Below are 119,520 nucleotides of genomic sequence, written 5' to 3' on the forward strand. Positions count from 1 at the left end.
TCAACCAATTAGGGCAAAGGATCTAAATAGACACCTTTCAAAAGAGGACATTCAGAAAGCCAAGAGACATATGAAAATATGCTCAAAGTCACTAATCATCAGAGAGATGCAAATCAAAACAACAATGAGGTACCATCTCACACCTGTCAGACTGGCTATCATCAACAAATCAACAAACGACAAGTGCTGGAGAGGATGTGGAGAAAAAGGAACACTTGTGCACTGCTGGTGGGAATGCAGACTGGTGCAGCCACTGTGGAGAACAGTATGGAGTTTCCTCAAAAAACTAAAAATGGAACTCCCATTTGACCCAGTGATCCCACTTCTAGGAATATATCCCAAGAAACCAGAAACACCAATCAGAAAGGGTATATGCACCCCTATGTTCATAGCAGCACAATTCACCATAGCTAAGATCTGGAAACAGCCTAAGTGCCCATCAGTAGATGAATGGATTAGAAAACTGTGGTACATCTACATGATGGAATACTATGCTGCTGTAAAAAAGAAGGAACTCTTGCCATTTGCAATGGCATGGATGGAACTGGAGAGCATTATGCTAAGTGAAATAAGCCAGTCAATGAAGGAAAAATACCACATGATCTCACTCATTCATGGATAATAAAGACCATTATAAACTTATGAACAAAAATAGATACAGAGGCAGAGCTGCCTCAAACAGATTGTCAAACTGCAGCGGGAAGGCCGGGGAAGGTAGGGGGGCAGGAGGTAGGGGGGTTAGAGATCAACTGAAGGACTTATATGCATGCATATATATAAGCATAACCAGTGGACATAAGACACTGGAGGGGAGGGGAGGCCAGGGGAATGTCAAGAGTGGGGGGGAAAAATGTTCCAAAGTTCTATTAAAAAAAAAAAAAAGAAGAATCAACCAATTGATGCATAAGTGGAACAACAAATTGATGTTTCTTTCTTTCCCCCTTCTCTCCCTCTCTCAAATCAACAAATAAAAATTAAAATAAATAAAATGTCTGGACTTTGACAAATGTCATAAGAGAGATGACTTTGACATAAGCTACATAAAAGATAGCTATCATACACAGCACATAGAAATGTAAGCAAGAAGTAAAATATACTTATATTTGCACAATATATGAAGCTTTGGTGCCATGTTTTTATTGTATGAGTCCTGAGGGAAGAAAATACTCCCACCATTTCTTTTTATTCTAGGAGCTAATTTTGTACTATTAGTTCAGCTCAAGTTAGATATTGAAGAGGAATCATTCCTGTCTGATAAGTATGGTAGAGATTTATCAATGTTCAGTCAGGACATTGGGCAGGGAAAGTGGCAATAGATAACCGGAGTCTCAGAGTTAATGCAAAAAATGCCATCTTGCCTGGAACACTGTCTGTACCATACCACCATTCAGTACATTTGAATTAATCAATTAATGAGATTCCTGGGCTCAATCTCTGGATGATCACTAATCTTCTTACACAGAGGGCTGCAATCAAGATCATTGGTAAACCTGATCATTGGTGATTACTGCTTTAAATGGTAAATGCTTATGTAATTTTGCTAGATTTGACCATTCCCCTTCCCTTGGGATGGTACTATTTTACATTCCCACCATCAAAGTATGATAGTGACTGTTCACAGCCTCACCAAAGACTATGTGGTCAAACTTTTGAATTTTTGCCAACTGATAAGTAAGAAATTATATCATTTTAATATTAATTTATATTCCTTTTATTATGAGAAAGGTTTAATATTTTTTTATTAAACCTCTGAACCTGCCTCTGAGCACCTCTATTAGGTTTTGTTCTAGGTGTTTTAAATACATTAGTGAAAAAAAAATCAAACTCTTTGCCCTCCATGAAGCTGATATTTCTTAGAATATAGAGGAAGAAACAGACAATAAATAATGAAATACCATATACACTGTTATGTCAGGTAATAATGAGTGCTTTGCATATGTGTGTGGGTATAAGGCTTAGCAGATGGAATTATTATTCCACCTGTAGCTGGAGAAATGTCTGATGCCAATTCTGGAGTGTTTCATGTACAAGATTACTCTAGGATACCTTGTCATATTATTTAGCAAAGAAGCTGTCAAAGATTACTGGGCAGTGGGGGAGGTCATGCCAAAAGAACACAGGAGGTAGCCTGAAGTGGCTTCCACTGGCCAAAGATAGAACTTGAACATAAAACAAACAATAATAGTGAAAGCACATTGAATACGATTTTTAAAACTATTAAGACAATTTTCAGAAAAAGGTATGCAAATGACTCAATTATATGAAAAAAATATTAAACCTTTCTCATAATAAAAGGAATATAAATTAATATTAAAATGATATAATTTCTTACTTATCAGTTGGCAAAAATTCAAAAGTTTGACCACATAGTCTTTGGTGAGGCTGTGAACAGTCACTATCATACTTTGATGGTGGGAATGTAAAATAGTACCATCCCAAGGGAAGGGGAATGGTCAAATCTAGCAAAATTACATAAGCATTTACCATTTAAAGCAGTAATCACACTTCTAGGAATCTATCCCAAACATATACTGGCAAAAAATGCAATAAGTCATATGCACTAGATTATTCATTGCAGTTCTATATGTAATAGCAAAAGGTTAACAACAAACTCAAATATCTATCAATAAAGGACTGGTTGAATCAATTGCAATACATTCACATGATGGAATATTATGCAGCTATAAAAAGAATGAGGAATATATACTGTATATACTACTTAGGAGTGTCCATCTGGTATATTGTTAAAGTGAAAAGAAAGCAAGGGAAACAAGCCCTGACCGGTGTGGCTCAGCTGGTTGGAGTGTCATACCGTGCACCAAAATGTCATGGGTGCTATCCCGGGTCAGGGTGTGTGCAAGAGACAACCAATCAGATGTTTCACTCTCACATTGATGTTTCACTCCCATATTGATGCTTTCTTCTTATCTCCATCTCCTTTACCTCTCTCTCTAAAATCAGTAAAGGCATGTCCTTGGGTGAGGATTTAAAAATAAAGCAAAATGGAGGAAAGTATGTATAAAATACTACCATTTATAGAAAAAGGAGGAGAGAGCAAGATTAGTACATAGATGATAAAGGTAGAGACAGAGTTAGAGATAGATAGATTAATCATATTAAATTAAAATAATGGGTAGAATCCCTATCCACTTTCTCCCACATTGGGCCCCAGAAGTTCAGGCTGTTAGATCAGCAGCAGCCAGGTAGCCCAGCTTTGTGAAGACTCACAGGCAGTCCAGCCGCCCATCTTCCCCACTGAAGCCACTACCAAGATTTTTAAGAAGCGTGTCAGTTCAGCTAAAGAGGCAGTAAAGAAAGCACCCAAAAGGAGATCCACAAGTTGTAGCCAAACCTGTTTCTGCAAAAGTTGAAACTAAGCAAAAACAAAAGGCAACAAGAAAGGATAAAACTTCAGGAAAATGTGCAAACATGAGAAAAAGAAGGGGAAAAAAATAAATATCCTGGAGGGGCTAACCAAGACCTAAGACTGAAGGAAAAGAGAATTAAAAAAAGGAGAGAGTATAACCTCTGATGTAGCAGAATGGAAAGAAGCCAAATCTGACTGGCATAATTATACCAATTGTTATCAGCATAACCAGTACTTCCCTTCTTCTACAATAAGAATGGTTGTATTAGGTATTTAGAAAATGCAATTTTTTGTAGTTTCAGAAACACATTTTTAAGAAGGAAGAAATTCTACCTCATCCCATTTTAAAAATATCTTAGCTAATAAAGAGGGAATATGCAAATTGATCATCATGCCATAACAGTCAAGATGGCTGTGCCCACAGCTGAGGCTGAGTTCCCATAACGAGCCTTAACAAGCAATCAGCAGGAACCTGAGGCCACACCCCCCACCCTGGTGCCGGGCCTGAGGAACCTGAGGCTGTACCCCCTGCCAGGCAGAGCTTGATGGGGGACCTCAGGCCATGCCCCCTGGCCTGAGCCAGGGGACCTCAAGGCACACTCCCTGCCCCCGTGCTGGGCTGTGGGACCTGAGGCTGCACCCCCCCTGCCTGGCGCTGGGCTGAAGGACCTGAGAATGAGCCCCTTGCCTGGCAGGACTTGATGGGGGACCTCAGGCCACATCCCCTGGCCTGGGCCAGGGGACTTCAGGCCGCACCCCCCCACCCCAGTGCCAGCCAGGGAACCTGAGGGTGCACTGGGGGACCTGAGGTTGTGCCTCCCACCTGGCATGTGCCAGGGGACCTGAGGCTGGGCCCCCTGCCTGGCGGGGCTTGACAAGGGTGGAGCCAGTGGGTCCGGATCTCTCCCAATGGGGGTGGGGCCAGCTGGGTCTGGGTCTGTGATTTTGAGGCACCACAGGTATGTGGGGACTTGACTCTGGGTCCCACAGCGTGCCCCAGACTCTGACAGGAGGAAATTTTCACATACATTTTATTAATTTTCTTTCATCTCTAACACTTCTATTATAGAGAAAGGGCAAATAGCAATATTAAAATATTTCCTCTAATTAATCCCCTTTTGATGTGCATGAATTTCGTGCACCATGCCACTAGTATTTAAATAAATGTAAATGCTTTGTTTAGGAGTTTAAATTGTGTGCTAGCTGTTTACTTTTCTGTAAAGCCAGAAATCAGTGAGACATTTAATTAAAGGAAGCTTTGATTGCCTGTATGTCCTGTTAGCATTACTTAGACTAGAGACAATGGTAGTTTCTATATCCTATTATATGAAGTATAACTATTATAATTATTTGTTGAACATACTTTTCTTTCTTTGGACTCTAAGCTCTATAAGAGGAAGAATCAGGTATGACTTGTTCACTATTTTATTTCCAGCATTTAGTGTATCACATGGCACAGTGTAAGCACTCAGAAATTACTGATACAATGAAAAACAAACAATCCCCTTATTGTTTTGAGGAGTTCTCTGCTCTGAAGGTGACACAACTGTTGTATTAATTAAGAGACTGGGGATACTAGTTTAGAAAACATCAAAATAGTCTAAATGTTATAATGTTTTCATGTCCTGATATTCCACCTATCCACAGTTGTGAGACATTCTATCACCAAGGACTGCGCCTAGGAGTGAGTTTGCACATTAAGAGCGCCTGCTGTTTAAGGTCAATTCTCCACCTGTACTCTGCATCCATTCCTGCATAGTATCTTCAGAGACTTTACCTACTTTAATCTCTTCCTCTCTACTAGATCATTCTAATAGATCATAGTAGAAATCTAAACCTGATCTAGAATCACTCATCTTTAAAAAGCTCTTCCTTGATCCATACTCCTGTCTACCTACCACTCAATTTCTCAAAAGCTCCTGAGAGCAATGAAAATTTTTCATTAACTCATCTTCCTAATCTCCCATTCACTTTTCAGTGCACTTCAGAATGGCTTCCATCTCCATCATGCCACTGAAACTACTCTTATCACAGCCACTGAAGAATTCCATGCTGTCAAATCTAGTGAACATATCTCTGTTGTCATCTTACTTGATGCCCTAACAGTTGATAAATCCTTTTGTGAAACAGTTACTTCTCTTGAATCCTGGGATATTACTGTCTTGAATCTTGGGATATTACTGTCTAATTTTCCTCTTATCCCACTAACCACTTCTTCTCAATCTCCTTTGCTGAATTCTTCCATATGTTGCGGTTCCTCATGACTCTTTTCTATACCCTCTTCTCATTTTCCACTCTACCCTTTTCCTGACAGACACTCTTATAATTCCAATTACAGTCTGCAGTATACTCATGACTCCAGCCAACTCCTGTCTGCTGAGCATCAAATCCATATATCTGACTGCCTATTGGACATCTCCACTTGATGTCCCTTGGGTACTTCATAGTCAACATGTTTGATGCTAAAAGTCATCATCTTTTCTCCAAATGTGCTCCCCTTCCAATGTTACCTATGTCATGGGCACTATCACCCAATAATTTGCAGTAACTAGAAAACTAGAGTAATTCTTAATTTATCCTTCTCCTTTATCCACAATCTGCCATGAAATCTTACGATTTCTATATAATTAATATATTTGATTCTCTCCAAATATCTTTTCCCCATTCCCAGAACCAGATGCCCTAAAAATTAAAAAGATTGAGGTGCTCTCATTTCTACCATAATTCAATAATACTAAACTCAATGTATGTTAAAATTAAAATAGCTTTTTGCCTGGCCAGTGTTTCTCAGTGGTTTGAGCTTCATCCCATGCACCAAGAGATTACTGGTTTGATTCCCAGTCAGGGCACATGCCCGGGTTTCAGGTTTGATCCCCAGCAGGAGGCAGCCAATCGATGTTTATCTCATCAATGTTTCTCTCTCCCTCTCCCTTCCTCTCTCTCTAAAGTCAATAAAGGCATATTAAAAAAAAAAGCTTAAAATAGCATTTGACAAAGACTCCCTCCTTAACCAAACTTTAGTTAGGCCTCTTTGAGCCCTATTCTTGACTAGGCCCCCACCTTGACTTGCCTTCAGCAAAGAATCCTGTTAAGACAGTTTAGCAAGCACTCTGATTTGGAAATTACTTCCCGGGGTCCACTAGTCACTAATGTTAACAAATGGGTCCCTCCCTTTCTCTAGGAAGCGCACTTGGTTTTTCTTTGCTCTTCTGTAACATGTGGTTTCCTGAATCGGGAAGCTACCACGTTTTGGTTTTTTTTAGCCTCCGGTGAGTGGACGGGGTTTGAGGCCCGGGGTCGTGGAACAGGCCTCCGGAAGGTGCCCACTGCTGATTTTAGCAGAATTGAACCTGGGGGAACTCCAGGCGCTCCAGGACCTCAGCCCAGGACCCGGCTGGCATCTGGAGAAAGTAGACAGACACCTCTGAACCTGTCGATAGAATCTGTAAGGTAGGGGTCCCAGTCAGTCAGGCCTACTCCAAGTTAGTAGAAGGGGGAGCTTGATCACCTCCCCAGAAGTCATAGGACTTCGTCAGGTAATCAAGAATCAGGACTCCGGAGGTGAGTGAATTCAGATTCTATTAAGGAATTATGGGTTCACTCTTCTGTTTGCTTGTGTGGGACTAGCCAATTTGCTACCGAGAATGGAGGGGGGGCTGGACGCAGCCTTAAATCCTCTGGTAGGTTCTCACCGAGACCACGGTCGAGAATTCTGGTCTGGGGCATGGGTGCCAGGAGAGTGCCCCCATGCCCATCTGGGGAGTTGGGCATTATCTGCTCAGCTCCAGTCTGGGCTAGTCTACTGAGAGAGTGTGAGTACGGATGTATTATCTGTGATTAACTGGTCTGTGTGAAAGCAAAAGCTACTTTGATTTTTTGTTTGCTCATCTGGTTAAAATGTTTGATTTGCTGGAAGCTGAACCTGTGATGGTCTGCGAAGGTCTCGGGCAACGCTATTGAGTTGGTTTTCTCGGAGACATTTGCTGTCATGGGAGGAATCAGCCCACTTAGTGAGGATTTCTGTCTATGTTTGTGTATTAGGGACTTGTCCTGTATCTGGAGGAATGGTTTCTAGAGGGTATTCACCATCTCTGGGACTTCTGGGAGGGGAGTCAAAACTCGGACTGGCAAAGGGTCCGAGGCTGGCCTGTCTTTATAAAAAGGTAGAAGAGAAGCATTCCTAGGCAGTTTTCTACTGCCTCTGTTCAGGGACTTGTTCTGTATCTCTGCACAGTTGAAACTGATTTGGTGGTATTTTGTGGTATAAATGTGGTATGCACTGGTGTAAAAGTGTTTTTATGTTTGTTTCTGTTTTGTTTTGTTTCCTTAAAAAAAAAACCTTCTAAACCTCTCCCGAGTTTCCATGGTGATTGAAAGTTTTTAATGGGGAATGTTATCTGTCTTTATTGTTTAAATATGTGTCTTTGTTGTTTAAAATTGTTTAGCTAGTGAAATTTCTGTTTGTGTCTCTTAAAAAATATATGAATGTATTGCTAATCTGAGGAATGTTAATTATTTACATGCCACCTAAAAATTAAGGCTAAGAGTTCTAACTAACTGGAAAGTATGGCTTTGGTGTAATGGAGGAAGGTAAAGAGAAATGTTGAAAGAAAGTTGAATGGATGTCAGGCCAGTAAGCTGGGACAAGTAGAATAGGGAAACTGAGCAGAAATCCTGTCTTCCCTAAACCAAGGACACGGGAGTAAATGATTTGCATTTGCCTCCCTAAACAGAGGTTAAATAGTTTATGTCAATCTGATTAGTGTCATTTGCTGTCCACACCAAGGACAAATGAAGTTAGAAAATAAGCTTTATTTTGATTAGTTCTTTTATTCAGGTATTTTTTAAAGAGGAGGCAACCCGGTCCCTCCCCTTCCTGCAACATGGGTAATAGCTCCTCCTCAAACTTTACTGTCTCAAAATATATGTTAAAGAATTTTAAAAATCACTCAAACCTTGTCACCTTGGGTCTGGTTCTGCGTGTGTAAGAAGAGACAAAGTAAGGTTTTAGTAGCAGGAGTGAAGAAGCAGGCAGGGCAGGAGCAGGCCAGAAGAAGCTGGCAAGGCCATCCAAACCACCCAGCCGCTATTGTCCAGAGCCGCCTGAGAAAGGCAACAGCTGACTCTGACTAGGACAGACTGGGCTCTTTCCAACCGGGCTCCCATGAGCCCATGGTCGAAATGAAAACTGGGGGCCAGACTGTGAACTTTATGGTTGATACAGGGGCACAGCACTCAGTAGTTACTCAGAAGGTAGCTCCCCTCTCAGGACAGGAAGTCACCATTATTGGAGCTACCGGGGACCACAGCTGCAAACCGTTCTGCTGCCCCCCCCTGCCCCCCACCCCCCTGCCAATATCAGTTAGGCGGCCACCAGGTGGTTCATGAATTCCTGTATTTGCCAGATTGCCCAGTCCCTCTAATGGACAGATTTTACGTGCCCTGTCCCCTGCCTGTGCTGAATTAAGGATCTTTTCTTTCAGGAGACCCTCCAGGTTTTTAGTAAAATTTCCCTGCACCCTTATCATCCTCTGCCTTCTTCTCCAGGCCAACTAAGAGTCATTTTCCTCCACAGGTAGGACCCCAGCCTCCGGGAGGGAGGGCTACTACAGTGACGGCCTGTAGTTTTCTCTGAAGCTCCCGCTGTCTATTCCTTCCTCTGTAGGAATTGTCTTCCTCTAACTCACAATAGGAAATAATACAGGCCAGTGTCATTTGGCTTGCTGGTTAAAAAAAGACAATGGGCCCTGGAATCTGTAAAAGTGGCCTGGAATGAAGCTGGTTAATTGTACTGAAAGGGTTCAGTACCTGTTGTTGCTAGAAGGGGAGGGGCTGATATCCCTTCCAGTGCACTCCCCTGGGAGAGGCCTGATCGCTGCTCTCCCACTGGGGACGGGTATGATGGCAAGGGCCTGGTACCCAACCCACCGCCACAGGAGCACTTTGTAATATGCAGGGCTGTTTCTAACTGCAACTCTGGCTGTTTTGGGCTGGCAGCTTATGGCAGGACCCTGTAACTAGTAAACAAGGTTAACAAAAGGGCAAAGGAAAGATGCTCTCCCTGAACCCGGAAGGGAGTCTTCAGGAGTTTGAGTTTCTCCAAGAGAGGAGAAGTCTGACTGAGGGACTGGCCAAGACCCTGTTGGGTTGGGAGGACCGGAGGCTGCATATTGAACTTGTAGACTGCAGTTTGCTAGACCGAGGTCCAAGCCCAGTTGTATAGGGGCTAAGCTACCTGTGTACAGCAAAGCAACTTCCTCCTGTGCCAGAATACATTTTGGGGAATTGGACAGACTGTGTTTGTGGCTGGAAAGAGGAACCAGCCACCATGCACAGCCCTGACAGTGGTCTGCAGAAAACTGTATAATAGACTTAGATGATGCCTGCATCTTCATGGACATGTCTCCAGAGAGACAAGGACAATTTTGCCTTGTGTGGGAAGGTCAAGAATAGACTTTAGTCACCTCCCTAAGATATTTGTATAGCCCTACCATGTGTCATGTTTAGTAGCAGAAGATTTAGCTGTCAGAAGCGGCCAGAGTACCAATGTTATACTTCATTATGTAAATACCAGAGGCCCAGTGCATGAATTTGTGCACAGGTGGGGTCCAGCCAGCCTGCACCAATGGGGGCCAATTGGGGGCAGGGGGGAGGGCCATGGGAGGTTGGCCAGCCGGCCCCACCCCTGGTCAAACTCCCAGTCGAGGGGACAATTTGCATATTAGCCTTTTATTATATAGGATAATAATCTTAATTCTCTTACAGATTTAAATGCAGTTGTCAAAAGGGCAGGTGCCCAACTGGGCAAAGAAGAATACCCATCAGGTTTTGGTCTCTATTGAGAGACAGTTGGCAGCCTGTACACTGTCTGGCAGGCCTGTGTGACCATGCCCATGTCAGGGGTGGCACAAACCTCAACTTTAGGAAAGTGGGAGAAGCCTGTTTGGAACAGAGGGAAGTAGTGAAGTGGTGGTACTAGCCCTCTGTTACAGGAATTACAGATCCTGTGAGATCCTGTGACATGTGAGACCCTGTAAAGAAATAAAGCTCCCTTAGTCCGTTTCGAGAGGACAAGTCAAATAAGGGGAGCCCTACTACAGGGACAGCTGTGACTATCTATTTGAATATAGATGCATTGTAAATTTCTTCTTGCCATTTGAAGACAGTTATATCACTCTGAAGAGTCCATGAAAAGGACTGACAAGGAAAATCAGATCTTAAAACAGGTCAGTATATTTTTCTCCTTATATAATTCCTCCTTAATTTGGAAATGCTTAATAAATCATGGCAATACATTTCTTTGCATAAATTCAATAAGACCAGTTTCCAATAGTGGTTTATTGACTGGAAACTTTGACTGGAGTATCATGTTTTAAAGAGCCCTGTCTGAACTCTGAAGACTTGAAGCCAATAAGAGTGCCACAGAAAAAAGCCTGGTATCCTGCTTGGGAGCCCTGAAAATGGCTGGCGCTGGAGCATCAGGCCCATGCCCTACCATCACTGGCGGTTGGTCAGAGTAGAAAGGGAGCAATAAGGATGCCTCTGCATCTCTGCGGAACCCCCACACACTCTGAGTCGCAACGAGTGGAAGGGCTACTGAGATGGGCCTTAAAGCCTAGGGCTTGGGCCCAGGTGGAGTCACTGCAGGTGAGGGATTCACTTAATTCAGCAGATACTGCAGGCAGGCCTGACAGCAGCTGAATGGCTTGGCTTCCTGGCCCTATGGGGCACATTAAGATTCAATCATGAGATTCCAGCAAAGGTAGTCAGTTACCATTCTTGTTGTGTTTATGCAAACAATCAGGCCAAATTGAATACAATAGAAAAATGGGTCTTGACTTGGCTCTTTTAATAAACATAGAGGTAATTTTGAAGAGAAAAATTCTATTTCAATAGAGGTTATTAAAACTGAAATGTTTTCTTTCCCTTCCACCACACCATTTGTTACAGTTAGTCTCTTCCAGGTCACAAGCCCGCCTCCTTCTGTGCCCGGCCTCATCGTCCCTCTGACAGACAGCAAGGATCTTTTGGCTCTGAGAGAAAACTCCGTCCCTCCTCAGCACAAAGCAGCTACAGAAGAAATTTGAGGTCCATTTTCCCTAAAAGAATTCAGAGCCAGGATCCTTGAAGTAATATATTAGGCAGTTAGACAGATATGAGCAGGGCAAGGATGATGGGCCAACTGGCACTACTGGATGTGTATGTGAGACAAGGGGCATATCCAAAGGGGTCCTCGCCCAAAGTCTCGGGCCTTGGAAAAGACCAGTAGCCTACTTGTCCAAGAGACTCAACCCTGTTGCATCCAGTTAGCCTGCTTGCCTCTGGGCGGTAGCAGCCACAGCTATGTGGTTGAGGCTTTGCTCGGGAGCACACCAGAGTACTGAATGTCAAATGCCCAAATCATCCAGTTTCAGGCTCTTCTGCTACCAGCCTCCTTCCTGATGATGACCCTGAGGAACCCCTACATAACTGTTTAGCGGTCAACAACTTTGTAAAGACAGCCCACCTGGGCCTCACTGACACCCTACTGGCATTGCTGGATGAGGTACTATTCATGGACAGGATTAGTTCTGTCCAGGGAGGAATCAGGTATGTGGGGGTGGTGGTGGTTGCTTTGGACTGAACCATATGATCTCAGGCACTTGCCTGCAGGACTTCGGCATAGACTGCCGAGTTGGTTGCCCTTATTCAGGCTCTCTGGTGGGCAAGAGAAGAATCAGTGACAATTTGTGCTGATAGCGGGTATGCGATTGCAACAGCTCACGTGTGGAATGCTGTTGCAGGGTATGGGGACTCCACAGAGGCAAGAGGAAACCAGACCGCAGACAAGCGGCCCAAAAGGCTGCCCTGGAAACCAGTGGGGCCTCTACAGATTCTAGTGGGTAAAGGCCAAAATCCATAACTAATTTTTACTTAAGTTCTTGCAGGCTTTGCAGTCTACCCAGAGGGCAGTCCAGGAGCACGTCCGAGATATTCTGCCTTCCAACCTGGTGACTGTGTTTGGGTAAAGACCACCCAAGGACTGACTCCTACCACATACCATCATCCTGACCACCCCTACCACTCTCAAGGTTGCAGGACTGAATACCTGGATACCAGAAACACCCCCTGCAGATTCATTGCTCCACAAGGCTAAAAGAAGCTTGTGGGACAAGGGGGTGAATGAGGAGGAAACTGGTCTTGCAAGGCTTGTCAGGTGATAAAAACTGAACAATGCACTGCCTTGGGGCAGGGGGCAGGGGGTCATTATCGCTGGCCCCAGGACAGATCATCTGATATGACCTGGGAACCCCAACACCTGGGGGCCTTCCTATAAGCCCACGAAAGGGGGCGAAACCATATCTGCAAGACAAAGACCCCAGAAGATTATAAAAAGCAAAGCCTCTGTATGTTACTTCACTCTGACTTGGAAATTACTTCCCGGAGTCCACTAGTCACTAGTGTTAATAAATGGGTCCCTCCCTTTCTCTAGGAAAAAAAAAAGACAGTTTAGCAAGAATATCCCTACCTTCAATGTCTCTTAGTAATTTTTCATCTACTGCACGGGAGAACATATTTGCCAATGATATTACCGATAAGGGTTTAATCTCCAACATTTACAGGGAACTCATGCAACTTAACAATAGGAAGATAAACAATCCAATAAAAAAATGGGCAATGGACCTCGACAGACACTTTTCGAAAGAGGACATACAGAAGGCCGAAAGACATATGAAAACATGCTCAAAGTCACTAATTATACGAGAGATGCAAATCAAAACAACAATGCAGTATCATCTCACACCCGCCAGAATGGCTATCATCAACAAATCAACAAACAACAAACGTTGGACAGGATGTGGAGAAAAAGGAACCCTCCTGCACTGCTGGTGGGAATGCAGACTGGTGCAGCCACTGTGGAGAACAGTATGGAGTTTCCTCAAAAAACTAAAAATGGAACTCCCATTTGACCCAGTGATCCCACTTCTAGGAATATATCCCAAGAAGCCAGAAACACCAATCAAAAAGGATATATGCACCCCTATGTTCATAGCAGCACAATTCACCATAGCTAAGATTTGGAAACAGCCCAAGTGCCCATCAGCAGATGAGTGGATTAAAAACTGTGGTACATCTACACAATGGAATACTATGCTGCAGTAAAAAAGAAGGAACTCTTGCCATTTGCAACAGCATGGATGGAACTGGAGAGCATTATGCTAAGTGAAATAAGCCAGTCAATGAAGGAAAAATACCACATGATCTCACTCATTCATGGATAATAAAGACCATTATAAACTTATGAACAAAAATAGATCTCACTCATTTGTGGAATATAGAGAACAACATAGACTGATGAACAGGGACAGATCCAAAGACAGAGAAACAGTGATCAGACTATCAATCCCCAGAGGGAGAGTAGAGGAGGGTGGGGGTAATGGGAAGAGATCAACTAAAGGACTTGTATGCATGCATGCATATAAGCCAAACCAATGGACACGGACAACAGGGGGAATGAGAGCATGAGTGGTGAGGGGAGTTGGGGGTTAATGGGGGGATGGAGGATGGGGACACATTTGTAATACTTTAACCAATAAAGAAATTAAAGATTAAAAAAAATTGAAAATAATAAAAAAATGTTAGCTTTTAAATTGTTGGTAAAATAAAAACAAGCATGTCTTCAGAGTCATCAGCTTTAAATGTGATGCAGACAAAGTTTTTTTCTACCTGGGTTTGATAATCAAAGAAGTTTATGTTATCTCTACCAGTTGTCTAAAATTGTAAAACTATAAATTCCTCCTAAGAACAACATCCTATATAATAAAAGACTAATATGCAAATTATCCCCTCAACCGGTAGTTCAACTGGGAGTTTGACGGATCGCTATAATGTGCACTGACCACCAGGGGGTGGTGTGGAACATAGTGGGCATCAGTGATGCTGCACTGGGCAGCAGTGGAGACACTGCTGGCCCAGAGAGGAGAGCAGGACCACGGCAGGATGGTAGAGCAGGTGAGTGGGTGGTGCCAGGCCAAGGCAGGTGCCAACAAGGTCAAGGTGGATGTGAGCTGGGGCCCATTTGCCCTGCTGATCACCCTGCAAATGGCAACCAGCGGCCGACAGGCCCTGATTGCTTGATAGGGGCCCAGACCCGGGCTGGGAAGGGGAACTGGGGGTGGGTGGTGGTGACCAATCTCCCGCTGCGCTGGGGGCTGTGACCTCTCAGCGGGGTTGATGGGACTGAGGTGAGGGAACTGAGGTGCAGTGATAATGTAGGGTGTCCGCAGAGCTTGTTCTCACTCTCCCTGCTACCCTCCCCCAGGATGCCAGGGCACGTGTGCAGGGGAAACCCCCTGTGCTCAGGTGCCAGGCACCTATTAGGAGCCCGCCCCACACCCACGAGGCCTCTTCCACATGAGCCAGGCCACAGCTGCCAGGACTGGTAGGGCTCCCCATGGGTTCACGCAGGAGCCAGTCTGTGAGGCTGGCCAGGAGAGAGCATGCTGCCAACCCAGCTTCTGTGTGGCCATTCCTGGGCAGTCCAGAAGCCCACGCTGCACCCAGCCCACAGCATCCAGCCATGCTCACCATATCTCCATGTGGGGATTCAGGCACCATTACTCAGGCAGAGGGGGGAGTGTGGGGGCCCAGGGGCCCAGGTGCTTCCCAGGGCCCAGAGGTCAGCTGGGACCTGCAATTCCATGCCATCCGCTCGCGCTTCAATCGCCAGCCAGGCCTAGGGACTGCACCCATGCACAAATTTAGTGCACTGGGCCTCCAGTCTTATATAATAAAAGTGTAATATGCTAAGTTTCTGATCATTCATTTGACTGTTCGTTCGACTGTTCCACCAGTTGCTATGATGTGCACTGACCACCAAAGGGCAGACGCTCTGGCCGGTAGGTTAGCTTGCTGCTGGGATCCGGCCGATGGGGACTGGGCGAGATGGGCTGGACACTCCCTGGAACCCTCCTGCAGTCCCTCCTCAGCCAGCCAGCCAACCTCCCACAGTCCCTCCTGGGCCAGGTTGCAAGAGGGCACAGGTCAGGTAGAGGGACCCCACCGGTGCACGAATCCAGGTTCATCCAGTGAACCCACACCAAGTACTAGGTACAAGCAAGGGACCATTGTGCCCCACCAGCTCCCTGCTTTGCATCAGGTGAACGTGGGTTTCTCTCAGAATCCCAGACCTCCTTACTTTAAGTAGGAAGTCTATGACTTTAATTGAGCTGTTGTTAGAAAATCCTCCAGATGGATAAAGGTTGAAATAATCCAAGGAGAGGGAAAAACTGGGCTGCTGCATTTTTGAAATTAAATTTATTATGGTGACATTGGTTAATAAATTACATAGGTTTCAAGCATACAATTCTATGATACATCAACTGTATATTGCATTGTGTGCCCATTTCAGCTTTTAATTGAATTGCTTACTGAAAATCTGAACAAAATCTTTTTGGTTAAATGAGAGACTAAATAGAGAAGTTAAATATATTTGGATCTGTTAATAAACATGAAAAATTATACTATGAAAAAAGACATATGTCTCTAAGCAGTGTTCAATTATACAAGAAATAAAATAGCCTGGAATTCTGAAGTTGCAGAATGTTTGGCTAGATGAACAGTGATCTCCCTGCTAGGGCAAATAAAAATTTTATAATATTTTGTACATTTTTTTAGTCAGTTGTTGATAAGTGACAATATCATGACTCATTAACAGTCTTTTGCCACTGGATCAACATAGAAAAATGTGGATAAAGGACAAATATATTCAAGAATTTAAAAATCTAACTCCAGGTTGACCTTCAAAATAAAATCATAAATGATATCTAGAAAGTTTTAAATGGCAATAAAAAAGAGTCAACACTTTCCCCTGGTGATATATCAACATTTTCATACAAAAATCAAAGGAATGTACTGCTACATTTTGGGTATGTTCATGTGCCACATAACGTTTTGGTCAATAACAGACTGCATGTAATACAGCGGTCCCATGAAAGTATAATGGAGCTGACAAATTCCTGTCAATAGTGACATCATAGTACAATGCATTACTCATGTGTTTGTGATGATGTTGGTGTAAAAACTTATTCGCTGCCAGTTGTATAAAAGTATAGTGCATACAATTATGTACAATACATAACACTTGCTGATAATAAACACGGTTACTGGCTTATGTCAAAAAATAGATATGGCCTGGCTCATAGAGTTGCTCATCAACCTATGAACTAGGAGGTCATGGTTCAATTCCCAGTCAGGGCACATGCCCTGGTTGCTGGCTCCAACCCCAGTAGGGGGTGTGCAGGAGGCAGCTGATCAATGATTCTCTCTTACCATTAATGTTTCTGTTTCTCTCTCTCTCTCTCTCTCTCTCTCTCTCTCTCTCTCTCTCTCTCTCCCTTCCTCTCTAAAATCAATAAAAATATATTTTTAAGAAGACGTATGCCTTGCCCTAACCGGTTTGGCTCAGTGGATAGAGCGTCAGCCTGTGGACTCAAGGGTCTCAGGTTCGATTCCAGTCAAGGGCATGTACCTTGGTTGCGGGCACATCCCCAGTAAGGGGTGTACAGGAGGCAGCTGATCAATGTTTCTCTCTCATCGATGTTTCTAACTCTCTATCCCTCTCCCTTCCTCTCTGTAAAAAATCAATAAAATATATTAAAAAGATATATGCCTCTTGAAATTATTAAATGAAATTCATAAATTTGCTACAGAATATAGTATATGGCAGTTCAGAATTGCTTACTTTCTAGTTTTCTCTGTAAAAGATTACTAATGGCTAAAAATTCTAACCAATGCCTGGAAAAGAAACTAATAGGAATAATAAGGGTAAAAAAAAAAACTCTATATGCAAGAAAAACAAGATGTGTTTTAGATAAGGAAAACTATAAAGGATGTACTTTTGTTATGGGGAAAAAAAGAGAGCAAATTTGTCCTGAAGTATAACTACTAGTTGTTCCAGAGTGAGAAAGAAAAAAAGAGTAGGACAAAAACTGAATGGATATAAAGAAAAATACATTGTAGAAGGTTTGTGAAAAAGAAATGTTATGTGTGATCAGGTTCCTAAGGTAGAGTAGATTTATAAGTTGTTTTCAAAGGAAACTTAATATCAAAAGTACATAGGTGAAAAACTAGAATTTTGCTTTCTCTTTGTTAAAAATAACAGTTTTCAGGGGGGGGAGGTTGGGGTTAATGGGGGGGATGAGGACACATTTGTAATACCTTAACTAATAATAAAAATAAATAAATAAATAAAAATAACAGTTTTTTTAGATTATTGGTCTGCTTGTTTATTGATGTATAATTGACATACAACATTATGTTAGTTTCAGATGTACCACATAGTGATTCAATGTTTATATACAGTAACCAACTGTCAACATTCAAAGTTGATACAATACTATTGTCTATATTTCCTGTGTTGTGCATTACATCCCAAAGACTTACTTATTTCATATCTTAAAGTTTTTACCTCTTGATTCCCTTCATCTGTTTCACCCACACCTTCCAACCCCCCTCTTCTCTGGCAACCATCAGTCTGTCTTCTTTATCTATGAGTCTGGTTTGGTTTGGTTTGGTTTGTTTTTTGTTTTTTTGTGGTCCACATGTACATGAAATAATACAGTACTTGTCTTTTTGAATTAGTGTTTTCATTTTCTTTGGTTAAATATCCAAAAGTGGAATTGCTGAGTTATATTGTAGTTCTATTTTTGTGGGTTTTTTTAGAAACTTCCATACCATTTTCCATAGTGGCAACACCAATTTATATTCCCATCAATAATGCACAAACGTGCCAATTTCTCCTCATCCTCACCAGCACCTATTATTTCTTACTAGTGGCCCGGTGCACAAAATTCATGCACGGGAGGGGGGGTTCTCTCAGCTCACCCTGCATCTTCTCCAATCGGGGACCCCTTGGGGATGTCCAAATGCCAGTTGCAATCTGGGACCGCTGGCTCCTCACCACTCACCTGCCTGCTTGCCTGATCACTCCTAACTGCCTCTGCCTGCCTGATCACTCCTAACTGCCCTACCCTGCTGGCCTGATCTCGCTCCCAACTGCTTTCCCCTGCCAGCCTGATTGCACCTAACCACCTCTGCCTCAGCCCCCACCACCATGGCTTTTTCGGGAAGGATGCCCAGAAGGATGTCTGGAAGATGTTTAGTCTAATTAGCATATTACCCTTTTATTAATATAAATATAAATAGCCTATCTAATAAAAGAGAAACATGGTAATTAGCCGTACCTCCGCTACCCTTCCCATTGGCTAATCAGGGCGATATGCAAATTAACTGCCAGCCAAGATGGCGGCCGGCAGCCAGGCAGCTTGAAGCGAACATGAGGCTTGCTTGCTTCAGTGACGGAGGACTCCAACGTTCCCCGCCTGCCGCTGCCAGCCTCTGCAGTTTGAAACATTGTTACAAATATAGAAGCTAAACAAAACCCCAGAAACCTGCTTTCAGCCAGCCAGGATCTCAGAGCTGGAGTTGAAAGAGTGTTTCGATTATAGAACCCAAACAAACCAGATACCTGCTTTCAGTAGTTGAGGCCTCAGAGCTGGAACCAAGCCTCAGAGCTAAAGCTGGCCCAGAATAAAAAAAGAAAAGAAAAAAAGGAGCGGTTGGGAGCTTCAGTCACCTGCCAGCCTGAAAACAGCCCTCAGCTCCTCACCCAGACTGGCCAGGCACCCCAGTGGGGACCCCCACCCTGAAGGGTGTGTGACCAGCTGCAAACAGCCATCATCCCCTCATCCAGGCTGGCCAGGCACACCAGTGGGGACCCCCACCCTGATCCAGGACACCCTTCAGGGCAAACCAGCCGGCCCCCACCAGTGCACCAGGCCTCTATCCTATATAGTAAAAGGGTAATATGCCTCCCGGCACTGGGATCAGCGTGACAGGGGGCAGCGCCCAAATCCCCTGATCGCCCTGCGGCTCTGTGTGTGACAGGGGGCGGGGCCACAACCTCCCTATCCGCCCTGCTCTGTTCGTGACAGGGGAAGGCAACCCCCCCCCCACGGGCCCTGCTCTGTGTGTGATGGGGTAGAGCCATAACCTCCCCATCAGCCCTGCCCTGAGTGTGACAGGGTGTGGTGCCCCAACCCCCTGATCCGTCCTGCTCTGTGTGTGACAGGGGGCAGTGCCCCAACTCCCCTATCGGCCCTACTGTGTAAGTGACGGGGGGAGCTCCTCAACCCCCTGATGGGCCCTGCTCTGTGCGTGACATTGGGGAGCTCCCCAACCCTCTGATGGGCCCTGCTCTGTGCATGACAGGGGGGAGCTCCCCAACCCCCTGATCGACCCTGCTCTGTGCGTGACAGGGTATGGAGCCCCAACCCCCCTGATGGGCCCTACTCTGTGAGTGACAGGGGGCAGTGCCCCAACCCCCTGATTGGCCCTGCTCTGTGCGTGACAGGGAGTGGCGCCGCAACCTCCCCATTGACCCTGCCTTGAGTGTGATAGGGGGCGGTGCCCCAACCCCCCAATCAGCCCTACCCTGAGCATGACTGAGGGTGGCATCACAACCTCCCGATCCGCCCTGCTCTGCACATGACAGGGGGCAGTGCCCCAATTCCCCAATCAGCCCTGCTCTGAGCCCGACCAGGGGCTGCATCTAGGGATTGGGCCTGCCCTCTGCCACCCAGGAGTGGGCCTAAGCCAGCAGGTCATTATCTCCTGAGGGGTCCCAGACTGTAAGAGGGCACAGGCCGGGCTGAGGGACCCCCCTCCCCCCCGAGTGCACAAATTTTTGTGCACCGGGCCTCTAGTTTTTAATAACAGCCATTCTAACAGGTGTGATGTGATATCTCATTGTGGTTTTGATTTGCATTGCATTCATAATTGATGATTTTAAGCATCTTTTCATGTACCTGTTGACCATCTGTATGTCTTCTTTGGAAAAATGTCTATTCAGTTCTTCTGCTCATTTTTTATTTTTTTAAAATATATTTTATTGATTTTTTACAGAGAGGAAGGGAGAGAGATAGAGAGTTAGAAACATTGATGAGAGAGAAACATCGATCAGCTGCCTCCTGCACATCTCCTACTGGGGATGTGCCCGCAACCCAGGTACATGCCCTTGACAGGAATCGAACCTGGGACCTTTCAGTCCACAGGCCGATGCTCTATTCACTGAGCCAAACCGGTTTTGGCTCTGCCCATTTTTTAATTGGATTATTTGTTTGCTAGTGAGTTGTATGAGTTCTGTATATATTTTGGATATTAGCCCCTTATTAGATATATGGCTTGAAAAAACTTTCTCCCATTCAATGTTACCTTTTTATTTTTAAAAAAAATGTTTATAAGAGTTTATTTAAACCAAACTGAGGACATGTGCCAGGGAGCACGATCTCAGATTATCCCACCTTTTCATTTTGTTGATGTGCAGAGACTTTTTAGTTTGATGTAGTCCCACTTGTTTATTTTTGCTTTTGCTTTGGGGGCAGACTTAAGACATCATTGCCAAGACCTATATCAAGGAGCTAAGTGCCTATGTGTTTTAGGAGTTTTATGGTTTCAGGTTTGTTTGGTTGTTTGGTTGGTTGGTTGGTTTTTATCTATTGATTTTTAGAGAGAGTGGAAAGGAGGGGGAGAGACAGATAGAGAGAAACATCGATGTGAGAGAGACACATCGATTGGTTGCCTACAGCAAATGCCCCAACTGGGGCCAGGGATCAAGCCTGCAACCAAGGTACATGCCCTTGACCAGAATTGAACCCAGGACCCCTCAATCCGTGGGCCAAGGCTCTATCCACTGAACCAATGCGACCAGGGTGGAAGGGTTATTTAATGTCCAATGGGTCAGGAGCAGGATGTCACCGGAAGTTCATAGGTTGCAGGTTTGCAACCCTATAGGGAAATAAGAGAAATTAGGTGGTTTCTCTGAGGCAGGCAAATTGCTTTACTTGTATTCTCTCACTGAATTCTTAAAACAGGCCTAGGAAGAGGGAATTTATACACCCAGGTTCTGAATGAGAAAACTGAGGATCACAGAAGCTGTCATTTCCCTAGGTTCAAACAGCTAGTTAGTACAGCAGGGATTCAAAGGCAAAGCTGTCTGATTCCAAAGACAACAGCTCTTAGAGAAATAACCACAACAAAAGCGAGGGCCCGAAGATTACATATTTAATCCAAGTGCAAGGGATGAGGAAGAGAATGAAATGTTCACTCCCAGGAGCCATCTTTTAACCACAGACTTCCCAAAAAAATTGTCCTCTGATGATTTTCCACTTAAGGAGAAATGAACATTTGATTGGCAAGATTGGGGGTAGAATCAGCATTAGTACCTGGACATGCTATCAACTCTCTCCCAAAAGGATACAAGAAATAAAAAGAGAGGGAGCCATAGCTGGTTTGGCTCAGTGCATAGAGCTTTGGCCTGGAGACTGAAGGGTCCCAGGTTGGGGCAGTTACCTCTATTACAGGCTCCATCCCAGCCCTGGTGAGTGCATGTGCTGTAGGCAACCAATCAATGTGTCTCTCTCACAGTGATACCTCACATCAATGTTTCTCTGTCTCTCCCTCTCCCTTTCACACTAAAATCAATGGGAAAATATCCTCAGGTGAAGATTAACAAAGAGAGAGAGAGGGAGGGAGGGAGGAAGAGAGAGGAGGAGGGGGGGGAGGATAAAAGGAAGGGGGAAAGAGACTGCCAAAAGTAGTTGCATCTTCTTTTAACCTTTTTTTATTGAGGTACAACATTCACACAGTAAAGTGCACAGATCTTGAGTATATATCTCAACAAACTTCACATACTGGAGAAGGCTTATAGTTGTAAGAGTGGGTGAGTTGACCACAGGAAAATAAAATGACCTCGAACTAATATTGATGGGCCATTTGAGGTTGCTGATAGTTAATTTATCATTAACCAAACCTCACTTGTTCTGTTTTGCTAAGTGTTCTGGTGTTTTATCTCAGGTAATCCTCAAAGCAGCCCTGTGAGGTAAGTATTATATAGCCCCCTTTTCACAGATGATAAAACGGGGGGACAGCAAAACAATGTCACTTGCTTAAGGTCACTTGTTTAAGATTGGAGCCAGGCATCAAATCCAGATAATCTGTCTCCAAAGCCAATGATCTTAACCAGTACACTAAGATATGTCCCAAAACAGGTCCTGATCACACTTTAGCATAGCACTGCTCATATAGATCTACATAAATATATTTAATGGTGCACTGCATTATATGGATGTAGCACATACTTTTTTTTTCCTTTTAGCCACAAGCTCAGTTACCAGGACATGAAGAAAATATGTATCTTTCTTTTTTTAAATTGATTTCAGAGAGGAAGGGAGAAGGAAAGAGAGATAGAAACATCAATTATGACAGAGAATAATTGATCAGCTGCCTTATGCGAGTCCCACACTGAAGATCGAGCCCACAATCTGGGCATGTGCCCTGACTGGAATTGAACCCTGATCGATGCTCAACCACTGAGCCACGTTGGCTGGGCATCAGTGATGTTTCTATCTCTCTCATCTCTCTTTCTCTCTTCCTTCCTCTCTGAAATCAATAAAAAAATATTTTTAAAAAAAGACATAACGTGTGTGATAAAATAACAAGAAACTTCATAATTTAAAAAGCTTATGGCATTTTGTAATTTGTAACTATGTGATTATAAATATATGGTAAGTCAATGTAAACACACACTAATGCGTAACTATAAGGCAACAATATGCACGATTGCCATGCCCCAAGCTTTCTTCCTGTGCATTACAAATGTCAGTTCACTGAGTTCTCACAGCCTATGAAGAGAGGAGGAGGACTATTCTCCCCATTTTACAGATGACAAAACCAAGGCAGGTGGACTTTCTAAAGGTTTCAAAAATAGTCAGAGGTCAAACCAGGATTCAATGACAGTTCAATCTCTGCCCCTCATGTTCCCTCCCTGTCTTTGCCCCCTCCCTCTGTCAGGTTGCTCCTCCATGAGTTCTTGGGCTCTTCCTCTGGGGCCTCGAATTCTTCCCGTTGAGCTGCATCTCCAGTTCCTCCATAGCAACAGAGGCCCATTAAACTTGAGAACTGGAACCCAACAATATGTGTTTCTTTCCCCTTGTGCCATCTTGTAAGAAAGCTCAAGAAGGCTGGCAGAGAACATGGAGTTGTTTGCTTTTCTGGGACTGACTAGAAGCTCTATCCAAACTAAGCCTTGTAGTATACTGGGCCCTGAATATTTCATAGAGGGCGCCTTCATGAATTTGTAAATTGGTTTTATGCTTGACAGCCTCCTCAGTTGATTTTTCAGAAACTCTCCAGCTGTGATTCTGCATTCTCAAGTCAGCCACTAGACAACACCTAATTCCACAAAGGAGAGAGCTTATTTGAGGCTGGGTTACATTTAGGAATATGAAGATAATTGGTGTAATTTCCCTTTTTTCTGCTGTGTTGTATTTTCCAATTTTCTATAGAGAATATATGTAATTTTCAACTTGTAGAGGAAACTGAAATTACATTCTCTAAATAAAAAGCCAGGCTAGGCAAAGGGCAGAGACCTAAGATTCAGTGCTTTTGATCAAACAGAGCAAACATAGAGAAATGAAAGCCTATATGTATACAAAGACTTGTACATGAATGTTCATAGCAACTCTATTCATAGTTGCCCCAAATTTGAATTAACAGTAATGTGCAAAATCAAACGAGTAGATAAGCAAACTGTGGTACAATGAAATATTACTTAGCAATGAGTACATGTTTTACAATGAAATATTACTTAGCAATAAAAATAAATAAATCACAAAACAATTATGCTGACTGAAAGAAGCCAAATAAAAAAAAAGAGTACATATTGTATTCTTTCATTTGTATAATAGCCTAGGAAATGCAAATTAATGTATATTTATAGGAATCAGATTAGTGGTTACCTCTGGGAGGAGTAGGGATTAACTAGGAAGGGGCCTGAGGGAACCTTTTGCAGTAATGGAAATGTTCTATGTCTTGATCTGGTTACATGAGTGGATTTTTTTTTAAATGCCTCTCTGTGGGGGGAGATATAGGGGATTAAATGGTGATGGAAGAAGACTTGACTTGGGGTGGTGAACACACAATACAATATACAATTGATGTATTATAGAATTGTATATCTGAAACCCATATAATTTTATTAACCAGTGTCACCCTCATAAATTCAATTTAAAATTTTAAAAAATAAACAAAACAAAATAAAAAATAAATGTCTCTTTAGACCCCCAATTCCACTCCTGCTATAATGTTGGCATTTTTGTACCCTTCTCAGCCAAACTGATTCATATAGTTGCCTATATTCTTTGTTTCTGCCACCTTAACTCCCCTACCCCCCTCAACTAAAACACACCCCAAATCCAGATTTCAGCCCTGTCACTCCATGAAAATATATCACCAATGATCTCCATATTTCTAAATGCAACACATATTTTCCAGTCTACATCTTATTTGACCCTCATCACCAACAGACACTGTTGACAATCCATTCCCTACTTTGCCTTCAATGACTTGAGTCCTCCTAACATCCTTTTAAACCTCCCTGGCTTCTCTTCTCCTGTCTCCTTTGCAGGCTGATCCTTCTCTACTCCACATTAAATCCTGGAGTTTCTTAAGGCTCCTTCCTTTGCTCTCCTTCATTCCCCCTCTTATACTCTTCTGATCTGGACAGCATTATTCCCATACATGGCTTCAATTACCACCTATGGGCATAGATTTCACTATTTATATCTCCAGTTTAGATTCCTCTTCCAAACTGCAGATCCATCCATTGAACTATCCATATGGCTTTCTTGGTGTTCTCAAAAGTATCTCCAACACATGTCTAAGACCAATCTCACAATTTTCATCCTTGAACTCAGTATTCAGTGTCTCTGACCAGCACCCGCAAACATGCAGTTGTATAAGCCAGAAAATGAGAAGTCACCCTTGACCTTTCACTCTCCCTCACTCCCAATTCCAATACATTTCTAATTCCTGTGGATATTACTTCTTGTGTAACTCTAAAATACACCAATTCCCACCCTAGCTGGTTTGGCTCAGTGGATAGAACATTGGCCTGCAGATTGAAAGGTCCCCGGTTCAATTCCAGTCAAGGGCATATGCTAGGATTTCAATCCCCAGTAGGGGGCGTGCAGAAGGCAACCAATCAATGATCTTCCTCTCCCTTCCTCTCTGAAATCAATAAAAAATATATTTTTTAAAAAATACACCAATTCCTTCCATCTAAACTACAACTAGCCTAGTCCAACCTGCCATCATTTCTATCCTAGATTGTTGTAATGATTCTTAATAGGACTCCCCAATACAGTGTGACCCCTCTCCAGTTCTTTGTCCACACTGTAGCCAGGGTGATATCTTTAAAAGACAAATCAAATCCATTACCACCACTACCACCCACCCCCCCACCCCCCCACACACATATACACCAGGGTTCCAATGGCCCTTAGGATATAGACAAAACAGCTTAAAGGTGGCTTCTGTTGACAGTCCACTGCCATGACAGTCCGCATGTCCTGACCCCTATATATCAGCACAACCTCAACTCCCACCACACTGCTTTCCCACTGCCTCTTGAACTCCAGCAGTACTAGCATTTTCTCAGACCCTTTTACTCACTATCATATCTTTGAACACATAGCCTTAAGCCTTCTCCTCCAACCTAATAAACCTCTACTCTTCCTTACCTCTCTCTTGGCTCAATAATCACATCCCCGCCCTAACCAGTTTGGCTCAGTGGATAGAGTGTTGGCCTGTGGAATGAAGGGTCCCAGGTTCGATTCCAATCAAGGGCACATGCCTAGGTTGTGGGTTTGATCCCCAGTAGGGGGCGTACAGGAGGCAGCCAATCAATGATTCTCTTTCATCATTGATGTTTCTATCTCTCTATCCCTCTCCCTTTCTCTCTGAAATCAATAAAAATATATTAAAAATAATAATAATCACATTCCCAGGGCAGAATTCCTGACCATCTTGACTAGTCAATTCCCCCGATTTTATAGGTTCTTAGCACTGTGAACCCCTTCTTCCTAGTACTTGTCCTTATTGCAAGGACACACTTGTATGGCTATTTGCTTGCTATTTGGCTCCCCCACTAGAGTGTGAGCTCCATGAAGACTGAGACCTTGTAGATGGTTTTTGCTCACATCTGTTTCCTCAGCACCCAGCACAGTGCTTGGCAATAAATAGGCCCTCAATAAGCATTTTGTGAATAAATGGATGAGTAGACACTGTTCAGTGGTCTTTTTAAAAAGAATTGTCCCACAGAAGACAGACTGATATGTACTGCCATAAGCACTGTCTAAAAGTGCCTTCTGTGAAAGAGAAATAGAGTCAGACACTAGTTAAAAGCAGTAAAGACTTTATTCAGTACTATTGCAATAGGGGAAAAGATACTTCAGTATAAAACTGGGTTCAATTTTGAATATAACAAAGACAAGTAGAGATTTATAGCCAAAGAACACGGCGGGGGGGGGGGGGCGCGGGGGGTTGTCGGTGGATGAAAAATTATTGAGGAGACATCACGGAGGGGGGATTCTTGCTACACCACTTTAGCAAGATGATCAGGTATCAAGTACATGAGATGACTTGGAAAAATTATTGCTAAAATTGGGCTGGACACGTGGACCGTGTCCCTTCCTCGGGACAGGGCCCAAAGGAAGAGGCCTAATTGAAAAGAGGTCCAAAGTTTGGTCAAGGAGAGAGTCTTTATCATTTCCTTAGGCCACTGTATTCCCATTTATCCTGCTAGTCTCTTCACAAAATATATCGTATCTCCAGTATTCTTTACTTATTACCCCATAGGCATTTGTAAATGCTTCTTTAAGGTGCAATTTATATTCATAAAGTTCACCTGTTTTAAGTGTATAAGGCAAAGGTTTTTAGTGAATTTATAGAGTTGTACAAACCATCACTACAATCTAAGTTTAGGACATTTTCATTATCTTTTAAAAAGAACCTTCAAAAATATAAATATAAAAAATAAAAAGAACCTTCATGCCCTTTTGCAGTTACTCTCCCTGTTCCATCCCATCGGCACTTTTGAAGACCCTCATATTTGCATAAGGATTAAAGGTGCAGCTTAGCCAGACAAGCAAAAATAAAAACTGCCACATGTAAAATAATTTTAGAACCACCAGGTAATAACCGCAGTCTGATTATTTGCTCAAAAAGATTTAGGAAAAGAGAAATCAGTATGAACTGAGGAGTGGAAGGAAGTTTCAAGGAAGAGGTAGAACATTTTAGGGGTTTGCTGCAAATGAAAAAAAATGCAAAAGAAAAAATATAAGGAGAAATATTCAAACAAAAGAACTCACGTGTTTTCAGAACTTTTTAAATTCTCAGTATGGTGCTATAACACTTGGGGAGCTGTTTGTCCTTGATCCAGTAGGCAATGAGAGTTTTGAGAACAGAAGGAAAAGGATTAATCACAAACCATTAAAGTTGAATCAACATTCAACTGGAAATAAACATGCACTGAGCGCCTGCTGTGTGCGCAGGAAAAAGTGACTCCCTCTCTTGCCTGCTCTCCAGCCCGCTGTCCATGGGCCACGGGAGCCACGGGAGCCACGGGAGCCACGATCGCACAACTTCGGGGGGAGGAGGGGCGGAGGGAGGCGGCCAGAGATAGCCCACGGAGGGGGCACCAGAGAGGTTCCAGGCCCTTTTCTTCCCTTCTAGATAGGTGCAGCCCGGGTTGGCTTTGGGCCTCCCGCTGCTGGCGCTCAACTGAACTGAAAAGAGTGAGAATTCCTAGGAGAGTGGTTGAGGTTCTCGGACGCACCAGGGTTAACAGGTCTAACCGCGGTTAACAAAGGGGGGATGAGAACACATATGTAATACCTTAATCAACAAAGAAAAGAAACAACAAAATGATACTCTCCCCTCTCAGAACTCCGACACCAACTCCCCGCCCGCCATCGCCCGCCATTGCCGCGCTGACCGCGCGCCCCCTCTAGCGACCAGCACTAGCCCACGCGGCCAGCCGCCATTGCCCTGGCAGCCTCTTCCGCATCTCTTCCCTAAAACGAAATACACAGGGGCGTTGCGGGCAGACTGAGGGGCTCTGGACTGCGGAAGCCTAGAGAGAGGAATGAGTCTTATCAAACTCTCTGCCCTCCTGATGCCCACTTACCTGACCTTTCCCCTTCCTCTCAGTGAGATCAGTAGGGAAAGGGGACTGCAGGCTGGGAGCGAGAGAGATGATGGACCCACCTCTGGTCATTGCCACCCTCACCACACAGGTCCCATGCGGATCTAAGCCATGTTCTTCTCTTTCCCTCCTCCCTTCCTCCGGCATCTGCTTCTTTCCCAAAAACAAGGTTGATCCTCACCCTCCCTGAGACTCAGTTTCCTCATCTCTAAAGTGGAGATAGTGAAACTGCACAACCAATGGGTCCGTGCTGCCTGTCACTACTTGAGCCAATTAAGCAGAGACGGGGTTGAATCATATATGAGCATTTATCCCAATACTGCCAGCAGCATGGAAGAGCAGCAGGTCAGCCACAAAAATCTGCTCTATACCCCACCATAAGCCGGCTGCTTATATTGTGTAGGTCACCATGATGGGGAACCTATGACACGCGTGTCAGAGGTGACACGCGAGCTCATTTTTTTGGTTGATTTTTCTTTCTTAAATGGCATTTAAATATATAAAATAAGTATCAAAAATATGTCTTTGTTTTACTATGGTTGCAAATATCAAAAAATTTCTATATATGACAGGGCACCAGAGTTAAGTTAGGGTTTTTCAAGATGCTGACATGCCGAGCTCAAAAGGTTCGCCGTCACTGGGTAGGACAAGGATAACACGGGAAAGTAAGCAAAAGGAATATGAATGGGTATCCAAAAGGAATAATAATGACTAAAATGGTTGCAGATTACAGGCAATGCGGGCTGGGGGGTTGCAAAGAGCTGGTGCCTCCATTGTTTCAGCAACAAGGTTGTTAATCTTTCTATGATGATAGGCAGTTCTCTGATAAGGAGAATGGACCAAATTTCCAGGTTAACTTCCAGGTCCCGGGTCCTACAACTCCCAGCCAGGTTCCAATGTGCTTATTTTAATCAGAACAAAACAATCATGGTTAACAGGACATGATTAATATTTCTTATAACTATAGCTAGTCTCCACTATTCTATTTTTGCCCCCCAAATGGCACAATGACCTCCAGTGTATGAGAAACAAGCCCAGTGCAAGGGGTGGGGGGATGGGGGGGCGGGGGTCAGGAAGAGGGAGGGAGAGAGTAAGAAAAAGGGAGAGTGGAAAAGAGTACTCACAATCTGCAGGTAAATGTCCTAATTAGTATATAGGTAGGTCAGAGCGTTGGAATACGTAAATAGTTCAGAAAATAATTACTGAATAAATGACAGTGATTCTCAGGTGTTGTCTCTCTGTACCCATCTCTTCTTTCAGAAGCCTAATATTCTCTTTTCAGAGGGCTGGTGGCTGGTGGCTTGTGTGTTCTTTGAATCTGTCTGTGCAGAACACTGCTGGGGGCAGGAGCTTCCACACACAGGCTCCAGGCACAAACTAACCCCTCCCCTCCGGAGTGCTAACCTGGTGACCTCTGAAATATGCCTACTTTGCATTCACAAGACTTAATGTTGGTCAGTGTGGGAGCAGTTTGTAAAATGGCCCTTGTGATTCTCCCAGCTGGGTATCAGGCCAGCTATTTCAAATGGCTTCTCTCACCTGTTTTGGCTGCCCTGGGCCTGGGAAGCACTTATTGAACAACTCAGGTTTCATCCCATCAGCGATTTTTTTGCAATAGACCTCTGGGCCCATATTGGAGTAATATTCCTTTTTGCTGGCAGCTTAGGAATTCTCCCTTGATTTGTAAAGGAATTTTGCAATGCATTTCACATTAATTTGCTGGGGATGGGGTACAGAAAATGTGCCATGCTTACAGATAGGATGATGACTAGCTTAGTGACCTCCTTTACGGTTGGGTGAATGAATGCAGGAATAAGTAAATGGATGAATAACAAAATCCATGCAGAAACCAGTGGTTCCGAGCATCAAAATCACCTGGAGGACTTGTTGAAACACAGATTGTTGGGCCCCATCCCTAAGTTTTTGGTTCAGTCCGTCTGGAATGGGGCCCAAGACTTTGCATTTCTAACAAGTTCCCAAGTTATGCTGATGCTGCTGGCCCAGGAAGCTCACACTGAGAACCATTGGCATAAGCCATCAGTGGCGATCCCTTCCAGTGGTTCTCAACCTTCCTAATGCCGCGACCCTTTAATACAGTTCCTCATGTTGTGGTGACCCCCAACCATAAAATTATTTTCGTTGCTACTTCATAACTGTAATTTTGCTACTGTTATGAATCGTAATTAAATATCTGATATGCTATATGTGTTTTCTGATGGTCTCGACCCACAGGTTGAGAACCACTGCAAGTTTAGACCATGATAGTTGTAGCTGCACACTTTAAGATTGATACTACCAAGTAGCTCCTGGGGCAGTATAAAATGAATCCCTTGAGTTGGTGGTTGGTGAGTATGGGTGTGCTGCCTACTTTACATTCAAGCAAGCTCTCCTGGGTAGTGTTAGAGTGTTAGATTTAAGAGAACTAGAGATGGGGTGTGTGTGTGTGGTATGTGTTTATGTGTTTGGATGCCTATCTGTGTTATTACTCTGAAAGGAACTACTGTCCCTTTCCACACCTCTAGTGCTGACTGCTGATCTTCCAGAGTCTCTGTTTTGACCACTTCCCTAAGCCTTTCTCTTTCTCTTTTTTAGTTTATTTGGGTGACATGCTATATAATGAGAAGCTAATATGCTAATTAGACCGAACATCCAAATGACCTTCCAGACGTCCTTCCAGGCGACCTTCCAGATGAAGCCGCAGCTGCGAGGGCCAAGCCCCTTGCACGAATTTTGTGCATCGGGCCTCTAGTTGGTTAATAAAATATGTTTCAGGCATACAATTCTATAATACATCAACTGTATATTGTGTGTTCACCACCCCAAATCAAGTCTCTTTCCATCACCATTTATCCTCTCCATATGCCCTCTTCTACCATTCCCCACTCCTCTTTTCCTCTGGTCATCACCATACTGTTATCTGTGCTATGAGGTTGTTTTGTTGTTGTTGTTTGTTTTTGCCTAATCCTTTTTCACCTAGCCCAGCACCTTCTGTGTTTTCTTATCCAGCTGAGGAAGCAAACACCTTAACTCTCTGGACTCAATCATTTCCTGGGAATTGGCGACATCTAGTGGCTAACTGGAGAATCTTTGCTCACATTTAGAGAACGTTCTGGAAAATTAACTGAGAAGCCTGGAAAGCAAAAACACCTACTTATGAACCCTCTGAGAAAGGCTTCCTGAAGGGCTTAGTACAGTGGTTCTCAACCTTGGCTGCACATTAGATTCACCTGGGAATCTTTTTAAAATCCTGATTTCTGGACCTCATCCTCCAGAAATTGTTTCTTTGTTACTAATGTTGTGGCCCCACCCCATAACAAAGAAACAGAATTTCCGGAGGATGAGGCCCAGAAATCAGGATTTTAAAAAGATTCCCAGGTGATTCTAATGTGCAGCCAATGTTGAGAATCACTGGCTTAGGAGGTGAAAGTAATGATTGCCTCATTATGGCATGAGTCAAAATGGATTTCTTGCTTTCTTCAGCTGACACAATTAGAAGTCATCAAAGCATCTCAAATCACCTCCAACTGTATACTCAGTATGATTTTCTAGGAATGGTGCTCAATAAAATATGTCCTTAAGTAGTTAGACAATACCAACTTGATATTTACTTTCCCTCTCCGAGTGTTTCTCTGTGTCCCAAGCTCTAAATATACCAAGGATAACAATCCATTTCCAGTCTGGTCAGATCTACAAAGAGATATGTAGACGTTCAGGTACAGCTTGTACTGACCTGAGGGCATCCAGGCCTTTAGATCATCAAAAGGTGTAATTGTTAATGGCGAGAAATTTATGATGTGGGCAGAAATTTGAAATAACCAGATATCACAAGTGTTGTTAATAAGCATATGCGAAGTGTACTTTAATAGGTAAGTTTAAACTACTTTTTACAGGAAAAAGGGAAGGCAATCAGGGATCGTGAAGGAAACTGCTTCAAGTTGCTGTTTTAGGGTTCAGATAAACCTTGTAGAGAGCTGTCATGGGTCACAAAACCTGCAGCATTAGCAGTTTCTCAAGCACTACCCCAGAACTACATAATTTCAGAAACTCTAGGAGTGGGGTCCAGTAATCAATGATTTGACAAGTCCAACAAAAGATTCTGGTGCATGCTTGAGTTTGAGAACCACTGGTTTAAAACAAGGTTTAAATGCTCTGAAAAACCTTAAAGGGTGTTTAGAGACTCTTAAGTTACGGAGGAAACTGAATTACTTCTGTAACACAGGCCAACTTTATCAAAACATACAAAAGTGCCTTAAATCTTATTTATGGTTAAATAAAGAGGATTATTTGCTTTTTCTTCTTTGGATTTTGGAGGATGCTGTCTTGAATCAACTAGTCTCTGGAGTAGCCCAGTAGTCCTGTGGACATGTTGATAATAAGTTAAGAAACAGAAAGTTGCTCCACTTGAATATTAATCAAAGAAATACAAATTAAAATAGCAATGGGATACCATTTTTCAACTAACTGGCCAAGATCAAGAATAATGTGCATCATTGAGAAGGCTATGATGGTAAAATAAAAACATTCCTAAGGGAAACACAATCTCTCCAATGAAAGCTTCTAAAATGTGTGTACCTTTGATTCAGCACTTTTAGGAATATATCTTGGAAATAATTAATGATATATGCAAGAATGTATGAAGATGCTAATGTATGTTTATAATAATTTTAAAAATTAAAAACAAACTTCAACAGTAGAGGACTGTGTAAAAGAAAAGGCTTGCCCTAACTGGTTTGGTTCAGTGGATCGAGCATCGGCCTGCGGATTCAAGAGTCCGAGGTTCGATTCCGGTCAAGGGCATGTACCTTGGTTGCAGGCACATCCCCAGTAGGGAGTGTGCAGGAGGCAGCTGATCAATGTTTCTCTCACATTGATGTTTCTAACTCTCTATCCTTCTCCCTTCCTCTCTGTAAAAATTCAATAAAATATATTTTAAAAAAAGAAAAAGAAAAGGCTCATATAACAGAACATAATAAAAATCAAGCTGCACAAGATTATTTTTCCAGTTTTTAAAAGGAAGATTTATTTAACAAGTTTCACTTAGTACAATATGTCTAATGGAAATCACAATACAGGAAAGATTTAAATCAAAGCTTCAGAATTTTATACAAATGACATGACCCAACTCCTAAAGTATCAATTGGTATTACATCTCAAAATTGTCCCAGATCTTAATAAAAATAAGTGTACACTCACGTGCCTTATAGGATAGTAAACCAAAAAGCTAGAATTAACAAACATGCCAAATGTTTTCACTTTGAATTATAGACAGAGCTCCTATATTTGAGTTTTACAGAAAAGCATGTTTCTCAACACACATCCAAAGTTTTCAATGTCTTGTGGTATAAGAGCAACATTTAACATAAGAGAATTGCTTTAACCTAAATATGCTTACTGCTTAGGTACACTCCTACAACATAAACTAACTTGAGGAAAGATGAAAATTGTTTTAACAGTTATGGTCAATACTGAATATTTCAGTGTTCAAAATTACTGAGCTTGAAAACAATTCTGACTCCCATTTTACAGTAAGCATAAATCACAAGCCTGTAATGCAAAAGTATTAAACATAACCTTTGTTTTCTTAAAAAAAGAGAGAAAGAAAGAGAAAGAAAAGTTGACCTAGAGTAATCAGAATCTATTTCCCATTAACCATATTGGATATGCTAGACAGCCCTCCCATTCTATTCAATCCCATAAATGCACAGCTTTCATTTCTGTAGTAGCTGTTTAATGCTCCTTCTCTACCTATGCAAGGTTTGACTGATAGTCACTTGAGTTTTCCTGCAGAACTTGGTCATATCCACTCATACTGCTCTGACCACCATAACCACCTCCGTAACCACCACTCAGCTGCTGGCTAGCAGGACCCCCATAACTAGACTGGTTGGATAAGCCCATCCCTCCCATCATTTGGCTACCATAAGCACCGCTACTTGCCCCTGCTGTAGAATTCAAAAAGAGTTCTACATAGCTGTGATCATAAGCGCCCCCACTTGTTCCTGCAGTAGAATTCAAGAAGAGCTCCACATATCTGTGTTGCATATTAGCCTTGTCTTTTGCCATAGCTGCCACAGCATCTTCATGAGTAGCAAATTCAACATCTGCCTCACCAGTAACTCTGCCATCGGGTCCAATTTCAATGTGTACTCTCATGGGGTTAAGAGGTGAGAAAAAATTGTAAATATCATTCTCAGTGGCTCTGTAAGGTAATCCCCTCATGTGTACACAGTGCCCTGTGGTGCTCTGGAAACTGGACCCACCATCTCCGTATCTATGATCAGACATTCCTGAAAAACAGTAATTGAGGTCTCTTCCAAATCTATCAGACCCAAAGCCATACCCATCATTATAGCCACCATAATCATCATAGCCTCCATACCCTCCACCATAGGCACCCCGCCTCATCCTTTCAAACCCAGCCCCTCTGCCAATGCTATTATAACCTCTGCCAGTCCCTGGCCTATCATAGGGACCAGGTCGCTGCATAGCCATGAGCTTTCGAGGGGGGTCATAATGGGTTCGGACTTCAGCTCGGCTACTCTTAAAGATTTCAATGTACCTGTGGCCTATTCTTTCCTTGTGCTTCTTTAAGGCCTTTTCAGCTATCTCCTGTGAAGCAAATTGCACAAAGGCCTCCCCTGTGCTCCGCCCTTGAAAGTCCACAGGCAGTGTCATCCCATTTGGCACAATTTCCAACCCTGAAAAAAACTGAACAATCTCCTCCTTGCTACAGCCAAATGGGAGTCCTCTAAGGCGGACGAAGCCATCATTGGCAGTATCAGGACTATTCGGACCTGTATGCTTCAACACCCAGTCCATTTCAACACTGTTGGACTTGAATACTTCAACATATCTGTGTCCCATGGTTTCTCTGTCCTTCTTCAAAGCCAATTTCACTTCATCTTCAGATTCAAGTTCGACAAATGCTTCACCACTTGGTCTGCCTTCTCTGGTGTAGATGAAACGAATACCTGATGTGCCATTTTGGATTTTGCAATCAGAGAAGAAGCGCATCACTTCATCAGCAGAGCAGGACCAGGGTAGGCCCCTGACCTTCACCACGAAACCTTCTCTGCCTTCCGTGCTCAGCATCATGGTGACTGTTAGGCTCTTGGTGGCAAGCTCGGATCAATGCAATTTCAGTGTAGCTGAAAAAAATTAGAAGACTATTACCATGGAAAAATGTTCACAATACAGTAAGAGGAAAAAAAAACAATGAATACAAAATTCAAGTACACTGGTAGCTTTTTTGGTAAGACATTCACATAAATAAAAGGACTGCACCAAATTTCTAATTCATTCAACAATTTTTTTTGATACCTGATACCTATTATGTGTTGGGTATCATTAATGCTGGTTATTTCTAGATGATAGAATTATGGGAGCTTTTTGTTTCAAGAAATGTTTTCTTTGGAAATTCTGTATGTTCTAAGATACCTACATTGACCATATATTAACATCGTAGTCAAAAGAAAAAGGAGTAAAAAATTAACATCAACAAAATCAGTGGAAGATGTCAGCAAATTAAAAAATGGCTATATATGATTACATAAAAATGAAAAACTTCATTACATCAAAAGTAAGATTAAACAGAATTAAAAGACAACCAATACACTTGAGAAGATAACGGCAACAAATGCATTAATACCCTTATATAAAGAACTCACACAAATTAATAAAATCAGGAAAATATTAAGGTCTAAGAGATAAATGGAAAAAAGACATTATGGGGAATTCACACATTTGTTTTACATTTTTCAGTTGCCAGGTCCAGTACTTGGCTCTGGCATACAAGGATCAATAAGCCCAAAAAGGACTTATGGTCGGTCCTACAGGGGTATTATATGCCTTTACTAAAAACAAAAGGGCAAATAAACATATTATGTCTGCTATGACAGAATTCTGTGCAGGGTGAAAAGGTATTAAAGCAGGGCGTGGTTGGTCAATTCTATCAGTTGGCACAGAACAGTTAAATGAAACAGACTAACTGTTTCAGGGATCCATAAACCTATTTTAAAAAATTATGATAGAGCATAAAATAGGAAGAGGCAAGGCAGGAGATAAGGCTGGCAAGATAGACATTAGGTCCCAAAGGCCTTATTTGACAAATCTTAAGGGCCTTTAACAAGGGGAATAAAGGGAGCAGAGTGAGGGGAGAAGGGAGTGAGGAGATAGGAGTTAGGGGAAGGGGAGTGAAGGGATAGGAGTGAGGGGAGGGAAGTGACATCTTCAGACCCCTTCCAGATAGATCTCCCTGAAAACAGTGTAGCACTCAGAGGGGGTTGAAGTGACACTAGCAAGATCCGTTAGAACCCTGATCTCCTAGAGATATGTTAAGGATTCACCTAAGGCTGGGGTGGGAAACATCTGGCAGGCCGTACAAGGCATGAAATCATTTGGTCTGGCCCTGCCAAGGCATTAGGGGTGAATTAATTAAATGTTTCGCCAAATACAGAAGGCTAATGTTTAAGCTGATAATTTTGTATGGTCCACGAATGATGTTATAAATATCCAAATGCTCCTTGGCAGAAAAAAAGGTTCCCCACCTCTGACCTAAGTCAGCAGCAATTTAAAAAACAGAAGACGTGATCTATGTATTCAAAGCAGTGGACTCTGTGGAACTTAGTAACAGATTAAAATATAGCAGAACAGAGATATGAGGATACAGGAGAGGAGTCTAGGAAATGTTCAAACTCCATCAATCACCAGAAATGCACCTTAAAATCAGAATTGCCACTTTTCACCAATAAAGATAGTGAAAATTAACCAGTGAGGATAAACCAATGCTGATATTCAGGGTTCACGAACTAACACACACCCAGAAGAGTGAAAGTTGGTACAATATTTCTGGAAAGCAATTTGGAAATATGTATCATGTCTTTTGGTATAGTAAATCCACTCTAGGTAATGTGCCATAGGCGATGATCTGAAATTCAGACAAAGATTTATGGAGCTATATATGCACTGAAAGGTATTTTATTAAGAAAGACAGAATATTACACAATTTTTAAAAATTGTAAAAATATTTAATTACATGAGAAATTACTTTGCTATAATCTTAAGTGACCCAAGATCACAGCTACTTTATAATATCAACTATGTAAAAAACATATATTCTTCAACCCTGCTAGAACTCCTTCCAGAGCCTGGTCAACTGAAATACTCACAAATGTTCACTGCAGCACTGTTAGTAATTGCAGAAAATTAGAAACCTAACTCTCCATCAATAGGGGGACATCTGAATAAAGTATATGTTATCCTTAAAGTGGATGCTATGAAGCTTTTAAAAAAGATCTGCCCTGGCCTAAGATTTCCAAAATATATTAAATGAAAAAATATGTATAGTATGATCCTCCTTATTTTAAAATATAAGCATGCATGTATATATGTTTGCAAATGCATAGAAGAAAATCTGGAAGCATAGAATACAAACTTGTTTTTTGAGGAAAGAATTGGAGGGTAGGGAGAGTGGAGTGGATTTCCATTTCATATCCCATATCCTATATACTACTACATAGGTTTAATTTTTTTAAATCATTGTAATTTAAAAAGCAATGTTAGGAAAAATATATGCATGGGAAATGTGTCAAATGTTAACTGATTTCTGAGTGGTAGGTTTATGGCTTTTTCTATTTCATTTTTAAAATTTTTGGTGCATTCTTAATTTTCTAGAGTATTTTAATTCAGCAAAATGTTTGCTTTTCTGGAGTTTGGTATAGCAAATTTTATAAAAAGTTTCTGATTTGGTACGTGGGTGGCTTATCAGACATGGTCTGGGAACACTGGGCTTCTAGAAAAGTACAAAGTGTACTAACTGCCATAAAACTAGAGGATTCAATTCAACCAACACTAATTGCCCATTATATGCCTTGCACACCGCATCTGCGGTGGTTAACAGTCATCATATAAACCATCTTTAGATTTGAGCGATAGATTTTTCCGACTAATTTTTGGCCTGTTTTAGCTCTTGGAACACTCGCCCCATTTAATGTCTCTGCCGCACTCTAGGCCTTAAGATCCCCTCTGTAGTGGCAGAAAAGTTCTAATTCATTACTGTATCACCCAGGAAGATCACGAATACTCCATTGCCTGAAGTAGGAACCAGGATTCCATTTGTGAGTTAAGAATTTGTGTATTTGTATGTGTCTTATGCACATACTTTTTATACACCAAGTGCGGAGTAGTTAACTCTGGGTAATGAATTACAAGTATTTTTTAAAAACTTATAGTAAAAAAACCAAACTTATATTGTTATTTTCGAATGTTCAAAATTGACCAAGTAAATTGTTATAAGCAAAAAAAAACCCCAAAACGTTATTTAAATACTCAACTCAGTAAAAACATTTATTGGGCTCCTCTGTTAGGCACATAACGTTTACCTCGATGTGATTTTACATATAAAACTGACTTGGTGCCTCTCCCTACAATCAGGCAGTGGAGACTAAATGCCTGAAAGGATGGACGAGCGCTCAGACCACTAATCTCAATATGTTTTTTTTTTCTAATCTACGGATGTGGTTTTCAAACGTTTTTCTCCGTCAGGTTTCTCTTAAGGGCTCCCCTGAGACCCGCCCAGACAGAAAGATATACAAAAACCACACACAGTCACGAACGTCCACCATTTCCCCACCAGGCGCAGCAAAGGCGGCTTCCCGGCACTGAGATGGGGGAGTGGGGGGCGGGGGAAGAGAAAGCGAGGAGCGAAAAAAGAGAAGGCGGCCTGCGGACCCCCGCTTTGGTCTTTATCATCACCACCCCCAGGTCCCCAGTTCCCACCCACACACCAACCTCTAACGATGCTGGACGATGTTCCTCCTGCCCTCAAACGGTTATAGCGAGACGGTAGACGACGACCGAACTACTTCTGCTCACGTAAGCGAATGGTCACGTGAGCGCCTACGTCATGTGAGATCTCGGTCACGTGAGTAACTCTCCGCTTAAACTCTAGATCACTAAAGAGCACACTTCCTTCTGATATGGAAATAGGGCGGGCCTATGTTAAGGAAGAAAGAGCGTGATTGGTTGCGGTGCGTCTTACGTGACTGATCATTGGTTCGCCTCTGGGGATAACCGTCCCAGTTGCCTGAGAAACAACAACGTCATTACGTAACTCTCCAGTGATTGTCCCGCCCCTAAGGTTAAACTTAAAAGCCCAGCTTACCGCGGAAATGATCTGCATGGTTACACTGATGATGAGGCTGACTGGCAGACGCCTCCAGCCGCCTGACTGCGTGCTGGCGCTTAGCTTAATGGTCCTGATTCTCTGGGAGATTCCTGGGGCCTGGGCCCTGGACAATGGCTTGGCCATGACCCCCACCATGGGCTGGCTGCACTGGGAGCGCTTCATGTGCAACACTGACTGCACAGAGGAGCCGGATTCCTGTATCAGGTATCAGAGATATTGGGTACACCCTTCCCTTCGCCTTTCCGTGTGTTTGGAGGGGTAGAGGCTCTCAGCGGCAACATTTGAGCCCGAGGGAGAGCTTCTCTACTGCTGCTGCTTTTTTATTTGCAGCGAATTGGCCCGAATGGAGACTAGCCCTAAATATACTCATTATGACCCCTCCTGGGGTGGGAACCCGGCCAGCTGCCCTAGCTTCTCTGGCCTTTCAGTCTCTGCCGGATTACCGAGCTAGGGACTTTCTCCATTTACCATCCAGTTCCGTTCAAACCCTTCTTGTGAGCTGCTGATCTGCTTCTGCTGGTACTAGCAGCAAGCACAGCTGCGGTGAGTGGGAGAGAGGACTTCTTCTTTTGGGTCACAGGGTTCCTTGACTGTAACTTGAGGGAGTTTAGAGGGCCTGTGGAGTCTGCGATCTCCCCACCCTCTCGCCCTTGAGTGTGGCCTCTGGCTGAAGGGTCGACCTGAAGGAACTTTGTACAGGCACACCTCGCTTTGTTGCACCTTGCTTTATTGCGCTTCACAGATTTGTTTGTTTGTTTGTTTGTTTACAAATTTAACGCCAGACCCTCAACCAGCAAAAATATTACGACTTGCTTTATTGCGGTGGTCTGGAACCAGATTCGCAGTATCTCCGAGGTCTGCCTGTATATGGAACCCAAGTGTTGAGGTTTGTTGGCTCACTAACTGGCCTGAAGCAACCTGGGTGTAATCTGAAACCGCCCCAGTAGCGCAGGGCTGGGAGAAACCCAAGAAAGTGGCAGACCTATCCAGATTAGTAAGTGGCCGTTTTAATGAGCAAGGGAACTTACCTATGCAGCTTTTCTCGGGAGGCTGCAACAGGAATAGTTTTCCACACCTGCCGGCCAAATAAAGGCTTGTACAGAGGCCTTAGCTGGGTTCAGTCAGGTACAGGCATACCTCAGAGATATTTCAGGTTCGGTTCCAGGTATCACAATAAAGGAAGTCATGTTTTTTGTTGGTGGAGGGTCTTTGCCTTTAATTTGTAAAAACGCAACATCTGTGACGCGCAATAAAGCCAGGGGTGGTGGTGGTGGGGGGGGCGTGTATGCCTGGATATCATCCTGATAGTAGCAACACATTTCTCTCAAGGCTATATCCTTGGGGCAGCTTCTGGGAGCATGGAAGGGAAGCAGAATGCACGCTCCAAGGACAGGGGCGGGGGTCAACAATTGTCAGGTCCCACTGGGAGGGTCACCATCTTATCGCTGATCTTCCCCAACAATGCTGCCTGGATTAGACAAGTATTGAACCTATCTGATCAGCACATTCCTTGTCTGTAAATTGGGAATAACAACTCTGACTTCAAAGAGTTGACTCAGAAGGATCTGTGAAATAATGGGGTGTTTTAGTTAAAATTTTTAATTACAGTTAACACAATATTAGATTAGCTACAGATGTACAACATAGTGATTAGACATTTATATAACTTACGAAGCGATCACCCTGGTAAGTCTAGTACCCATCTGTCATATAAGTTTCTTTTTTAATGTTTGTTGTGATGACACTGGTTAATAACAGAATAGTTCTTAATAGTTAATAACAGAATACTAAAGACACCTGTGGTGCAGAAACCCCTCTGAAATCAGCAGTTATGGAACATCCCAGGGCATATAAGTTATTCCTATGAATGTCTTTACAGCTTTACAGATAAAATTAGGATATTGGTCAAACATTACAGAATTAATGGACCTTCTAAGTTTCAGACAAAGTCCATTGTGACCCTGGGGTAAAGGGTATAGCAACTGTGCCCATCACATATTTCTTTTAATTTTTTTCTAAGTGGTGGTTGTCTTTATTTTTGTATCCGATTATAAAATTAATGCATAATCAATGCAAAAAGTGTAGATAGTAAAGAAGAGTATAGTGAAAATAAAGAGTCCCCTTATTCCACCACCCAGAACTAATCATGGTTAATATGGTAATATAAGGCCTTGGAATAGGTTTTTAGTAACACAAATCACAGATTTCTTTTTTTTTTCTTCATTATTTTCAATAAAAATGAAATCATGTTTATGTTGAGTTGTTAGCAAGGCTCTGAACTTTGCTTGCCTACTTTCAAATTCTAGCTTCCTGTTACTTAGCCATATGACCTTGGGCAAATGAATTACTCTTCCTAAATGTAAGCCTGTCATACAATAAAAACTTAATAAATGCAAGTTGTGTGTATATTACATATTTTATTTAAGCAAATTCCTGTTGATACCTATTCAGGCTCTTCAATTTTTCATTATTGTGAACAAAATATACATCATTGTACATCATCTGATTATTTCCTTAGAAGTCTAATTACTGGGTCCAAGTATATGCTCATTTTGTGACATACAAACTGTCCTCCCCAAAAGTTTTACAAATGCACATTCTCAACAACAGTGTATGAGAATGCCTGTTTCCCCACACCCTGGCCAACACTGCATTTTTGTCATTCTTTTAAAACTTTGTCAATCAGGTAGGTGTTTTTATTTTCATTTATTTGATTTGTAATATAATTAAACATCTTATTTGTTAAATTGGCTCTTGGCACCGTTTCTTTTATAGAGTGCCTACTTGTGTTAGTTCCTTTCTTTTTCTTTTTTTTAAATTTTTTTTTAAAATATATTTTATTGATTTTTTACAGAGAGGAAGGGAGAGAGATAGTCAGAAACATCGATGAGAGAGAAACATCGATCAGCTGCCTCCTGCACATCCGCCACTGGGGAAGTGCCCGCAACCCAGGTACATGCCCTTGACCGGAATCGAACCTGGGACCTCTCAGTCCGCAGGCCGACGCTCTATCCACTGAGCCAAACCGGTTATGGCGGTTCCTTATTTTTCAATTGTTTTTGTTTGCATTTGGGATGATCTTTTGTTTTTGTCTATTATATGTTGTGAATATGGTGGTTCTTGCTATATGTTGGTTTTAACATTTATATATCAAATATAAATTTTTTCCTTTATTATTTCTGATCTGGCATAATGCTGAGAAAGTCCTTTCCAACCTGAAAATAATATCGTCACCTATATTTTCTACTAGTATGTTTATGAATTTTTAAAATATTTAAATCTTTAATGTGTCTGGTCTTTATTCTCCTATAAAGAATACCATATTTAATATCAACTAAATTCCATGGTACCCAGTGGCTGGAAGGATCTCTTTCTGAATGTTCTCTTTTATTCCATTGATCTGTGTATTCTAATGCTACTGGTACTACACCAGCTTCATTTATTTTTTGCAGAATGATTATATGTTTAATCTTTTAGGGGAGCCTTTCAAAACATGTCACCAAGTATCTTAAAAAGTTTTTTGGGGATTTGTTTAGGGTTTTATTAAATTCATAAGCATCAGCTGGGGCATGGAAGGGTCTCGGGTTCAATTCCCAGTCAAGGGCATGTACCTTGGTTGCGGGTGTGCTCCCCACCCCCAGTCTGGGCACACATGCAGGAGGCAACTATTCAATATTTCTCTCTCTCTCTCTCTCTCCCTCTCTCCCTCCCTCCTTTCCACTCTCTCTAAAAATCAGTAGGAAAAAAAATATACCCTCAGGTGAGGATTAACCAAGAAAATGCATAAAGTATAGTGAGAATTAGCTTCTTCTTAATATTGTTTCTTATCCAAGAGCAAAATTATATCTTAACTTTATTCCCAGGTATTTTAGGTTTTCCTGTAGTTTTTTAGGTTGCTCTTATCAATGCTATCTTTTTCTCCAACTAGGTTATTGTTGATAGCTAAGGAAGCTGTTGATTATGCCTATTTGTGTTCCCTATTTTTCAATTGGAATGTTTTTTGCATTTGGGATATTTTGTTTTTGTCTATCATATGTGGTAAATATGGTGGTTCTTGCTGTATGTTGGTTTTAACATTTATCAAATATAACTTTTTAGTTTCTAATAACCTTTTCAATTTCATGCATTGCACATTCCTATTTTGATTGTTCAGGGTTAGGGTACAAGTATTAAGAGTGGGGGCAAGGAGAAGAAAAAGGGCTCAATCCATTTAACTTAACTTGCTTTGGTTGTGATTACTACCCATTACTGGGTTGAAAAAAATTGAAAGCCCCAAGGTACCTAACAAATAGGAAGTACCCAAGCATTTGTTTAATGAATTGTAATGATTCTTGGAATTTCTCTTTCAGTGAGAACCTCTTCATGCAGATGGCAGATCTCATGGACTCAGATGGCTGGAAGGAAGTAGGATATGAGTATCTCTGCATTGACGACTGTTGGATGGCTCCCCAAAGAGACTCAAAAGGCAGACTTCAGGCAGACCCTAAACGCTTTCCTAGTGGGATCCGCCATCTATCTAATTATGTGAGTTTATAGATAATTTTCTTTTTCATTCAGGAGACCAAATACTTCTGTATGGAAACTTGTTTAAAAACACTTAGAGAATAAAATAGCTGCCGTTATCTGAAGATTGAATTGTAAGGCTTATCAGGTGGAATTTTCATCTGTCAGCAGACATGTATTTTGCAACACTTCTTGAGGCCCATCTTGAGTAATTTCTCCTTTTGCTGAAACAGCCAAATTCTCTGGGAAGAAAAAGGAACTTGGTTCTTGACATATGTGTGCTTATATTTCCATGTAAACTTTGAGCAGTGCTGCAGTTGTACTATAAACTAGAATTTTAGAAGATAGGAGGAATACTTGCTAAAGATTTTTAAGGGTAATAGAGCCAAACAGTTAAAGACAATGAAGACATTTTCTTTAGTACTGTTGTAGTAAGGGAAGGAGCTGAGCTCAATTCTGAATATAACAAAGACAAGTGGGGATTTGTAGCCAACAAGTAGATTGGGAGGATGATTGGATGGAAAATTACTAAGGGGAGGAGGATTCTTGCTAAAGACAGGCCAAGGACTTACACATCAAGGGTGGAAGATGAGGAACTTGATAATATATCAAGAGTAGGAGGAAAGGCCCTAACCGGTTTGGCTCAGTGGATAGAGCGTCGGCCTGCGGACTCGAGGGTCCCAGGTTCGATTCCGGTCAAGGGCATGTACCTTGGTTGTGGGCACATCCCCAGTAGGGGGTGTGCAGGAGGCAGCTAATCCATGTTTCTCTCTTATCGATGTTTCTGGCTCTCTATCCCTCTCCCTTCCTCTCTGTAAAAATATCAAAATATATATTTTTAAAAATTTTTTAAAAAGAGGAAGACTTAGCAGGATTCTTGCTAAAAGTGGACGCTGAATGACTAAGTTAAGGCCTACTTGAGAAGAGAGCTTAGAGGAACCTAACTAAGGTTTGCTCAAGGAGAGACTGTCCAGATATCATTGCCCTGGAAAGGTAACTTTTAGGTTTCCATCCGAGAAAGATTAGAGTGGCTGATAACTTTCTCTTCAGTTCTATGCTATAGCTTACATGTGAGTTTGAACTCAGCAGAATTGGAGAAGTTGCTCTTTGTCTCCCAATAAACTCATCTAGATAATTTTGGGGACTTGTGGAAAAAATGCCCCCAGTACCTGGTGAAGTGTATGTGTCTCTTCCCACAGCATGGAGTAGTTCTCTCTGCTTCATGATTGCACTTCTATTGTGGTGACTCTTTCCTCTCATTTCAGGTCCATAGCAAAGGACTGAAGCTAGGAATTTATGCAGACGTTGGGAAAAAAACCTGTGCAGGCTACCCTGGGAGTTTGGGACACTATGACATTGATGCCGAAACCTTTGCCGACTGGGGAGTAGATCTGCTAAAATTTGATGGTTGTCACTGTGACACTCTGGAACAGTTGGCAGATGGTATGTTTCATTCAAGAGATTTAGCATGAGCAAAGAGAAGAACTTTGAGGCCAAGGTAACTGGGTATCCACAGAACTAATCTTCCCATTTTAAGTACCCAGTCACAATACTGGAAAAATAATTATTCTCAATATGCCAGAGCTCCTACCTCTTCTCTTCTTTCAGTTTGTCCATGCACTCATTCATTCATGCAATATAAAATCCATGCTTACTTAATCACAGCTCATACTGTGCACTTTTAATTGAAGAGGGCTCTGAGTTAATTACAAATAGTAATTCTAACTCTCCATAACATAATTTGAGAAAGCATCTAGAATGTCAAACAGCCACAGAGAAAGGGGCATCTTCATGCCTGCCTTTCCTCAATATATGCACCATCCCACACTATGTCCTCAGAACAATCCCAGCAGTCTGGGAGGTATTACACACAATTTCAACACAGAGCAGCTACTTGTCTCTGCTGCTGGTTTAAAAATATAAGCGTGGCCCTTCAGGGCAGACCCCGTTGAAAGTCCCTTTTGTCCCCTTATTTTACCCATTGTTCTCTCATTCAGGTTATAAGCACATGTCCTTGTCCCTGAACAAGACTGGCAGAAGCATTGTGTACTCCTGTGAGTGGCCCCTTTATATGTGGCCCTTTAAGAAGGTGAGCTAGTGACTCCAGAATTCAATAGAGCCTTGGTGATAGATTTTCAGGACTTGAGAACAAAGGTCTCCTTCAAAGTCCCACCTTACTTAACAGTCTCATCCTACCATCTCCACCTACCCCCAACAATTTTTCCAGCAGCACCAGAGAGTCCTTGTTAAAGTGTAAGTGGAATCACATCACTCCCCTGTTTAAAATGCTTAACGGGCTTCCCATTTCACTTGGAATACAATCAAACCCCACTGATCTGGCCCTGGACTATCTCTCCAACCCCATTCCCCATCACTCGCCCTCATTGCACTGGTGTTCTTTCCCCCAAACACTCCAAGCCTATTGCTGCCTTGGGACCTACTGCTTATTGTTTTCTTCCCCAAGATTTCTGAGCTCCTTCTTAACATTGAGGTCTCAGACCAGATACCACACACTAGACTGATCTTCTCTAACTACTCTAAAATAGTGTTCTATCCTGCCCTGGTCAGGTGGCTCAGTTGGTTGGAGCATCGTCCCATACACCAAAAGGTTGCAGGTTTGATTCCTAGTCAGGGCACATACACAGGTTGCGTGTTTGATCCCCGCACCACGGGAGGCAACCAATTTCTCCCCCCACCAAACCCGTCTCCACCCCCCATCCCTTCCTCTCTCTAAAATTAAAACATACTCTCAGGCAAGGACTTTTAAAATATATTTATAAAAAATAGTGCTCTAACCCAGCCAGTGTGGCTCAGTGGTTGACCATCAACCTATGAACCAGGAGGTTGTGATTCAACTCCCAGTCAGGGCATATGCCTGGGTTTTGGGCTTAATCCCCAGTGTGGGGGATGCAGGGGGCAGTTCATCAGTGATTCTCTCTCATTGATCTTTCCATCTCTCCCTCTCTGAAATCAATAAAAAAATATATTTTTTAAAAAGTGCTCTATCCATTCATTCTTTATCACATTAACCTATTTAGTTTTCATCAAAGACCTTAGCACTATATAGAATTATATGTTAACTGACTTACTGTCTGTCTCCCCACTAGAATATAAGCTCTAGGAGGGCAGGGACATTGTCGGACTTTATCACTAGCATATGGTAAGTGTTGAATAATTATAGAATGAATCCCTGTTATTTCTTTTTTTTGTTATTAATCTTCACCCAATGACATTTTTCCATTGATTTTTAGAGAGAGTGGAAGGGAGGGGAGAGACAGAGAAACATTGATGTGAGAGAGACACATCCATTGGTTGCCTCCTGCATGCACCCTGACCAGGGCCAGGGATCAAGCCCACAACCACAGTGGAACCCGGGACTCTTCAGTCCTCAGGCCGCTGCTGTATCCACTGAGCCAACCTGGCCAGGGCTATTATTTCTTTCTAATCTCTAAAATAATCTTTACCTTTCTCTCAACATCTTAAACCTTGGATATCCCATGTGCCTATTTACAAACTTGTATTTGTTCTGTTAACAAAGTATATGCCTAGGATTCAGATTCTTATGTTTGATGAGTTCTATGTAATTTTTCAGCTGATTTTACTTATTAAGTCATTTGTTATTTGTGATTTTAAAAGTAATACAGTACATGTTCATTTTAGAAGTTTCAAAGTAGTGAGGTATAAAAAAAATCCTCCATAATCCCAGTACTTAGTTACCATTGGTAAATTTCCAGCATAATTATTTTTTATGCCATTTTAAGTAGAAATTTTAAGTTATATGGCCTAATTCTGAAACAAAATTTTACAATGAAGTTCCATTATAATAAGAATTTAGCTCTCCTCAATGGAGACTTTTAAGCTATAAACTAAAGAGAAGGCTACAAGTTCTTCCTTTAAACTTGACTATTTTCATCTCGCAAGAATATTAGTAGAAAGTAAACAGAAGAGTTACAGTATCTCTGTTTTCATAGCCCAATTATACAGAAATCCGACAGTACTGCAATCACTGGAGAAATTTTGGAGACATTTATGATTCTTGGCAAAGTGTAAAGAGTATTTTGGACTGGACCTCTTCTAACCAGCGGACAGTTGTTAGTGCTGCAGGACCTGGAGGTTGGAATGACCCAGATATGGTAAGAACCTGAGCTGTCTGTGTTCAAACCCTTTGCAGTGGGCCTGTTTCCTACTTGACATTCAAGGTAAATTGAAAAGTTCCTTGGAGCAGCGTTTATGTGAGAGTACTCAAAGCAGGGTGCCATGGAAAGTGGTTTCTGTGTCTAGATAACTTTAAGAATGTTTGTCTTTTCTCATATGAATTCTAATTTCACTCTTTGTCCCAGTTAGTGATTGGCAACTTTGGCCTCAGCTGGGATCAGCAGATAACTCAGATGGCCCTCTGGGCTATCATGGCAGCTCCATTATTCATGTCCAATGACCTCCGACACATCAGCCTTCAAGCCAAAACTCTCCTACAGAATAAGGATGTAATTGCCATCAACCAGGACCCCTTGGGCAAGCAGGGGTACCTACTTAGAAAGGTATAGTAAATGTTCTCTGGAAGAAAATAGGAATTAGCCAAGAACATGTTCTCCTGCCTTCTAGTTTAAAATTCATCCAAATGGCCCTGCCCAATTTGGCCCAGTGTTGGCCTGTGGACCAAAGGGTCCCGGGTTCGTTTCAGGTCAAGGGTATGTACCCCGATTGCAGGCACCTCCCCAGCCCAGGCCCTGGTCAGGTGTGTGCTGGAGGCAACCAATCGATGTGTTTCTCTCACATTGATATTTTTCTGTCTTTCCCACTCTTTTCCACGCTCTCTGGAAATCAATGGAAAAATATCCTCGGGTGAGGATTAAAAAAACAATAAAATTCATCCAAATGTTTGTTTGGGTTATGTATTTAAGATGGCTTTATATTCAAATGCCAAGTTTGTCTTGGGCCTAAATCTATTATATATTAAGATATGCACTGATCTTTTGAGAATATATTTTTTAATCTCACTATGATCAGTAATGAAGCTTTTTTGCTACAATCATTACTTTAGTTCCCAAACATGCTACAAGATAACTTTAATTTTTCCTAGAAGTGTTTGGTAGTTTGGACAATAAGACTGAATGCTACAAGGCAGCTTACTGCTAGTTACCAAGCTATCACACCTATTTTCTTGACTTGCTTTTCAGGAAGACAACATTGAGGTATGGGAACGCCCTCTCTCGGAGTTAGCCTGGGCGGTGGCTGTGGTAAACCTGCAGGAGATTGGTGGACCTCGTTCTTACACCATCAGTCTTGCTTCCCTGGGTCAAGGAGTGGCCTGTAATCCTGCTTGTCATATCACAGAGCTCCTTCCTGTGAAGACAAAACTTGGGTTTTATGAATGGACTTCATTTGTAAAAACTCGAATAAATCCCACAGGCACTGTTTTGCTTCAGCTAAAAATAAGCCAGACTACATTTTAAAAGCTTCCTTAAAAACTCTTGTATTGATTTTTCTTAGAGGGATAGAAAGAGAAACAAGTTGTTGTTCCACTCAATCATGCATTCATTGGTTGATTCTGGTCATGTGCCCTGATGGGGATCCAACCCACAACCTTGGCTTACCTGGATGATGCTCTAGCCCAGTGGTTCTCAACCTTCCTAATGCCGCAACCCTTTAATACAGTTCCTCATGTTGTGGTGACCCCCAATTTCATTGTTACAAATTGAACATAATTAAAGCATAGTGATTAATCACAAAAACAATATGTAATTATATATGTGTTTTCTGATGGTCTTAGGCGACCCCTGTGAAAAGGTCGTTAGACCCCCAAAGTGGTCGCGACCCACAGGTTGAGAGCCGCTGCTCTAGCCAACTGAGCTACCCTGCCAGGGCAAAAAAAGCTTCCTTAAAAAATCGTATTTTGTTGCCAATGACAACCACACTTGTACTTTTCTCCCATTCTCACTTCAACTATTCTTTTATTTCCCTGAATAAAATTTCACTACAGCCCTGGCCAGTGTGGCTGAGTTGGCTGGGCATCCTCCCATGCACCAAAAGGTTGCCGGTTGGATTCCTGGTCAAGGCACATGCCCAGGTAAAAAATTTCACTACAGAAACCAACGGTGCAAAAGACCTAAAGTATGTTTTAACAATTCCTTTGCCCGCCCAGTGATTAAAGTTGGAAGACTGTCCTGGCCAATTGCTCAGTTGGAGCATGGTCCCACATCCCGAGGTTGCTGGTTCGATTACCGGTCAGGCACATACAGACTGTGAACAATTGATGTTCTGTCACGTCTTTTTCTCTCTAGGATCAGTGAACATATCCTCAGGTGAGGATTAAAAAAAAAAATTGGAAGTCTAATCAGTCAGCTGATAAAAACTGCAATGAAATTGGTGAACCATGACTTAGTCATACAGATACATAAATTTGGAAGCAGCCCTAGCCGGTTTGGCTCAGTGGATTGAGTGTGGCCTGGGGACTGAAGGGTCCCTGGTTTGATTCTGGTCAAGGGCACATGCCTGGGTTGCAGGCTCAATGCCCAGTAGGGTTTGTGTAGGAGGCAGCTTATCAGTGATTCATCATTGATGTTTCTATCCCCCTCTCCCTTCCTCTCTGAAATCAATAAAAATATCTCAAAAAATATAAATTTGGAAGCAAATTGTTCCATCTGAGATGCCCTTCCAGTTACCAAAGTAGGTAGCATATTTACTTCGTCATCCAGTTTTACCGCACAAAACTCAGTAAGATGTATCCTTTATTCTTAAGGTATTACATGTGTTATCCTCCCATTGCCCCCCCACACCCCCCCATGCCCTCACCCCCTGGTGTCTGTGTCCATTGGTTAGGCTTATATGCATGCATACAAGTCCTTTGGTTGATCTCTCCCCCTTAACCCCACCCTCCCCTACCTTCCCTCTGAGGTTTGAGCAATGCTTGTCTCTGGATATCCTTTATTACTAAGAGCTGAATCTCCGTAATATAATAGTACACAAAGATGAAAGGGATTTGAATTTGAAATAGTTAGGCATTTTTAAAAATGGATTATCACTGCTAGGTTCCATTTAGGATTTTAATTCACTAGAAATATTGTCCTTTGAATCAAGAAAAGAATTTGTATAAATTTGAGATCGGGGGTTGGGGGGCAGCCAGCATGGCTCAATGATTGAACCTTGACCTATGAACCAGGAGGTCAAGGTTTGATTCCTGGTTAGGCCATAGCCTGGTTTGCAGGCTCAATCCTGTGGGGGCATGCAGGAGGGACTGATCAATGATTCATCATTGATGTTTCCATCTCTCCCTTTCCCTCTCTGAAGTCAACAAAAATGTATCTTTTAAAAAAGTTTAAGGGGGAGTGGGTGTATTAAAACATTTGGATGGTACTAGTAGTCTGAAGACATGTAATGCCTAGAGAACAGGGCCCAAATTCTGTACAGGAAGCAACCAGTGTTTTTCCTCTGAAAAAAAAAAAATCAATAAAAACATCCAAGGATTAAAAAAAAAATGATTGAACTCAAAGGTATGAGACAAATTATTTTACTCTTGGTAAGCTTAACATTCACTATGGATACCAATAATTCTTACTTCATAACAGCAAAAGGGATCCCATGAAGCCCCAAGTGACTAAAGTGCCATCACAACATCTGATTTGAGTTCAACCAAATTCAGTCCAAAATGAGCTAAGTACCCAAAACCATTAAGCTTGAATTTCCCCTTATGGGACACTAATTTACTTCCTTCCCAAATAGAACAATTGCAACCACATGAATTGAACATACCATGATTTTATTGTCATATAATCAAACAAAATATGAAGATTAGAACTGGATCACTTGACCCTGCAATAGAAAAGGGGGGAAAAAGTGAGTTTTTCTCTTGCAAAGAACCTCTGTTCCATCAAGTGTCTCCTCCTGATAATTCTCATTCTCCCCCTCCCCGCTCTGGTGTGGCTCAGTGGTTCAATTCCAGTCAGGGTACATGCCTGGGTTGCAGGCTCAGCCCCCTTGCAGGAGGCAGTCAATCAAGATTCTCATCATTGATATTTCTCTCTCTTCCTTCCCCTTTGAAATCAATTTAAAGAATATTTTTTAAAATTCATGTAAATTTCATTCTCCCTTTCTGCCAAATACCAAAAACCTTACACCTTCAGCTATGGATCAAGTATTTTGAAAGGAGTGCCCCTGATCTTGATGCCACAGAGTGGGCAGAAATACTCACCTCTCCAAATATAATGAAGGTATATAAAAAAGATTGCACCTCCCATCCCAAATTGTATTACCTTTCTCTTCTTATCTCCTCCCAATTCAAAATGCTTGCATCTCTTAATAGCCAGCATTCTCTTAGATCTACAGTTAGGCTCAACACATTCAAGCCTCAGCACAATCTTCTTTGTAGTCTTAGCCTGGAAAAGAAATTAAGTGATACTACTCATAAATCACTGCAAAAAAATGTTTCTTCAAAACTATGCATCGGGTTAACTACCTTAATTTGTCTTGGGCTGTAGAGAGAAAACATAAATGTGAAAACCAACAGATTTAAGATAAAATGTAATAGCAAAGGTGGAAGGTTATCTAATTGCCATCAAGTTCTCCATTCACATCAGGCATCTTAGAGGAGTTCTTATCAAAGAGGCACTCATGCCACCTTGAACTTGTGGCTGTTCAGCAGCTTTACAGTTAAATATTCTGAACAATCAAAAATGGGTCATCCAAATTCATGCACTATTAAATAAAAAATACTTTTGCAATTCTTAAATAGGATTAAGAACTGTTATGTAAGAAATTTGTGCATTCAACTGTTATTTAACTTAAGGTACACTCCACATAAACACTCAACTTTTTAAGCCTGCTCCTGTAGTCAGAATTCTGCTGCTAGTTTTGCAGTTCTCAAATCCAAAACCTAGCTAGAACCTCCCCATCTTCTAATCAAGTTACCTAAATGTGAAATGGTAATCATTCCTTTTATCACTTTGCTATCAAAAATCATTTACTGCACCTAAATGAACACTAAGTCATTCCTTAATACTCTGGAACCAGGCAAAACGGAAGAGCAAAGTGCTAAAGCAAACATTGTTCATGGGAATGCTCTTCTAGGCACTGTGTGTACTTTAAGGAATAGCCAAATCACCTGGAGGAAAAACAAACACATTCAGCCTGAGAATGCAGTGGGAGGTCTGAATGGCGATTTAAGGAGGCTTATGACTTCATGAGATAGATAGCAGACACATTGCAGGCTTCTGGACCGAGAAGCAAAAGAACATTCTTACTGCCAGCAAGAACTGAGGCTTCACTAGGACTGATGACAGATAAAAATCAACCATTGGCCCTGGCTGGTTTGGCTCAGTGGCTAGACCATCGGTCCTGGGCTGATTCTGGTCAAGGGCACATGCCCGGGTTGTGGGTTTATCCGCAGTAGGGGGCACGCAGGAGGCAGCCAATCAATGATTCTCTTACATTGATGTTTCTATCGCTCTCTCCCTCTCCCTTCCTCTCTGAAATCAATAAAAATATAGTTTTGTTTCTTAATCCTCACCCAAAGATATTTTTCCATTGGGTTTGTTGTTTTTTTTTAGAGAGTGGGAGAGGGAAAGACAGAGAAACATTGATGTGAGAGAAACACATATGTATTCGCTCGACCAGGACTTGGGCTGGAAAGGAGCCTGGAATCGAACCCAGAAGCCTTCTGTCCACATGCTAACGTTCTATCCACTGTACCAAACCAGCTAGAGCAAAATATATATTTTTAAAAATCAACCAATGGATGCTAAAGTGGAAAAAATAGATGTTTCCCTATCTCACTCTCGAATCAGAAAATAATATATATATATTGCAATGGCACAGTATTGTAGACAAACCTTAAGTTGTTGCACTCCCAGCTCCACTGTCTACTGACTGAGATAACTTCGCTGAAACTATGAAAACATATACCTATATTGTAGAGGTGTGTGGGCTAACAACAAATGCAAGGTCTTTACTAGAGTCAGTGGGTAATATATCCAATAGTAATTACTACTCACCTTTTTTCGGAAAATTGGCTTAGTCTGCCCACCGTAGCCACTTTGCTTCCTGTCATAACGCCGCTTTCCTGAGAGAAGTTGTTACAGTATGCCAAAGTTAATAAATCACAACAGTCACATGAAAGTCTTACGGCTTTATCTTGGGTTTTCAAAAAGAAATATAAATGCCGAAGCGGTGGGGAGAGGGGGGGTCTACACAAATGCCACATTCAAACCAAATCCCATGCAAAAGACCATCTTACCCTGTGCATACAGAGAATCCTTGCCCTTCTTGTACTGTGTTACTTTGTGGGGTTGATGCTTGCCACACTTCTTACAGAAAGTTCGGCGGGTTTTAGGAACGTTCACCTAGTAAATAAACCGTCCAGAACGTGCAGTGTTATCAGATGCCAATGGCACAATGGCGACCCAGTTCACACTAAGGCAGCCTACGAGGACTCGACTCTCAAATTCCTGGCTAACACACCACTCACTAGAAGGTGGTCCAGTCCCATGTACTTCACGTACAGCTGCTGCCTCTCACGAGCCCCAAAGTGGAAAGAGACCATATTCATGCCACCTCCCACTAAGTCTACTTCTTTGATGCCGTCATTTCAATTCCTGGCCCCAAAGCCAGGTCCCTTCGGAATCGATCCCGGCAACATTGGGTTTCTTTGATACGAGTCCACACAGAGGCCTGGACCTACCCCGGGATGGAACTTTTGCTGGGGGAGAGAAGATTAAACTGGATGTTTCCCGGCCCGACCCCAAAGTCCTACCATGTCTGCGAGAGCTATCAGCAGGGAAAGGAAGATGATAGGCCGGAAACGGAAGTATATAGGAGGTTCCTGGTCGCGCTTCCTCATGGGAGCGACCATAGAGTCTAAGGCTCTGTGCGCTGCGCCGTCTGGCGGCTGAGAGGACTCTATTCGGAGCCGCGGAAGGGAGCTTAGGGAAGGGCTCCCGCTAAGGCTTCCTTCCGCCCCCTAGCTTTGAGACTTTTCTTCGCTTAATCACTTTGGCAGACGCTGATTCCGTGCAGAATTAAGGGAAGGAAGCAGCGCTCTTTCAGACACTCTGGCCTCCATCTCCCTAATGAAAGCCAGGACTAGGGTCAAGTGGAGGGGTCCTTCCCCTGCATGTCCCATTCCTGTTCCACCTCAAGGACACTGTGACCATCTTTTGAACAGTGAACCAACTTCTGGTTCACTGAGGGCTTGGAGGGAACCAATGCTCTATTTCATCCATTACATGGCCAGTTCCAGTGCTTTGGGCACAATAATCAAATAATCATGCTCATAAATGTCTAATTACAAACTAAGTACCTTGTTAAAAAAAAAAAAAAGGAACAATGACCAGCACTAAAGCACCCCTTTTTATTGAGGGAGCAAGTTGGCTGCCCTAAATTCTGAAAAGTGAGGATGAAATTGTTCAGCCCATGCAATAGCAATAATCAGGCCAGGAGATAGAAAATATCCAGCAGCTCTTCCCTTCCCTGTATACCTGTATGAACAAAAAAGAGGCCATATACTAAACCTGACAAGCTCAATAACCAAAAGTAACCACAGGATGGTCAGAACATAAAAATTCCTAACTGGACTAATTTAAGGGGAAATGTTCAAAACACTATTACCTGGTTTCTCTGCAGACTTACCTCTTCCCCAGTGGCCCACCAATGATATCACTCCAAGTCTGAGTGATCTGGCTGTGTTAGATTCTCTCTCCCTTTGTTTTGTTTTGTTTTGTTTTTTACATGCAGCAATATTCGTGGTTTTATTTTACTCTTAGGTAGAGTTAATTGCAATCAGATTGTAGTAAGATTTATCTGAACAACAGTTACTAATTTTAGGATTGGTTAAATGCTATGTCACTGACTACGTCTGGCTGTGTCCCAGAAAAAAAATGTATATACACGCTTTGAATAATTATAATTTGTTTATTAAAATACATTTCATTTTTAAAATTGAGCTATCAGCTGTTAAAGTGTGCATACATTTTTGGAGGACACCCTGTATTTTGTGACTTTGTTATACTTACTAAATGGCTTCCAGGATCTCCTTTTAATGCATTCCTTTAAGTGGTCCCTGGAAACATTGCTACCCATTTCCATCTTCTCTACCTCTTATTTGACAGAATAATTGGATATATGTTCACCTTTATGGCTGCAATTATAGCTTTAAGTTTCTTTGAGTGAAATTGTTTAAGAGTGAGTAACCTCATATACCCAAATCATCCTCTAGGTCAGTGATGGGGAACCTTTTGAGCTCGGCGTGTCAGCATTTTGAAAAACCCTCACTTAACTCTGGTGCCGTGTGACATATAGAAATTTTTTGAGCCCTAACCGGTTTGGCTCAGTGGATAGAGCGTCGGCCTGCAGACTGAAAGGTCCCAGGTTCGATTCCGGCCAAGGGCATGTACCTTGGTTGCGGGCACATCCCCAGTAGGAGGTGTGCAAGAGGCAGCTGATTGATGTTTCTCTCTCATTGATATTTCTAACTCTTTATCCCTCTCCTTTCCTCTCTGTGAAAAATCAATAAAATATATTTTTAAAAAAGAAATTTTTTGATATTTGCAACCATAGTAAAACAAAGACTTATATTTTTGATATTTATTTTATATATTTAAATGCTATTTAACAAAGAAACATCAATCAAAAAAATGAGTTTGCATGTCACCTGTGACAAGCGTGTCATAGGTTCGCCATCACTGCTCTAGGTGCTGTTCAAGGTGGCTAGCATCTGCCCCAGACTGTGCTCACCTAGCCATTAGAATTCCTGGAGCAAAAAGAGTAGAAAGTACAGGGCAGGCAAAGCCAAGAGGAGGAAGATGTTTTTAAAAAATGAAGGGACATATGTAATACTTTCAACAATAAGAATTTTTAAAAAGTACAAAATAACGGGTACAGAATAGTCATGGGGATATAAAGTACAGCATAGGAAACATAGTCAATAATTTATATATATATAAAAGCCTAATATGCAAAGTGTCCCCTTGGGAGTTCGACTGACCAGGAGTTCGATTGCTCCCTATGACATGTGCTGACCACCACGGGGTGACACGGAAAGAAGGAAGGCCCCGGCCAGCAGCTGGTTAGCGCTAGGAACCCTACTCATGCATGAATTTTGTGCACTGGGCTTCTAGCATTATAATAACTATGTATGGTGTTAGATGGTACAAGATTTATCGGGATGACCACTTTGTAAGTTATATAAATGTCCAATCACTGGGTTATGCACCTGAAACTATACTGTACCTCAACTCTAATTCAAAAATAAAAAATAAAAAACATTTTAAAAATCCTTATCAAATACACACACACACACACACACACACACATTAGAGGCCCAGTGCATGAAATTTGTGCATGGGAGGGTGTCCCTCAGCCCAGCCTGCACCCTCTCCAATCCAGGACCCCTCAGGGGCTGTCCAACTGCCAGTTTAAGCCCGATCCTCTTGCAATCCAGGACCACTGGCTTCTAACCACTCACCCGCCTGCCTGCCTAATGCCCACAACTGCCCTCCCCTGCCATCCTCTTGCAATCCAGGACCACTGGCTTCTAACCACTCACCTGCCTGCCTGCCTAATGCCCACAAATGCCCTCCCCTGCCAACCTGGTCACCCCCAACGGCCCTCCCCTGCCAGCCTGGTCACGCTCAACGGCCCTCCCCTGCCAGCTTGGTCGACCCCAATGGTCCTCCCTGCCGGCCAGTTTGCCCCCAATGCCCCCCCCCCGCCAGCCTGGTCACCCTCAATGGCCCTTCCCTGCAGGCCTGGTCACCCCCAACTACCCTCCCCTGCAGACCAGTTCATCCCCAACTGCCCTTCCCTGCAGGCTTGGTTGCCCCTGGCTGCCCTCTTCTGCTGGCCTAGTCGCCCCCAACTGCCCTCCCCTGCCAGCCTGATGGCCCCTAACTGCCTCTGCCTCAGCCCCCACCACTATGGCTTTGTCCGGAAGAAAGTCGGGCATCTGGAAGATGGCCAGTCGACCTGGTCTAATTAGCATATTACCTTTTTATTAGTTTAAATATATATAGACAAAAATATTTTTATTGATTTCAGAGAGGAAGAAAGAGGGAGAGAGAGATAGAAACATCAATGATGAGAGAGAATCATGGATTGGCTGCCTCCTGCACGCCCCCTACTGGGGATCAAGCTCACAACCCAGGTATGTGACCTGACCGGGAATTTAACTATGACCTCCTAGTTCATGGGTTGACACTGAGCCACACCAGCCAGGCAGAGGAAGCTTTTATGGAGAGTGAAACTTTACTTTTCTTATCTTTCTGCCAATACCATGTTTCAAGAAAATAACTCTTTAGTTATTAGTGACGCTTAGTTAATTGTTTTTAGTGACACTTTCTTCTGTTAGGTCCCGTGAGTTGTTTCTGCCCTTTATCTGTCACTATTAAGCCTTCCAAGGAATCTTTCCAGACATGCTGGTGTTTTGCAGTCTGTGGTCGCAGGGCTGGGACACTACAGTGACTGCCTCCAGCACAGATATCCTTAACCAGTCAGTACCAACATCATTCTTTATCCAGAAGACTAAAGGCACTGCAACTTTAAACATTTCAGTCTGTTTACTGAGGCACCGGCAAGTCCCAGGGCTAACATAGAACCTTCCCTAGAGGGATTACTGGAGTTAGCTGGGTATGAAGGTGGGTCAAAGGAAGTATCAGTGGGTAGAGGAATGAACAAAATGGCAGTGCTTCTTTGGCTCAGACTCCTAGATTGCTTTACAGGACAGAGCTTTGGGGAAGAACATCATCTCATCATAGCTACTTTTTTCACTTTTGTTATATATGTGTTTATTAGATTATTTGAGTATTGACCTTTTATTAAAAGCATCAATGTGGTGTTTTGCTGTTGGAAAAAAAAAGTTCCTAACTGAGCAGGTCATGGGGAGTAGTCATGTCCCAGACATATAGCTTCCTCAGTAAAGGTCAATCTTTAATTTAAGCAAGCCCTGTCCATTGTTCTTCTGCATCTAGGATAACATACATGTGAAATATCAGAATAATTTTCTTTTCTAGATGCCTTGAAGTCACAGCCACAACTACCAGAGCACAAGACCACTAGAGCATGAACAGACTTAATTGTTATCTTGTTCCCTAAATACCATCTCTATGTGCTATAAATGTTAATTAACTATCCTGTAACCACCAAATGTAAAAGAAGTATATGTTTCTCCATTTAGCTTTTTTAAAAAATTATTTTTATTGATTTTAGAGAGAAAAGGAGAGGTAGAGAGAGATAGAAATATCAATGATGAGAGAAAATCATGATTGGCTGCCTCTTGTAGCCCCCCACTGGGGATTGAGCCCCTAGCCTGGGGATGTGCCCTGACTGGGAATTGAACTGTGACCTCTTTGTTCCTAGGTTGATGCTCATCTGGCTGGAATCTCCATTTTTCTTTTTATCCAATCCTAGAGATTTTCCCACTTTGCTTTCTCCCACCTCCTTATCAACCACCAATGGATTTCATGTACCTTCCTTAAGTTCTCTCCTTTGATTCTAAATGCATAAAAAGGAATGCAAAACTGCCATTCTCTGGAGCATTTTCTCAATCCATTGACATCTTGCTTCTGCTCATGTCCTCAAAATTGTAGCTCAAATAACTCTTATAAAACTTTCCTATGGGTTTGGACATTCTTTTGTTGATACCTGGCAGAAGGCATGTGCTAGGTTTCAAAAGAGTAAGTCCAGACCCTCCAGTGTGGCTCAGTAGTTGAGCATCAACCCATGCACCAGGAAGTCACCAGGTTTGATTCCTGGTCAGGGCACATCCCCAGGCTGGGGACTAGATCCCCAGCAGGGGGCATGCAGGAGGCAGCTGATGGATGTTGATGTTTTTCTCTCATCAATGTTTCTCTCTCTCCCTTTCTCTCTAAAAACAATAAAAGGACATATTTTTTTTAAAAAAAAAAAAATGAGTCCAGTAGAGAAAGACTTCATTGTACTTAAAATGGATTGTCTCATAAAATTCTCACAGTGATTTTAAAAGGTAGGCATTACTATTTTTCTTATCTTACAGATGATGAAATTGAGGCAATAGGCTGTTTCATCTTGTTTTTTTTAACTGAATCTTTTGGGATGACACTGGTTCTCAAGCCATGGCTGTATTTTTGTTTTTCATTTAATTTTGTATTGATTTTAGAGAGATGAAGTGAAAGGGAGAGAGAGAAACATCAATCAGCTGACTCCCACATGTCTCTTCCCCACCACCACCCCCCACCCCCCTGCCAACTGGGGATCCAACCTGCAACCCAGGCATCTGCCCTGACTGGGAATTGAACAGGTGACCTCTTGGTGTATCATGGCTGTTTTAAAAATTGCCAAATGTTATCATATTTAGTGGAGCCAGGATACAAGCACAGGTGATCTGACTCCTGAGTCTGGGTTTCCTTGCCATTCATTATACAATATGACTATTGTGGCTTTGTAATTATAACAGTTAACAATTATTGAGCATTTATTATATACCAGGCATTTTCCTAACCACCTTATATACTATTTCTTTTAAACCGAACAGTTCACACACTCTATACCATTATTATTCTTTAACAGGTGAGGAAACTGAGGCACAAGAGATATTAAATTTGCTTACCCAAGGTCACACACATGGTTATTTTGTAGAGCTGAAATTTGACTCCATGTAGTCTAATACCACAGCCTTGTGCTTAATCACAACATCACACAGGGGAAGCAGGGGCATCTGCAGGATAGAGGAGGATGAAGGGAGAGAATTGGGCAGTGATGCAGGAGGAAGTGCCAGTGTATTAGGGGCTGAGGAACTATGAGAGCCTATGGTTTCCTGCTTACATAACCCTCCAGGAATATCCATGGATCCTGAGCTGACTCTCTGATCATTTCATCCCCTTTTTGTTGGATGGTCTTTGGAAATAATATAATAAAACTTATTTAAAGTTTTTTCTGCCAAAGAGCCAGCCTGTAGTCTAACATTTTCTTCTCTCAGGCTCTTCTTAGGCAGTCTCTGTACTTTGAGGAGTTTCTAGATGTTTTCAATATTAATAACATGGAAATATGAAGACAGTGAACATGGCTTCCCTTAGTTCTTTTTATCACACCTTGCGTGACATAGCTTTTGGGTTTTATTCCCTTCACCTATCCTGGTCTGTTTTGGACATGCTCCTGTTCATTAATTTTTCCTAAGATGAGGCACTCAAAACTGATCATAGGACTCTAGATATGGCCTGGCTTTGCAGAGTAGGTGGCCTGTTCATGTTCCTCTGTCTTACTTCTTTAAGGAAGCCTGATATCACCTTTTAATTTCTGGCAGCCATATTACTGGCATGGCATTTCTCTCAATTACTAGCAGCAAAAACCTCTGAACCATTTTCACAAGTGCTACTGCTGCCACACTTTCACTTGAGTGATTTGAAGTTCAATGTTGGTGCCCAATTATGGGACATGACCCTTAGCCCTGGTAAAATACATTTTGGTGAATTTGGCTTATCATACCAGGTAATCAATATCTTTTGGGAAACTCTGCTCTGGTTTTCTCATCCCATCTAGCTCACAACAACCTCACATCATTCACTGATTAGCTAGGCTACTTTCTATAGAATCCTCAAAAGTCATTAATAAAAATGTTGAACATGCCCGGCTGGTGTGGGTCGTTGGTTGAGCATTGACTTGTGAACCAGGAGGTCATGGTTTGATTCCCAGTCAGGGCACATACTGGGGTTGCGGGCTCGATAGCTAGTGTGGGATGTGCAGGAGGCAGCCAATCAATGATTCTTTCTCATCATTGATGTTTCTATCATTCCCCCCCTCTCCCTTCCTCTCTGAAATAAATAAAAATATATATTTAAAGAAATAAAGAAATAAAAATAAAAATGTTGAACATGATAGCACCAAGCACAGAACCTTATATTACATTTAGAATCTTTTGAGGTGAAGGTAGGCCACTTATTTGCACTGTTTGGGTGCAGTCCTTCTGTCTATCTAATTTAGTTAATCCCTATCTAGTCAAGTGTGTTAGAGGAATGCTTGTGGGCAGAAGGTAAAGAAGCACCTAGGTTGCCCTAGCCAGTTTGGCTCAGTGGATAGAGCATCAGCCTGCAAACCAAAAGGTCCCAGGTTCGATTCCAAGCAAGGGCATGTATCTTGGTTGCAGGCTCCTCCCAGGCCTGGGCCCTGGTTGGAGCGCCTGCAGGAGGCAACACAATCAATGTGTTTCTCTCATGTTGCTGTTTCTCTCTGTCTTTCCCTCTCTTTTCCACTCTCTCTAAAGAAGAAGAAGAAGAAGAAGAAGAAGGAGGAGGAGGAGGAGGAGGAGGAGGAGGAGGAGGAGGAGGAGGAGAAGAAGAAGAAGAAAGAAAGGTTTTACTTTACCTATTCCCTTGTCCTGCTCTCCCTTGTCCAGACCCTCCATTGTATGCCTATAAATCCCAAGTCTTCACCCCAAGATGCACCTTGAGAAGGGACAGGGCATATGAGAACAAATAGAATCTGGCTGAAGAAAAGGGGAGGAAAGGCAAATGTCTGTGATCAACTCTCAGGCAGGTGACTGGAGCAGCTGTTTGAGGGTGACTAGTTCAAAGGATATAAATTGTCAATAAAATAGGAAGATCATACAACACTGTCGCCTGTCTATCTTACGCAGGTGTGAGGATTAACCACTGTACTATCCTACAAATGCTTTTTAAAAAGAAGTCCTATTGGTTTAAAAATTCTGACAGACTTCTAGTGTGATCTGTGATCTGTTTTTACATTAGGATACCACACCTGGGTAAGTACATATGGCAGTGCCTGATGTGTCAAGGTGGGCAATCAGTTCAGTCACCAGGGGATCTGCTGCCATCCCAGTCTGCAGCCATTACTAATTAAATTTCCTAGGATAATCCTCTGGAAGAAGACTGCTGCTGGAACATAAGATAGGAGGTGGTTGAAGGTACCTTCAGGTTTAAGTAACACACCTAAAACACCTAATCCAATTTATCACTTAATAGAATTAATGATACAGGTGTAAACTAGGAGTTAATCCCTGAGGCGGATTCATTAAGGGAGAAAAATCAACATCCACATTAAATGGGGAAGGTCACAAGGCTTTGTGTGGGCTTACATTTGGACATTTTTATCTGTAGAAAAAAATGCTTTCTTAGAAAATGACTCAGCAGGAGGAAGTCTTGTCTCTCATTCTGTCAAGCTTTGTACTTGGGGTCCCTTTGTGAGGACTTTCCATCCTTCATTGTCAGGTTTAACTGTGTGACCCAAGTCTCCTCTACCTTGGAGGACATGAAACTCTAAAGGCACTCTTCCCCTTTTTCCCCTTTGGTCCCTTTGTTTTGTCTTTGTGGGTCCACATTTCTCCTCTTTCCTGTAAGTCTCCACTCCCTCTGCTGACCATCCTCACAGTCCTTTAGTTATGTTGTCCCTTTACCTTGAGGAGACAGGCCTGATGACCTGTCTGCTCAAGTGAGCCCCTCTAGAGTCTCAGTGGCTCCAGTAATGTCTTTCAGAGGGGACTGAAGATAGAAGTGTCAGAGGTCCCAAGCAAATGAAGGGCGGAAACAGCTGAGGGGGGGGTGTAGAATAGGGACAGCAGCAGGGAGCCAGATACCATGCTGTTGAGAAGAAGAAAAAAAAGGCACTGGTTTAAGTCAGGAAACAAAAAAAGGGAACTGAGTGGCTGTGAAAGGGTGGGGTTTGCTCAGACTGTCCTTCCTCTCTCGACTGTAAGAATATGTCTCCAGGACCAGTGTCTTCTGAGATCGAGTCCCACCTTCAAAGTCCTGGCATCTCAATGCATCTGGGAAGCTACCTGCATTAAGTCAGGACTGAGGTGGGTCTGGGGTATGGCAGGGGCTGGGTAGCAGCAGCAAGTGCCTTTTGGGGGGACCCCTGGAGGCCAGAGAGAAAGCATGGCTGGTGCTGATATAGTAGGCTGGCGGAGGAGGCTGACTGAGGGTGAGAATATCATCAGCATAAGGCCCTGGCAGTCCCTTCCGATGATCAGAACAAGCTGTAAGGGTCTTTTCTGAGGAAGGTTGTGGGGGAACAGTAAGAGAAAAAAGTGACATGAGGTGATCATCTGAACAGGTAGCAAATGTTATAAAGGGACACCTATGGAAAACTTGGCTGTAAAGTAGTATCGTCAGTGGCAGTAGGATAAAAATAAGTCCTTTGTTCAAATATTGCTTGAAGATCCAAAACATGTACTTGTGTCACTGAGACCCATAGAAGAAAAACATTTAAGATATAGATTATCTGACAAAACAGTAAAAGCTCACATGCCACAATAGGCCGTTGACCTTTCTAAGCTGGGAAAAGCACCAGCTAAACCAAGGTTTGGTAGGCTACCTGCCTCAAGCTGTGTCGGGCCAATGTTACCAGGATCAGAGCTGGCTTGTTGGAAGGATTGTGTGCACCAACCTCGTGGTAATAGTGGGTAAGAGATTGGGCCCGAAGAAAGCAGCCTCAGCCTCAGCTCAGGCTGTGTGGCCAACCCCTGAGGTTTTTCCTATTACCATTGCCTGCCATGTGCACGGCTTTCGTCTTGTCTTCATCATTTCTTCTCTACTTTCTGCTTCCCTCCTCCTCTTCATCCCCCTTTTCCCCTCCACCTCCTTTCTCTTACCGGTAGCCCCTCTTCTTTATCCCCTCCTTTATTTTGTCCATTACCACTTCCCCTGGAACAGAGTCGGTGCTTAATAAGTAATTGTTGAATTGCTTTTCCTGCCCCTTTCCTGCCCCGTGCTCTTTTACTTGTTCCCTTTCCCCTTACTTTTTTTTTCTTTTCCACCTTACTTTCCTAATACTTTCCCCATAGGATTGTTGAGATCAATATGCATGTTAAAACACGTAAAGCAATTAAAACAGGGTCTGGCAATAGTAAGTGCTAATTTCTCAGTGTTTGCTGTTATTTTTATTCTGCCTAAAACTTGCCAGTGTCCCCAGAGGGCATGACTAGAGCAAATGGTGTGGTATTTGGAACAAAAGGGATTGCTGATTCTGACCAAGACATCTTTGGATGTGCTGCTGGACCTCCAAAAGGAATCCCAGTCCAGTTTCCAGGTCACCCAGCTCTCCAAGCTCCAAATCAAATGCTTTGTATTCCCAGAAGCAGGGCAGCAGTAAAGCTCAGAGGCAGGGGTCTACCAGCTCAGGGGCTGTCCTCTGTGCTGTTAGTTGTGTGCTAGTTCTGCTCCTTCCCGCATTTTGCATGCCAAGCCTCTGAACCAAGGGTGCTAGAGCCTTTTTTGGAGTCTCAGTTATTTGATAAAACAATGTCACCCTCCACATAAGCCACAAAATGCAAATACTCATGGAACCTAAAGCATTCTACGGAAACAGTATCCCTTAAGGCTAGCCCTATCTGCTCTATTCTGACCCCTTTTATATTCAGGCTATTTAAACTATTTGCTTATGTTAAAGCCCAAATTCCTGTTGCTTATGTCTAGTGATATGTTTGTTTAGAATCCTTTGTAAACTCCTTTTGGTGAGAACTAGTACAACTTTCCGTTCACTTCTAGGGTCTTGGAGCAATTTTAAATGATTTACTATTTCCATTAGAGCAAATTTCCTACAGAGTTTCCTTTCAGTGGACTAGATCTATATCAGGAAGTGAGTTAGGTATAAGGACAAGATATGGCTTTTGAAAACCAGTTTGGGTGTTTTCCACAGAGTCCATAGATATCTGCTGCTTTTCACTCAAAGATGCTAAGATCTGATTTCTAACTCCTGGGAATAAGGGAGAGCTAGAATTTTCAGTGAGGCAGTGCTCAACAAGAAGCTATAGACCGACCTTGAACTAATTCATTCCAAAGCTGCTTGGTTATGCAAATGAAGCCATCAGAGGAGGGAGAGAGAGAACTCCTCTGAGGACCCTGAAACAAATGGGCCACGTGTGACTTTCAGTTTCTATGGAGGTTCATGTGCACTAACTGAGGGTGTTCAGAGAGCATTGGAAACACAAGCCTTAATTTTAGGCTTTCTTTCTTACTCTCTGAGAGCCATCAGTAGATGTCCATAGGGTTAATATTGGTCATCAGGACCTCAAGAAGTTGCTCATCTTATTGACCTGCCTCCCTGGAAAGGAAATAAGCTATAGTCTATTAGCTCATCCCTAGAAGAAGAAAATTCTAGGGAATCAAGATAAGTTAAATTTTAGACAACTTGTAGGTTGGAATATAGTGGAGTTCAAGATCATTGTCTCAATGAGAAAGCAGATTAGCCTGCAATAAAAACAGAATAAAAATGATTAGAAATGGAGTAGAAAAGAGGTAAAAGTAGGGAGAAAGCAGTCTCTCAAAACTGCTAATGGGAATGGAAATTGGTACAATGTTTCTGGGAACAATTTTGTCAATATATTGCAAAATGCAAAATGCACATACTTTTGACTTGTTCAATTATTCTTATTTAGAGATCCTACTATCATGGGAAAATAATCAGGAGTAATGTTACACAAGAACTTTAGAATTTTTGTATTAGATGGATGGACAGGTAATGTGCAATATGATCTCAAATATGATAAAAATGCACAGAAAAAAAAGAAAAGTAATATGGCCACATAATAATGCTTCTGGATAATGAGCTTATAGTTGATGTTTTCTTCTTAATATTCCTGTAATTGAAACATTTTCTATAATGAACATATGCTATTTTGATATCAAATAAAAATAAAAATGTTTAAACCAGGGAAAACAAAAACTGACAAAAAAGCCAAAGGAGAACACAAGTCCAGAGTGAAAGATGGACACTCCAGCAGTCACCTTCAATGTGATGCTGACTGTAAATTTGCACATTAGCTCTCCTTTCCTCATCATTTGGCCAGAATTTACTGTCTCTGGGGCAGGGCAGAAGACATGATGTATTCCAGAGACTCAGAAGTTTCCAAAACCATAGAAGAAAATGTAAAATGTGAATGTGAAATGCTGAAGAAGAACCATACCCCTGAAACATCTTGGAAATGACTACAGCAGATGACAATTTTCCTGGTTAGCACGCAGCCAAAAAACTCATTCTGCCTGGAAGTCCTCACCATAAATTTGGTTTCCTGTAGTCTGACCCTGAAGCTTTTCATAAAATAATTATGTTTCACTAGGGCAGCGATGGCGAACCTTTTGAGCTCGGTGTGTCAGCATTTTGAAAAACCCTAACTTAACTCTGGTGCCGTGTCACATACATATAGAAATTTTTTGATATTTGCAACCATAGTAAAACAAAGATTTATATTTTTGATATTTATTTTATATATTTAAATGCCATTTAACAAAGAAAAATCAACCAAAAAAATGAGTTCGCGTGTCACCTATGACACGCATGTCATAGGTTCGCCATCACTGCACTAGGGTCTGAATAGAGCTTTTGAGAACCTAACAAAAGTTTTTAAGTTTCTTTGTTGCTATGGTTATGATATTTTAAAGAAGACTTCTCTTCTCATTCTCAGGCCAGGACATTCTTAATCAAAATCTCAACCAGAACCTGAGAGATGCTTTTTGGGACTGAGAAGAGATCTTTCATAAGCTAAATTTAGCCCATTGATTATACTCTAATTAGAGACAATTGACAGATAATTCTTTCAGATTTCATAGTAAAGCATCAGTAAGATAGGAATGAAGGGGGAAAAAGGAATAACACAGATAAGCTGGACTTGGGTTTACTACTTCGTCTGAATAAGTGAGAATTCATTTTGAGAATGGAAAACTATCTCACATGTACAAGAATGTTTGTGGCAGCTTTGCTTATAATTGAAAACTAATAACTTCTATATCCACTAATAGGAGAATGGAAAAATGAAGTATGACATAGTCATCATATCATATAGAATATTTTCCACATATAGAAGTGAATTAAAATGGTGAAAAAGGTGAAAGGATTAGGAGAAAAAATATATATGACACATAGACACAGACAACAGTATGGTGATAGCCAAAGGGAAAGAGGGGCAGGGAAAGGTAGAAGAAGGCAAAGTGGGGATAAATGGGGATGGAAACAGACTTGACTTTGGGGGTTGAGCACACGATGCAGTGTGCAGATTATACATTATTGAGTTGTAGACTTGAAACCTATATGATTTTATTAACCACTGTCACCCCAATAAATTCAATAAAATATAAAAGTAAAAATGTGTGAACTAGAGCTACCAAGACAAATAAATCTTTAAAAATTACATTGAGAAAGAAAGCAAGTTGTTGAAGAATATGTACCACTTACATAAAAATGTAGAACATGCAAACCAATGCTAAATATCTTTTATGAATACTTACATATATAGTAATAATATAAAAACATGCCCACGAATGACAAACACCGAAGCCAAAATACTGCTAACCTCTAAGGAAGAAGGGATGGATTGTGAAAGACACAAGAAGGTTTTTACTCTATGGATGGTATCACATTCTTTTTTAAAAATATTTTTTTATTGATTTCAGAGAGGAAGGGAGAGGAAGAGAGAGATAGAAACATCAATGATGAGAGAGAATCATTGATTGGCCATCTCCTGCATGCCCCTTACTGGGGATCAAGCCCGCAATCTGGGCATGTGCCCTTGACCAGAATAGAACCTGGGACCCTTCAGTCTTCAGGTCGACTCTCTATCCACTGAGTCAAACCAGCTATGGTGCATTTCTTTCTTTCTTTCTTTTTTAATGAATTCATTGGGGTGACATTGGTTAATAAAACCATGCAGATTTCAAGTGTAAACCTCAATAAAACATTATCTGCACATGCCTACATGTGCCCATCGCACCAAGCAAAGTCTTTTCCTGTGCCCATTATCCCCCCTCTCCCACTTTGTCCACCTCTGGAAGCAATTATGGCAGAAAGTTAGGACTCTGTAGAGCTAAGTAGTGAGTACATGAGTATAATGTTACTCATTGCACTTTTGTCTATTTGCAATATTTCATATTATACAAAAAGTTCATTCAATCAAAATTTTACATCCATAATAAGCAATAACAACCCAAGAGACAAAAAAGTGAGCATTCCACCTAACCACTGAGCTTTTATCCCATCAACAATGAAAAGGAAACAGTGAGTGACTCTAGGAATCTGCCAGTTAGGATCTCCTTGTGGAAGATTTAAAGGAAAATGTAAGAAAACCTGGCAGGACTTCATGTGGGAAAGAATTTTCATGTGGGAAAAGGTACTATGGACAGTTAACAAGGAAAATAATTTTTTCCAGCCTGGAAGAATATTGTAGAGGAAATTGCTCGACAATCCTTGTACCCCTGTATTTACCACCATTTCCTCTTATGTGGAATGTTCCTGGAAGACAAATAGGAGTCTGTCCCAACTACTGTTTGATAATAGCCATGGGAAATGACAGCATGCTGAGGTAGATGGCATCACACCTCACTGAAAGAAAAAAAAATCCCTTTGGGAGACAATGAAGTATTACAGAAACAGTAAGGGTTGTGGAGTCCAGATGGATGAGGTTGAGCAATCACATAATCTCCCTGAGCCTCATTTCCTTCATCTGTTTTTTTTTTTGTGATAAATAAAATAATGCATGTAAAATGCCTGACAGGTAGACTGCATTGATACAAGAGTTCTCTTCCATTTCCCTAGGGAAAAAAAAGAATAGCCAGAATCTTGCTGGAAAACTAAATAATGCTTTAAAGGAGAAATAAAGAGAACACACTGCTTCTTGGATATTCTGGCTAAGTAGTTATTTGAACTATGAATGACTGGCTATTTCTAATTAGCATCTTCTGCATTCTTCCAAATCATAGGCAGGCTATGAAGTTTCCTGAATTTTGCTCTGGTGTTGTCCCTAATAGTGTTTTATATTAACTTGAGTAAAGATAGGAGCCAAGGGTGGTTTAGATTACTGATTCTGCAAGTGCTATATATATTAATTTTTTGACATAGTCCAGTCTGTAAGATGGATGAACTATTTCTTATTAAACTAAAAATCTTTGCTTTTGAGTTTAATAACGAGAACATTATAATGTTGTAATTCTGTATTTTAAACAAAGAGTTTTGTATCTATTACTTTTCCTCCTCTTTCTTTATATGAAGTGTGTGTGTGTGTGTGTGTGCGTGTGTGTGTGTGTGTGTGTGTGTGATTCATGTCACTTCCATTTCCACCCTCTGAGTGAAGTGTATGGTCAGTTCTCATGGTGCATGTTTGTCGTCAAATCAACTCTGTAGGCTTCTGAAATTGTTAGGAAAAATAATTAGTACCAGCTATAATGCATACCTAAAGAAACTGCAAGTGCTCTCTAACACACAGTGTTCATTACATAGCAACCTTCAGAAAGACATAAAGATAGAAACCTCTCCTTTCACATTATTGCTGGATGGACCAGTGGTGACTAAGAAAAAACTGCCACATTTTCAGGCTGCATTTCCAGACTGGATCACAAGGAGATAGGAGAAGAGCAGTCAAAGAAGGGATGACCAGGCCATGGAAATCCCAGGAATCCTCTAGCTCAATGATCTAGACTAGGGTAGAGTCCATTTCACCGCTTGCTCACAGGGGTTTTGACTAGTGAGAGGCTTACTTACTTCCTCATACTTAGACCAACACTAAACCCTACCCCAACAGACACTTGAAAGAGAGGAAGGCTCCCTCTTGTACAAACTGGATTTGTTCTAAAAATGAAAAAGAGCAGAGACAGCTCCCAGAAGGACCTGTCTTATAGGAAATAGGAACAGAGACCAAGACTGAAGCAGATGTTGGGTCTGAGCAGGGAGTATATCTATCAAGAGTTTGCAACAAAACCAAAGACAAAATGCTGGATGTGCTTTACTCAGCTTTAAAAAAATAGCCAGACATGGTTTGTTGGGAAGCTTCAAATCCAATTTTCTGGTTATGCTACTCAGTTTCTTTAGGATTTTATTTTGTTTCATGTAATTTGAGTCTTTGATTGTGAAGAGGTACTTAATTAGAATTCATCATGGGAACAAATGCGATATTATTACAGGAATCTCCATGAGTTGGCAGTTCCCGAGAAAAGAGTATTATTAGTTGGTTACACAGAAGTATAAATGAATAACTTTAATATCAAAAGAGATCTCTTTGGGATTTTAGCTGAATCTGAACGTAAGAAAGGACTCTCATTGGTTGTAAACACTTAAGAGTTTGTCATTCCCATTTAAACCAAGGAGTTAGGGAAGAGAGCTGTGTGGAAAGGTGTGGGGAAAGGTTTGCTCCTTTGCCCAATTTTTTCTTGAAAGATTATTTACAAACCATGAACTAATCCACCCCCAGAAGACAATGGCATCCACATAGAAGATCATTCTGAACATCCCTGCTGTTCCTTTAACCTATTTTTGTCCCTCCAGTATGATAATAGACACTTCTATATCACAGAAAAGAATAATATAACAGTGTGGATAGACTCAGGCTTCAATAAAAACTACTCCCTTGCTTTCCTGGTGTGAGCAATAATCTGTGCTTCACAAGCAGTAAAAAACCTGCTAACTTTATTTTGCAACCAAGGTACATGCCCTTGACCGGAATCGAACCTGGGACCCTTGAGTCCGCAGGTCGACGCTCTATCCACCAAGCCAAACTGGTTAGGGCATGAGTTACTTTTTATAAATGATCAGAGATGGCATCCATAAGAGTAATACGACTGCATCATTTTTGCATGATGCTGTTTAAGAACTAATCTAAGTAAAAAGGTGGGGAAAAGCCAAAAAACAAAAACAACTCCCTCCCCCAAAATTGTGGGGTTTTTTTTAAATTTTAGAACAAAGCTTCCATGATTTGTAGCTCTATCAGTGGGTGATGAGCAAAATCAGTTGGGTGGCAGTTAGTATTCATCCATAATTGCAGGTGCACCCTCCATATCCTTATTAGACCTCTTGTACAGACCCCAGTGGGACAATGTTTGAAAAATTACACTCACCATCTAGGAAACTGGGAACTGAAAGTCCAATATCTGCTTCAGTGGAGTTCTGGCACCTGCATTATCTCTGTTGTGGATATCAGAGTCCACAGCTGCACAGAGACTTTTGCTATTCACAGATTCTGCACTTATCATCATAAAAGGACGGTTAGTATAAATTTGCCTCTAGACATTACCAAGCACACAGGTACATGTCATTTGCCATCCAGAGCATTTCATAGCCTTATACAAGACCTTCGTTTATGTGAGGTTACAATGTCGAACCAATCCACCCTATTCAATGTACATCCATTATACCTGAAAACTGACAGAGATGGGGACTGTGGAAGAAGAATGTTAAGGAAAGAAGAAGGTCCTTTGTTAGCTCTACATGTTTCTGTTCCATTCAAAACTAGGTGGCTAGGCTGAGGGGGTACCAGGGGTGTTAAGAATTAATGTGATGGGTTGTCAAGAGCTTTCATTATCAACAGCACACAAGTGAGCTCCAGAAAGACGAAACTATGGCTGCAGTAATACTGGAGAGCATCTTTCTGAAGCGATCCCAGCAGAAAAAGAAAACATCACCTTTAAACTTCAAGAAGCGCCTTTTTCTTTTGACCGTGCAGAAACTTTCCTACTATGAGTATGATTTTGAACGTGGGGTAAGTTTCTCTGCTGTGATACCTGAGTATCAAGGACTTGGCCTTCGATCTTCATTGGGGAGGAGTTAGAGTCTTTTTGGTTGGAGGAGAAAGGTGGAAGGGACTTAAGTACATTTTAAACTCAGCAAAATATTTCCTAGCCTAGAATTAGCTACAACCACATAGGAGCAAAAATTCAAAGGTGCTAAAAAGCCATGAGGGAAATCTTACCATGGGATTTTTGCCATTGGTGAGCATTCATTAAATGATTGTTGAGAATGAAATCCAAGACTTGAAAATTGCTTCCTTATTTTTTGTTATAAAGACACACAGTCATCTACTCTTTTATAGTGCTTACCCTCCATCTGGTAGTCAAAAAAGGGTGAGAGCTGGAAGTTTTTTTTTGTCTTTTCAAAATGACTGGTCCTGATAATAGATCGTGGGTGTCACCTCACTATGTTGAATGAGTAGATAAAATCTAATCATCCGGTTGCTTAATCACTCTTTTTTCCTTTTTATTGAATTTATTGGGGTGACACTGGTTAATACAATTATACAAGTTTCATGTGTGCAATTCCACAACACATCATCTATATTCTTTCTCCATTTTCTTCCTCACTCTCTTTCTCAGAGAAGAGGCAGTAAGAAGGGTTCAATAGATGTTGAGAAGATCACTTGTGTTGAAACAGTGGTTCCTGAAAAAAATCCTCCCCCTGAAAGACAGATTCCGGTAAGAAGAGACCATTGACAGAACAGGGGTGGGGGTAGGTGATGGGGAAACAGATAAGAAACTTGGAACACTTCAATTCTCTGTAAATAAACTGGTTGGTGAGACGGTATAATGTGGAACACACAGAAAAAGCTTTATAAAATTCTTCACTCTGTCATGTACTGATTCTACCAAGTCTCAGCATTTTCCCTCAGATTCAGAACAACTCATTTACCTAGAAAAATTTGTAACACATATTTCAAGATGGCATCATATGAACTTTTCAAACTAATCAGAGATGGTTGGTTTTATTCCCCCAGTTATCAGGGTCAGATTTGCAAGGTTGAGTTTGTTTTAAAGCCAGTATCCCAGGACTCTGAATAATAAGATTTTTTTTTAAATAGCTCACTTATTCTCTCATTTCCCATAGCCTCTCCTGGGCATACCACTTATTGAGTTAATTTTAAAGTATCATTTTTTTTCAGATTACAAGAGAAATTAATATTATAGAAACTTGCAAAAATATGAAAAAGCACAAGAAAATATAAAATCACAGATAATCACATCATCTAGCTAAAACATTATTAGCATGTTGGTGTATGTTTTTTTCCACTACCAACACATATTTCCAAACTAATATGTGTTATATATTTAAAACATAGAATCATACTACACATCTTGCTTTGCAACCTACATTTTCAATATATGAAATCTTTACCCCATGACAATAGGTACTCATTAATAATATGAATTTCATGGCTGCATCGTATTCCTTATCATGGATATACAATTCTGTAATTTGTTTAACCAATTCCCTGTTACTACACACTTAAGTTGTTTTCAAGTACTTGACATTATAAACCATGTTGGAGGAACATCTTTGCATACATATGCTTTTGTTAGTTTTTTTATTCAATAACTTCCTAGAAGTAAAATTTTTCTTCTCTTTATGAAATCTATGCACTTTGGTTATTTTTATCTTTTTATTCTATTTTGTTTACTAGAAGTGGAATTTGAATTTAATACACTCCTACAAATTATACATGAGAATATCTATTTCTCTACAGTTTTTTCAATGCCAGATATTATAGCCTTGGACAGCCTTCAGACTGAAAGGTCCCAGGTTCGATTCTGGTCAAGGTCTGGTTGCAGGCTCAATCCCCAACCCTGGTCAGGGCGCATGCAGGAGGCAACCAATAATGTGTCTCTCTCACATTGATGTTTCTCTCTCTGTGTCTCTTCCCCTCCCTTCCACTCTCTCTAAAAATCAATGGAAAAATATCCTCAGGTGAGGATTAAAAAAACAAAAAATATCAGATATTGTAAATGTTTGTTAAGTTGTCATCAAGAAAAATGGTATTTCATTGCTGCCTTATTTTGCAATTATTATTATTGTTGTTGTTAAAGTTGTTAAAGTCTATGGATTTTAAAGTCTATGTCATCAAATTAATTCACCTTCTACTTAATGATTTTAATTTTTATCATTATATTAGAAAACTCTTATCTCCCACAAGATTTTATTGTCAGTTGTTTTTTTCTCAGTCATTCTGTTTCATTTTTTATTTCAGAGAGGAATGGAGAGAAAGAGAGAGATAGAAACATCAATGATGAGAGAGAATCCTTGATCGGCTGCCTCCTGCATGCCCCCTCCTGGAGATCAAGCCCACAACCCAGGCATGTGCCCTCATCTGGAATTGAACCCGGAACCCTTCAGTCCGCAGGCCGACACTCTAGCCACTGAGCCAAACCAGCTAGGGCTCAGTTTCATTTTTTTTTACATTAAGCTCTTGAATCCATCCGGAATTTACTTTGGTGTATGGTGTGAAATAGCTACCTAACTCCTTCCCCTACCACCAATATTAGTGGTTAAATGTCCCAGTACCATTTATGGAGTAAACTCCATTTCTGCAATGATTTGAGATGTCTGAGGCTCTTTAAAAAAATGAATATGTGATGGTTCCTATGGATATGTGTCCTTACTAGGTTATAGGAAGCAGTCACTAAGAATCTGCATTGTCTGTGCAGGAGAGCCTTCTTCTTGGCCTACTGCAAAGAACTCACAGCACCAAAGGAAATACAGGAAAGAACAATGCATCAACCAATAACCATGATTTTTCTTCTTTCATTGCAGAGAAGGGGTGAAGAGTCTGGTGAAATGGAACAGATCTCAATCATTGAAAGGTTCCCTTACCCCTTCCAGGTGAGGTATTTTCTCTCACCAGCTCTCAGAGGAACCTGCAATGTAATCATTAGGGATGGGATGTGGGGCAAAAAGCAGGATACTAAGTCCCAGGAAACAAAAGTTGAGGTGAACAAGGAAACTGGACTAAGAAATGAGACTGGTATGATCTAAGAGTGTTTGCTGTTCTATTTTCCCAATTTCACATAGTTTCTTTTAGTTTCTACACCTCAAAGAGACCCCATAATGGCATTAATTTTATTGTGGTGTGTCTTGTATATGATAACTGCATTGAGAAAGATGAGCTGTTTGTCGAGTGAGCATTTCACTTCCTCTGGTTCTGCATATCTGTCTAACGGTGGCCATGTGGGTTGAAAAGTCAGAAAAGGGAGGGGGGAGAAGTATTAGGAAGTTTGGTATGGGGAAGGCTTATTAGACTTATACATAAACCTAAATTCTATTCTAGTCTGGGATGATTGGAGAGCCACATGGACATATGTTTGGTAGAAGCATTGTAAGCCATAAAGGAGAACAAGAAATTCAATTCATCTTGCTTGTGTCCTGAGAACTCTGTAGGCCACTTGTCATGAATATAGAAGCCCCTGCAACAGTGAAAGCCAGAAAAGGAAGTGGAAAGTCTCAGGGGAGGGGGCTTTCTGTCATGGATTGATGAGCACAGCAAGACTAACAAGCAAGAAGAAAAATGTAAAAGGATCTTGCTCATGTCCTTGACTGTATCAAAGTTTATAAAAATTTTGACGGAGGGGTATTTTAGACATAGTTTTGCTACCATTGTGTTTCAACAAGATGACATTGTTTGGCTGGGCTAGTAGAAAAAGCTAAGCTGCATATAATTCAAAATTAATTTACATTTGACTTTAGAATCTACTATGTGAGGTTTATTAAGTCTCTACAACACTTAGCACAGTGCCTTGTTCTTCTGAGGTGTTAAAAATATTGACTGTTTGATTTGATGATAGTGCTTAACATATACTTTACTCTTTTTGGAGTGGATTTGTGTCCATGTTTGGTTTACTTTGGCTAATATTGGGAAGTGGAGGCCACTGGGCTGTGAGGGGAAAATTAGCCATGAGTTAAAATTTGGTTCCATATTATCCAAGTGAATAATTCATATGTACTAACCAAGACTTCAGTTATATAAATCATTACTTCAATTCTCTATACAAACTCATAGTTTAATAGGATTATAAAATAGCCTTTGTTGAATAAACAAAAGTCCTGTCTCCACCATGGGCTGAGGGAAACATTATGAACTAAATTTACACACAAATTGAAACATAAGTCAGGAGAACCTAGTATTCAGTAAGCTAAGACCTTCTAATTTCTACATACCTGGATATGAATTGCTTAGGAATTCTGCAGATCGCTCACATGACCCTGGACCAAATGTTGACTAAAGACCCTGCGTTTTTTTGTTTTCCACTATGAATATACAAAGTTGTGACTTAAGATTATTTACATCAAGATCTTTCTCCTTTTATTCTGAATCCTAACTGCTAAAGTCTGTGTGTCCATTGTCCCAGGTTGTATATGATGAAGGGCCTCTCTATGTCTTCTCCCCAACAGAAGAATTGAGGAAGCGTTGGATACATCAGCTCAAAAATGGTGAGAATTATTTGGAAAAGAAAGAAAGAGAATTAATTTCCAAAGAAAAGAAAGGCAGGAGGAAATAAGAGGAATGGGGGAAGATGGAGAGGGAGAAAGAGAGAGGAAAAGACCAAAGAGAAGAGAAGAGAATAAAGAGAGAGGGGAAGGCAGAAGAGAGAAATAAAAGAGAGGGTGAAGGTGAAAAGGAGAGAAGAAAAGATAGATGGAAGGAGGGAAGTGAAAGAAAAATAAAGAGAGGTGGAAGGGAAGGAGAGAGAAAAGGGAGGAGATAGGAAGAGGAAGAGAAAAAATATCACACACTAGACTAAGAATTTCAACCCAGTCCCACCACTATGTCTGTAGTGCAATGTTGTAATTGTAAGTATCTTTATTTCTCTATTTATAAAAATGTCCCATTCTTTACACTGTTTATAAGGGTGGTGTGGTATGGCATTCAATGGTTATTTGCAATATTTTGAATCCTAAGTATGCAATACCTAATTCCAAAAAAAATAGATGTTTATAGGAGTGCTTGAAGTCAATATAGAGAACCTGGTTCCAAGCCCTCTTCCACCACTAATAAGCAGAGTAACCTCTGACAAGTAGGCTAATAAACTTCTTTAAGACTTGGTTTCTTCTGAATTTGGAGTAATATACATGCCATGCCTACCTCAAAGTTTGTCTTAAGGATTAAAAGATGCTATATATGTGAAAGCATGTGGAAAACAAGTAAAGCACTGTACAAGAAAGCACTATACATATCTTCATTGTGGATAAATACTTTCCAAGGAATTATTTTATGTTCCTAGCTTTATGAAGATCTAAACTTGAACATAGTTTCAGCATTTCATATACACCATATGGTGTTCTCAGATAAACTTGACAGTAAATGCTTGTAGCACAGGATGCATGAACACATATTTGTGAGTATATATAGCCACACGTCAAGTGACTGAGAGATTAACTGGTTGAGTTGACATCAGGAAAGGCTGCCTAGAGAAACAGGAAGGATGGCAGACTGATAACAGCATGGTTGGGTTATTGCATGACAGCCTTTTGTCTCAATAACATTTAGATTCTGATACTTGGTAGCTGGCTACACCAGCTTTGTCCACTCCCTTGAATACAAGTCAATTGGTTAAAATAAAAATTACCAATTTTTTCAAGCTGAAAGAGGAGAGGAGTAAGGAATAAAGGGGTCATTTGTTGAATTCTTGCTATGTACCAGACACTGAGCTAAATACCTTATATTTATTTTTTCATTTAAATTTTATAGCAACCGTGGGCAAAAAACAACAACTATAATAACTAATGTTTAATGAGCATGTATAATCTACCAGGCTCTGGGCCAAGTACTTCAAATGTACAATTTCATTAAATTCTCACAATAAGCTTATGAATTGTGTATCATTTGTCTATTTACAGAGAAGGGACTGAGGCTCAAAGAGGTTAAGTAACTTGCTCAAGGGCACACAGCTAGTGAGTGGAGAAGACTGGATTCCTACCACATCCCAGAAACTAAGCTAAAAATATAGTTTCATACTACTTGGTTCTCTAGCCCAGAAATTGAACCTATAGTTGGTGTAAGATACAGTCATGTGCTACATAATGACATTTTGGTCAACAACAGACTGCATATATGACAGTAATCCCATCCTATATAATGAAAGGGCAATATGCAAATTGATCCTAATGGTGGAATGACCAGGAATGACTGGTTGCTATGATGTGCACTGACCACTATTGGGCAGACACTCAACGCAGGAGCTGCCCCCTGGTGGTCAGTGTGCTCCCACAGGGGGAGCTCCACTCAGTTACAAGCTGGGCTGACAGCTTCAAGCCTAAGCTGGCAGGTGTACATCCCCCAAGGGGTCCGGGACTGTGAGAGGGTGAGGCCGGGTCAAGTCAGAATTTTCATGCACTGAGCCTCTAATCCTATATAATAAAAGGCTAATATGCAAATTGTCCCCTCAACTAGGAGTTTGACCCAGAGTTCAACTGGGGATTCAACCAGAGGGTGGGCTGGCTGGACTCCACCTGTGCATGAATTCGTGCACCAGACCTCTAGTAAGATTATAAAGTAGCTGAAGAATTCCAATTACCTAGTAACATCATAGTGCAATGCATTACTCATGTATTTGTGGTGATGCTAGTGTAATAAGCCTACTGAGCTACCAGTCATATAAAAGTACAGCAATATGATTGTGTACAGTACATAAGACTTAATATGATAATAAATGACAATGTTACTGCTTATGTATTTATTGTACTATACCTTTATTATTTTATAGCATACTTTTTCTACTTATAAAAAAAGTTTGCTGTGAAACAGTATGCCATTTTATACCAGCAGCAACTTCATACATATTGTATTTACCACGGCTCTTGATTGCATCATTTTATCTTGTGCTTGATTTAATCTTGTGTAGTTATGTACAGTACCATGCTACACAGGCTTGTAGCCTAGGATCAATAAGCTATACCATAAGGCTAGGTGTGTAGTAGGCTATATCATCTAGGTTTGTGTAAATATACTCTATCATGTTCACACAATGATTACAAGCCAAAACAAACAAAACACAACCACTTCAGTTGTGTCATTAGTGTGGGTAGGTGCAATTCTACCTTCTTTTCCCTTATGTTTTACCAAAGGCATTTTTTTCCAGTTGTTCCAGACCTGGGTGTATGTCCTGTTGAACCTGCTTGGGCTGACAACATGAGTCAAAAAGCAGGTGTCTTGCAACAAAGACCATAGTTGCTGGAAGATTCAGATGCAAGTTCTAACAACCCCAGGACAGACTGAGGTGCTAGTAATACCAATTGTGAGATAGTCTAGGAGCCATAAAATCCCACCTAGTTAATGTTATCTCACTTTAGAATAAAATGCACCAATTGAAAGTCACTAACATGCCCTGGCCAGTGTGACTCAGTTGGTTGGGCATCGTCCCATGCACCAAAAGGTTGCTAGATTGATTCCCAGTCAGGGAACATGCCAGGGTTGCAGGCTCGATGCCCAATAGGGGCAGTGCAGGAGGCCACCAATAGATGTTTGTCCCCCATCAGTGTTTTGCTTCCTTTCTCCCTCTCCTTTCCTTTCTCTAAAAAGAATCAGTAAAAATATTTTTTAAAATCACTAACATGAGAAGGGGACTTCATCAGAATCCTGGATGCCTCTACTGTGAAGAGGCATGAGGGACCCTTCTCAGGTACTGGATCTAAGTGCGGTTAAGTGGTTTAGACAAATGTGGTTAGCTGTATACCTTAGATATTTGTACTTTACTTTATGATATGTAAGCTATACCTCAATTTAAAAAGTAGAGCCTCAGGTACCTCTTATCCAGCTGCTATGTTTGTTTATTATTTCAGGGGCACTTTCCAGGCAAAGGTTGTATGCCTGAGGACTTAGCCTTGGGCTTTCTTATTCCACTTCCTTGAACCTAACAGCAGACACTTCTATGTTATAACACCACAGATATTTGGCTATATTCATTCTAGAATCTGTTTACTCAAGCTCAATAGAGCCTATCCTAATTGCAATTTCAAAAATAAGAACTCAGCAAAATGAATGAAAGAGTGGCATTGGCAAAACTCCAACAACCAGTATGGAGACGAATACTTCATTCATTCCTAAAACAGAATTTTAGACATTGTCTTGATAGCTATGGATATAAGACACCAGTCCATCAAGTACTAGGAGAATGTGCACCAACCACTAGTGCTTCCCAGCCAGGGCTGGCCCTATGAATTGGTGAAGTAAGCAGTTTCTCCTAGCCTTCCCACTGTCTTAGCTCAGACTGTCATAACAAAATACCTTAGCCTGGGTGGCTTAAACAACAAACATTTACTTCTCATAGTTCTGGAAGCTGGGGAGTCCAAGATCAAGGTGTCTCTGATTTGGTTCCTGGTGAGAATTCTCTGCTTGACTTGCAGACTGGCCACTTTCTCACTGTGTCCTCACATGGCAGAGATAAAAAGAGACTCTCTCTCTTGAGTTTTTTCTTATAATGGCACTAATTCAATCATGAAGTCTCCACTCTCATGACTTAATTCCCTTCCAAAGGCCCTCTCCTAATACCATTACATTGGGAGGCTTCAAAATATGAATTTTGTGGGGACACAAACATTCAGTCCATAACAGACCCTCTGCTTTTGCAATTCTCTCCTAAGTATCTGGAAATACCAGCTCTGGATTATCTAACACAAAAGGGCCACCATTTTAAAGGAACCTCTTAAGAGGCAGACGTTATTTGGTAATGTAGGGTGTGTTCTAAATATGTGTGCTGGAGGTGGGGAGGAAGGAAGCTTTATGTCCCTTCATTAGCATATTAGTATACCTTCATTTATCAGAGTAATTAGTTGTTAAAAATTCTTGGCATATCTACTAGTGCCCAGGCTTGCACCCAGGGTCTTCAAGAGTAGTGTCATTGGAAGAGGGGTAGATGGTGGCAGTGATGGGAGCAATCAGTTCTTGCTGAGAGGAGTATATGGAATATTGTTCAGAATTGCCAGTGCCTGGTAATAATAAAACTCAGACAAATGTTTGGTTGGCTTTACTATTATTTTAAAATTCTTTATGGGTGATGCAGTCCCTTATAGCCTACACTGCATCTGAATAGCTCTCACCATCCTATACCTGGTGCAATGGTGAAGTGGAATGCTGAAAAAGTGAGGTGTGAGGGTGGGCATGGTAAAGTGGTTAGAAATCTTCAAATCCATGTTTAGAAAAACATCAAGATAGCACTTTTTAAAAATATATATATTTTATTGATTTTTTACAGAGAGGAAGGGAAAGAGATAGAGAGTTAGAAACATCGATCAGCTGCCTCCTGCACACCTCCCACCGGGGATGTGTCCTCAACCAATGTACATGCCCTTGACCAGAATCGAACCTGGGACCCTTCAGTCCGCAGGCAGATGCTCTATCCACTGAGCCAAACCAGTCAGGGATCAAGATAGCACTTTTAGAAAAAGATGGCACTTTTGTTCTTTTATTCTTGGCCACCAGAAGTTTCCATGCCCCCCTCCCCCCAAAAAAACCTTAAGTGAGTGGAGTATGACTAACAAGTTCTTAAGGACTGGAGTTGGTCTCTATAGAGGAAGGTTTTGTTTTGTTATCTTTTTAAAAATATATTTTATTGATTTCAGTGAGGAAGAGAGAGGGAGAGATAAAAGCACCAGTGATGAGGGAGAATCATTGATCAGCTGCCTCCCACATACCCTCTACTGGGGATCAAGCCCGCAATCCAGGCATGTGCCCTGATCGGGTATCAAACTGTGACCTCCTAGTTCATAGGTCAACATTCAATCACTGAACACTAGCTGGGCTTGTTATCTTTTTAAAAAATGTTATGCAGGTTTTCTTCTTAGCAGTAAAAGCTAAGATGTGTATGTCCTCCAATGCTTAGACCAGCCTAGGTCTTAGACCAGCCTAGATCTTTGCCCCAATGGAAGCTAGTGTCAGTTATTTCAGTTGTCTTTGCTTCCCTGTTATCTAACAACATAATCCCAGGAAGACTTACCTAACTGACTCCATGTGAAGGATCTTGAGATGCCACAGTATTAAAAACCATAATACCAATTCCTCTTATCTGCAAAGTACTCCATTCTTTGCAAAATACTTTAGCTTCGGGGAGATTTTCTGATCCTCACAACCCTAGAACAGAAATAGAGCTCCAGCATTCATCTCCTGCAATGAGCTCAACCCACATTGGTGGCCCTAGGAAGATTAAAACCATGTTTATTCTAGATAAAATCTAGAGGCAGAATCACCTTAATTTTCCCCTAAGCTTACTCTGTTGATTAGAATATGAACACAGAAAGCCTGGTGCAGAAGTTCTCTCTAAGGCAAATATCTCTAAAATATATTTAGAGATGTATTGACTCAGGGAGCTGGGACATTGGTATATTGAAAGCTGAAGTGAGAGTTTGGCTTGGACAAATTGTGTCCCTTATCTGGAAAAAAAACACATCATAATCAACAGCTGCCTTACAAGAAGATTATAATGGCCACATGGGAAAACACAGATAACATATTTTTGTTCTTGGGCTTTGGAGACATCAGATATTCTTATCATGCTGGTCAGGAGATAGTTATCATGACTGACCACTGAAGAGAACTGCACAGGACCTCTCTGGGGCTGGGCATGGGAGCCAGCTGGCCTTGCTATCTGCTTCTCTCCTGGGTGGCTGATGAAGGGGCAGTTGTTTGAAGCTCACCACTAAGCTTAATTGAAGAGGAAAACATGCAAATGGTTGATTCTCCTGCATGTTAGATGTGATCTTTCTCTCTTCTCTCCTGTTACAGTAATCCGGTATAACAGTGATCTGGTACAGAAATACCACCCTTGCTTCTGGATTGACGGGCAGTATCTCTGCTGCTCTCAGACAGCCAAAAATGCTATGGGCTGCCAAATTTTGGAAAACAGGAATGGAAGTAAGAGATCTGATCAATATCATTTCTCCCTCCTTTGACTCTATCATACACTCTTTCAAGGGTCTATCAAACCCAGGTTTGTACATTTTGGCCATTGCACAAAGGGGCCTGGGAGAGGGTGGGTGCTGAAATCCAGCTAGTGCTCTGTTCTCCAAGCTGTGCAACCTGCCATGGGGCTGTATCCACCCAGACTTTTTTTAACTTGCCTAAAGGCACTGCAGAGAAGAGAGGGCAAAGTCCCTGACCAAACCACTCTCCAGGCCATTTCCTAATATGCATTCTGTATCATCACTGGTATCTTATTTTGCAGGCTTAAAATCTGGGAGTTCTCACCGGAAGACAAAAAAGCCTCTTCCTCCCACACCTGAGGAGGACCAGGTATACAGGAAAATTGGGCGCTGCTATTGCTCAAATAGAAACTTACAATTACCACAGAAAACACACCAGTCTTCGAATTTTTCTGGGACTTGGTACTGTTAATTGATATTCTTTCTAAGACAGGGAATTTGTCCTTCTAATTAGGACTTCCCCTTCAGTGGAAAGATAGAGGGCTATTCGGAAGCCCTTGGCAACCATTTAATCCAATCACCTGTTTAAAACAAAACAGATCTTGATTTTTTAAAACAGAAGTATTTTCAAACATAAAAGAATTTAATAGTTAACACCCAATACCTTCATCCTATTACTAATATATTACTTCAAACTTGCTTATTTGGTTACTTTTTGAGGTCTAGAAAGCTCTTCTTCATATACAGGCATACTTTAGAGATATTGTGAGTTTGGTTCCAAATCACTGAAATAAACCGAGCCATAATCTTTTGACAGTGGAGGGTTGTCAATTTCTAAAACAAACAAACAAAAACAAAACAAAACACACAATATCTGTGAAGCACAATAAAGCAGGGCAGAAATTATTATGCTCATTTACAAACAAGGAAACTGAGACTCAAAGCCACTTAGTCGATCCATGTACCTACCTTTTGTGCCAAATAGGTTTCCTGATTGTGTCTGCAAATGGTTTTTGTCCAGAAGCTTTAAAAGTACTGACATCTGGATCCCATCCCCAAAGATTTTGATGTAATTGGTCTGGGAAACTGTCTGGGTGTCAGGATTGTTAAATAAATTTTCCCTACATGATTCTGATGTGCACTCCAAGCTGAGAACTTCTGCATAAGTGCTTAAAAATGGATGCTGAATAAACTGTCTTACTATGCCTGATTTGGATTAGAATAGTGTCTCTAGTAAACCAGAGAGTTCGGAGAGAAGAGAGTATTTAATGTCTAGCCAAACCACCCTACTTTTTCTCCTACCTATGCAGATCTTGAAAAAGCCACTGCCCCCTGAGCCAACAGCAGCACCAGTTTCCACAAGTGAATTGAAAAAGGTTGTGGCCCTTTATGACTACATGCCAATGAATGCAAATGACCTACAGCTACGGAAGGGTGATGAATATTTTATCCTGGAAGAAAGCAATTTACCCTGGTGGCGAGCACGAGATAAAAATGGGTGAGTCCAAAAAAAGAAAAGAAAAATGGGTGAGTTCATGACAGCCCTTCCTGAGCCTTGTGACCACCCACTTCACACACGTGCAACATAATTTCCTTACTCAGTATTCCAATCAGAAATTGTTCTTCCCACATCAAGGTGAATAGGCTGCCCCTCCAAGTGCTTCCCAGAGTGAAGCTCTACATGTGGCCACCTCTCTGAGCCTGTAGGTTCTGGCCCAAATATTGTAGTGCACAAATAATTGATGTCACATGTGCAGAAGCCACACATTTCACTAGCCAAACCATGCATCTGTTACATGATCCTCTTTGAGGGAGGGGTATGGTTTATATACCTCCATTTGAGATTGGTCTCAGGGGTATGGGCCTATGAATCTGTTTCTTTCCTGGGGAATGGGAATGCTGGATTATCTACCACAATGTCTCCTCTACAGGCAGGAAGGCTACATCCCTAGTAACTATGTCACTGAAGCAGAAGACTCCATAGAAATGTATGAGTGAGTATGCTTATGATTCCAGCGCGCAATCTTCCAGGAGGAATAGAATATAGTATATATGTTTTTGAAGTTTCAACAAAGCTTTGATTTTAAGATACTCATTAAAATCACTGCTAACTGGGTCAAATGATGCCACCACCCCAAGCTAGTGCCTATGTCTTACCTTCGCCACAAATACTATCTGCTTATGAGAGGTGGGGAGACCACCACATCCCCAAAAATCCAAAAGAACCACACTCTAAGACAGAGTTGACAGTCTGATAGGACACATTTGAAAGGGTGAAAATGTCAAACTTCTGCCATTATCCTTTCTCCTTAATCATAGAAATAGATTGTCCTTGAGTGTCCTGTCCCTGATCCCTTCCCTGCAACCCTCTGCCACCTGTCTTTGTCCTCTACTCTCCATTTCCATGAATTTTCAGTACCAACTAAGTTTTGGGAAAGTGATGCAGTTGTGCTTTACATATGATAGGCACTCAGTAAAAATAGGGGTTGAGTGGATTGACTGAATCAGTAGGATGGACACTCTAATCTTGGAATCAATTACACCATGGTCTAGGAGCCACTCAACCACTCTGCCTTTACAGGTGGTATTCCAAACACATGACTCGGAGTCAAGCTGAAGAACTGCTAAAGCAAGAGGTAAGTGTGTGTCCACAAGTAAATGGCATCCTCCTTGCACAAAACGTGAGGATCCTGAATTGAGGGCTTGCTGCTGCCCACTAGGCAAGGCAGTGTCAAGACCATCATTTTTATTGGGTCCCAATTATACTCTTCATTATCAAAAGCAATGAGGTTGCAGGTGAATCATGGAAGTTGGCACTGAAAGCAGTGGTTGTTCTATTTTCTCCCAGGTTTTGGATGCAGATGTGAGCACCACTTCCTCCTTAGAGTAAGCTTATTTTTGTTTGTTTGTTTGTTTGTTTCAGGGGAAGGAAGGAGGTTTCATTGTCAGAGACTCCAGCAAAGCTGGAAAATATACTGTGTCTGTATTTGCTAAATCTACAGGGTGAGTGCTACTCTTCCAAGGCCCTGGGGACAAAGGACAGGGGTGCCCACCCAACAGCTCCTTAATGGTGTGCCCCTTGTATTTCCTCTGTCCCTTAAACTCAAAACTCATCTCACTTCACTTCTTGGGTCCTGCATGACCCTTGTTCCCAAGTTGCTGACTTAGAATCTACTTCTTCAGGGACCCTCAAGGGGTGATACGCCATTATGTTGTGTGTTCCACACCTCAGAGCCAATATTACCTGGCTGAGAAGCACCTTTTCAGCACCATCCCTGAGCTCATTAACTACCATCAGCATAACTCTGCAGGTGAGTACCAGGGACACCAAAGAAGGGTGTGCCAAGCCCCAGAAGAAGCAGTTCAGAACAAGGTGATGACGGGATGAATAAGCCTCACAGGGCAGTCAGTGCAAGTAGCTGTGAAAGTCAACCCCTGTGATGCTCGGTGGTGCTCAACTAAAGAGGTAGTCAAAGACAGACCTTATACCCATTGGGACTGGCTTCTTATTTGGTGATTTATGCTCAGTGCTAAGGAAAAACATAGAAGAGACTGATGATTAATCAATCAGCAAGTATTCATTGAGTTACTACTGTGTACTCAGCAATTTCCTCGGTACTAGAGGGAAAATGCAGAAAATTATTAACAAAGGTCCTTGCACTCAAAGAATATAAAGTTAGAAAACATCAGAAAATGGCTTGTAAGTACAGTAAGTTCTTACTTAATATCACCAATAGGTTCTGGGACTTTAAGCAAAATGATGTATAACAAAACCAATTTTAACATAGTCTAATTGATATAAACAAGTGTTAAGTTCCTATGGCAGCTCATCAACATTATAATGAAAACGTTATTTGAGGATCTACTGTAGTGTAGACATTCTAAAAACTGAAAAGTTGGTGAGGGAAAAAGCTTCATGGAGAAGATAGAATGTGAGTTAAGCCTGGGCTGGGAGGTGGGGATATATTTAATTGGGTAGTGCGTTTTAATTAGTATTTCTATTTTTTGTACCTAAAAACTTTTTTATGGGAGGAGTAACTTCCAGAAAATGTTGGGTTCATGAAGATCTTCTGGGATTCAAAATGTACTAGAAAGATGAACATAGGAAGTGTGAGATTTTAAGTGAGGGTGTGTCAGGTATCTCACCCCTACACTGCACCAAGAACATGATGCCCTCTGTATGTTTCAGGACTCATATCTAGGCTCAAATATCCAGTGTCTCAACAAAACAAGAATGCACCTTCTACTGCAGGCCTGGGCTACGGTAACTGTGTATTTTTCCAGGGTAGGGTGGACTAGACCGTTGCAAGGACTACCTTTGGCCGACCCAATTAGACCTTGCCTTGCCTTAACCGATGTGTCTCAGTGGTTAGAGTGTTGGCCCTAGCACCAAAGGGTCCTGGGTTTGATTCCCGGCCAAGGGCATGTACCTGGGTTGCAGGTTTGATCCCTGGCCCATACAGGGTGCATACAGGAGGCAACTAGTCAATGTGTCTCTCTCACATAGATGTTTCTCTATCCTTCTCTCCCTCTCCCCCACCCTCCCTCCCTTCCACCCTCTCTGAAAAGCAGTGGCAAAAATATCCTCTGGTGAGGATTAACAACAATAACAACGAAAAAAGACCTTGCCTTTTGAGTGTTCTTGCAACACACTGTTCTGCACTAGCTGCCTCAAGGAAGGTTAAGACAGAGCTAAACAAGTTATTTAATGATTTACCCCCTCTGGTGGCTCGAAGTGGGACTGCAAAAATATAAATTCATAAAGTGATTATTTTTAAAATTGTGGTAAAAAACGCATAATCATAAACATAAAGGGTTCTCAGATATCTAGTCTATCTTCTTCCCTTATAGCTGACTTGCACCTAAAATTCCAAAATTCCTCCAACCAGTAATCTCTTGTCCCTGAGATTTACCTGAGCAAAGGTGGATTAGTACCCCCAAGAATTTCCCTTTTACTGTTTGCCTATTTCTATTCCAAGTAGGAATTCTTATTTATTGTAGGAATTATATGTACATGACTCCCAAAGACTCACACTAAGGCTTTGTTTTTATAGGATCATGGGAAATTGATCCAAAGGACCTGACCTTCTTGAAGGAGCTGGGGACTGGACAATTTGGGGTAGTGAAGTATGGGAAATGGAGAGGCCAGTATGATGTGGCCATCAAGATGATCAAAGAAGGCTCCATGTCTGAGGATGAGTTCATTGAAGAAGCCAAAGTCATGATGTGAGTTACAGCCCAAACTCAACTTTCAATCCAGTTGCTGGAGTCTAGGAATTACCAGGACAATCCATTGTGGTTTAAGGTGACTTTTAGTGAGAGATTTGGACCAAGGAATGAGGTCAACCTTTGATTGGTAGAAGTCCTAGCTTCTAAGGTAATCATTTATCTGCCTTAGATATTGGTTGAAATTAGTGTTGATCATGGGTGCTTACCATCTCAGTAGCATTTCGAATGGTTGTGGAATATAAAACTTTCAAGAGGAAGACTGATTCTGATTTAGCCTTAGTGTTCATTGATTCCTCGATTTGTTTCCTGTTCTATTGATGAGTCCCAAGTCCCTGCTCACTCTCACATATTAGGTACTGTTGGGATTAAGGGTGGGAAGGAGGAAAGTCAACTTGCTATTGTGGTCCCTTATCTGACACTCTAATCCCAGGCCAACCCCTTTCTACTCCAGCCCTTTTCTGACTGGTATGCAGAGCCAGAAGGGGAAGACTGGTTCATTGCCTCTCCTGTAGGAATCTTTCCCATGAGAAGCTGGTGCAGTTGTACGGTGTCTGCACCAAACAGCGCCCCATCTTTATCATCACTGAGTACATGGCCAATGGCTGCCTCCTGAACTACCTGAGGGAGATGCGCCACCACTTCCAGAATCAGCAGCTGCTGGAGATGTGCAAGGATGTCTGCGAAGCCATGGAATACCTGGAGTCAAAGCAATTCCTTCACAGAGACCTGGTGGGACCTCAGAAGGATTAGCCTGGGATTAAGGGCTGAGGGGGTGGAAGTAGCAGAGAAAGACATATCGTACATGGATGAGGAGGGTTGCTGACACTATCATTTCAGTTTTATCTAGAAAACACTGAAAGTTAGGTGAGCCTGTGCCCCAGTGGTCAGCCTTTCAAGGATCTCCAGCCTCAATACCATGAGTTCTGCCATGGTGGGAAATAGAGCAGTCACTTACTGCCAGCCCTGTACCATGCCAAGGAAACGGTGGGGTCCTTCAGGAATAGAAGAGCAACCCTGCTTCCCAAAGGAGCTGCTCCTGACACAGAGTCATCATTTGCTTACATCAGAGTCACAAACTGGGCACCTGCGGGTGCATGTTATTTAAAAAATGTTATATATAGCAAACACTTAAAAATATGCATTTCATATTTTTAAAAAAACTGAATTTCCAGCTTCTCTCGAAAGTCTAGACCATCTTGTAACACCAGGTCCACAATCTCACAGGCCATGCTGGAGCTGAAGAGCAGCTGCCTCCTTTAGACAAGCGGCATGCTCTCCACTTTCCTGCAATCTTTATCCACCCACTTCACTCTATCAGTTTGCCTGCATGGCCTCTGAGGCATGAGTTTGTGCCCCCATCAATTTCAGCCAGGTCAAGACTCAAAGGGCCCTAGGCCCACTGGCAGAAAAGTAGAAAACAAAGCACTTGCCTTCTGTTCTCCCTTAATTCTCACAGCATTTCAGTTCAAGAAGGGATGTTGTGGAATTGCCAATGTCAATGAAATCATTCTGCATGTGCTCAGTGTTTCACTTATGAAACAAGTCACTTTACATGTGGTGAAAATGCATAAATGTTTCTCAGTAGCATCAACTAACTCCTGTTAGGTGGAATGGTGTCACTAGTTGAAGGAGATGAGGCTGCCTCTGCTTCACTCTCCTGGTGGGAAGAAGCTTTTATGCCTTTAACCTGTATGCCAGGGATGGATTCTCACTGCTATCTGTTGTACTGCAGGCGGCTCGAAACTGTTTGGTAAATGATCAAGGAGTTGTTAAAGTATCTGACTTCGGCCTGTCCAGGTGAGGGTGCCTCTTTCATCTTTCTCTCTAAAAGTAAAAATAGCACAGTACAAATATGAGGAGACATCATAGTTTTCAATTTTTTCTCTTTCTTTTTTTCTCATTCTAGTCTTTTCCAACATCTTTCTACACTTTTTCTTTCTCTGAATGATTTGTCACTTCTTTCATTCTTTTGTTTTACTGTTATATCCCTTTCTTCTATTTCCTTCCCTTTAAAAAATATCTTTATTGATTTCAGAGAGGAAGGGAGAGATAGAAACATCAATGATGAGAATCATCGATCAATGCATGCCCCACGTGCCCCCTGGGATCAAGCTCAAAACCTGGGCATATGCCCTGACAGGAATCAAACCACTGAGCCATGCTGGCCAGGCTCCCTCCTCTTTTTTTAATTAAATTTTTCCAATACCTTATCTTGATCTGTTAATCCTGTTGACTCTACTCCATCTTTTCTTTTCTTTTCTTTTCTTTTCTTTTCTTTTCTTTTCTTTTCTTTTCTTTTCTTTTCTTTTCTTCTTTCTTTCTTTCTTTCTTTCTTTCTTTCTTTCTTTCTTTCTTTTTCCTTCCTTCCCTTCCTTCCTTCCTTCCTTCCTTCCTTCCTTCCTTCCTTCCTTCCTTCCTTCCTCCCTTCCTTCCTTCCTTCCTTCCTTCCTTTTTTTTTGTTAATCCTCATCCAAGAATATTTTTTTCCATTGATTTTTTTTTTAAAAGAGAATGGAAGAGAAGGGGAGAGACAGAGAGAAAGAAACATTGATGTGAGAAAGACACATCGATTGGTTGCCTCCCGCATGTGCCCTGACTGGGGGCTGGGCATTGAGCCTGCAACCGAGGTACGTGCCCTTGACTGAAATCGAACCTGGGACCCTTCTGTCCGTGGGCTGACTCTCTAACCACTGAAGAAAACCAGACAAGGCTTTCTTTTCTTAATCAGTCTAAGTCCCACTGGCAACTGCAGAATAGATGGAAGGGAAGGAGAAGAAAAGATAAAGGAAAAGGATAGAGAAGAGAAAGGGAGTACTTATTACATCTTATTTCATTTCATCCTTGCTGTAACTATATTGTCAATCAGGAAAGCTAAATCAGATATGAGAACAGGAACATGTTAAAAATAACATTTGTAGAAGACACTGGATGGCCTGTGGGCATGTACGTGTGCAACTCTTGTTACTGTGCCAAGAAAACATAAATACCAAACTCTCCAAATCCTAACACTAACAAGTCCTGAATTCTTTGCAGGTATGTTCTGGATGATGAATACACAAGCTCAGTAGGCTCCAAATTTCCAGTCCGGTGGTCTCCACCAGAAGTCCTTATGTACAGCAAGTTCAGCAGCAAATCTGACATTTGGGCTTTTGGTGAGTGATTAAGATTATAAATACAATGGGGAAACTGACACTTTGCAAACTGTACAGAGATTATTTGTTCTTGCTTTCGTTCATCTAATCCTTAGGGAGTGCTTACTATGTCTGGCACTACAGCATGTCAGGGTATAAAACCAGTAAACTAGACACAATCCCTGCCTACTTACAAAATATTGAGGGGAACAAACAATTCATTCAGTATTCTACAGCTTCTGAATACTGATTATGTACTAGGGATTGTGCCAGACCCTATTACCACAAAGACAAAAAAGATGCTGTCTCTCTCCTGAAGGACCTAATGGTCCACTGAAACCCCAATTAAGCTCCAGTGTAGTCAGTACTATAGTGGAAGTTTGGACAAAACACAAAAAGCACAGAGGGGCAAATCAACTGAATCTAATCTTTGAGGTTAATCTAGGAAGAGTAGGATCCCGGCTACCTGAAAAGACTGAAAAATGACTACTTTTTTTCATTTTCTAGGGGTTTTGATGTGGGAAATTTACTCTCTGGGGAAGATGCCATATGAGAGATTTACTAACAGTGAAACTGCTGAACATATTGCCCAAGGCCTACGTCTCTACAGGCCTCATCTAGCTTCAGAAAGGGTATATACCATCATGTACAGCTGCTGGCATGAGGTAAGTGTTTTACTGGGACCTCTTAAATTATTTCCCTGAATCTACTTTATCATTTAGCCAGCCAGGCACCCAGTCCCCACTCTCCCTGGCTGCATGGAGCTACATACATTCTAGGACCCCAGCCAGCACCCTAATCCTTTGATAGCCAGAGGCTTTCCAAGGCCACTCCAATCCTCACTAGAGTATTATTTGCAGACTCCAGTACCAACTCAGCTTTAGGGAAAGGGGGTGAGGCCATGTCACCTAGTATACACAAGCAGTCAAAGGCACTCAGACAAATGTATGGGCATTTTTAAAAAGTCATTAAAATTTGTGTTTATTCCCTTGGGAGTCATTGGTTCTTTCTTCTACTTTACTGCCAACCTTTCCTGGCTGTGGTCCTAAGTGAGATTTTAAAAATAATGACCCTATGACCCCAAAGGGAACTAAAACAGGTAGTGCTCTTTTTTAAAAATATGGTACATTATGGGGCATGTGGTATCCTAATATATAAAAACCCAGGGTCCATAACATCCAAAATGACTGAAGGCTCAACCTACCGCAAGTCAGTCCTGCAGTTAGTGCTGGGTTACCATGGCGACTCAGCACTGACTGACGCTGCTGCAGGTGCTACAACCCAGCACTGACTGCCGAGGGGTCTGCATATCAGGCCCGAAGAGAGGCCTGGAGAGAGAAGCAGGGTCTGATCCGTAGCCTCTGTGGCAGCTGTTGATCAGCCCTTGCCTCTCTCTTTCTCTCAGGGCCTGGCCAGCAGCCACGCCTCTCTGTCTCTTGGGCCTCCACTGGGGCTGCTGATCAGCCCCTTTGATAGACCTGGAGACACTGACTGGCATAGAAACCCAACAATCAGAACCAAATCTGGGTGAACTGTGAGGAGCCAATGGCTGCCTAGGAGGTGGAGCTTTTGACACTGACTGGCATAGAAACCAACCAATCAGAACCTAATCTGGGTAAACTGTGAAGGCAGAACCTAAGGTGGGCGCTGAAGAGGGGTTTTAAGGGGAACAGCTGTTTGGTGTAAGGTGTAAGTAAGTGGTTCAATATTTTAATGACCAGTTTGGCAGTATAGTGCATACGACTGGCTATCAGTCCAGATATAGGGGTTATGTATTTTTGTCTGCCAAGAGCATCTCCTGCTGAAAAAGGCTCCCCCCCATTTAAGCAACCCTATCCTATATAATCTATCTATACTACTAAAAGGGTAATATGCTAATTAGACCGGGTCAACTGGCCATCTTCTGGACATCAGACTTCCTTCTGGACAAAGCCATGGTGGTGAGGGCCAAGGCAGAGGCCATTAGTGCTGATCAGGCCAGCAGGGGAGGGCAGTTGGGGGCAAGATCAGGCCGGCAGCCAGAGGTAGTTAGGGGCAGTCAGGCAGGCAGGCAGAGATGTTAGGCGCGATAAGACAGGCAGCAGAGGGATTAGGGGCAATCAGGCAGGCAGGCAGAGGAAGTTTGGGGCGATCAGGCAGGCAAGCAGATGAGCAGTTAGGAGCCAGCGGTCCCAGATGTCCCCCAAGGGTTCCCTGATTGGAAAGGGTGTGGGAACCCCCTCCCCTGCACAAATTTTGTGCACAGGGCCACTAGTTTTGAAAATAAAGGGCCTGTCCCATTATTACTAAAATGCTTTGCTGCTCTCACCTTTGGTTCTTCCAGAGGTGCCTTCTCCACTTTTCAGTAGATCCTTGGCAACCTTAATTTGGCAACCTAAACCTCTTAGTTCTGCCCTACTAGAAACAGAGAAGGATAGACAGTGTCCAACAAGCACATATGTGAATCTAGAGCAGTGATGGCGAACCTATGACACCCATGTCAGAGGTGACATGCGAACTCATTTTTTTGGTTGATTTTTCTTTGTTAAATGGCATTTAAATATATAAAATAAATATCAAAAATATAAGTCTTTGTTTTACTGTGGTTGCAAATATCAAAAAATTTCTATATGTGACACGGCACCAGAGTTAAGTTAGTGTTTTTCAAAATGCTAACACGCCGAGCTCAAAAGGTTCACCATCACTGATCTAAAGCCCTTTTGGTGGGGTGAAAATTGGAGATCTGGATCAGAGCATGGCAAGTTTTCCTTCAACAAATGACTTGGGTCACAAAGAAAGTATGGAGAACCTCTTGAAGACATTTCCCTTCTATCTCCTGTGCCATGCAGGATTAAGGGTGACTGGCTATGCTCCCTCCCAGCTAGGTTACCCTCACTCTGTTAGTTAACAGTTTCAGAGAGGCACTTTCCCTACAGCCTGTTTAAAGTGGTAGTCTCCAAATTGGATGCACATCAGAATCCTTGGAGAACTCTTAAAAGTACAGATGACTGGGCCTTATCTGCAGAAATTCTGATGAGGTATATCTGGAGTAGAACCCAGAAATAGCTTTTTAAACTTCCCAGGAAATTCTGATACTCAGCTAGGTTTGAGAACCACTGATTCATAGGAACAAGAAATTGATGGCATTTTGGTTTTGATGAATTGAGACCTTTGTGGTATGACTATGCCCGCAATCACTAAATACCTCAGGGGCTTGTGGACCATGACAATAGTCTAGACAAGACAGTAAGTCTCAGGTGCTCAGGATCCCTGCCCAGTGATGCAGTCCATGGTTTCAAAATGTTAAAATTCCTTGTTACTTTTGACTATGAGATAATAGAAACAGTGTTTGAAACCCAACTAAAAATTACCAAAGGTTATAGGATTTTAGTTCTGTCAACCACTTAAATTTGATAACCATTTTTTCAGTTGAGGATGCAAAATAATAATGCACTGGTGTATAATTATGTAATGAATTTGCCCTGTTTTAATCAGTATGTTAGTTTGGTTTGCAAATTGACCTCATCACATTAATAACCCAACGGAAAGTGCACGAATATTTTATAGAGTGCTACTATTTCTTTTCCTTTATTTTTTCTGTCTCGACAGGGTATATTTCTGGGCAGATAGTATATACTTAATAAACATTTGCTGCACACTCATTGCATTTCCCTTGAATTCTGGATTTTAACTCATTATAATACTTTACTTTTTCTTTGGTTTTAGAAAGCAGATGAACGTCCCACTTTCAGAGTTCTTCTGAGCAACATTCTAGATGTCATGGATGAAGAATCCTGAGCTCACCAATAAGCTTCCTAGTTCTACTCTCCTCCACAAACTCCAATTTCACTTTCTTGAGGCAAACCAAAGCTGCAGGCCCTGGAGCCTTTGTGCTCTGGCTGAATACACAAAGGCCCCTCTCTACATCTAGGGCTGCCTCTCTTCTTTGATTCCCTGGGATAATACCTTCTGAGCAAAGGCCAAGGAATTATGGTGCCTGGTACTGTCCTCCAGAGAAGAAATTTCCCAAGAGTATTAAGACAGACTGACTCTGGAATGGAAACAGTTTTTGGGGAGGGAAGGGTGTAAATAGCCTCACGAGGGGTCCAACAGCTCTTTTGGGTATGCATTAGAGCTTGCTGGGAGGGAGGCCGAATTTGGCAAAAATATAACTGTGTCATAAAAATGGGAGGGGAGGGTGTTTTCATAAAATAAAATTACTGGAAAGCATGAAGGTTTTTGCTCTCTCGATTAGTCATGCAGCCTCCCTGAAACACCCTAACTCTCAGTGTTCCAGAAAACTATTGTGCAGCATTTGGTTTGGCATATTCCTACCTTGAGAATTCGACAGGATCCTAGGCATTTAACCCCTCTGGCTGTTGGAAAATTCTGCCTCTGAATCAAACTAACAAGCTAAAAATTACAGTGCCTTGCACACAGTAGGCATGTAATGTTATCGGGATAAAGCTTACAATTGGAGCCGAATTCTCTTGGATCCTTTTTTCCCTGTCAGGAGGGGGCAACCATGAAATTAGAGCCGCGGGCCCAGATGGCCAAGAGATGGGCCGAGCAATCCCTGCCGGGCACTAACAAGGTAGTTGGGAAAGCCGGGGCCAATTTGGAAGCAGGCGGGCTTGGAGGGGCTGAAACAGGCCAGGTGGTCTGAAGTAATTTCCTTTTTTACTTTATTTTTTCTTTTCGGAACAATGTCTGCACAGCGTCTTGGCGCTGGGATGCAAGACCTGGGACCTCAGTCAGCAGGCAGGGCCGAAGAAGGGCGCAAAGGCGGCCGGGAGCAGCGCCGGGAGCGGGAGGGGCGTGGGTGCGCGCGCGGGAGGAGCGCCTAGAGAGGGCGGAGGGCAGGGGACAGGGGTGGGTTCGCAGCGCGCGCGAGGGGGAGGAGCTGGGCCCGGAGGAACCAATTAGAGTGGGGCGCTGGGGTTGCCGGGAGGAACGCCCTGCAGGGGGCGGGGCCCGCGAGGAGAGCTCGCGCGAGCGCAGTGCGCTCACGGGAGAGGCGGTCCCCAAGGCAGCGGGTTGTGGTTCCGGTTCCGTCGCGGAGACACGTGAAGGTCGGCGAGTTGGTGCGGAGTTCGTTTCGGCGCGCGTGGCCGGGCTGGGATGGATTCCTCTTCGAATTCCTCCGCGGCGGGTTTGGGCTCAGTGGACCCGCAGCTGCAGCATTTCATCGAGGTGGAGACTCAGAAGCAGCGCTTCCAGCAGCTGGTGCACCAGATGACGGAACTTTGTTGGGTGAGGAGCCTGGGGCTGGGACCTGGCCACCTTACTTACTTTCCCCTTGTCCTTGCCCTGTGGGACTCGCCGCGATGTCCGGAATTCGGGGAGGGGGAGCACCCGACAGCACCCCTTGGTTTCCTTATATTCCACGGGCCGAGCCGGATGGGAGAAAAAGTGACTCCGCTTTTTAGGGGACTGTCACTCCGGACCTAGGCTTTGTTGGTGCGAAGAACCGGGGATCATAGAAGACTTATGCCGCCGTTCCAACCAGCACTTTAGGCCAGCAAGACTGATGACAGCCCCTCCATACTGGGGTCTTATTTTTGGAACCTCGAGTCCTGTTCCAGGGTTTACCTTGATTACCCAGTTTCTCTAACCGTCCTCTGTGAGAAATGAATGACTCTAGCCCACTACCTATAAAAGTGGTGTAATCTCTCCACACTTACTTGGCCCTTTTCTTGCATTGTTGTGTAATACCAAGCCGTTTTGGGTCTGAAGGTTGAGGAATTGAATATGTCCTGTGAGGGGACTTTGGCAAAAGGGTGAAGGCATTTGCGCCTTGGGATCAAACTGTTCTCTGGTTGCCAACAACAGCATAACTGCCCAGCCCTGATATATAAAAGCCCATAGACTTCAGAGGACAAGGGTAATTTTTCGGAAGCAGAGGTTTTGAGGCTTGTGTACAGAGCATAGAATAATGACCAAAGTCATTTGAACTGCTTAACTTGAACTATATACACTCAACGGTTTCCGTAGTCCTTTTCCCATAAACTTGCAGTATTGTTGGACTCTGACCCTTGACAAATGCTTACCTAACTCCTGTCTGCCTTGGAGCAGTGCTTTGATTCTTTTAAAAAAATGTGATTCATTATATTTGGTCCAGTGTTGGGTATGATTAAGTACTCCTCCAAGACTCTGTAAGTTTTAGGAAAATTCATGCAATTTACTATTCATATTGGACTCAAGAACCTCTGGCTTAAGTAGACAAGGTTACAGAATCTCAGGTCATAGACCTTTTTTTCCCTTTGGTAGGTTTTTTTATGGTGTCTTGCTGCAATGATTTATCCTTTTACCCTTTTATTCTGCAGTAAATTTAAAGGCATTTAATACAGTTGGCATTGTGGAGTTATAACCAAATTCAGTGAAGGATTAATTAACTTATATTTTACCACTTTTCTAGTTTTGTAATAATCTCAGCTCTACAATTTTATGGTACTATGATGTTAGGCAAAATATCTCTGTGCCACAGTTCCCCTCTTTATAATGCGAGGATTAATAATAGTACCTATTCTGTAGGGTTATAAGAATTTGATGTAAGGCTGTAGAAAATTTCTCACCACAAAGTAAGCTGCTGCCAAGTGTGAACTATTATTAACACATCAGATACTGTTTTAGGTGAGGTGTTTCCTTTAAACAACAAGAAGTTAGTCCCCTTTCCTTTTTTCCCAAGTTCCCTTTGTGATTCTTATCTTGTCCTCCTGACCAGGAGAAGTGCATGGACAAGCCTGGGCCAAAGTTGGACAGTCGGGCTGAGGCCTGTTTTGTGAACTGCGTTGAACGCTTCATTGATACAAGCCAATTCATCTTGAATCGACTGGAACAGACCCAGAAATCCAAGCCAGTCTTCTCAGAAAGCCTTTCTGACTGATTTCAGCATTACCTTTTTGGAAAAAGGAAGGTAGTTCAAGAGTGGTTGAAGAAAAGGCTGCAGGGGGATTGGCTCCCACCTTTGGCACTCTGGAAGTATCTGGTCATCTGAGAATGAACAAAGACCAATATTTTTGTGTGTTTGGGGCTTGAGGGTTATATGTGTATTTGGTTGTGCTTTTTTAATGTTAATCTTGTGAAAATAATTGGCAGATGAATGGAAAACCTTCTTAGATGCATATTACTGTATGTGGGACTATGTTTTTCTGAACGTCCCATTAACTGCTTTGTATAATTTGGATAGTGGAACTGCTTTTTATAATTTGATAGTGGGACCACATGGATAAAATCTGTCATTTGTGGGTTCATTTCAGATGCGTAGGGACATTGATACACATCTTGGTGTCTGAGAAAGGGTGGCAATGGGGGAAGAGTGATTTGGTACTTAACTAGTGTTTTGACCATCAGTGCTGGGAAAAAATCTATAGAATATTCATATAATATAATTCAGCTTTCTAAATTATCTCCCTTCCTTATACTGTGATTTACTTAAGTATCTATATAAAGTATGGTCTCGAGGTAGGTAGTACAGGCAGCCTGAGTATCTAGAGGCCTTTAGTTATAAAGGAATCTAGCCAGTGAACATAATTCTCATTACTAAAGTGCCATGAGGAAGAATTTAACTGATCCTGTATATCAGGGTCAAAGAAATTCAAAGATGGGCCTAAATAAGTTGTAAAGATTTAGGCCTGTCAAAAACTAACAGCAGTTTCATGTAGAGGTGCATGTCTAATGTCAATCAATCAGTATATATTCTATTTACTGCAGTTTTTTGGTCATTGAAATAAAAGCTTCTACAAGATTCAACTGTGTGATTGAGAAGGCTTTCTATTCAGGTTTTCGCCTGCACCCTGGGTATGTACTGGTTCCAAGACTGGTTTCAGTCTGGGTACCTGCTCTGTGTAAGTTATAGCACAGTAGTCCAGGGATCCCTGACCTTTTTGTGGGGGAAAAAAAGAGAGAGAACCTTGAGGAGAAATGGGGAAGGAAAGAATTCAGTGCTGGCAGTCAATTCCCTGAGTGTAGTAGAAGAGGTTATATTGATTGGATTCCCCTCCTCTTACTTCAAATCCTAGTAGATTGGAGTCTAGTTGGAACTACTTGTTTGGTGCCTCTAGTGCAAATCCATGACAGTTGGGGAAATAATATATTTCTAGAAGCCTCAAGTCCTTTTAGCTTTCCTGCTTATAGGCATAACAAGGAATTTGAAAATTTTCTGATTAAAACAATTCAACAAACATCGAAGTGCTTACTTTGTGCCCGGAATTGAGCAGTGCACAAAAGCAAAGTCCCTGTCCATGTGGAACTTATGTCCTAGTGAGGGGAGATAGGCAATAAACACATAAATATATCAATTATTGAGTGCTATTGGAGAAAAAGCAGAGTAACGGTGTTGGGGAATGTCCATGGGGTGTTGATATTTGAGATAAGATGGTTAGAGAAAGCCTCATTGGGACAATGGCATTTCAGCAGAGACTTGCATGAATTAAGTGCCCAAGCCATGTAGGCTTCTAGGAGAAAAACATTTTAGGTAGAAGTGATGCAAGTCCAAAAGCCCCAGAGTGGGAGCTGCATGCGGTGAAGCTAAGGTAGAACAGTGGTCAGTATGGCTGGGGTGAAGTAAGGAGAATGGTAAGAAAATCTGAGATATTCTTGAAATGGATTGGGGTTGGGAGGTGGGGCAGGGATGTGCAGTGATCATGTAGGGTATTGTAGGCTCTTGCAAGGACTTGGATTTTACCCAGCAAGATGGGGAGCCATTTGGGGATTTTAAGCAAAAAAGTGATGTGATTTAACTTAAGATTTAGGAGGGTCTGGCTGCTGTGTGGGGAACATGTACATGGGAAAGAAATAGCAGCAGCAAAGTAGTAAGAATAATGCCATTTTGAGATCCAAAAAATATCAGGTTTTTAGGGTAGTTACCTGCCATACACTTGGTGTCAATATGCTCCTACAAAATTTAGTGTGTTCATGTAAAACCTCAGGTCATAAAGAAAAGGTCCTTTTGTTATTTCCTTCTTATTCATTCTTCCTTATTCTTTTTACTAGAGGCCTGGTACATGAAATTCGTGCACGGGGGCGGGGAGAGGTGTCCTTCAGCCAGCCTGCACCCTCTCCAATCTAGGACCCCTTGGGGGATGTCCAACTGCTGGTTTAGGCCCAATCCCACAGTCAGACATCTCTCACAATCCGGGACTGCTGGCTCTCAACTGCTATCCTGCCTGCCTGCCTGCCTGACTGCCCCTAATTGCTTCTGCTTGCCGGTCTGATCACCCCCTAACCAGTCCCCTGCCAGCCTGGTTCCCCCAACTGCCCTCCCCTGCCGGCCTTGTCACCCCCAACTGCCCTCCCCTGTAGGCCTGGTCCCCCCCAACTGCCCTCCCTCCCCTGCAGGCCCAGTCACCCCCAACTGCCCTCCTCTGCAGACCTGGTCCCCCCTAACTGCCCTCCCCTGCCAGCCTGGTTGCTCCCAACTGCCCTCTCCTGTAGGCCTGGTCCCCCCTAACTGCCCTCCCCTACCAGCCTGGTTGCCCCCAACTGCCCTCCCCTGCCAGCCTGGTCACCCCTAACTGCCCTCCCCATTCAGGCCTGGTCCCCCCCAACTGCCCTCCTCTGCTGGCCTGGTCACCCACAACTGCCCCCCGCCGCCAGCTAACTTGTGACAGCCATCTTTTGACCACATGGGGGCAGCCATCTTGTGTGAGTGTGAGATGGTCAATTTGCATATTACCTTTTTATTATATAGGATTATATTACTAGAGGCCCCATGCACGAATTCATGCACAGGTGGGGTCCAGCTGGGCCCAGTCCCATTCAGGGTGGATTGGGGCCAGGCCTGTCAGGAGGAGGAGACAGTAGGAGGTTGGCCAGCCTGCTTGTCCCAATCAGGGCCTGATCAGGCCTGGGCCAGCATAGGGGAGGGGCCAATTGGGGGTGGGGCCAGCTTTGGGGAGGGGCTGTGGGTGGTAGGCCTGCTGGCCCCACCCCCAAATGGGGGAATCAATCGGGGGTCAGTGGCTGGGAGAGGGGCCATGGGAGGTTGGCCAGCCAGCCCCATCCCTGATTGGGGGGGGGGCAATCAGGAGGGGAGCTGGGTGGGGAGAGGGGCTGCGGGCTGATTGGGGTGGTGGGGGCTGATTGGGGGTGGGGCTGGCTGTGGAGAGGGGCTGTGGGTGGTGGGCCAGCAGTCCCAAATGGAGTGGGGGGGGCCGATCAGGGGCCAGCAGCTTGGGGGAGGGACCATGGGTGGTGGGGGCAAGGGGGAGAAAAAAGGGGGGACATCTGTAATACTATCAATAATGAAAATGATGCTTAAAAAAAGAATTTTGATATGTATCAGCAATATGATAATAATTGGTCTGCTTTATTGAGAGTATGTATACTATTTGCCATACTAATTATTTTACGTAGGCCATCTTTTTAAAAATTATGACTCTATGAGAGAGGAACTATTATTATCATGCCCATGTTATAGATTGAGAAGCCAAGGCTCAGAGAAAGAAACTTATTCAAGGTTACACAGCTAATAAATTGTAGGGCTGGAATTTGAACCCAGGCAGTTTGATTCTAGAGCTCATGGTCAGAACTACTATACCAAATTGCCTCCTGATGTTTAAAGCAGCGGTTCTCAACCTGTGGGTGGCGAGCAATGAAAATACATCCTGCATATCAGATATTTACATTACGATTCAAACAGTAGCAAAATTAGTTATGAAGTAGCAACTAAAATAATTTTATGGTTGGGGGTCACCACAACATGAGGAACTGTATTAAAGGGTCACAGCATTAGGAAGGTTGAGAACCACTGATAGACTAGAGGCCCGGTGCATGGGATTTGTGCACTGGGGGGGGGGGGCGCATGGCCTGCGGGATCTGCCCGCTGTGGGAACGCTGCTCATCCCGGTCAGCCAAGCAGCTGTGGACCAGCCCTCTGAGTGGCTGCTCCCTGGTCCGGCATCTTCTGTGGAGCTGGAGCACTCGCCTCTTCAGGGGACCCAGTCGGGGTTGGGCCCAGGGACAGTAGCACTGAGAGGCAGCGGAGTAGGCCTCAGTTCCACAGCGGTCACGGACCCGCTTCCCAGCCTTCAGGGTCAGCTCTGTGAGCCCTGAGGCAGCACTGCATGGCCTGCAGGAATCCAGAGGAGGTAGCAGGGAGCGAGGAGGAGGAGCCTGGGGTGAGGAGGCAACCATCACAGCCCAGGTTCCTGCTGGTCGTCAGCCCGGGGCTCGCAGAGGGAGCAGCTGCTCCTCCTGGTCAGCCAACTGGTGCTCCCACTGTGGTAGCACACTGACCACCAGGGGGCAGCTCCTGTGTTGAGCGTCTGCCCCCTGGTGGTCAGTGCTTGTCATAGCAACTGGTTGGTCATTCTGGTTGTTCCACTCAGCAGGGGTCCTCAAACTTTTTAAACTGGGGGCCAGTTCACTGTCCCTCAGACAGTTGGAGGGCCGGACTATAGTTTAAAAAAAAACTATGAACAAATTCCTATGCACACTGCACATCTTATTTTGAAGTAAAAACACAAATCGGCAACAAATACAATATTTGTATTTGCATGTGGCCCCCGGGCCGTAGTTTGAGGACCCCTGTTCCACTGTTTAGTCACTGGGTTTTTATTATATAGGACAGGAAGTAATGTTTCCTTAAAAGGTAGAGCTAGAATGACCAGAACATTTCATTCCAGAGATGGGATGGTATAGTGCAGTGGTCAGCAAACTCATTAGTCAACAGAGCCAAATATCAACAGTACAACGATTGAAATTTCTTTTGAGAGACAAATTTTTTAAACTTAAACTATATAGGTAGGTACATTGTTATTAACTTAATTAGGGTGCTCCTAAGGCTTAGGAAGAGCCACACTTAAGGGGCCAAAGAGCCGCATGTGGCTCGCGAGCCGCAGTTTGCCCACGGGTATAGTGGAAAGAGTGTAAGTTTTAAAGCTAAGCAGAACTGTGTTCAAATTCTGACTCTGCCAACACCTATGTGACCTTAGGGAAACTGAGGATCACTTAACCTCTTTGATCCTCAGTTTCTCTATAAAACTGAAATGTAATGCCTACCTTACACAGTTGAAAAATGAAATCACATGTAAAATGCTTGGAAGACTATATAGATGCTTTAATTGGTGCTATTATTATTATTATTCAGAACTGAGCATCTTTGATAATCCTGGCAGACTCATCTGGGAGAACAAGAGAAAAGCAAGAAGCCACTTAATGAAGCTGATTAATTGATGAAGTGGCACAGTTAATGGAGCATGTAATAATATGAATTTTGAGTTTTGCACTTTGGATCAGTTAGATGGGCATCATCCCATGTACTAAGAGGTCACTGGTTCAATTCCTGGTCTGGGTACATGCCCAAGTTGTGGGCTGTCCTCATCAGGTGGCAGGCAATCGGTGTTTTTCTCTCTCTCCCTCTCCCTTCTTCTCTAAAATCAATAAAAACATATTTAAAAAAATAACTTTTAGTTTTATCTTACAATCAATGGAAACTATAGGAGGATTTTAAACAGTTGAATGACGATGATATTTGCACTTTTTAATGAAAAAAGTACTACACACGTTTTAAAACTTTCAAACAATATAGAATTACTTAAATGCAAGTCCCCCTTACCCCATACATACATTTAGAAAGATCACTTTAGCATCTGGATAAAAGTAGAGAAATAATAGTAATAATATTTCCGTAATCCAGGCAGGAACATTTGGAGGATTTAGTTCAGAGAGTGGAAGTGGGGATGGACAGGAGGAGACATTAGTAATATAGGGGAGCTGTGAGAAAAATCTGGAATAAAGTAGAAAGGGAGTAAAACATGATAGAAAAGGAGGTAGGGTATAGAAAAATGTGCCAATGACAGGATACTGTGGGATTCAGAGCAGCAAAAGTGACTGTAAGGAAGATAGCAGAACTAATCATGTTGAATGGGCTGCAGAGAGAGAATGACATAAATGGCTCTCCCCAGTTCTATAGCTCCAGTGTCTAGGTAACCCCTGGAGTTGTTTATTGTAGCCTAATTTAAGGAACATAAGCATACCCCTAAGTCAGAAATATTTAAAAGATTATTCACAAATACAATGTTCTATAAGTTTTAATTGGAAGTTTTAGAAACAAGTCAAGAGGGAAACAAAAGATAAAATGTCACTTGAGTTTTAACATCCTACTTTATTAAGTAAAGGAGAAAAGAGTGGAAAGGAAAAAAGGAAACAGTGGGGGATCCAGGGACTCAGAAATATTTGTTAAACTGTACTTCAGACCTATAGTTAACTTCTTAAGGCTGAAACCCGTGGTCGGCAAACTGCGGCTCGCGAGCCACATGCGGCTCTTTGGCCCCTTGAGTGTGGCTCTTCCTAAGCCTTAGGAGTACCCTAATTAAGTTAATAACAATGTACCTACCTATATAGTTTAAGTTTAAAAAATTTGACTCTCCATTGGCCTGCGGACTGAAGGGTCCCGGGTTCGATTCTGGCCAAGGGCATGCACCCTGGTTGCGGGCACATCCCCAGTCGGGGGTGTGCAGGAGGCAGCTGATCAGTGTTTCTCTTTCATCGATGTTTCTAACTCTCTATCCCTCTCCCTTCCTCTCTGTAAAAAATCAATACTCATTTGTGGAATATAATGATCAACATACACTGATGAACAAGGACTGATCCAGAGACAGAGAGGAATTGATTGGACTGTCGGGCCTTGGAGGGAAGGTAAGGGAGGGTGGGGCTACGGGGGAGAGATCAACCAAAGGACTTATATGCAAGCATATAGGCCTAACCAATGGACACGGACAACGGGGGGGGGGGGGTGAGGGCATGAGCTGGGGGTGGGGATAATGTGGGGATAAGGACACATATGTAATATCTTAATAAAAAATATATTTAAAATATATATATATTTTTTAAAAAAATTTGGCTCTCAAAAGAAATTTCAATCGTTGTACTGTTGATATTTGGCTCTGTTGACTAATGAGTTTGCTGACCGCTGGCTTAAATCATTTGCGACATAACATGACTGAATTGTGTACTAAACCAGTGTTGTTTAAATTAAAAGTATAACATTACAATATTGCTAGATGTACCTTGTCACTACAAAGGAAACTACCTGCCGGGAGCCGGTCCATGCTTGCTGTTTCAAGGGACCTGGCATATATGGCATACTGTTCTTAATATGTTTGCTCACCTTCTTGGCACTATGTGTTTTAACCAAGGTCTCTGAGAAAGGGTGTTTCCCCAGGTAGGGATTTTCCCCTGAAGTTAGGGAGGGAATAAAACCTCTTAACTAAGTGCCAGGCGGGAAATTAATCACTTTACTATGAACAATCATGCTTAAGCTACATAATCTTTACTCCCTGGAATGGAGATAAGAAACGCCCTAACCTTTGTAATAGAGATTGATAGGATTGAATCAACTGGTATAAATACAGATGTAATAAGACAGCTAGAGACAGAACTTAGAATACGGAACCAAGATAGACAGAACCTAGGCACAGAACCTACACAGAACGTTCTCTAGAGACAGAAGAACTTCGCTGGAGAGAACATGGCAAAAGATCCTGGACAGAAACTGGCCTCAGAACTAGAGACAGAACTTAGAACACAGAACTTAGAATACAGAGCTTAGAACACAGAACTAAGAAGACAGAACCTACACAGAACCTACAGACAGAAGAACTTTGCTGGAGAGAGCATGGCAAAAGATCCTGGACTGAACCTGACTACAGAAATTGGCAAGAGAACCTGACTAGAACCTGGTGACTGAACCTGGCTGGAGAACCTGGACAGAACCTGGCTGGAGAACCTAGCAAGAGAACATGGCTACAGAACCTGGCTGGAGATCCTAAGCAGAACCTCTCTGGAGATCCAGACCAGAACTTGGCTGGAGATCCTGGCTGGAGATCCTGGCTAGGCTGCTGATCAACTGAACACTGTCTTCGTGTCATTCCTTCTTCGCCGACTCCGTCCACACCTTTGGGGACCCCTGGACCTGCTGGGGCTGGACCCCGGCAACTACCAACACTGCCTAACTCTCTTTCTAAACAGCCATCCTTCCTCATCATTGTGTGGCTGGATACACCACCAGGCCAAAAGAGCTGACCCCTGTTTTTCAAGCACTTTCTTCTTTTCCTTTCCCTTAGGAAGGTCCTAAGGATGCTTTCTTTTCTTCTTAAAGCTGCCAGCACTGCGGGGTTCTTCCCAGTAGATTTACTATTATTCCTTACTCACCTCATTCTTCCTATTTGAGACAAACACATAGGCCTTTAGGATGTTTAGGGTTTTGTTTTGAATCACTATGTGAAAATAGACATGTGACAACACAGAATAAATATGAAGAAATTGCAAAAGTTACTGAATTTTACAAAATTCTCCAGTCACCTCTGATTCACATTCCCTTTCTCCCTGCTATGGTGATTACCAAGATCCCACGGTCTTTATTCCAGACTGGGCTTTCATTAAGCTTCAGACTTCCCACAAAACTCAGAAACCATAAAATAAATGGTTCTTAATTTTGTCTACATAAAAAACCCTAAACAGCAAAACTTCCATAAGCAAAGTTAAAAGAAAAACAACAAATGGGAACACATATTTGAAACTTCTATAAACGACTAATTTCCTCATTATATAAAGGGCCCCTACAAATCAACAATAAAAGACCAATCATTCAATAGAAAGATAAGCAATTGATACAGAGAAGGCAGTTCAAAGAAATGAAAATACAAATGGATCTTGAACATGTGAAAATATGCTTATGTTTAACAGAAGAAGAAAAAACCCTACACTGAGCCCTAGCCCTGTGGCTCGGTTGGAGCATAGTCCTGAACACCAGAGGGTTGCGGATCTGATCTCCACTCATCCCTGGTCCGGCACTCACTGGAGGCAACGCTCGATGCTTCTCTTTTATCTCTCTCTTTCTCTGTCTCTCTCATCTCTCTCGCTCTCTGTCTTCTCCCTGCCTCCCTCTCTTTCTCTAAAAAAGCAACAACAAACAACAACAACAACAAACACCAAACAAACAATAAAAACATATCCTCAGTGAGGATTAAAGGGAAAAAACAGCCCTGGCTGAGTAGGTCATTTGGTTGGAGATTCGTTCCGATACACTAAGAACACCAAGGTTTTGGGTTCAGTTCACAGATATCAACCAATGAATGCATAAATAAGTGGGACAACAAATCGATGTTTCTATTTCTCTCTCTCAAATCAATAAATAAAAAGAAAAAAAACCTACACTAAAATATCATCTCATGTATTAGACTAACAAAGCAAAAATATGATACAGTGAGGCTTTGACTTACAAGTTTAATTCGTTCTGAGACCGAGCTCGTTAAGGAGCTCGTTAACTCAAATTACTCTGTCAACTCAATGGTATCTCAAAAAACCCGTTAGTCAGGACACTCATAAGTCAAGGCCCCACTGTACTGTTGTGTGTGGGTGTAAGGAAAGAGACACTATTACATTACTGATGGGAGTGTAAGTTGGTACCACCACTACAGACAGCAGTTTAGCAATATCTACCAAAATATAGATGTACAAAGCTTCTGTTCCAGAAATTGACTTCCAGGAATTCATCCTACAGATGTACTCACATGGACAAAATGACATATAAACAACGTTATTCACTGCAGCGTTGTTTATAGTAGAAAGGAACTGGAAACAACTGCCTCTCATTAAGATATTGGTTAGATAATGTTACTATAGTGAGATACCAAGAAACAACAGAAAAGAGTGAGAAACCTCTTAATATACTGATATGGAATGAGCTCCAATATAAATTGTTAAATTAAAACAGCAAGATTCAAGACATACATGGGGTGATTAAAATACATGTACACATTTGCTCGAATAAGCATACATTATCTCTTTTTATTTTTATTGATTTCAGAGAGGAAGGGAGAGGGAGAGAGATAGAAACATCAATGATGAGAATCATTGATTGGCCGCCTCCTACATGCCCCCTACTTTGGATCAAGCTGGCAACCCGGGCATGTGCCCTTGCCAGAATCGAACCCAGGACCCTTCAGTCCGCAGGCTGACACTATCCACTGAGCCAAACCAGCCAGGGCCATACATTATTTCTTGAAGGATATTGTTAGCATTAGTTTCCTCTGGGGAGAGGAACTGGATGATCTAGGGGAAGGGGAGGGAGGGAGACTTTTTTGTTTTTTTACTACGTATCTTTTCTTTATGCCTTTTGACTTCTGAATCATGAATGTATTACCTATTCAAAAATTAAATATTCTTTTAAAAATAAAAGAAAATTCTCCCCACTTCAGAACTCTGAACTCTGTACTAAAAAGTGGAAAGGTTTGATGGAAACCACTTCCAAAAATAAAAGCCCCATATTTTAACTACAATACTTGCAGAATCAAATAGATTATTTATTTCTAAGGACCTCAAGCAGGGCTGGGATAAGGGTGGGTTGAGTAAGGCACTCGCCTTGTGTGCAAAATTTAAGGATATGCCAAAAACTAAAAAATCCAGAAATATAAAATTTTAATGTAATATTTAAAAATAAAAATAATTCAAAAATCCATGATGAAGAAAATATCAAAATTCTAAATGCCACACACCAAGCCATACTGGAGCATGTGCCCTTGACAAAAGGAAAAATGTGGTCCCCATATACAAAGTTATATACATATAACTTTTTTCTAGAACATTAAAGCAGATGGAAAATCTTTTGAAAAATTGAAAAGTAGATAGATTAAAACTCACAGCATTAAAGATAAATATTTTATCTATACCAAAATCAAAATTTATTAAATTTTACTTTCCTGGATTTCAATGGAAGCAAACTCATCAATAATATTTTCATTAACTATTTTCCTGGCAATCTGGTGGAATTTAAATGCAAGTAGATGCTGGAGAATCTCTGGAAATGAGAATCACAAAGTAGATGTTTTTTTAGTTATGCCATGCTAAGGACTTTGAATTTTATTTTAAAGGCGGTGGGGTACCTCTAAAGTATTTTAAGCCTGTGTTTTAGGAAGATTACAATCACATCAGTGCCCAGGACTGACAAAGGAGAAGACTGGAAGTAAAGACCTGATAAACTTTTAAGGTAGAAATGTAATTCCAAGGTTGATGGGCTAGGTTTTGATGACTAAACAAGAGGAGTAAGAGGGAAAATACGAGGATGACTAGCCATTGACGATTCACCCATTTACAACCTGTTCTGTATCCAGGTTATATTAATTTGCTCCTGAAATGTGTGAAAGGAAATAAATTACCCTTTTATTTCTAAGAAGCATGCCAAGCACCTTTTATTTTTGTAGAAGAGCTCACCAAAAAAGTTGAGAATCATTAATCTCATCAATTTTCTCATATTAAAAATGACTCATCCATTATATATAATATAAATAGATATATCTCTATATCTATATATATCTATATATATCTATATCTATCTATCATCCATCTATCTATCATCTATCTATCTATCTATCATCTATCTATCTATCTATCTATCTATCTATCTATCTATCTATCTATCTATCTATCTATCTATCTATCTGTAAGGTTCATCTTTCTCCTCACACTCACTATAGTCCTTTAAAAAAAAAAGTCCTTTTCCAGAAACCTGGCACCGGAGAACAGGCAGCGAGCTGGATCGCGGAGCGTGAGTGAAGGAGCCCAGCCGCTTGCCCGCCCGCCGCCGCCTCCCCTCTGTAAGCTGCAGCCGGGCCGGGCCGGGCCGGCTGCCCCAGCCTCTCCCTCCTCGTCAGGCGGCGAGGGCAGCGCGCGCAGGGCAGGGGGAGGGAGAACGAGCGGCGCTGGAGGAGGCGGCCGGGACTGAGCGAGCGCCCGCGTGCGTTTGGCTTGAAGGGAAGCCGCTGCCCGCCCCCTTCGCCTTCCCTTCTCTCCTCTTCCCTGCTCCCCCCCCCCGCCCCCCCCCCCCCAACCGCGGAGCAGCACCACCGGCGGCCAAAGTCAGTAAAAACGAGCTCAACTCCAACCACGCCGGCCCGCGAGACCTCAGAAAAATAACAGCAAGAAGAGATTGAACATATTGATGAAGTACAAAATGAAATAGACAGACTTAATGAACAAGCCAGTGAGGAGATTTTGAAAGTAGAACAGAAATATAAAAAACTCCGCCAACCATTTTTTCAGAAGAGGTCAGAATTGATCGCCAAAATCCCAAATTTTGGGGTAACAACATTTGTCAGCCATCCACAGGTGTCTGCACTGCTTGGGGAAGAGGATGAAGAGGCGCTGCATTATTTGACAAGAGTTGAAGTGACATAATTTGAAGATATTAAATCAGGTTACAGAATAGATTTTTATTTTGATGAAAATCCTTACTTCGAAAATAAAGTTCTCTCCAAAGAGTTTCATCTGAATGAGAGTGGTGATCCATCTCAGAGTCCACTGAAATCAAATGGAAATCTGGAAAGGATTTGACGAAACGTTCAAGTCAAACACAGAATAAAGCCAGCAGGAAGAGACAGCATGAGGAACCGGAAAGCTTCTTTACCTGGTTCACTGACCATTCTGATGCAGGTGCAGATGAGTTGGGAGAAGTCATCAAAGATGACATTTGGCCAAATCCATTACAGTACTACTTGGTTCCTGACATGGATGATGAGGAAGGGGAAGGAGAAGATGAAGATGATGATGATGATGATGAAGAAGAGGAAGGGTTGGAAGATATTGATGAAGGAGATGAGGATGAAGGTGAAGAAGATGAAGATGATGATGAGGGGGAAGAAGGAGAGGAAGATGAAGGAGAAGATGACTAATGAACACTGATGGATTCCAACCTTTTTTAATTTTCTTTTTCTCCCCACCCCCCACCCCCTCTTGTGCTCAGTCGCCCTCTTTTTGAGGACTCTTTTCTCTCCTTTACACCATGGTTCTCACCTTATTTGGGGAGGATGTACCTTGAGCCAAATACAGTGGGGAAAGAATCTTTGCCCCTTTCTAGTTCCAAATTCATTTTTATCCCTTCCTGTCTCAAGAAAAACTTAATGGAATCAACACCACCGTGCTCTGTGGGAAAAAAGAAAAAACTTCTGCTCCCTTAGCTCTGCTGGGAGCCGGAGGTGGCTAGGCCCCTGTGTAGTAGTACATAGAATTCTTGCTTTTTTCCTCCTTTCTCTGTATATTGGGCTCAGAGATTACACTGTGTCTGTATGTGAATATGGACAGTTAGCATTTACCAACATATATCTGTCTACTTTCTCTTGTTTAAAAAAAGAAAAAAAATTTAAAAGGGGGGGTTATAGAAGGTCAGCAAAGGGTGGGTTTGAGATGTTTGGGTGGGTTAAGTGGGCATTTTGACAACATGGCTTCTCCTTTGGCATGTTTAATTGTGATGTTTAACGGACATCCTTGCAGTCTAATATGGCACTTTTAAAATAAAATTCTCTCCTAATGATGACTTGAGCCTTGCCACTCGATGGGAGAATCAGCATAACCTGTAGGATCTTATTCAGAATTGACATTTCTCTATTGTAATTTTGTTCTGTTTATTTTTAAAGTTTCTTTTTGTTTCACTGGAAAGAAAAGAGAATGCTCAGTTTTAAACGTTAAAAGTGTACAAGTTGCTTTGTTACAATAAAACTAAATGTGTACACACACACACAAAGAAACCTGTCACCAAAGCTGGTATTCTGCCAAATGTGCCAAGATTAGGATAAAAAATAAAATTAAAAGAGGCAGCAGACCTAAGATAACTGGTAAGTTGACAATTTTGTTTCCTTTTTTTTAGACAAGCAAAAATAGTTTAAAGATGATGAAATAGGGCAGAAAAAATCCATTTACATTCTTCTATGAAAGAAAGGGAGATGGTCTTTTAAATAAAGAATTAATGTCTAAGCCAATGCTGCCTGCCATCCTATGATTATTTTCCTTTAAAAATAATATATGATGTGTATTTCCAGTAATTTAGTGACCAAAATAACTTAAAAATCCTTCCACAATACAAAACATTTAAAAATTTAGAATAAAATATAATGTCTTTTTAAATGTACAGATGAGTTTTCAGGTAAGTAAAGGAAATCACTATGAGTCCAAACACAAAATGAAAAGCGGAAAACCAGAACTTTTAGTCAGGGTTAGAAGTCTTAGCTGCTCTGATTGTGGGGTCCAGGTGGCTTGATTATCTATTAAGTAAGGTGCTTAGGTTTGGTGTTTTTTAAAAATTTTTTTTCATTGATTTCAGAGACGAAGGGAGAGACATAGAAACATCAATGATGAGAGAGAATCATTGATTGGCTGCCTCCTGCACACCCCCTACTGGGGGGGGGGGGCGAGGGCTCAGAATCAAGCCTGCAACCCAAGCATGTGCCCTTGGCAGGAATTGAACCTGGGACCCTTTAGTACGCAAGCCGACACTCTATCCACTGAGCCAAACAGGCTAGGGCAGGTGCTTAGGTTTTGATGGCAATGTAGAGGCAGGAGAAAGAGCCTTGGGACTAAGTAAGACAGGGGTTTTGGAACTTAGGCGCCTATAGAAAGTTGAGACTTTCAAAGGACTACACCATAGATAAGGATAAACTAAACAAAAATCTGGACAAAAATTCACTAGCATAGGGAGATGACCTGGGATCTGGGAAGGCAGAAAAAGGGTTTCCCTGTGAGGATTTGTAACTACAAGCCTCCTTTCGCATGAGCTTGGGATTCAAAATGTATACCTCCTGTAAAGTCCAGGTTTTAAAAAAATAGCATAAAGTGGTTCCTAGCTGTTGATAGCAGTCATACTACTTGGCAAAAGCAACACAAAACAGCATTTTCCCAGGTCTTTAAGCAGCAGCAGCAACAAGGTTCATAAGTTTAGTATCTGTTTTCTTCTATGTAATTTATTCTTTCAGTCTTTTATCCATTTTGAGTTAATTTTTGTTAATTTTTCCCCTATTCTTATTTTACCTAGAGTTTTTATTAGGCATTCCTGATAACTTATTTTTCAAATTCCTTTTCACTATTTATCTATGTGATCATAGGGCTTTCTCCTTTAATTTAGTGATATAATAGATTATGATGATAAATTTTCTTACCTCTAATCACCCTCATCCCTGGAATAAACCACATTTGGTCATAGTCTAACTTGTTATTATGTAATTTTAAAATAAAAATCAAAAAGTGATTTTTAACCAGAAATTATGTTCTAGTTTTTAAATCAGTATCTGAATATTTCTGTTTCTCTGCCATCTGCAACTAGGTAGAACTCTTCTCCCCATGTTGGGTATAGACCACCTTTATTACAGAGCCCTGAATAATTAGAATGAAGCCCATGTTCCCATGCATATTGAATTATCCATTCAAATAGTAAGATCATAACACTGAATTATGGAGAAACAGATAAAAGGTAAATAAACTTAGAATTCTTTCTCAAGAATTAAGCTAGACAGTTCTTGGAAAAGTGGTAAAAATGACCAGTTCATTACAACTTTCTTACACCACATAGATTTTTTTTTTAGTGTTTCAATAGGGAATAAGAAATGGTTGTTAATTTAATTCACTGGGAAGCTCCTAGGAACAAAGAAGCAGCAAAGGCATATAAGGCAGACAAATTAAACTAAAGAAAAATTATTGCAGAAGTAACAATTTAAGCAATGTTATAGTTGGTGGGCTTTATACCTGGGCAAATATTCACTGAAATATATAGTATCTTTTGAACACTCTAAAAATTAAATTTACTCCTAAGTAAAGAAAGATACAAGGAAAATAAAAGATCATTCTCAGCAGAAATAAAATACTATCAGAACTAATAGTATAAGAATTAAAATAAGAATGAGACGCCCAGCCAGTATGGCTCAGTGATTGAGCGTTGACCTATGAACCAGGAGGTCAAGATTTTATTCCCTGTCAGGACACTTAACCAGGTTGCAGGCTTGATCTCCAGTAGGGGGCATGCAAGAGGCAGTCCATCAGTGATTCTCATCATTGATGTTTCTACCTCTTTCTCCCTCTACCTTCCTCTCTCTGAAATCAATAAAAAAATATATTTAAAAAATAAGAATGAGGAAGCTGGAGTAAAACTATGATGATGCTAACAGAAGTACCAGATAAAACATCTGCTTGCCTGACATATACTTAGTGCACCCAGGGGTTGCTAGGGCAAAGGCACAGCCTACAAAATTGGCAGTTTCTCCAATTCCCACTACAAAGGGGTCACAACGTTCATGGTTAAGTGAGAGAACATGGCTATACACAAAACTTGGCATATCTGTCCAATTTTTACATATACTACACTTCGTAAAGTTAAGTCCAGCCCATGTAAAGAATCAAAAGCATACATTTGTGCTGCATAAACTCTGTACTTCTATTGAATTCCAATTTAGCAATATCTTTTTTCCCATTTAAATAAATTCCAACAGCTGTAAAACAGGGTAGTTCTTCCTGATGCTCTAGTAGATTTTATCATTATTCTAGTGAGTCAAGATTGATAGTTTCCGGGAGAGGGGATGGGAAGAGATTTATCAAAAATTGATATGCATATATGCATAATCCATGGACACAGACAATAGACTGGTGAAGGCCTGGAGGGCAGGAACAGTGGGGGGAAGGGGTCAATGAGGGGGGGAAAAGGGGACATCTGTAATACTTTCAAAAATAAAGATAAATTTTTAAAAAGATTGATTTTTTTTAGGTTGAGAGTTTCTAATATGTTATGACAGACTAATCAAAGTGTCAGTAAATGTGCACAAATGGGTAGTTAATAAGGAACAAATGCATCATGTTTTCCAGAGCAAAGAACAGCAGAAAGCATTTAATTTCTATTTTACTATGATTAAGAAAGCTCTACTTCTGCCAGAAGAAAAGAACAAAAATGCAAGATTTTATTTCAGTTTCAATTTCTAGAAATTGATATTAACTTTATCCTTGTCACTTTCTGTTATTTGTTCCTAGGATGCCCCCCCCCCTCATTAGGATAATTTTCCTAGGAATGTTGCTTCTCTACAGTGCAGCTTTGAACAGTAATATCCAACTGTAACTCTCAGCCAAGGCAACGGAAGCTGAAGTTAAATTTGCTTTTGACTTAGTCACACAGAAATGGACCTGAATGTAGAGCAAAGACAGAAATATGTTCTTGAGGTAATTTTTCGTTATAGAAAAGTATGCTTATATGAGTATGTCTGTGTACTAGTATGTGAGTGTGTATGTAATTATGGGAGGAAATAGGATTTTACTGAAAATATCTGGGAAAAGAAAAAATACTCTGAATCTTGTTGGCTTATTCTAAACCTAGGATCCATGAAAAAACAAACTTAAAAAAATATATCATTGGGTTAAATATAACTTCAATAGATTGTAAATTGAAAAGCACTTACTGAATATTAGCCCAACCCACCAGAATCTTCTTTCAGGTATGTATGACCACCATGACCTAAAGAATGGCAGAAAAAATATTAATCTATCAATTTTAGAACTCTGCAATAAAATAAAGCAATACTAAAATTATTTATATTATCACCAGGTAAAAAGACAATTGGAAAATATAACTGTTCTATGTAAGCTTGAATCTTTTCCCTCTCACTTTTTAAAAACCTATTTATTTATTTAGATATATTTTTATTGATTTTGAGAGGAAGGGAGAGGGAGAGATAGAAAAATCAATGATGAAAGATAATCATTGATTGGCTGCCTCCTGCAGTCCCACACTCGGCATTGAGCCTGCAACCTGGGCATGTGCCCTGACCTGGAATTAAACTGACTTCCTGGTTCATAAGTCTAAGCTCAACCACTGAGCCACACTGGCCAGGCTAAAAACCTGTTTTAGAAAAGCCTTAATTTTTTAATAATAAAATTAACATGCGTGTTACCTGCAAAAAAAAATCAGAGCAAACAGAAAATTACACGGAAGAAAATATGCTAATGGAAAAGAAAAGCAAGAGGAAGAGAAGAAAAGCTAAATAATCAAACTTTTAAAAAAATGTAGAGATTGCTCAAATAGAACTGCCACAGGTCACTTTAATAAGGTCTATCTTCTTTTTTTAATATGCCTTTATTGATTTTTTTTAGAGAGAGGGAGAAGGGGAGGAAGGGGAGATAGAAATATCTATGATAGAGAAACATCAATCAGCTGCTTCCTACACACCCCTTACTGGGATTTGCATCCACAACTCAAGCATATGCCCTGATCCAGGAATCGAGGCAGCAACCTCTTGGTGCATGGGAGGACACTCAACCCACTGAGCCACACTGGCTGGGTGGGCAAGGCCTATCTTCTTTAATATACAGCTTCCTCCAACGAAAATGCTATAGCTGAGAGCCTAGAATAGGCCAATGTAGAATTCAAAGTGGCCAGACATTGTCTCCTTCCAGCAATGATTCTCTGGTTGAATAAAATACTAAGATGGGGCCCTAGCCAGGTGGCTCAGCTGGTTGGAGCATCATCCCATACACCAAAAGGATGAGTTTGATTCCTGCTCAGGGCACATGCCTAGGTTGCAGGTTCAACCCCTGGTCGGGGCATGTACTGGAGGCAACCGATCGTTCGTTAATGATTCTCTCTCTCTCTCTCTCTCTCTCTCTCTCTCTCTCTCTCTCTCCCTCTCCCTCTCCTTTCCTCTCTCTCTTAAATCAATAAAAACATATCCTCAGGTGAGGATTAAAAATATTGCTATAATGGACAATTTGCCCAGCTTTTGAATTCTTATGTTTGTGTGATATCAGTGAAAATGTCAGAGTAGGAAACACCAAAAGTCTTTCCCTTCACAAAAGCAGCAAGTAAACTGGTCAAGTCAACATCAACTTTATAAGAACTCTGGAAACTAATCAAAAGTTTACATCAGGCGCAGCCACTGTGGGAAACAGTATAGAGTTTCCTCAAAAAATTAAAAATGGAATTTCCATTTGACCCAGTAATCCCACTTGTAGGAATATATCCCAAGAAAATAGAAACACCAATCAGAAAGGATATATGCACCCCTGTGTTCATAGCAGCACAATTTACCATAGCTAAGATCTGGAAACAGCCTAAGTGCCCATCAGCAGATGAATGGATTAGAAAACTGTGGTACATCTACACAATGGAATACTATGCTGCTGTAAAAAAGAAGGAATTCTTACCATTTGCAACACCATGGATGGAACTGGAGAGCATTATGCTAGGCAAAATAAGCCAGTCAGAGAAAGATAAATATCACATGATCTCACTCATTTGTGGAATATAATGAACAACATAAACTGATGAACAAAAATAGAACCGGAGACATAGAAGCATCGAACAGACTATCCAACCTATGAAGGAAGGTGGGGGTGAAGGAGTAAGAGATCAACCAAAGGTCTTGTATGTATGCATATGAGCATAACCAATGGACACAGACACTAGGGGGGTGAGGGCATGTGCTGGGGGGTGGGAGAAGTCAATGGGGGAAAAAGGAGACTCATGTAATACTTTAAACAATAATTTAAATTAAAAAAAGACTTTAAAAAGTTTACATCAACTATATTTATCGAGGGACATCACCAAAATATGGCAGAGTAGGTAATTCCATGGTTCTGTCTCTCCACGAAAACAACTAATACGCTGACAAAAACTGTCAACTTATGTAGAACTCTGGGATGTAGTAAAAATAAATGTAGAACCAGAGGAAATCTTAATGGAGAAAAAGACAGCTACATTGCAGTAAAAAGTCAGAACTGAAGGCTAAGGTGGAGTTGTAAATGGATTGGCTAAGCATTGAAGGAATCTCACAACACAGAGGTGATCTGCATAAATTGGAAGAGCATTGTTTTCTTTCTCTTTTTCTTTTCTTGGCTCCAGGCATTTAAGACAATTCTGTCAAAATACTACCTGAGCCCTGACCAGTTGCTCAGTAGTTAGAGCATTGGCCGATGGATTGAAGGGTCCTGGATTTGATTCCGGCCAGGGCACATGCAGAAGGCAACCAATCGACGTGTCTCTCTCACATTGGTATTTCTCTTTCTCTGTCTCTCCCCCTCCCTTCCACTCTCTCTAAACATCAATGGAAAAAATGTCTTCTGGTGAGGATTTAAAAAAAATCCAAAACTAGTTGATTACTAAGCTAATGGAATACAAACTTTACTGACCACATTGCAGAATAGAAACTTTACAAAATATTTTAGAAAAGTCGTTAAACAAACAACCCACAACAGGAAAAGAAACAAACCCTGGAAGGGGGGGGGGAATCATATATCAATAATTATCATATTATAACACTAAAAATAACTAGCTTTAAAGAAAAATTATAAGGCATGCAAAGAAAAAAGAGGTCACTAGTTGAATTCTCAGTTAGGTCACATGCCCAAGTTGCAGGCTCCATTCCCAGTAGGGGGGTGTGTAGGAGGTTGCTGATCAATGTTTGTCTCTCATCAATATTTCTCTCTCTCTCTCTAACTATCCCTCTAAATAAATAAATAAATAAATAAATAAATAAATAAATAAATAAATACAAACATTTTTAGTTCTAGCTGGTTTGGCTCAGTGAATATAGCATTGGCCCGAGGACTGAAGGGTCTCCGGTTCAATTCTGGACAAGGGCACATGCCCGGGTTGCGGGCTCAATCCCCAGTAGGAGGCAGCAGGGGGCAGCTGATCAATGATTCTCTCTCTTCATTGATGTTTCTATCTCTCACTTTCCCTTCCTCTGTGAAATCAATAAAAATATATTAAAAAATAAATAAATACTGAGTAGTAAATAAATAAATAAAATAAAAACATTTTAAAAATATGAAGTAGAAACTTAGACAATCTATTCAAAAATTGGTTTTAGGAAAACTGGATAGGATATCCACATGCAAAAGAAGGAAATTGAACTCTGACCTTACACTATATACAAAATTGACTCAAAAT

At 41.8% G+C, this 119,520-nt stretch overlaps 5 protein-coding genes and 1 pseudogene across 5 annotated transcripts; 4 read left to right on the forward strand and 2 right to left on the reverse strand.

The window, feature by feature from the left end:
• Positions 1 to 33,442: 33,442 nt before the first annotated feature.
• HNRNPH2 (heterogeneous nuclear ribonucleoprotein H2) lies at positions 33,443 to 39,397 on the reverse strand. The gene is made up of 2 exons (XM_036304385.1): positions 39,240 to 39,397; positions 33,443 to 35,599 (listed from the first exon to the last, which is right to left on the reverse strand). Exon 2 carries the CDS (start codon positions 35,544 to 35,546, stop codon positions 34,197 to 34,199), a length of 1,350 nt encoding a protein of 449 aa, XP_036160278.1. The 5' UTR covers positions 35,547 to 35,599; positions 39,240 to 39,397; the 3' UTR covers positions 33,443 to 34,196.
• A 207-nt stretch (positions 39,398 to 39,604) lies between these two features.
• Positions 39,605 to 49,746, forward strand: GLA (galactosidase alpha). Its single transcript, XM_036304386.1, has 7 exons — positions 39,605 to 39,840; positions 43,986 to 44,160; positions 45,405 to 45,582; positions 46,137 to 46,228; positions 48,111 to 48,272; positions 48,480 to 48,677; positions 49,317 to 49,746. The coding sequence occupies exons 1-7, from the start codon at positions 39,620 to 39,622 to the stop codon at positions 49,590 to 49,592; spliced, it is 1,302 nt and encodes a 433-aa protein (XP_036160279.1). The 5' UTR covers positions 39,605 to 39,619; the 3' UTR covers positions 49,593 to 49,746.
• Positions 49,189 to 55,037, reverse strand: LOC118653700 (60S ribosomal protein L36a-like). Its single transcript, XM_036304387.1, has 6 exons — positions 54,884 to 55,037; positions 54,368 to 54,473; positions 54,126 to 54,193; positions 52,389 to 52,511; positions 51,889 to 51,948; positions 49,189 to 49,482 (listed from the first exon to the last, which is right to left on the reverse strand). Exons 1-5 carry the CDS (start codon positions 54,980 to 54,982, stop codon positions 51,928 to 51,930), a joined length of 417 nt encoding a protein of 138 aa, XP_036160280.1. The 5' UTR covers positions 54,983 to 55,037; the 3' UTR covers positions 49,189 to 49,482; positions 51,889 to 51,927.
• Positions 55,038 to 63,712: 8,675 nt separating this feature from the next.
• On the forward strand, positions 63,713 to 96,369 carry BTK (Bruton tyrosine kinase). Its single transcript, XM_036305742.1, has 19 exons — positions 63,713 to 63,910; positions 72,401 to 72,571; positions 73,182 to 73,280; positions 75,391 to 75,459; positions 76,983 to 77,064; positions 83,351 to 83,479; positions 83,790 to 83,857; positions 84,798 to 84,985; positions 85,419 to 85,481; positions 86,069 to 86,123; positions 86,411 to 86,490; positions 86,671 to 86,798; positions 87,677 to 87,751; positions 88,542 to 88,713; positions 89,229 to 89,445; positions 90,449 to 90,513; positions 91,750 to 91,868; positions 92,355 to 92,512; positions 95,553 to 96,369. Exons 2-19 carry the CDS (start codon positions 72,431 to 72,433, stop codon positions 95,622 to 95,624), a joined length of 1,980 nt encoding a protein of 659 aa, XP_036161635.1. The 5' UTR covers positions 63,713 to 63,910; positions 72,401 to 72,430; the 3' UTR covers positions 95,625 to 96,369.
• Positions 96,370 to 96,836: 467 nt separating this feature from the next.
• Positions 96,837 to 99,578, forward strand: TIMM8A (translocase of inner mitochondrial membrane 8A). The gene is made up of 2 exons (XM_036305640.1): positions 96,837 to 97,079; positions 98,551 to 99,578. Exons 1-2 carry the CDS (start codon positions 96,948 to 96,950, stop codon positions 98,710 to 98,712), a joined length of 294 nt encoding a protein of 97 aa, XP_036161533.1. The 5' UTR covers positions 96,837 to 96,947; the 3' UTR covers positions 98,713 to 99,578.
• A 5,044-nt stretch (positions 99,579 to 104,622) lies between these two features.
• LOC118653423 lies at positions 104,623 to 111,526 on the forward strand (annotated as a pseudogene).
• Positions 111,527 to 119,520: the final 7,994 nt, after the last annotated feature.

The sequence above is a fragment of the Myotis myotis genome, unplaced genomic scaffold (assembly GCF_014108235.1).
Source record: "Myotis myotis isolate mMyoMyo1 unplaced genomic scaffold, mMyoMyo1.p scaffold_m19_p_4, whole genome shotgun sequence".
Taxonomy (NCBI): domain Eukaryota; kingdom Metazoa; phylum Chordata; class Mammalia; order Chiroptera; family Vespertilionidae; genus Myotis; species Myotis myotis.

Excerpts from the sequence above, each read along its gene's own strand:
- HNRNPH2 (XM_036304385.1), bottom strand. The coding sequence starts at position 35,546 with ATGATGCTGAGCACGGAAGGCAGAGAAGGTTTCGTGGTGAAGGTCAGG.
- GLA (XM_036304386.1), top strand. The coding sequence starts at position 39,620 with ATGATCTGCATGGTTACACTGATGATGAGGCTGACTGGCAGACGCCTC. Across the intron at positions 39,841-43,985 it reads GAGCCGGATTCCTGTATCAG|TGAGAACCTCTTCATGCAGA; the intron begins GTATCAGAGATA and ends TTTCTCTTTCAG. Across the intron at positions 48,273-48,479 it reads GTTGGAATGACCCAGATATG|TTAGTGATTGGCAACTTTGG; the intron begins GTAAGAACCTGA and ends TCTTTGTCCCAG.
- LOC118653700 (XM_036304387.1), bottom strand. The coding sequence starts at position 54,982 with ATGGTCGCTCCCATGAGGAAGCGCGACCAGGAACCTCCTATATACTTC. Across the intron at positions 54,474-54,883 it reads TGATAGCTCTCGCAGACATG|GTGAACGTTCCTAAAACCCG; the intron begins GTAGGACTTTGG and ends TTTATTTACTAG. Across the intron at positions 51,949-52,388 it reads GAGGAGATAAGAAGAGAAAG|GGTCAAGTGATCCAGTTCTA; the intron begins GTAATACAATTT and ends TTTCTATTGCAG.
- BTK (XM_036305742.1), top strand. The coding sequence starts at position 72,431 with ATGGCTGCAGTAATACTGGAGAGCATCTTTCTGAAGCGATCCCAGCAG. Across the intron at positions 73,281-75,390 it reads CCCCTGAAAGACAGATTCCG|AGAAGGGGTGAAGAGTCTGG; the intron begins GTAAGAAGAGAC and ends CTTTCATTGCAG. Across the intron at positions 92,513-95,552 it reads TGTACAGCTGCTGGCATGAG|AAAGCAGATGAACGTCCCAC; the intron begins GTAAGTGTTTTA and ends CTTTGGTTTTAG.
- TIMM8A (XM_036305640.1), top strand. The coding sequence starts at position 96,948 with ATGGATTCCTCTTCGAATTCCTCCGCGGCGGGTTTGGGCTCAGTGGAC. Across the intron at positions 97,080-98,550 it reads AGATGACGGAACTTTGTTGG|GAGAAGTGCATGGACAAGCC; the intron begins GTGAGGAGCCTG and ends CCTCCTGACCAG.